At 35.0% G+C, this 139,222-nt stretch overlaps 12 protein-coding genes across 17 annotated transcripts in view; 6 read left to right on the top strand and 6 right to left on the bottom strand.

Moving 5' to 3' along the window:
- The first annotated feature begins 47,359 nt into the window (after window positions 1-47,359).
- Window positions 47,360-57,195, top strand: LOC110621647 (putative lysine-specific demethylase JMJ16). 2 transcript variants are annotated; one of them, XM_021765915.2, is made up of 13 exons: window positions 47,360-47,771; window positions 48,313-48,374; window positions 48,998-49,320; window positions 49,470-49,541; window positions 49,743-49,820; window positions 49,958-50,485; window positions 50,953-51,177; window positions 51,764-51,925; window positions 52,901-53,269; window positions 53,613-55,041; window positions 55,139-55,242; window positions 56,028-56,225; window positions 56,571-57,195. In XM_021765915.2, exons 3-13 carry the CDS (start codon window positions 49,003-49,005, stop codon window positions 56,898-56,900), a joined length of 3,813 nt encoding a protein of 1,270 aa, XP_021621607.1. In that variant the 5' UTR covers window positions 47,360-47,771; window positions 48,313-48,374; window positions 48,998-49,002; the 3' UTR covers window positions 56,901-57,195. The 2 variants fall into 2 exon arrangements, with proteins under 2 accessions (XP_021621607.1, XP_021621608.1); XM_021765916.2 differs by lacking the exon at window positions 47,360-47,771 and adding an exon at window positions 47,778-47,967.
- A 7,830-nt stretch (window positions 57,196-65,025) lies between these two features.
- LOC110621648 (protein LIGHT-DEPENDENT SHORT HYPOCOTYLS 1) lies at window positions 65,026-66,717 on the bottom strand. Its single transcript, XM_021765917.2, has one exon. It carries the CDS (start codon window positions 65,972-65,974, stop codon window positions 65,405-65,407), a length of 570 nt encoding a protein of 189 aa, XP_021621609.1. The 5' UTR covers window positions 65,975-66,717; the 3' UTR covers window positions 65,026-65,404.
- Window positions 66,718-74,019: 7,302 nt separating this feature from the next.
- Window positions 74,020-79,665, bottom strand: LOC110621097 (probable low-specificity L-threonine aldolase 1). Of its 4 annotated transcripts, XM_043958760.1 has the most exons (12): window positions 79,338-79,665; window positions 78,541-79,064; window positions 77,568-77,745; window positions 76,881-77,328; window positions 76,525-76,636; window positions 75,897-75,947; window positions 75,720-75,791; window positions 75,494-75,626; window positions 75,344-75,402; window positions 74,955-75,055; window positions 74,376-74,442; window positions 74,020-74,273 (listed from the first exon to the last, which is right to left on the bottom strand). In XM_043958760.1, the coding sequence occupies exons 4-12, from the start codon at window positions 77,321-77,323 to the stop codon at window positions 74,235-74,237; spliced, it is 1,077 nt and encodes a 358-aa protein (XP_043814695.1). In that variant the 5' UTR covers window positions 77,324-77,328; window positions 77,568-77,745; window positions 78,541-79,064; window positions 79,338-79,665; the 3' UTR covers window positions 74,020-74,234. The 4 variants fall into 4 exon arrangements, with proteins under 4 accessions (XP_043814695.1, XP_021620848.1, XP_043814696.1 ...); XM_021765156.2 differs by lacking the exon at window positions 78,541-79,064; XM_043958761.1 differs by lacking the exons at window positions 78,541-79,064; window positions 79,338-79,665 and adding an exon at window positions 78,015-78,515.
- A 291-nt stretch (window positions 79,666-79,956) lies between these two features.
- On the bottom strand, window positions 79,957-86,474 carry LOC110621096 (cell division cycle 5-like protein). The gene is made up of 4 exons (XM_021765153.2): window positions 85,730-86,474; window positions 83,132-84,853; window positions 81,919-82,200; window positions 79,957-81,137 (listed from the first exon to the last, which is right to left on the bottom strand). The coding sequence occupies exons 1-4, from the start codon at window positions 85,904-85,906 to the stop codon at window positions 80,265-80,267; spliced, it is 3,054 nt and encodes a 1,017-aa protein (XP_021620845.1). The 5' UTR covers window positions 85,907-86,474; the 3' UTR covers window positions 79,957-80,264.
- A 1,197-nt stretch (window positions 86,475-87,671) lies between these two features.
- LOC110621389 lies at window positions 87,672-92,827 on the bottom strand. The gene is made up of 10 exons (XM_021765669.2): window positions 92,544-92,827; window positions 92,262-92,358; window positions 92,060-92,164; window positions 91,831-91,908; window positions 90,817-90,872; window positions 90,288-90,345; window positions 89,304-89,429; window positions 89,081-89,176; window positions 88,461-88,532; window positions 87,672-88,106 (listed from the first exon to the last, which is right to left on the bottom strand). The coding sequence occupies exons 1-10, from the start codon at window positions 92,648-92,650 to the stop codon at window positions 88,044-88,046; spliced, it is 858 nt and encodes a 285-aa protein (XP_021621361.1). The 5' UTR covers window positions 92,651-92,827; the 3' UTR covers window positions 87,672-88,043.
- Window positions 92,828-93,255: 428 nt separating this feature from the next.
- On the bottom strand, window positions 93,256-94,689 carry LOC110621299 (transcription factor MYB15). The gene is made up of 3 exons (XM_021765530.2): window positions 94,356-94,689; window positions 94,141-94,270; window positions 93,256-94,055 (listed from the first exon to the last, which is right to left on the bottom strand). The coding sequence occupies exons 1-3, from the start codon at window positions 94,486-94,488 to the stop codon at window positions 93,680-93,682; spliced, it is 639 nt and encodes a 212-aa protein (XP_021621222.1). The 5' UTR covers window positions 94,489-94,689; the 3' UTR covers window positions 93,256-93,679.
- An 8,707-nt stretch (window positions 94,690-103,396) lies between these two features.
- On the top strand, window positions 103,397-105,774 carry LOC110621599 (probable terpene synthase 6). The gene is made up of 6 exons (XM_021765868.2): window positions 103,397-103,546; window positions 103,712-103,982; window positions 104,069-104,441; window positions 104,520-104,738; window positions 104,839-104,971; window positions 105,069-105,774. The coding sequence occupies exons 1-6, from the start codon at window positions 103,427-103,429 to the stop codon at window positions 105,606-105,608; spliced, it is 1,656 nt and encodes a 551-aa protein (XP_021621560.2). The 5' UTR covers window positions 103,397-103,426; the 3' UTR covers window positions 105,609-105,774.
- Window positions 105,775-105,810: 36 nt separating this feature from the next.
- LOC122724451 (pollen-specific leucine-rich repeat extensin-like protein 3) lies at window positions 105,811-108,213 on the top strand. The gene is made up of 2 exons (XM_043959415.1): window positions 105,811-106,137; window positions 108,085-108,213. Exons 1-2 carry the CDS (start codon window positions 105,811-105,813, stop codon window positions 108,211-108,213), a joined length of 456 nt encoding a protein of 151 aa, XP_043815350.1.
- Window positions 108,214-108,700: 487 nt separating this feature from the next.
- Window positions 108,701-110,995, top strand: LOC110621641 (probable terpene synthase 6). 2 transcript variants are annotated; one of them, XM_043958919.1, is made up of 6 exons: window positions 108,701-108,861; window positions 109,029-109,299; window positions 109,386-109,758; window positions 109,841-110,059; window positions 110,160-110,292; window positions 110,390-110,995. In XM_043958919.1, exons 3-6 carry the CDS (start codon window positions 109,487-109,489, stop codon window positions 110,927-110,929), a joined length of 1,164 nt encoding a protein of 387 aa, XP_043814854.1. In that variant the 5' UTR covers window positions 108,701-108,861; window positions 109,029-109,299; window positions 109,386-109,486; the 3' UTR covers window positions 110,930-110,995. The 2 variants fall into 2 exon arrangements, with proteins under 2 accessions (XP_043814854.1, XP_043814855.1); XM_043958920.1 differs by lacking the exon at window positions 109,029-109,299.
- Window positions 110,996-115,738: 4,743 nt separating this feature from the next.
- On the top strand, window positions 115,739-117,358 carry LOC110621598. Its single transcript, XM_021765867.1, has 3 exons — window positions 115,739-116,257; window positions 116,303-116,513; window positions 116,658-117,358. Exons 1-3 carry the CDS (start codon window positions 115,739-115,741, stop codon window positions 117,356-117,358), a joined length of 1,431 nt encoding a protein of 476 aa, XP_021621559.1.
- Window positions 117,359-130,770: 13,412 nt separating this feature from the next.
- LOC110620116 (phosphoenolpyruvate carboxylase kinase 2) lies at window positions 130,771-132,204 on the top strand. The gene is made up of 2 exons (XM_021763700.2): window positions 130,771-131,616; window positions 131,708-132,204. The coding sequence occupies exons 1-2, from the start codon at window positions 130,833-130,835 to the stop codon at window positions 131,752-131,754; spliced, it is 831 nt and encodes a 276-aa protein (XP_021619392.1). The 5' UTR covers window positions 130,771-130,832; the 3' UTR covers window positions 131,755-132,204.
- Window positions 132,205-136,641: 4,437 nt separating this feature from the next.
- The window catches only part of LOC110620842 (serine/threonine-protein phosphatase PP1 isozyme 2), a 6,370-nt gene continuing 3,789 nt past the window's right edge, over window positions 136,642-139,222 (bottom strand). Inside the window, exons 2-4 of the mRNA XM_021764759.2 lie at window positions 138,249-138,808; window positions 137,651-137,923; window positions 136,642-136,905 (exon numbers count right to left, since the gene is read on the bottom strand). Coding sequence (XP_021620451.1) covers window positions 136,882-136,905; window positions 137,651-137,923; window positions 138,249-138,808 — 857 coding nt within the window. The 3' untranslated portion in view covers window positions 136,642-136,881. The remainder of the gene's footprint in view (window positions 136,906-137,650; window positions 137,924-138,248; window positions 138,809-139,222) is intronic.

Here is a 139,222-nt window from a genome sequence, read left to right as displayed (position 1 = left end):
TCGATTGGTTTGTCAGCTGTTTGCCAATAACTTTTGAGCGATATGTTAGTTGGATAATATTAAAAATTATTCTAAATTAAAATAAAGGTATTTTAATTATAAAAATTTTAGAATAAATATTATTTAAGCTTTTTCTATATTTTGACTTTTAATGGAAAAAGTTATTATTTATTTTTATATTATTAAAAAATTTATTAATTAACCTTTCAATTTTAAAAATACATTAAACCATTTCAACTATAAAAAAAAAATATTAATTAATCTCTATTTCCCATTTTTGCTCTTTATAGTTGATGACCGCTGGATTCCTTCACCCTGGACCAGGGGCTTGACCACAGCAGGGGTCCACATACCTGATATGCATAACAAGCCTGGCTCGTCTCCTTCCTTCATGGCCGGGCTCGGCCCATCTTCCTCACTCAAGCTGGCCCGGCCCATCTTCCTCACTCAAGCTGGCCCGGCCCGCACAAAGCAGACCCTCTCCACTCTAGCTTAATAATCCGGCCCAACTTTCAGCCCAGCCCAGGATCCGGAATAATATTCACCAGACAGCCCAGCAGATCCGCTCGAACGTACGCACGAGGGAAATCAGAGGCCGTTACGCATGGAGCAGGCGGCTGATACCCTAGTACCTCCAAATCCGCATGGCAGAGACGCGTGGCCCAATCCTAGAGAGACCTTCACACGCCACCAGTAAGCAAGACAATGTATAAAAGAGGAGTCTCCTCCTTAGGAAACTTAGGCCTTATTCAGTAATACAAAACCCTTGTAAAACCCTATTCCATTGGATCTCAGATCATCAATTGGCGCCGTCTGTGGGAAACGAAGGAGATCTTTTCATCACCGGAGTTTTCACTTTCAAAACCCACTGAGATCCACGATGGCAAACCACCAAGACAGTAACCTTAATATTCCAAATGACCTGAGCTCTGCCCAAGATGGACAGCAGTTCTCCTTTTCTAGTCCTACAATGTTGAATAACCAAACACCTATTTCTCTTAATCCCTCGCCAAGCCTGGCAGGGAATACTCCCACCATGACCCTGTCTAACCAAGACATTCAAACCATGGCTCTCCAGCTGCAAACCACTGCTCACTGGTTGGGTCAGATAATGCAACAAAGGGGACTTAGCACCCCAGTAAACACACTCCCAGTAGTGGAGGAACCCAGAACCGATGAACCTCAACCTACCTCTGCCCGCCTCCGAACTAACAACCACGATACCGGAGAAGAGGAAGAACCGGAGGCCCGAATTCATAGGCGAAGGGCAAGAGAGTTGATAGAAAATGAAGAGGTGAACGACTATTCTGCCGAAACAACCAGAGAAACGGGAACTGAAACAGAGGAGGAAGAATGCAGTTTGGGCAAAAGATCCAACCCGGAAGACGAGAAAATGAACCAAAAGCTGAAAAGGTTGAAGGAGCAGCTCCTAGCCGAGCTAGGTAAGAAAGATCAGAGTCAAACCTCCTTGCCTACTTCTTCTCCCTTCTCAAAGTTAATGCAGCAGGAGACCGTTCCCAAAAAGTTTATGATGCCACCGATGGCGGCCTATAATGGAGCTGGTAACCCGAGAGAGCACGTCATGAACTATAAGACCTTCATGGAGCTACAAACCCTGTCAGATGCTCTGATGTGCAAGGTGTTCCCAACAACGCTCTCGGGACCAGCGAGGGCATGGTTCAACAGCCTGGAGGCCGGAAGCATTCAAAGTTTCGGAGATCTGGCCACTCGCTTCATTAGCCGGTTCGTAGCTGGGGTGCCTGCAGATAGGAAGACAAGTTATCTGGAAACAGTGAGACAAAAAGCTGGTGAATCCCTCAGAGAGTATGTCGCCCGTTTCAATACGGAGGCCCTGCAGATCCCCGAGCTTGACGAAGGAAGGGCGGTAGAGGCCATGCAGAAGGGAACAACCTCTGCCGAGTTCTTCGGTTCACTAAGCAGGAAACCTCCGACCTCACTAGCCGAGTTGATGAAGAGGGCGGAAAAGTATATAAGGCAGGATGACGCCTTAGTAACGAGTAGATTTGCCAAAAGGGCGGAAGGAAAAGAAAAAGCCCCGGAGGAAGGGAGGTCGGAGAAGCACGAGAAGAAGCATGGAAAGAGGCCTGAACCGTACAAGCAGGCCTGGGAAAGAAGGGATCACAGGCCTCCTCCTCCTCGGATTCTCGAACCAAGAACGCTCCCTCCTTGGGTTCCGGAGAAACCGACTCCATTAAATGCGTCTAGAGCCGAGGTGCTCATGGCCGTCCAAAATAAAGAGTTTCTCCAGTGGCCTCAACCTTTGAAGTCGGAAGCAGATCAGAGAAATCCTGATAAGTATTGTCAGTATCACCGAACGCATGGCCACGACACAAATAACTGTTTTCAGTTAATTGCAGAGATTGAAAGATTGATAAAAAGGGGGCATCTCAAAAATTTTGTGAAGAAACCGGAGGGGCAGAGGCCTCAACCCGGTCCGGCAGCCCAGATGCCCAGGAGAACTGGAACGGGGCCAGTGAACGATGGGTCCAGTGGGACTATTAACATGATCGTTGGAGGAACTGGAGGACGGATGAACCGTCGAGGAAAGAAGAGAAACCGGGAAGGGGAGACCAGCAATGGCGAGGTCATGCAGATCGTTGAACACTCTCCCATGACCATCGTTTTCTCTTCGGAGGATGCACAGGGCATTCAGATGCCCCATGATGACGCGCTTGTCATTGAAGCAGTCATTCATAATTTTCGGGTGAAGAAGGTTCTGGTGGATGATGGAAGTAAGGTTAACTTATTGCCATATCGGGTTTTCCAGCAGATGGGAATCCCAGAGGAACAGCTGGTTCGGGACCAGTCACCCATCAAAGGGATCGGAGGAGCACCGGTACTTGTAGAAGGGAAGGTGAAGCTGGCCCTCACCTTGGGAGAAGCACCCAAAGCTCGCACCCATTATGAGGTGTTCTTGGTGGTCAAACTCCCACTGAGCTACAATGCGATTTTGGGGAGGCTGGCGTTGTTCAGTTTCGAGGCTGTCACTAGCATCAGGTATCTGGCGCTCAAGTTCCCAACGGAAGGAGGAGTGGGAATGGTCCGGGGAAGCCAGGAGGAAGCAAGGGCAGTATACTTGGCCACAGTGACGGAACCGAACTCAACCGGAGAAGCGCTTGATTCGGAAGTTTTGGAGGTCAGGGATGAGACAAAGGAAGCCCGGACAGAGCCCGTTGGAGAGCTGGAGACTTTCTCCCTATCAGAAGAAGAAACGAGTAAGGTCTTCAGTCTCAATGCCGGCCTCACCAAAGAACAAAAAGGTGAAGCCATGGCCCTGATCCGAAGTCACTCACCGACCTTCGCATGGAAGCCCTCAGACATGCCGGGAATTGACCCCAAAGTAATGACACACCAATTGAATGTCCTCCCCGAGGCCAGACCAGTAAAGCAAAAGAAGAGAGTAGTGGGAAGAGAGAAGCAGCAGGCAACCCAGGAAGAGGTGCAGAAGCTAGAAGAGGCAGGCTTTATTAGGGAGGTTATGTACCCACAGTGGCTGGCAAATCCTGTGTTAGTCAAAAAATCCAATGGCAAATACAGAATGTGTATAGATTTTACCGACCTGAATAAGGCCTGCCCTAAAGATTGTTACCCCCTTCCCGATATTAATAAGATGGTCGACTCAACGGCTGGTTTTGATTATATGTCTTCTTTGGATGCTATGTCTGGTTACCACCAAATCCCAATGGAAAAAACGGATGAGGAGAAGACCTCATTTATAACCGAAGACGGGACTTACTGCTACAGAGCTATGCCTTTCGGATTAAGAAACGCCGGGGCAACTTACCAATGACTAATGAATAAAATCTTTAAAAACCAGATCGACAGGAATGTCGAAGTGTATGTGGATGACATGGTGGTTAAAAGTTCAACCTTTCAACAACATATAACGGATTTAAGGGAGATATTTGGGGTGTTAGATCAATACAGGATGAAGCTGAATCCAGCAAAGTGCACTTTCTTCATCAGGGGAGGAAAATTCTTGGGGTACATGGTGAGCGGAAAAGGCATTGAACCCAATCCGGAGAAAGTGGAAGCCATATTGAATATGCCAGAGCCGACCTGTGTAAGGGACGTTCAGAGATTGACCGGGAGAGTAGTGGCGCTTCATCGATTTATGTCAAGATCGGCAGAAAAGTGTTTGCCATTCTTCAAAAAATTGAGGAAGGTCCCGAATTTTGAATGGACAGGAGACTGCCAAAAAGCCTTCACAGAGCTTAAGGAATACCTCAGCTCGCCTCACGTGCTCAGCAGCCCCGCAAAAGGGGAAGAACTCTTGATATACTTGGCAGCCTCAGAGCAAGCAGTTAGCGCAGTACTAGTAAGAGTGGAAGACGGGGAGCAGAAACCTATTTTCTACTTCAGCAAGGTACTCAGAGATACTGAGGTCAGATACTCGAACATTGAAAAATTGGCGTATGCCTTGTTGTTAGCAGTCCGGAAATTCAAAGTTTATCTGGAAGGCCATCAAGGAGTTGTGATGACAGATCAACCGTTAAAAAAGATCCTACGAAGGCCGGAAACTTCAGGACGGATGTTAGCATGGTCCGTGGAAATCAGCCCTTACTGTCTGGAGTACCGACCTCGGACAGCTATAAAATCTCAAGCGCTGGCTGACTTCATAGCAGAATGCTCATTCAACAAGGAAAAGGAAGGATCATCCTCGGAGATACCAAGCAAAGAAGGAGAGGGAGGATTTTCCCAAGAGTCCAGCTGGAAGCTATATGTAGACGGAGCATCAGGCTCTAAGGGCAGTGGCGCTGGGATAATACTTAAGGGGCCGGAGGGCTTCAAAGTATGTTATGCCTTACGACTAGAATTTGCTTCAAAGTATGTTATGCCTTACGGCTAGAATTCAAAGCTTCTAATAATGTGGCCGAATATGAAGCCTTGGTGAACGGAATGTTGGTAGCTTTGGAAATAGGGGTAACCGACCTCGAAGTAAATAGTGACTCTCAGCTGGTGATCAACCAGGTGACGGGAATATATCAGGCCAGAGATCCCATCATGCAGAGTTATCTTGATAAAGTAAAAGCTGTGGAAGCCGACCTCACGAGCAGAGGAATATTGACGAGATTTCAGAGGATACCTCGAAATGAAAATGAGGAGGCAGACCTGCTTAGTCGGCTGACCAAAGAAGAGTTAGAGCAGCTCCCTGATGAAGTCTACATACAGCATGTCAGCATACCTGCTTTCAAGAAGATAAATACAGTACTACAGGTGGAGCAGAGCCCAACTTGGATGACTCCATACTTGAGATACTTGGAAAAGGGCGAACTCCCCGAAGATAAAGTCGAAGCCCAAAAGATAGCAGCTCGAGCTGCCAATTACCAAGTAATAAGGGGAACTTTATACAGAAAAGGGAAATCCAGCCCATGGCTCCGGTGTGTGAGTCCGGACGAAACTGCAAAGGTAATGGAGGAAATACATAGAGGCCTATGTGGGGCTCACGAGGGAGCAGGGACATTAGCTAACAAAATATTCAGGCAAGGATACTACTGGCCCACTGTTAAAAAAGAAGCAGAAGAGTTTGTCCGGAGGTGTGACGTATGTCAGAGATTTGCTAATGCCATCAGGACCCCTGCCACTCCTCAAGCAAGCATATCCAGTCCATGGCCCTTCTCACAATGGGGAATTGACATCCTGGGACCTTTCCCCAAGACTACGGGGCAAAGGAAATTCGTAGTGGTGGCTGTGGAATATTTTTCGAAATGGCCAGAGGCAGAAGCAATAGCCACAATCACAGCCCGCAAAATGATAGATTTCGTATGGGGGCATATCATCTGCAGATTTGGCATACCAAGAGTACTTATCTCAGACAATGGCAGACAATTTGACTGCAGCACTTTCAGAGCCTTCACGACGAACATGGGCATATGGCATAAGTTCTCCTCTGTGGCTCATCCTCAGACTAATGGCCAAACGGAAGTCACTAATAGAGCTATCCTTCAAGGATTAAAGAAACGGCTGAATGGCGCAAAGGAGAATTGGGCAGAAGAGCTCAATAGCACTCTATGGGCACTCCGAACCACTCCCAGAGCGCCCACTCAAGAAACCCCGTTTGCACTTGCTTATGGCACAGAGGCTGTAGTCCCAGTTGAATTGCAGATCCCCACTCATCGAGTTCAATTCGTTAGTGAGAACGCTAATGGGGACAAATTAAGGAGCAACCTAGATGCTCTTGAAGAAGTTAGGGAAGACGCCCAAGTCCGAACTGCCGCTTACCAACAACGAGCAGCAAGATATTACAATCAAAAGGTCAGAGAAAGAAGCTTGAAGGTGGGAGACCTGACTTTAAGAAACCTGGAAGCTACTGGAAAAAGAGCAGCTGCAGGCAAACTAGCACCGACCTGGGAAGGTCCATTCAAGGTGACGAAAGTGGTTAAGCCCGGGGTATACCGAATTGAAGATATGCAAGGAAACCCCGAGCCCCATGCTTGGAACATCCAGCACTTAAAAAGGTATTTTCCTTGAAATATTTGTAAAGAAAAAAACATCGTATTTTGACAAATATGAATAAATGGAAATTGTTTATACAATGTAATTATCTTTGTGAAAAAACATTTTTCATGATAAAGAAAAGAACAGGGCTCAGAAAGATCCCTCGCAAACAAGGCCTCAGTTAGGCACAAAAAACCAGCTGAGATGACGAAGCGACAGTAAGGCCAATGAGCCTGAATTTTGTACAAAAAAACCGGCGAGGCCCCAAGGTCGTCCCGGAAATTCAAAGAAAAAACAGGATCCCGTAAGATCTCCTGGAAACAAAAAAACCGGCGAGGCCCCGAGGTCGTCCCGGAAATTCAAAGACAAAACAGGATCCCGTAAGATCTCCTGGAAACAAAAAAACCGGCGAGGCCCCGAGGTCGTCCCGGAAATTCAAAGACAAAACAGGATCCCGTAAGATCTCCTGGAAACAAAAAACCGGCGAGGCCCCGAGGTCGTCCCGAAAATTCAAAGAAAAAACAGGATCCCGTAAGATCTCCTGGAAACAAAAAAACCGGTGAGGCCCCGAGGTCGTCCCGGAAATTCAAAGGCAAAATAGGATCCCGTAAGATCTCCTGGAAACAAAAAACCGGCGAGGCCCCGAGGTCGTCCCGAAAATTCAAAGACAAAACAGGATTCCGTAAGATCTCCTGGAAACAAAAACAACTGGCGAGGCCCCGAGCCTAAAAATCCAACTCCGACCTCGGAAAGAGAAAAGCCCAGCATCTAAAAAAAAAAAAAAAAAAAAAAAAAAGAAGAAAAAGGGGGGACCGAGCTCCCAGCTCGACCAGACTTATATTCTTACGACACTCAAGGTCGAGCTCCCAGCACGAACTGATGATTGGCAAAGGCCCAAGACCGAGCCCTCAACTCAGATAGACTTATATCCTTAAAGGATACAGATACGAAGGCCAAAGAAGACGGCCGAAGTCCCTTCATAGCAGGACTCATAAACGAAGATATCCTTAGAAGGATAACAACGGGCTCTAATCAAAGCCTAAATCAGTTTATCTGAAACACATATACAAAATCACAGCGCAGAATGCAGGACTAAAAGCCAAAAACTGACATGATAGTTGTCATTACAAAGGTACGAGACTTGATCTCCCAAAACATCAGCTAAGAGCTGAGCTCACAACTTAAGCGTAATTCAGAGTTTCTGAATGAAAATATATAGTTTACATCACATATACGAAGCGTAGAGATAAAATGTCAAGAAATATGAAAAACAAGAAAGAAACTAATATTGCATTAATGACTATTACATTTTATTTCTCTGGTGAGGACGGAGGATAAACAGTCCTTAAAGGACTTATATCAGTAAGTACATCCTCGCCTGCATTATCTCTATTTATTGCCACCCCCGAAGGAAGCTCGGTGTCCCTGGGGCCCGAGCTCTCAACATTGCTAGTAGGGACAACCTCCGACCTAGGGTGGAGGCCGTCTTTCTCAGAATCAAGATCATCTTCCTCCGACCCAACCTCGGATTTCTCTGACGAAGACTCAGATGGCCGGTCTATGTTCCTCCGAGAATCTCCTCGGGGCAAAGGACAATCATCCTCCCCATATAGCACTGACTCGCCATCTGAGTCCACTTCGCGCCTACGAAGCTCGGCCAAAGGAACATCAGGAGCCTGTCTAGCTTCTCTTAAACCGCGATTGTAGCCAGTTACATACATGCGGTAGGCCTTATCAAGGATAGCCTTTTTCATCTCACCCGAAGCTTTATACTCATCAAGGTGTTCTTCACAAGCCTCAGCCACAAATTCCTTAAACTCAGAAGAGTCTTTGTAGTCCTGAAGATGAGCTTCACAGGCCTGATCAATTTTAACCTTCAGCTCATCAGACTCCTGATACTCCGCTATATACTGTTCACGCTTCAGCTGAGCCTTCCCTTCTGCATACTTTACCACCTCAAGCAGGGCTGAACATTTATGTTCCAAAGCCCTGACTTCATTCTTCAGCTGTTGTTGGCGAAGGTTGAACTCTTCCGCCGATGAAGACAGATCTTTGATACGTTCAGAACTTGTGCCCAATTCCTGCTCAAGGACCTCCACCCGGGCTAGGGCACTCTCCTTCTGAGCCCTCACCTCACTCAGGTGAGCTTGAAGCCCCTCAAAATCAGCCTTTAAGGCCTCATGTTGGCACTGGACCTCAGCCCTTTGGCTTACAGCCTCATCCCTCTCCTGAAGGGCCGTCGTCATAGAGGACAACTGTTTTACAACCTCTACACAACGAGTCTCCACTTCAGCTGCCCTCTCATCAGACTCCTGAAGAACTCTGCGAGTACGAGACAGCTCTGACTCCAGGGATTTGCTATGCTCTGCCGCCTCCATTGCTTTGTCCTCAGCTCTTTTAGAGGCCTCCTGGGCAGAATGCAACTCCACTCGGAGAGTTTGGATCTGCTCCCGGGCGGCTGCCAGGTGGCCCCTCGCGTCGCTGGTGGCAGTCAGGTTCTCATCACGACGCGCTTCCTCGATCCGGCGGTCCACGGACTCCCGGAGAGAGAGATCACGGGCATCCACCTCCATAACCAGGCCTAACACCTAGGACGGAAGAACAATTGTCAAGAAAAGACACAAAGCAAACTCAAAAGACAGGTAAAAACATAACTTACCATCAGCAGCATTTCTCCAATCGTGGATCCGAGCTCCTCACGAGAGCGAGATTGGAAGGACACCTGCTCCTTGGTAGAACTGGCCAACTGACCAGTCAGGGCCAGCAGACGAGGATCCGAAGCCTCTGTTCTCCCGCCGAACATCCGTTCCCGGAGAAGTGCGGCAACAGCGGAGGCCGGAGACTCCGAGGAAATGCTTGACAGGTCCAGAATGTTGTCAGTAGGGGACGACGAAGGAACAGCAGAAACGCCCTTCCCTTTCCCAATGGGAGGAAGAGGTGGGTAAGGACCCACAGCAGTCCGGGATTTTTTCCGAGCAGGAGATGGGACAGGCGTTCCAGAAGAGGTCGGACGCTTGCACCCAGTCTTTGAGGGGACACCCTCAGATCCCTCAGGCTCAGTCCTCACAGGGGCAGGGGCACCTTCACCAGAAACCTCTGGGCTTTGATCCTCTAGGAGGATGATCTCCATCCCTGTCCCAGAGGCCTCCTTCTCTTCAACAGGGGACTTAAGTTTCCCCCCTAACACCTCCTCAGTAGAATGGACGGCACCCTGCCCCACTTGTTCAGTAGCTTGGGTCTGCTCCATAACAGCTAGGGAAGTTTCCCTCACGACCTCTGAGGTTGAGCTCGACCCACCTTGGCCAGATGTCCGAGCTGATTTAATGCTGCGAGAGCTCGGCTTGGAAGTCCGAGCAGAGGCTTTGACAAGAGATCGGCTGATCTTCTTGGAAGAAGCGGCTTGAGCCAGCTCTGCAGCAATCTCAGTTACAGAGCGACCATCCCCAAAGGCGTCAAAAATTGCATGCATGTTCTCCCGAGACAGGTCAAAATTTTTGGGGAATTTGATGCCCTCCATTCTAACCTCAAAAGCTGCAAAAAAAAAAAAAAACAAGAAGTTATACAGAGTCAGCATACTTCCTGATATCACAAGCAAAGAAAAAACAAAAACAGAATAACCGGACAAAGCACTATACCCGTGTCCTGGATATCCCTAAGGTTTGACGCCAACATACACTTCTCGACATCATACTTCCTCTCAACGGAAGTCAGTCGAAGCAGCCCAACCTGCTCAATAAGACTCAATTCGGGCAGATCGTTGCAGCCCGGAAAGATCTCCCCCCACCTCAGGTCCACATCCCACGATCGGCAGGACCCTAATTTCAACTCCGCCACAAGGAAATTCTCTACCCATCCCTTTATAGAATCCTTGTAGCCCGTAAGAAGAGACAACCCATTACGGGGGGAAAAGTAATAGAAGTTTTGTTTCGCCCTAACCAGGCGGAAAAAAGTGACAAACAGATAGGCCGTAGGGGCGAAACCCCAACCCAGACAGATAGACTCGAAACAGGACATGAATAAAATGGAATTTGGGGATAGCATTCGAGGAGTTACCCCAAAATATTCAAAAACCTCAACAAAGAACGGGGTAAAAGGAAGCGGTAGACCAAATTCTCTCTGCTTCAGGAAAAACACTATGCTACGAACCTCTTGAGGATCCACTAAACCAGGAGGGCGAGGGTAAGGAAGAACTATCCTCTCATTCGGAAGAGGTGCTCGAATAAGATACAACGGAGTATCTAAAAGCCTCCGGGAAATGTGATTAGTTATGTTGGAAGGGGTAATATGCGACTCAAGGTCAAAAACATCAGGAAGCTTTAAACTTGCCATAGAAGAACAAGGAAGCGTACCTGAGAACACGATGGGATGGAAAAAGAGACGTAGAAGGAATTGCAGGAAGACAGAGAGCAACCAAGAGCTAGTTCTTCAAAGGACAGAAGGAATTCGAAAAGAAAGAAAGAACGGCTATTATGAGGCAAAGCGTTGATACTGAACAGTTTTGTCTTGGAGCGGTGCGATCATTAATCGTTCTCGAAATTTACCCTCTCGACGGTTAGGAAATAACCGGCGAGACGGTAAAGGGGCAAAAGGATGATCGCTGGGCTTCTCTACATCTATCAAGGGCCAAGTATACGATGACAGTCCATCATTTAAAAGCCCATTCGCCACCCACATAATACAGGCCCAACTCATCAGTCAGAGCAACTTAGCCTACTACTTCACCATCCCTATGGTAAATGCCGAGGAAACAGAGGGGCAAGTTATGAAAAGACTCAAAAGTACAAGCAAATGGGAGCATGATAAAGGTCAGACTTGTGTATCACTTAAAAAGTTATAAGATTTGATTTACCGCTATTAAACAAAGGGTGGGAGATCGGAAAGGAGCGCCTAAAGCACCTCGGAGTCATACAAAGCTGAGAGCTTAGAGTTCAACTCATCAGAAGCCGAGCTCAGAGGTCGGATTAGTCCAGCTCAGACAGCATGACTTGAGAGCTCGACCAGCTAAAGGAAACTCGGAGCTCATTTCACTAAGCAAGGACAGAACTCTCAGGTCGGTCAATTCAGCTCGGACAACATGACCTGAGAGCCCGGACGGATGAAGGAAACTCAAAGCTCAATTCATCGAAGTAAAGACCGAGCTCCCAGGTCGGCCAGACAGTCCAGTTCGAAAACTGGGAAGCCCAGTCGACTAAGTGGATCCGGAGTTCAACTCATCAGAGCTCGCAGATAGGTTAGATTAGCTCGGGAAAAAGCAGGGCAGAGCCCAGTCGGTTAAAATTATAAGGCGAGCAACCTAAAGTATTTCACACATGATAAAAGAAGAACAGCTTAAGCATTAGATCAGAACAAGAGCTTCATTAAAAGAAAAGCACATTACAGCACGTTACAAAGGCCTACACTACGGGATGAAAGACTATCCTTAAAGAATTTACATATCCAGATACTTCCTCATCTACGACTATCACCTACCCTACTATTCTAGTCTTCAGCTCGGAGGACTTCTCATAGCTCGGAATGAGAGTTTTTCAAAAAAGGCCAAGATCTGTCTCGCTATTACAGGGGAACTGAACAAGTTGATTCCCATAAGCATTTCTCACTGTTCCCCCGGGCGAACGTCCGGTTACCCAAATGTGATGCACGGTACATTCGAACAAGCTCAGATATGGTATGCCGGCCGTGCACCACACATGAAAAACATAAGTCTTTGAGGCTATGACCCCGAAGAGATCGCGAAGTACACATTCGAAAAAATCGCTGGAGACCTGACTGAGTGCAGCAGATCCCAGTCTCACGTAATACTGGTACTTCACACCAAAGGGCATAATAATACTGGTACTTCACACCAAAAAGAACAACAAGCTGAGCGCCGGCGCCACTCCCATTTATATCAAAAGAGGACAACAGGGGCATCGAGGAAATTCCCTGTTTCTCTACGGAAAGAGGCGAAGTTAGATCCAACCCCTCAACAGTCCAGAACTTCTCTGGAGCCCGGACAACAAGCAGAGGAGGAGGCCGGCCGGACGACCTGGGTAAAGCAGTTTCAACAGCTTGCTGGATGGTCCCGCCTTTCGCCTGCCATACCCGAAGGACCTTCAATGCACCCTTCAGATGCCTTAGAGGTAACATCAAATCTTCAAGAATTTTGAACTGACCCATATTTATCTCAGGAACGGCAAAAAGTTTCAAAACAGGGACAAGTCAGAAACAGTTCTCCCTTGAGATGATGAGAGCACAATCAAGGCAAACCTCTGGGGCACAAGGCAATATGTTTGAAGAAGGCGTCGGATAAACCTGCCACAGATAAAACGAGAATTTCTCGCTTCAACAAGAAGGCTCAAGAATGAATAAAAGCTGGCGCTGATATATACTCGGAGCCTGAAGACTTAGCACGGGACAGAGCTACACTAGACTCTAAGCTAATGACGTCAGATGTTTAAAAGGATATTCACAGAAAAGGAAAGAAAGGAGATGTCCAGATAATGATGACAAGAAAGTAAAGGCGGCGGAGGACAAGTAAAATAGAGAAAAGACAGAAAGAGGAAAGAGCAGATAGAATTCAGAAACTGCGCAACGACTGAAAGATGAAAGGATGTTATTAAGGCACCTGAACCCGAACAGGCGCGATCATAATAGTTCTTGGTATTCACCCCCTCGGCAGTTGGAGCAATAACTGCCGAGAAGGTGAAGGGGCAATTGATGACCGCTGGATTCCTTCACCCTGGACCAGGGGCTTGACCACAGCCCAAGGCCCACGATGTAGGGGTCCACACACCTGATATGCATAACAAGCCTGGCTCGTCTCCTTCCTTCATGGCCGGGCTCGGCCCATCTTCCTCACTCAAGCTGGCCCGGCCCGCACAAAGCAGACCCTCTCCACTCTAGCTTAATAATCCGGCCCAACTTTCAGCCCAGCCCAGGATCCGGAATAATATTCACCAGACAGCCCAGCAGATCCGCTCGAACGTACGCACGAGGGAAATCAGAGGCCGTTACGCATGGAGCAGGCGGCTGATACCCTAGTACCTCCAAATCTGCATGGCAGAGACGCGTGGCCCAATCCTAGAGAGACCTTCACACGCCACCAGTAAGCAAGACAATGTATAAAAGAGGAGTCTCCTCCTCAGGAAACTTAGGCCTTATTCAGTAATACAAAACCCTTGTAAAACCCTATTCCATTGGATCTCAGATCATCAATAGTCATTTTTACTAGATTTTTCCCACTAAGTTTAAGATTTTGTCTTCGGATATGAAACATTGAGACCGGAGCAACATGCATAAGACTATTCATTTGCATAAGATATTTTGTATGTGAAAAAAATATTTGTTATAAAATTATTTTTCTATAAAAAATGTTTTCAGTAATATCTTTTAATAAAATAACTTATTGTTTATTTTTTACTTGTAGTTAAAAATGAAAAGTCACTTTATTTTTTATTTAATAAATTTATTTATTTAAAATAAATTTTCAGAAATTTAATGTTAAAAATTTAAATTAAATATTAATTTGATAAACTCGAGTGGTTATTTAATAAAATTGCCATCGTGATAAACTCAAGTAGATGTTTGATGTGGAATAATTAGTTTTAAATTTTAGAGTAGATTTGAATCGAATCTAATTTTTGATATTGACTACCGTTGAAGGTCCACGATAGCTTTTCAAGAAAGGTTTTGAGACGCATAACTTTCAAAAGTGTGACGAGAGCCATAATTTTGTTACAAAATTAAAGGCGAAAATTCCATCATTTAAAAGTAAATTTTGTAATTTTATTATTTTTTTGAATTTCTTCCTAATTTTTCATATTAAAATTTTTTTATTATTATAAATAGTCATTTTCTTGACTGTTTGAAACACTTTTCAATTTTTGAGAATTTAATAAGAAATTTCAGTTTTTAGCCTTTCGTTTTCTAAATTTCGCCTTAACCAAACGTTATTAGTTAAAATTCCTAACGGAGCCTAAACGATTCTATTTCAATTGGTATCAGAGCAAAGTTCATCCATGAACGACAACCAAGAGGCGCGACTCGCTGTAATTAAGGTATCCTTGGCAGAATTGAGGGAGATGATTGAATAGCTAACTTTACAACGGGCCCGTTGTAGCTGAACGCCCACAGCCAGTTCTAAATCCTGTGGTTGCAAATTCCCAACAGAATTATCATGAAGGTTACAACATAAAGATAGACTTTTAAAACTTTTAAGGTTCATTGGATGTAGAATTTGTCCTTGATTGGTTAGCGGAGGTTGATCGGTTTTTAAAGTTATAAACATGGAGGAAGATCGAAAGATTTCGATTGTGGCTTATAAATTAAAGGGTGGTGCAGCAGCATGGTGGAATTCTATTTAAAACGAACACTATTGTAGGAGCCTGAAACCTATACGAAACTGGTTGTTGATGAAGCAAATGATTGAACAATAATTCTTGCCTAGTGATCACGCTCAGGTTTTGTATAAATCAGTATTATGACTGTATTCAAGGGAGTCGAAGGATAGATGAATATACAAAGAAATTTTTACAGTTGCAGGCGAGGTGTGATAATTGTGAGAACAAAACCCAATAGGTTGCTCATTATTAGAAGGGATTGAATCACAAAATTTATTGTATAATGGGAGTAGCTACGATTTTCACTTTGGCAGATACCATTTTGATTGTGAAAAGAGCAGAAGAATGTGTTGAATGGCAGCCTCGACATTAGTCTGATTAGAATTTTAATTATAGAGATTCTGGTTCGACATAAACTCAGCAGTACAGGGGTAATTATAGTGAACAACCTTTTAGGCTATAAATTTTAGTAATCATCATAATACTATGGAAGAAAGGAGAGACAGTAAGGGAAAGGTAGTTGTCAATACAGCAGATAAAGGAGGCAAAACCAATCCTTATCAAAAACTAACCTGAGACATATGTTATCGCTGCAGGTAATCTGGACATCGATTGAATAATTATCCAGAATGCAAAGGAGTTAATAATGATTGTCAACGGGTTAATATGGTTGAGGAGGTGGTTGAATCTGAGGAGGAAGTGGATGAAGATATTGGGTCTATTGCTGATTCTAAAGATGGGGAGGTCAACTAAGTGGTGAATAAAATTTTATGCTCGATGAAACAGGAGGATGAGACGCAAAGAAGGAAGATTTTCCAAGCAAAGTATCGAGTGGGAGAAGTGATTTTCAGGCTAATTATAGATAGTTGTAGTTGTGAGAATCTGATAGCTAAGTAATTGGTGGAAAAACTGCAATTGCCTATGCAGCCTCACCCTTCGCCATACAAAGTTGGGTAGATTAAGGAAGGTCTGACAATTGAAGTCAATAAAATCTGCAGTGTGCTTATTTTGATCGGTAAATCTTACACTGAATCTGTTAATTATAATGTTGTGGATATGGATTGCTATAGAATTTTGTTATGTCGTCCTTGGCAGTTTAATGTTGATGCATTGCATAAGGGGAAGGAGAATTTATACATGTTTACATGGAATAAAAAAAGATTACTATTTTGCCTTTTGGTTCTGCGAAACATTCTAAAGTAGAAGGAAAAACTGTTGTTGCTATTTTTACGGGAGTGCAAAGGCTATTAGACGCAGTTGAGAAGTCTGGAGGTACACTGGCTTTATTGGTGAGAATAAAAGGAGAAATAGAGGATGCACCATCTTTACCACCACCCATCAAAGAGTTGTTGGAGGAGTTTTCTAAGTTAGTGGAGGAGCCTTCCACCTTTGTGGGATCTTCAACATCAGATTAATTTCATTCCTGAATCCAAATTACTAAATCTAGCTCATTATAAGACGAGCTCAAAGGAGAGTGAGATTTTTTAAGAACAGGTTCAAGACTTATTGAAGAAAGGGCACATTCGGGAGAGCAGTAGCCCTTGCGGAGTCCCTGCCTTATTGGTTCCAAAGAAAGATAGAACTTAAAGAATGTGTGTGGATAACAGAGCCATCAATAGGATTGCGGTTCAGTGTCGATTTCTTATTCCTTACCTAGATGACATGCTGGATCAGTTATCAGGGTCTAAAATCTTCTCTAAGATCGATCTTAAAAATGACTATCACCAAATTCGAATTAAGGAGGGAGATGAATGGAAGACAACCTTTAAAACTAAGGAAGGCTTCTACGAGTAGCTAGTTATACCGTTTGGTTTGACAAAGGCACTTAGCTCATTCATGCGATTTATGAACTAGGTTCTGTATCATTTCTTGCGTAAATTTGTGGTTGTTTATTTTGATGACATCTTGATTTTTAGTCACAGTAAAGAAGAATATTTACAACACCTCCATCAAGTCATGACAATCTTGCAAGAAAATGAGCTGGTTATTAATTTAAAAAAATACATCTATATAATGGAGCGCGTTCTGTTTCTTAGATTTATTATTAGTACAGAAGGGATATATGTTGATGAGAAGAAGGTAGAAACAATACGAAACTGGCCCATTTCCATAAATATTTCAGAAGTTTGCAGCTTTCATGGACTTGCTACTTTCTATATGCGGTTTATAAGAAATTTCAGCAGTATCGTTGCCCCTATCACAGATTGTTTGAAGAAAGAGAGAGTGCAGAAATTTACTTGGACTTACTCTGCTAATAAAAACTTTGAGGAGATTAAAGATAAGCTTACTTCTACTCCTATTCTTGCTCTACCTGATTTTGATAAACTGTTTGAGATTGAATATGATGCTTATGGAGTTGGAATTGGAGGTGTGTTATCGCAGTTTAATAGGCCTATTGCCTTTTTTAGTGAGAAATTGAATGATGCTAGGAAGAAGTGGTCTACTTATGAGTAGAAATTGTGTGCAGTGTTCCGGGCCTTTAAAACTTGGGAATAGTATCTGATGGGGAGTTCATTATTCACACAGATTATCAATCTTTGATTCACTTTAAGACTCAAAAATATATGAATAAGATGCATGCTCAATGGACAGCTTGTTTTGAAACTTTTTATTATGTCATAAATATAAGGCTGACTATAATAATAAGGTAGCAGACATTTTAAGTAGGAGGGCTGCTTTATTGATTACAGTTAGTCAAGAGGTCGTGGGTTTTGAATTTCTGAAGGATTTATATGTTGTAAATGATGATTTTGCTGATATATGGGGAAGGTCTAGGCTTGTCAGCCTGCTGATGGATTCTTGATACATTATGGATTTCCTTTTAAGGAGAACAAGTTATGCATTCCTTGTTCTTTTCTGTGGGAAAAATTGATTCGAGAAGTTCATAGTGGAGGTTTGAGTAGTTATTTAGGGCATAACAAGACTATTGCTGGTTTAGAGGAGCATTTTTATTAGCCACAATTGAAAAATAATACAGGACGGATGGTATAAAATTGCCCAGTTTGTCAAATTTAGAAGGGTCATGCCTAGAACACGGGCTTATATGTGTAACGACTCGAAAACCGGACCACTACCGGCGCTAGGATTCAAATCGACTTAAGTCGCCGGAACCCGTAGCAAGCCTAACATACGTTCTGTACATCTAATAAAATCCCATACATGATCATACATTTTCATAAAAACTTTAAACTTTTCATATACCAAGCTTGACCTGTGCATGCACCATAACTGTAAACATAAAACCCCATACTAGAGCCCTCATCAAATGCTCTAGTGGGTCAACATAACATACATCAAGCTTGGTTCAACATTTCTCATCATTAAAACATTTCATATAGATTATGTACAAAAAGGGATTACCACTACTGATAGGGCCAAGCACAATACTAAACCATGAAACATTTCTCTACATTATATTACATTATATCATTTTACATTACATGTCCGCTACTAATCTATTACATAAACATAGCCTTACCGATTTTTCCATAGCTACCTGTGCTCCTGCAAACCTGGGGGTTAGGGGAGAAGGATGAGCTACAAAAGCCCAGTGAGCAGAACAGTGAAAACAATTTAATAAACATATGCTTTCATGGAATGCATCACAACACAAACAATTCACATCACGGATGGACTGACCCAAAAATCCCTCTATTCTGTGCCCGGCTCTCGGTGGATCTCCTCAGGACTTCTATTACATACATAAGCTCTGTGCCAGGGGCGTAGTACAGGCTACACCTGGTCTTTCCTGTACTCTGTGCCCGGCCCTCGGTGGGGCTCCTCAGGACTTCTATTACATAACACAATATCTAGAGGGCTAATGGGTCGTCCTGTTGTCCATCCACATCAACAACCATTTATGCAATGCGGCATATTCGTGAAATCTAATGCATCCAACCTATTTCATATACATGATGCATGAGCATGCTTAAAACATTTAATTTCTTGAAATAAAAGATTAGTTTAGTTCTACTCACCTCTGGCTGACTCTGAACTAACTCTGGAGCAGCTATCTCACTGTTGAACACCTCGGTTCCTCAGGTCCGATCCTACACATGTAGACTCAAATGAGGAACCAAACATACTCTAACATGACTCTAGACAACTCCCCAAAAACCCCCTAAAACATCATGAAACATGCATGCAAAACAGGCAAAGGAAGACTGGGCAGGGGACTTTCGGCGGCCGAAGGTCCCTCCAGATCCGAAAGTCAGGCACTTTCGGGGGCAGGTTCGGCGGCCGAAACTCCCTCCAGATCCGAAAGTCACTAACCTTCGGGGGCAGGTTCGGTGGCCGAAACTCCCCTCTAGAGCCGAAAGTCCAACTTTCGGGGGCGAGTTTAGGCGGCTTAAAGCTGCCTCCACAGGCAGGTTCGGCGGTCGAACCTGGGTTCTCCAGAATGGCAGAACCCAATTCTGCCTCTCACATCTAGCCTCCCAAAACCCTCCAAACTCATACTCAACACTCAAAAGCATGCATAAACACACCATTAAGCATATAGGGGCATAAAACTAGCCTATACCCCAACAAACAACATCATAGCATCACATGTAACATTAAACTAACATAAACCCTAACATTTTACATCTACTCTATACATGCATCAAACACCCTTAAAACCTCTTAAAACACACTTAAAACCTAAAAGAAGAGGAGGATCTACACTTACCTCTTGAAGATCGAGAGGAGATGCGATCCCAAACTTGGAGATACGGAGGAACGAGCTCTGGGGGTCTCCAAGCTTCAAAACTTTGATCTTAGCTTAAAATCTTCAAAAACAAGATAGATGTAACGACCCCAAAATGGACCATCACCGGCGCTAGGATTCAGATCGGCTTAAGGCCGCCAGAACCCGTAGCAAGCCTGCTATACTCTCTGAGTACTTATAAAAACTCATACATGGTCATAAATTTTCTGTGAAACTAAAAACTTTTCTCTGGACCAAGACTTAACCTGTGCATGCACTATCTCTGTACTCAGGGGTAAAAACAGTAAAACATACTACATTACTTTAGAAAAACATAAATTTTACCCTTCTAGAGAATTTCGACATCCTGGATTCCACCGGACAACAGGAATTCCGATGCCGGACTCTAGCCGGGTATTACATTCTCCCCCCCTTAAGAACATTCGTCCCTGAATGTTCCTAAAACAAACATATAAACATAGAAAAAGGAGGAAACTAACCTCAAAACAGATATGGATACTGCTGGAGCATAGACTCCCGCGTCTCCCAGGTACACTCTTCTAGATTATGGTGGTTCCACAGGACTTTCACCATCGGAATCTCCTTGTTCCTTAGCTGTCTGATCTGTGTGTCAAGAATCCGCACTGGCTGCTCTATATAGGTGAGATCTCCAAGGACCTCCACATCAGGCTCACTAATAACCTGACCCGGATCTGACACAAATTGCCGTAACATAGAAACATGAAATACCGGGTGAATTCTCTCCATAGAAGTAGGTAAATCCAGCTTATACGACACATTGTCGATCCGCTGCAAAATCTCAAAGGGTCCAATGTACCGTGAAGCTAGTTTACCCTTCTTTCCAAAACGAACCACTCCTTTCATTGGAGACACTTTCAGCAATACCCAATCACCCTCCTGGAACTCTAACAGTTTCCTGCGAACGTCCGCATAGCTTTTCTGTCTACTTTGAGCTGTTCTGATCCTCTCTCTAATCATAGGCACTGTTCTACTGGTAATCTCTACTAACTCTGGCCCTGCAAGAGCTTTTTCTCCTACCTTGTAACAGCCCGGAAACTGAACTGCTACCGGCACTAGGATCCAGATCGACTTAAGGTCACCGGGACCCGTAGTAAGCCTACTCTGAACTCTGTGTACCTGTGAAATCCCATACATGATCATACATTTGCTGTAAAAAACATAAAACTTTTCTTCATTCCAAGGCTTAACCTGTGCATGCACTCTCTTTGTTCTCTACTAATCCCTACTAGAGCTCCTCATGGCTCTAGGCGGATCAAACTCATAATGTTAAGCCTGGTTTTGCTCATAAACATACAACAATAAAGAAACATACATAAACTGATCATGTGACTCCACAAAGGGATTACAACTCGTATAAGTCAAGCACTATGCTATACATACACTATCTCTATACATTTACATAAACCTTATCTCTTTACATTTACACCCGGGAGCCACCAAGATGTATCAAGATCTGAGAAGGGTGTATTGGTGGCCAGCAATGAAGAGAGAAGTGGCACAGTTCGTGTCAGCCTGCGAGACATGTCAAAGGGTGAAGCTAGAGCACCAGAAGCCGGCTGGAAAGCTTAACCCACTGCCGATCCCAGAATGGAAATGGGAGAACATAGCTATGGATTTTGTAGTGGGGTTACCGGCGACGTCTAACAAACTAGACTCCATATGGGTGATTGTGGATAGACTCACTAAATCTGCTCACTTCATTCCAGTCAGGAGTAACTACTCTGTGGACAAGTTGGCGCAGGTGTATGTAGACGAGATCGTAAGGTTGCATGGAGTTCCAGTGTCGATCGTATCAGATCGAGGACCTCAGTTCACCTCCAGGTTTTGGCGGAGTCTGCAAAATGAAATGGGCACAAGGTTGGATTTCAGCACTGCTTTCCATCCACAGACAGACGGTCAGTCAGAGAGAACCATCCAGACCATTGAAGATATGCTGAGAATGTGTGTGTTAGACTTTGGCGGTTCTTGGAGGCAGCATCTACCTCTGGTGGAGTTTGCCTACAACAACAGCCATCATGCTAGCAACTGCAACTGTAACCCTTCTTCCACGAGCTTGTAGAAATCCTTCACCACCGGTCTTCTCTCTACTGCAATGTGGGATAAACTGACCTGGTTTTGCCCGAAGGACAGAACCCTGCTCTGTTTCATGCAAACTTTGCCCAAAAACCTACAAACATGCATATCAACTACTCCCAACTAGCATAGACACATATATATACCCAAGGGGTCTAAAACTACCCTAAAACCCCAAACAAACATAGCACATAACACTTAAACATGTGTGAACACCACAAATCACCAAAACCCTCATTGCTCAAAACCTTCACAAATCACCAAAACTCTTAAAACTCTTGAAAGATTTGATGAAAATCATGGAAAACATGAAAGTCAATGTGGGAGAGGCTGGAACTCACCTCTGGCTGCAAGTGGAGGAGAAATAACCTCCTTCCACCGACCCTTGGCCCTTTTATAGGTGGCTGGCCAGACCACCTTCGGCAGCCGAACGTGAAGCCGCAACCATGCAATGTTCGGCGGCCGAAAGTGACCTTCGGCGGCCGAACCTTTACATTTCTCCCTTGTTGCCTTTCTTTCAAAACTCAAGTCTTTTAACACTTCAAAACATGAAAACAAGTGAAACTACCTTGGACAACATATGCATTACCCTTCTCGAGGGTTCCGATACCCGAGATTCCACCGGACTACAGGAATTCTGATGCCGGACTCGAGCCGGGTATTACATACCTCTTCCCAGCAAACAGGTGATCTGCACTTCCTCCCATACAACGCTTCATAAGGAGCCATCCCGATGCTAGCATGATGACTGTTATTGTAGGCAAACTCCACCAGAGGTAGATGCTGCCTCCAAGAACCGCCAAAGTCTAACACACACATTCTGAGCATATCCTCAATGGTCTGGATGGTCCTCTCTGACTGTCCATCAGTTTGCGGATGGAAAGCAGTGCTAAAATCCAACCTCGTGCCCATCGCACTCTGCAGACTTCGCCAAAACCTGGAGGTGAACTGAGGTCCTCTGTCTGAGACTATAGATACTGGAACTCCATGTAATCTCACTATCTCATCCAGATATACCTGTGCCAACTTATCCACAGAATAGTTACTCCTAACTGGAATGAAATGAGCAGATTTCGTGAGTCTGTCCACAATCACCCATATAGAGTCTATCCTGTTAGACGCTGCCGGTAAGCCCACTACAAAATCCATAGCTATGTTCTCCCATTTTCATTCTGGAATCGGCAGTGGGTTAAGCATTCCAGCCGGCTTCTGATGTTCTAATTTCACCCTTTGACAAACCTCACTGGCTGTCACGAACTGCGCCACTTCTTTCTTTATGACTGGCCACCAATAGACCCTCTTCAGATCCTGATACATCTTGGTGGCTCCTGGGTGAACACTATACCTCGCATTATGAGCTTCCCTCATAATGTCTTCCTTCAGACTGCTACTATCTGGTACACAAAGTCGACTCCCATAGCGAAGGATCCCTTTGCTGTCAAATCTAAACTCTGCACAGTTGCCTGACTGACTAGTCCTGGCAATTTTCATCAACTCTGGGTCCTCGTGCTGTTTCTGAGCTATCTGCTCCAGAAGCACAGGTGACCTTGTTCAACTGTCTGTAGTCGACACAAAGTCTGAGGGATCTATCCTTCTTTCTGACAAACAATACTGGAGCACCCCAAGGTGAGGTACTAGGGCGGATGAAACCCTTATCTACCAATTCCTGCAACTGTTCTTTCAACTCCTTTAACTCTGCTGGCGCCATCCTGTAGGGAGGAATAGAGATAAGTCTGGTATCAGGTAGCAATTCAATTTCAAACTCTATCTCCCTATTTAAGTTGGCGTTGGCAACGATCTCTTTTCCTTTAGCTTTCTTGATCTCTTTCTTGTTTGTATCTTCTATGATGATATGAGTGATAAGCTCAGAAAGGGACAGCTGCTTATGTTTATGCTTGAGTTGCTGCTTGTAGTCGTTCCACGAAGTCGGTATTTTTTCAATTAGCAAACCAGCAACAAGCTCCTTTTGAAGTGTTATATTTTCTGATTTCAGGTCCTCAATCAATTTGTGGTATTCATTGATTTGTGCCTTTATATCTTTATCATCCACCATCTCCCATTTGTAAAATTTGCCAATAGTAAATTTCTGTTTACCAACATCCTCAGCAGTATATTTGGCAATTATTAACTCCCATATTTGTTTTGCTTCTTTATAAAAGCAATAAACATCAAAGAGATCGTTAGATAATGTACTAATAATAGTGTACCTACATACCTTATTAGCATGAACCCATAATTCCCATTGTTTGTTGGAAGTTTCTGCAGGTTTTGCATCGGTGAGAGCAAAAGCAACTCCATGCATATCAAGAACTGAAAATACACGTTCCTGCCAGCGTTTGAAATTGTCACCATTGAACTGTTCAATTTTGGAGACATCTGGGAATGGCTTGGACATTGTCATGGCAGGTAGCATCATAGCAGTAGGAACACCACTTGGAATGCCAGTGGCAGAAGGATCAACAGGTCCAGTAATGGAAGTATTGTTAAGAGAAGTAATTTCAGCCGTTATCCTTAAGATTGTTGGAAAATGGTAGAAAAAGATATAGAAAATAAATGAAAGATGAGCAGAATATTGTTTGAGGCATGATAATAATCACTATCCTTAAGGATAATTCGCCTACGGTTGCGTATCCTCCAGGATTCAACAAGCCTTCTGAATTACAAGTAACCCAGGAGCAAGAATAGCAGCAATTATTAATTACCCAGAAATAGAGAAGAAGCAGTAGAGAGAAAGAGAAGTAATTGTTTTGTTGTGTGTACCCATAACACGTAAATGCATTGCTATTTATAGTTATTAACAGTATTCAAATCCATAATATCAGCTAAAAATATTATTCAGTTAAGATAAAAATATCCACAAAATCAACTAAAAAATCTGGTTTAGTTAGGATAAAGATTAAGATAATTTAAAGTGGAAAAAGTCTTTTTAACCAACTTAAAATCTGTAACTTATTTCAAAATATTTTAAATTATTTATGATTCTTTTGAAATAATTTGTTAAATATCCAACAAGAAGATCCATACAACAACAGAAAAAGACCACCGATGACATATCTAGTCATCCCAGAAAGAGAAGAATACTTCTACAATCACGGCTAGACTCCACCGCCATAGCTAGAAGAGCTCAACCTAAGAAAAAAGTGTCAATGAGGAGAGAGAAAAACTTCTCGGTGATCATAGAACTCCATAAATCATCGTTATTAGTCACTGTCCCTTCTCCGATTTAAAAGCTATTTAGAACTTAAAAGGGGAGACTTTAGATCTGCAAAGAAAGTATACAAACACACACAAAGAAGAACATAAAATAAACGGTAGCCCAAGAATATCTACATCTCCACTTAGCGGTAGAGAGGTAACCCATTGTCGGGTGGAAAGAGGTTTCCCTCCATCCGAAGGGGCAGAAAGAAATCTTCCAAATGAGGCACAGAAGCCGGCAGGAACCTGAAAAAAATGAGGCGAACCCTTACAGAGAAAAAACTCTCTCCCCAAAATGAGAGAGAGAGATTAAGAAACTTACCAAAACCATCCTCGTATAATAAATAATTTCAAACTAAATTATATGTATCAACACTAAATTTATTCCATAAATTCATTCGTATTTCGTCTATTGCTTAGCTTTTTTTTTTATCATGTAGGTGTGTGTTGCATTGAGGATCTTGTGAACCAAAAACATATATAAATGAGTCTCTAACCTCAAACCAATAAATAAGCTTATAGTCCAATCCCAAAAAATAATTAGTGAATCGACCAACCATGACTCTCATCATTATCGGTGCCTTCAGGTGAAATAGCCACCTTGCACCATCTTTCTCTATTGGCTCTATTAGTCGAAGAAGAAGAATAAGTCTCATGACACTCAAAAATAAACCGTAAACCAACAGAAAAAAAAAAAAAGCAAAATGGCAAAATATTTTTAAAAAAAAAAAGGAGAAAGAAGCAAAAAAAAAAAAAAAACAAATCAACTATTCAACTACCTCTAGACCAACAAAACCATTGATCACTAGAATAAATATAGAATCATCACACAGCTAAAAACTCTAATACTACCTAAAGGAGAGTAACACAACAGAGCTTACGGTTACTTACAACCTCTGAGGCAAAATCCCTAAAAGTCATTATCAAACACCAAGAAAACAGGTTTCCCAAAACAAAGCAAAATCCACATCAACAATTAAAACAAATAAGACACTAGAAAACTATACAATCATGAATGGAAAAAAAAGGTCAAAATCTCCTATCCATTAGAGAAGCAAACCGACTCTCGTAAAACTCTTTGTTGTTGCTTTCTCTTTGTTGTTGCTTTCTCTTTCTTTGCTACAATTTGAATAGTCGATTGCTTATCAATTAATTATATTATATAATATTTATTTAATTCTTATTCGATGATAAATAATAATTTATCATGTCTGGTCCAAGTCTGCAATAAAATTCAAAACTAATTGCTCCGCATCATTCCCTTCCACTTGTAAAGAACTCGACCTCGAGTTGTCATCAACAGGGTAGTACTGAAATAGATCTGCCATGTTAAACATCTTGAAAATTTTTATATAACCTAAGAGGTCAAGAATGTAGGCATTGCCATTAATCTTTTGAATAATCTGAAATGGACCAATTTTCTTTGAGTCAAGTTTTTTCTATACTCCATCACGTTCCTTGTGCAGATACACCATAACTTAATCACTGACATTGAAGGACTTGAAACGCCTATGTTTATCAGCTACAAATTTATACTAATCATTGGCTTCTGCAAGGCATTGTTGTACCTATTTGAAAACGTCCACATGCTGATTTGCCAAGTTGTTTGCTGCAATACTGTTATGAAAACCTACAGGAAGGGCAAATATCGATTGTATGTGCTGACATTCTCCTGTACACAACTGCAAAGGTTGACATCTTTGTAAAGCTGTGGGTAAAACTGTTGTAAGCAAATTTCTGTAGATGCAACACATAAGATTGTCAAGAGTGCAGTCCACCACTTCAATTTGGTTATCAATTTGAGGATGAGCAGCACTGCTATATCGAAGTTCAGTCCTAAAATGCTTCCATAAAGGCACCCAAAAGTGGGCTAGAAACTTCACATCTCTGTCAGAAATAATGGTCTTAGGAATGCCATGTAGACAAACAACCTCATGGAAAAATAGTTTTGCAATATAAGAAGCATTATTAGTTTTCTTATAAGGAATTAAATGTGCCATTTTGGAGAACCTATTAACAACAACAAAAATGGAATCAGATCCACATTGAGTACATGAAAGACCAAGAACAAAATCCATACTCAAGTCCTCCTAAGGGTATTTTGGAATAGGTAGTGAAGCATATTGTAATACCCGGCTAGACCCCAGTATCGAAATTCCTACCTTCCGGCGGAATCTCCGTTAGAATTCGAAATTCTCGAATGTCGGAGCCTTCTAGAATGGTAAAATAAAGGTTTTCTAAAATGTTTTTATGTTTTTATGGTTTTAATGAAGAAAGAAATTAAGTTTTGAAAAGAAAAGAGCTTGAGGGAAAAACCCAGGTTCGGCCGCCGAACCTCATGTTCGGCCGCCAAACATGGGGCGGATATGGAGGCACTTTTGGCCCCCGAAAGTGGTCTGGCCAGCCACCTATAAAGGGCTCCCTGTCCGAAAATGGGCGAGTTTTCTCTCTCCATTTCCGGGCAAGGTGAGTCTCCGCCACCCCTTGTCGATCTTGTGCTTTTCCTTCAAGTCTCTCATGATTTTTATGAGTTTCTATCTTGTTTTTAAAGATTTTTAAGCTAAGATCAAAGTTTTGAAGCTTGGAGACCCCCGGAGCTCGTTCCTCCATATCTCCAAGTTTGGGATAGCATCTCCTCTCGATCTTCAAGAGGTAAGTGTAGATCCTCCTCTTCTTTTAGGTTTTAAGTGTGTTTTAAGGGGTTTTAAGGGTGTTTGATGCATGTATAGAGTAGATGTAAAATGTTAGGGTTTATGTTAGTTTAATGTTACATGTGATGCTATGATGTTGTTTATTGGGGTATAGGCTAGTTTTATGCCCCTATATGCTTGATAGTGTGTTTATGCATGCTTTTGAGTGTTGAGTATGAGTTTGGAGGGTTTTGGGAGGCTAGATGTGAGAGGCAGAATCGGGTTCTGCCATTCTGGAGAACCCAGATTCGGCCGCTGAAGCCATGTTCGGCCACTGAACCTGCCTGTGGAGGCAGCTTTAGGCCGCCTAAACTCGCCCCCGAAAGTTGGACTTTCGGCTCTAGAGAGGAGTTTCAGCCGCCGAACCTGCCCCCGAAGGTTAGTGACTTTCGGATCTGAAGGGAGTTTCGACCGTCGAACATGCCCCCGAAAGTGCCTGACTTTCGGATCTTGAGGGACCTTCGGCCGCCGAACCTGCCGCCGAAAGTCCCCTACCCAGCCTTCCTTTGCCTGTTTTGCATGCATGTTTCATGATGTTTTAGGGGGTTTTTGGGGAGTTGTTTAGAGTCATGTTAGAGTATGTTTGGTCCCTCATTTGAGTCCACCTATGTAGGATCGGACCTGAGGAACCGAGGTGTTCAGCAGTGAGATAGCTGCTCCAGAGTTAGTTCAGAGTCAGCCAGAGGTGAGTAGAACTAAACTAATATTTTATTTCAAGAAATTAAATGTTTTAAGCATGCTCATGCATCATGTATATGAAATAGGTTGGATACATTAGATTTCACGAATATGCCGCATTACATAAATGGTTGTTGATGTGGATGGACAACAGGAAGACCCATTACCCACCATATCCCCAGTACCCTATGTATCCACCCTCACCCTTCTATCCAAATCCAGCAAACCTTAACCCAGAGAATGCTGCACCTCCTCCACCACCAGCAGAACCAATAGTCCCTGATATCCAAACACCCAAACCTAGCTCATCTGTGGGGAGCAAGGTAAAGATGACAGATTACTTGAAGCTGGATGCTCCCAAGTTCAAAACAGGTGATGATCCGTTTGAGTACCTCAAAATGGTAAAGATGATAACAGACGAGCTGGGAGCTAATGACAGTAGAGCCATTCAGATGGCGGGGTTCACATTGAAATGCAAGAAAGCAAGAGAATGGTTCAAAAACTATGTGGACTCGAGGTTGGAGAGCTTATCCTGGGAGGAGTTTGCAAATGAGTTTGCTGGATGGGCGTTTCCAGACAGTTCCAGAGAGCTGAAAGTTGTTAAGTTTGAGCAGCTAAGGCAGACAGATGATATGAGTGTCGATGAGTACACAGATAAATTTCTGGAGTTGCTGCAGTATGTGGGTCAAGCATATGACACGGATCAGAAGAAAGCCAGGAGGTATACCATGAGGCTCCACTCTAGGTATTCCTCCCTGATCCTAGCAGCAGAGAGGGAGAGCTTCCACACCATAGTGGATACTGCACGGAAGATGGAGGTTAGTGCCATTATACAGGGGACAGTGAAACAGCAAGTGGCACAACCCTCGGGTTCCAAGACCCCAGGTTTAGGGAAGTTCGACCTCTCTTCTTTGAGTACCACAGCTTCGAATAGCAAAAAGTGGGACAGAGGCTCTAAAAAGCCAAAGAAGAATAAGTTCTGGAACTAGTTAAAGTCGGGTCTGGGATTAGGTGGTGGCTCGAGCTCAGGTTCAGATGGCTCCGAATGCTTAAGGTGCGGTAAACCTCACAAGGGTGTCTGTCGATTTGGGACATCAGCATGTTACAGATGTGGACAGGAGAAACACATAGCACGGGAGTGTCCTAGAGCAGCTTTTATGGCACCGTCCTAGCAGACAGTTTTGGGTAGTGTAGCTCAGCCAGTAGCTCCAGCCATGACACAGGGCAGTGGTAGAGGCAGAGGGAGAGGGACAGCCTCTTCTTCAACAGGTTCCCGGGGTGAAGGTCCATCAGCTCCAGCTTGGATCTTCACTATGACACAGCAGGAGGCTAACACGTCAAACACCGTGGTGTCAGGTAATCTCATCATTGGTTGTTCAGATGTGTATGCTTTAATAGACCCTGGTGCATCTCATTCTTTTGTTGCTCCGAGAGCCGTAGAGAGGTTGGGTTTAATAGTCTCTTGGTTAGAGTGTCCCCTCTGGGTCAGTGGACCTAAGTGTGACCCATCAGTGGCAGAGTCAGTCTGCCGGTTCAGTCCAGTGTTCGTTGAGGGTAGATGCCTTCCAGCCGACCTTGTGGTTCTAGATTTGACTGATTTTGATGTCATTCTAGGGATGGATTGGCTATCTGCTCATGGTGCTACCTTGTACTGCAGAGACAAGGTAGTCAGGTTCAGAGATCGGGATGGGTCAGAGGTTGTCTTCAGGGGAGACAGGAGGGGTACATCTAGAGGTTTGATATCAGCCCTATAGGCTCGTAGGTTGCTCAGGAGAGGTTGTCAGGGGTTTCTATCTCATGTTAGAGAGCTTGATAGTAAGGTCAGGGAGCCCGCCTCAGTGCCCGTAGTTAGAGAGTTTCTAGATGTCTTTCCAGACGAGCTTCCAGGACTACCACCTGCTAGGGAGATAGAGTTCGAAATATAAGTGTTGCCTGGAACCAAACCAATCTCTATCCCTCCCTACAGGATGGCACCAGCAGAGTTGAAAGAGTTGAAAGATTAGCTGCAAGAATTGGTAGATAAGGGTTTCATCCGACCGAGTACCTCACCTTGGGGTGCTCCAGTGCTGTTTGTAAAGAAGAATGATGGATCCCTAAGACTTTATATCGACTACAGACAGTTGAACAAAGTCACTACCAAGAACAAGTACCCTCTACCCAGGATCGATGATCTATTTGACCAGCTAGCAGGAGCAGGTTGTTTCTCTAAAATAGATCTGAGATCCGGATATCATCAGTTGAGAATTAGAGAGGAAGATGTGCCAAAGACGACATTCAGGACCAGATATGGGCATTATGAGTTCCTAGTGATGCCGTTCGGGCTGACCAATGACTCTGCAGCATTCATGGACCTCATGAACAGAGTTTTTAGCCAGTATCTGGATCACTTTGTTATCGTTTTCATTGACGATATCTTAGTGTATTTCAGAAACGCATAGGAGCATGCCCATCATCTGAGGATAGTTTTGCAGACCCTGAGGGAGCACGGCTTATATGCCAAGTTTTCCAAGTGTGAATTATGGTTGAGGAGCATTTCTTTCTTAGGACATGTTATGTCAGAAAAAGGAATTGAAGTGGATCCCAAGAAGGTAGAAGCCGTAGCTAACTGGCCTAGACCCACTACAGTAACAGAGATAAAAAGCTTTTTGGGTTTGGCAGGTTACTATAGGAGGTTCGTGCAGGACTTCTCTAAAATTGCCGCTCCTATGACCAGATTGACCAAGAAGAATTAGAGGTTTGTTTAGTCAGATCAGTGTGAGGAAAGCTTTAAAGAGCTAAAGAGAAGGTTGACGTCAGCACCGGTGTTAGCTCTGCCTACCAGTAATGAAGACTTCACAGTGTTTTGTGATGCATCCCGTGTGGGACTAGGTTGCGTGTTGATGCAGAATGAGAGGGTAATTGCTTATTCTTCTAGGCAGCTGAAGAAGCATGAGTTGAATTATCCTACACATGACCTAGAGATGGTAGCTGTGATCTTTGCACTCAAGATGTGGAGGCATTACCTTTATGGGGTTAAATGTGAGATCTTTACAGATCATAAGAGTTTGCAATACATTTTGAGTCAGAGAGAGTTGAATCTGAGGCAGAGAAGATGGGTAGAACTGCTTAGTGACTATGATTGCAAAATTCAGTACCATCCGGGTAAGACAAATGTTGTGGCAGATGCCCTAAGCCGGAAATCACTTAGCAGTTTGTCCCATGTTATAGCAGAGAGGAGACCGGTGGTGAGGGAATTCTATGAGCTCATTGATGAAGAGCTGCAGTTGGAGTTGTCTGGTATAGGTGCTTTGATAGCTCAGATGAGAGTGACACCCGTGTTTCTGGAGCAGGTGGCTCAGAAACAGTATGAGGACCCAGAGTTAGTGAAAATTGCCAGGACTGTTCAGTCAGGCAAGAATGAGGAGTTTCGTTTCGACGATAAGAGGAATCCTCCGTTACGGGAACAGGTTATGTGTACCAGATGACGTGTGTCTGAAGGGAGACATTATGAGAGAAGCTCATAATGCCAGATACAGTGTTCACCCTGGAGCCACCAAGATGTATCAAGATCTGAAGAGAGTCTATTGGTGGCCAGCTATGAAAAAAGAAGTGGCACAGTTCGTGTTCGCCTGCGAAGTATGTCAGAGGGTGAAGCTGGAACATCAGAAGCCGGCTGGAATGCTTAACCCACTACCGATTCCAGAGTGGAAATGGGAGAATATAGCTATGAATTTCGTGGTGGGGTTACCGGCAATGTCCAACATATTGAACTCCATATGGGTGATTGTGGACATACTGACCAAATCTGCTCACTTCATCCCTCTCAGGAGTGGCTATTCTGTGGACAAATTGGCGCAGGTGTATGTTGATGATGTTGTCAGGTTGCATGGGGCTCCCGTTTCAATAGTGTCAGATAGGGGACCCCAGTTCACCTCCAGGTTTTGGCAGAGTCTGCAGAATGCTATGAGTACTAGGCTGGACTTTAGCACTACTTTCCATCCACAGACGGACGGACAGTCAGAGAGGACCATCCAGACAATTGAAGATATGCTCAGAATGTGTGTGCTAGACTTTGGCGGTTCTTGGAGGCAGCATCTACCCTCAGTGGAGTTTGCCTACAATAACAGCTATCATGCTAGCATAGGGATGGCTCCATATGAAGCTCTTTAAGGGAGGAAGTGCAGGTCACCTGTTTGCTGAGAAGAAATTGGAGAAAGGGCTTTGGCAGGGCCTGAGTTAGTAGAGATCACAAGCAGGGTAGTGCCCATTATCAGAGAAAAGATCAGAACTGCTGTGAGCCGGCAGAAAAGCTATACAGATGTCTGCAGGAAGCATGTAGAGTTCCAGGAGGGAGATATGGTGTTGCTCGAGGTGTCTCCTATGAAAGGGGTGATTCATTTTGGGAAGAAAGGTAAGCTAGCTCCACGGTACATCGGACCCTTTGAAGTCTTGCAGAAGGTTGGGAATGTATCGTACAAGTTGGACTTACTTGCTTCAATGAGAGAATCCATCCGGTTTTCCATGTTTCCATGTTACGGAAGTTCGTGTCAGATCCGGGCAAGGTTCTTAATGAGCCTGATGTGGAGATCCTAGAAGATCTCACCTATGTTGAGCAGCCAGTGTGGATCCTAGACACGCAGATCAGAAAGCTGAGAAATAAGGAAATCCCGATGGTGAAAGTCCTATGAAATCACCACAACATAGAAGAATGTACCTGGGAGACACGAGAGTCTATGCTCCAGCAATACCCCTATCTCTTTTAAGGTTAGTGTTTTTGTTGTTATGTGCTTCCTTGTTGATATGTGTGTTATGCTATGCATGTGTTTGTTGAACATTCGGGGACGAATGTTCTTAAGGGGGGAAGAATGTAATACCCGGCTAGACCCCGGCATCGGAATTCCTACCTTCCGGCAGAATCTCCGTTGGAATCCGGAATTCTCGGATGTCGGAGCCTTCTAGAAGGGTAAAATAAAGGTTTTCTAAAATGTTTTTATGTTTTTATGGTTTTAATGAAGAAAGAAATTGAGTTTTGAAAAGAAAAGAGCTTGAGGGAAAAATCCAGGTTCGGCCGCCGAACATGGGGCGGATGTGGAGGCACTTTTGGCCCCCGAAAGTGGTCTGGCCAGCCACCTATAAAGGGCCCCCTGTCCGAAAATGGGCGAGTTTTCTCTCTCCATTTCCGGGCAAGGTGAGTCTCCGCCACCCCTTGTCGATCTTGTGCTTTTCCTTCAAGTCTCTCATGATTTTTATGAGTTTCTATTGTAACATAGAGTTGTTCATAAGCTAGTTTGGTCCCTCATTTGAGTTTATCTGTGCCTACACAGACCAGAGGAACTAGAGAGAGCAGTAGTGAGTACTGCTCCAGCGTTTACAGAGCCTGCAGAGTTAGTTCAGATAGCCAGAGGTGAGTGGAACTAACCTTAATACTCATTTTAATTGAGACATTGAATGCTTTTAGCATATTTCATGCACCATGATTATGTAATAGGGTGATTGCATTAGAATTCACAAAGGTGTTGCATTGCATACTTATTTGTTAATGTGGGTGAATGTTGAATGATCCAATAGTTCCAGACAGGAAGTCCAGGACCCCATTCTACGGCCTGGCAAGTATAGTAAAGTCCAGGACCCCATTCTACGGCCTGGCAGGTATAGTAAAGACCAGGTGCCCAGTCTATGCCCTGGCAAATGGTAAGTACAGGTGTTATGTATTAGGTTGTGTTGCATTAGAATCCACGAATATGATGCATTGCATAAGATGATATTTGTGTGGATGAATGTTGGATGATCCTTAGCCCTTGATATAAGCAGAGATACTATGAGATCAGATGAGATATGGCATGAGATAGCCATACCAGGTCGCTCCTGGACAGTCCAGGTCGCTCTTGGTACTGTGAGACAGTCAGGTAAGAGTCAGACAGTTAAGAGTAGTCTAGGTGACCGACCTAGTCTCCCTGGCACAGTTGGACTTTAATAGTAGTCCAGGTGACCGATGTAGTCTCCCTGGCACAGAACATCCTAGAACAATCATAGAAATCATGTAAAGGAAGGCTGAACAGAGCACCTTCGGCGGCACCTTCGGCTGCCGAACCTCTCCTCTAGAGCCGAAAGTCCAAACTTTCGGGGACAAGCTCAAGCAAGCTTAGGCAGCCGAAGCCACCTCCTCAGCATGTTCGGCGGCCGAATCTTCCTTCGGCTGCCGAACCTGAGTTCATTCAGAACTCAGCTTCGTGCATAACTCACCCTCGCAACCATCCACACACCCACAACATGCAAAGCTCAACTCCTCAACATACATATACTCTAGTATATGCATCAAGGGGTCCAAAACTACCGTAAAACCCCATTAAACACTACACCCCTGACAACCCCTCCTAAGCAAACGACGAGCCTGAAGGGCTGAAATCAAACCTCTGGGTGTACTCCTTCTGTCTCCTCGGAAGACACACTCTGACAGACAGGTTAGGGAACCAGCTTCGATACCAGTAGTCCGAGAGTTTCTAGATGTTTTTCCAGAATGAAAAGAAATATGATTATAAACTAAAAATTAATAATCCTACTTTTAAGAAACAAGGTAGTTATTTTTTGTGTGGCAAGCCAGGCCATCATGCACCTCAATGCAGGAAAAGAATGGGGAGAAATGACAATCCTGCTAAACCAAAGGCAAATTTGGTGAAAACAGATGACATAATTGCTGCGGTCATTTCTCAAGCCTGTAATACCCGGCTAGAGTCCGGCATCGAAATTCCTGTCTTCCGGTGGAATCCAGGATGTCGGAATTCTCTAGAAGGGTAAGATTTATGTTTTTCTAAAGTAATGTAGTATGTTTTACTGTTTTTAAGCTAAAATGAAAAGAGTTTTGGCAAGAAAAGAACCAAGGCAGAAAAGCCAGGTTCGGCCGCCGAAGGTGACATTCGGCCGCCGAACTTGCATGGCTTTCGGTTTCACGATAGGCCGCTGAAGGTGGTCTGGCCAGCCACCTATAAAAGGCCCTCAGTCGGTTGAACGGATAAGAATGAGTTATCTTTTAACTTTCTGAGGTGAGACTCTGTCTTCCTTAAGTTTGCTTCATGTTTTCATTACATCTTGCAAAGATTTGATTGATTTTTATGTTATTTTGAAGGTTTTGAGCTAAAAACACAAAGTTGTGACTTTTGGAGAGTTTGAAGGAGAGTTTCTCCAAAACTCCACGTTAGGATCGTTCATCTTCTTGGTTTCAAGAGGTAAGTGAAGATCCTGAGCTTGTTTTCATGCTTTATGGAAGATTTTTGAGGTTTTGGGGGAGAGTTGCATGATTAGGGTAAAAGAGAGGGTTTTTGATATTGTTGTGAGAAAAGCTTGTATATGTGTTATATGTTTTGTGTTGTTGGGGTTTTAAGGTAGTTTCTGACCCCTTTGAGCATATACATGGGTGTATGCATATTGAGGAGTTGAGGTGTTTGAGTTGGAGGAAGATTGGTGCATTTTGGCGTGAGGCAGAGCAAGATTCTGCCTTGCTGATGAACCCAGCTTCGGCCGCCGAAGAATGGTTCGGCCGCCGAATGTGCTGAGGAGGTGGCTTTGGTTACCTAAGCTTGCCCCCGAGCCTTTGGACGTTCGGCTCTGGAGGGGAGTTTCGGCCGCCAAAGATGCCCTCGAAGGTTAGAGACTTTCGTCTCTGGAGTGCCTTTCAGCCCCCGAAACTTGCCCCCGAAAGGGTTCGACTGCCGAAAGTGGAGATTCGGCCGCCGAAGGTGCATGAGTTTCGGCTCTGGAGAGGACTTTCGGCCGCCGAACCTGCCGCCGAAAGTGTTCTGTCCAGCCTTCCTTTGCATACTTTGCATGGATGTTTGAGTGAGTTTACGGGGATTCTTGGGGAGTTTAATAGAGTTGTTCATAAGCTAGTTTGGTCCCTCATTTGAGTCCATCTGTGTAGGCACAGACCAGAGGAACCAGAGAGAGCAGCAGTGAGTACTGCTCCAGCGTTTTACAGAGCCTGCAGAGTCAGTCCAGATAGCCAGAGGTGAGTGGAACTAAACTTAATTCTTTTAATTGAGAAATGAAATGCTTTAGCATAATTCATGCATCATGAGTATGCAGTAGGTTGTGTACATTAGAATCCATGAATATGTTGCATTGCATACTTATTTGTTAATGTTGGTGAATGCTGAATGATCCAATAGTTCCAGACAGAAAGTCCAGGACCCCATTCTACGGCCGGGCAAGTATAGGAAAGTCCAGGACCCCATTCTACGGCCTGGCAGGTATAGTAAAGACCAGGTGCCCAGTCTACGCCCTGGCAAATGGTAAGTACAGGTGTTATATACACGTATACATATACAGTACAGGAAGACCAGGACCCCAGTCTACGGCCTGGCACGGAACAGTTACTGGGACTATGTGGTGACAGGTTTACCCTTGATGTGGCTTGTCTGTGATGTGATGCATTCCATAAGATCATGTGTTAATGACTTGTTTTACTGTTCAACTCACTGGGCTATAGAGCTCATCCCACTCCCTTAACCCCAGTCTTGCAGGTTCAGTGTTCAGTGTACAGGGGAAGTCCAGCAGAGTACAGGAAGAGAGAAGAGTTTTGTAATAGAATATGGTGGACATGTAACATTAAAGAGATGTAACAGTTGTGTATAAAGTTAGACTTGTGCTTGACTTAGATCTTTTTGTGTTCTAAATCTTTTGTATACATGGTCTGTTTATATAATTGTTTTACAGAGTATGTGAAAAACCAGACTTAACAGGTATGAATTAACCCATCTAGAGTAAGCTCTAGTCAGGGGTACAAAGTACAGAGATAGTGCATGCACAGATTAAGTCTTGGTCCAGAGAAAAGTTTTTATTTTCACAGAAAATATATGACCATGTATAATATTTGACAGGTACGCAGAGAATATAGCAGGCTTGCTATGGGTTCTGGCGGCCTTAAGCCGATCTGAATCCTAGCGCCGGTGACGGTCCATTTTGGGGTCGTTACAAAGCCAATCTTGTGGCTAATGTGAATGAATGGGTCATAGACTCAGGTGCTACGAGGCACATTTGTGCAAATAGAAGTGTTTTTTCATCCTATGCTCAAGCTAGTGCAGGAGAAGATTCTGTGTTTCTTGGTGACTCAAGGACTACACAAGTTCTTGAAAAAGGCAAAGTGCTTCTTCGTCTCACATCTGGCAAATTTTTGAAACTGAATGAGGTGTTACATGTCCCTGAAATTTGAACTAATCTGATTTCTGTTGCTCTGCTTGGTAAAAATAGAGTGAAAGTTGCATTTGAATCTGACCAAGTAGTTATAACTAAAAATAATGTGTTTGTAGGTAAGGGATATTGTAATAATGGACAGTTTGTATTGAATGTTTCTAAAATTGTTAATGATGAAAATGTTGATTCTTTTGCTTACTTGATTGATTCTTTTAAATTATAGCATGATAGGATTGGTCATGTAAGTTTACCTTATATTAAGAAGATGCATGCAATTGAACTTATATCTAATATTAATTATTTATGTTTAGATAAATGTAAAGTATGTGCTGAATCAAAACAAATAAAGAAAACTTGTGCTTCTGTTTTTAGAGAAACTGAATTATTAAATTTAATTCATACTTACTTGGGAGATTTAAAATAAATTATGACTAGAGGTGGAAAAAGATACTATGTAACTTTTATTAATGATTTTTCTAGATATACTAAAGTATATTTATTAAGAAATAAAGATGAAGCATTTGACATGTTTCTTGCATATAAAAATAAAGTAGAAAATCAATTAAATAGAAAAATTAAAGAATTAGATCAGATAGAGGAGGTGAATATGTCTTGCTTAATGATTATTGTGAAAAATATGGCATAATCCACGAAATTACCCCACCATATTCACCTGAATCAAATGGGGTAGCAAAAAGAAAAAAAAAAGAACTTTAAAGGAAATGATGAATTGTTTACTTGTTAGTTCTAATGCACCAGATAATTTATGGGGTGAAACCATTTTATCAGCATGTCACTTACAAATAGAATTCCTTAAAAAAAAAAATATGGTATTACACCTTATGAATTATGGAAGGGTTATCCTCCTAACTCAAAATATTTAAAAGTGTTGGGGTTTTTAGCCAAAGCTAAGCTTCCTGAACCAAAGAAAATAAAATTGGTGCAAAAACTTCTGATTGTTTATTTATTGGTTATGCTAATTGTAGTACTGCATATAGACTTCTTGTGCTCAAAAGTGATGTTTTGGATTGTAACACTATTATTGAAACTAAAAATGTTGAGTTTTTGAAAATATTTTTCCTCTGAGAAATAAAGTTGTTTCTAATGTATCTGTTAGTGAAAATATAAATGAAAGTGAAGTTGAAGATTTAAGAAGATCAAAAAGACAAAGGAAAGAAAAATCATTCAGAAATGATTTTTATACTTATCTTTTGGAAGATGATCCTTTAACTTTTTCAGATGTAATTTCTTCTTCTAATACATTAATTTGGAAAGAAGTTATTGAAGTTATATTTTCACCCTAGGTGGTGGAGTAATATCGTGGAAATCAGCAAAACAAACTATTATTGCTAGATCAACCATGGAATCAGAGTTTATTGCTCTAGATTTGACTGGTAATGAGACCGAGTGGTTGAAAAACTTCTTGGCAGACATTCCATTAGGAATGAAACCAACACCTTCTGTGTCTATTCATTGTGATTGCCATGCTGCAATAGCCATTGCAAAAAATAAAACCTTTAATGGTAAAAATAGGCACATTCGGTTGAGACATAATATGGTAAAGCAGCTGCTAAAAGATGGAGTTATATCTATTGATTATGTGAAGTCAAAAGTGAATTTGGGCGATTCTCTGACTAAACCATTGGGAAAGAAATTAATAAACGAAATATCGAGGGGTATGAGACTATAGACTGTTGGAGGAAGTCAACAATGATGGTAACCCAACCTATATGATTGGCGATCCCATGAAATAGGTTCATATGGGTAATAACAAATTATTAGTTGATTTCAGCACTTTATAAAGTCCTACCTGTGGTGTTAGTGCTAAAACTGCAAAGAAAGTGAGGTTGAGTTAAAACTCTTAATTATTTCCATATCCTTTATAGGTGGTGTATAAGCTGCAGTATACACTTGATGGAATGACCTATATGAGAGTGGAGTGGAGCCGCTCCTATGAGATTGAAGGCAAATTTTTAGAGCTCTTATGAACTTCCAGGCACGCGCATGGCTTATTAGCGCAACACCGCGTCAAACATCAGAATTGTGAAAGTACATTGTGATTGGTGAAAAGTTTAATTTACACTAAGAATTATTTAGTTCATAGAAGTTTAAACTTCACCAAATATTCAGTAAATTATCTTTCACTTAATCAAATTTTGGTTCATAGTCCAAAAGACACCAAAATTAATACATTGTACTATACCCAGAAAATATTTTTCTTAAATTTATGTTCCAATTCTTTTGAAATAAGTGGAGGATTGTTGGATACTTAACAAATTATTTCAAAAGAATCATAAATAATTTAAAATATTTTGAAATAAGTTACAGATTTTAAGTTGGTTAAGAAGATTTTTTCCACTTTAACTTATCTTAATCTTTATCCTAACTAAACCAGATTTTTTAGTTGATTTTGTAGATATTTTTATATACCGTTAATCACTATAAATAGGAGTGCATTTATGTGTTATGGGTACACGCAACAAAACAATTACTTCTCTACTGCTTCTTCTCTATTTCTGGATAATTAATAATTGTTGCGGTTCTTGCTCCTGAATTACTTGTAATTCAGAAAATTTGTTGAATCTTGGAGATACGCAACCATAAGCATAATTATTATCACGCCTCAAATAATATTCTGCTCATCTTTCATTTATTTTTTATATCTTTTTCTACTATTTTCCGACACTTCTTTGGTTAAGCGGCGCTCTCTCTTGATGGTGATAGCCTCTTGTTTTTATTTGTTGTGTTTTCTCCTTGTTCTTCACTAGATTGATATGGCTTTTGACTTTTGTTTTTGGAGAAATCGCGTCTTGCAATGGTGGCAGAACTGGTTTGAGGTGGAGCGGCATTTCTAGAAACATTTATTAAGTCTGCAACTAGGTCTTGGGTTTAGAGCTCCTTTTCTAAGTTTATTTGGTTCTGTATTCTGTTGTAATGAACCTTAACTTTTCTCTCTACTTTATAGGTTTATATTGCTTTCAGGCCTTGATCCTTTTATCTTAGTATATTTATTTTTGAGAAAAAAATATTTATTAGACATATAAAAAAATATTTAATTTATAAAATGAGAAATATTTTCGTATATTCACATGATTAGCGCTTTTTTTATTTTGGTACTATGCATTTATTTCATGGAACAATTGACCAATTATTTTGTCATTTGCTTGGGGCTTTGACTAACTAGTGACGTGCACGTTATCTTTGAATTCGAAAATCCCTTTTAACCAACAAAACTATTTAGTTAATGATAAATATATTAGAAAAGAAGATATTTAAGGGTGTTTATTTTAGGAAAAAAAATATTATATGTTGAAATTGTTTATTTAATTATTTTATTAAAATAATTTACTTTCTATTATTTATTATAGTATTAAAAAGATATTAATAAGATTGATTTCAATACAAATATTATAATATTGTTAATAAAATACATACATTCAAAATTCGATAATATAAATAAGGTTCTTAAAATTTAAAAAAGAAAATCATTTTTTAAAAAAAGTTACTTAATATTTCAATTTATTATAATATTATTTGTTGTTAATTAATAATTTTTTTTAAATAATTCAAACATCAAAAATATAAAAAAAAATTGTCAAACCAACAAACTCTAAAGTTTCAGTTTATTTTTGGAAAAAATTTAAGAAATTACTTTTTCACATTTTTGTTGTGTTTAAAGTATTTTAAAAAAATTAATAAAAATTTAATTTTAATAAAAAATTATTTAAAAAAAATAACTTATATTTTTATCAATATAATTGAATACTATATATCAATCTTATTAAAGCATTACATATATATTTTAAAAAAAATTACAAATAATTAGTAAAAAATAAAGCAAATTATTTTTTAAACAACAAACTCAAAAAAAAATATTTTACATCTAATTATAATAAAACCTGAATATTAATTATTATATTTTAAGATTCATCAGGACTTATCATCGCATATTAACACCTTTTTTATCGCTATTTTATATAAATAATTTATATGAAATCACGAAAATATATTATATATTTATCAGAATAAGTAACTCACATATAAAAAATCAAGATAAAATTTTTTATCGACAATATATTATATATTTATTGGGACAATCTCGTCAACAAATTTTAGTATTTGCAGGGGATAGAATTCGTGCTAAGACGTAATCATAGAAGCAAAAGCTACTCTCACATGCGGGATAAGGAACTATACTTCAATTGGTTTTAATTGCTATTCCTAATCATTCTATGTTGGTCTTTTTATATCCTAAGTACTTTTTATCGAAGGTTAATAGTTTATCATCTCAATTTTGGAAGGTTGGTGATGATAGCTATAAAAAGCCTAATTGGATAAGCTTACTATATTCATATAGTTCAAAGTCTAGCAGTGGTATAGGGTTTAAAGACTTCAAGTGCTTTAATTTGGCTTGTTTGGCGAAATAGTGTTGGAGGCTCATTCATAACTCATCCAGTTTATGTGCTCATATTTTGAAAGGTATATATTTTCCTTAAGCTTCATTTTGGAAGGTTAGATATAAGTGAAATAGTTCATGGATTTGGCGGAGCCTATTGGCAAGCAGGGACGAGCTGTGTTGGAGAGTGCGTATGAATATTGGTGATGGTGGAGCGATTCATATTTGGACTTATAATTGGATATCTCATCTTGATAGTGTTATTTTGAACCAACCTTTGCAATGTCCGGTTGGTCTCAATATGTTATCTGATTTGATTGATCATAATACTTTTAATTGGAAGCATCGACTTATCTTTAGTCTATTTTCGCATGACAGGCTTGTAACGACCCGAAAATCGGACCGCTACCGGCGCTAGGATCCAGATCGGCTTAAGGCTGCCGGGACCCGTAGCAAGCCTGACATGCAACCTGTAAACCTGTTTAATCCCATACATGATCAACAATTATACATAAAAATTTAAAACTTTTCTTTCATACATTCTATCAATCACCAAACTCAACCTGTGCATGCACTGAACACATACATAATCATAAACTTGACCCCTTAGTGGGATCTCATCAAAACCCCCAATGGGTGGCATAACAAGAGTTGAGTTGGCTAAACATGGACATCAATAACATTAAGATCATGTTTCAAAAGGGATTACATTAAACTATGGTCAAGCACACTTCTAACCTCAATATCATTACATTACATATCTATACATCATTTTATAATCTGTCATGTCCACTTTCTAACTATTACATACATAAACCTTCATTACTCTTCTTGACTTCTCTATCTAACCCGTACCTGCAAACCTGGGGAAATTGGGAGAGGGGTGAGCTACTAGAGCCCAGTGAGCAGAATCATAAAGCATTTAAAACACATGTTATCATGGAATGCATCACATCACAACTAATCATATCAAGGATGAACTTGTCACCATTTAGCCCTCTACATAATCCAATCATGCCAGGGGCGTAGTGCAGGCCACACCTGGTCTTTCTTTTATACATAACATAACATAACATACATAATCCATGATGCCGGGGGCGTAGTGCAGGCCACATCCGGTCTTTCTCTTACATAGTGCCAGGGGCGTAGTGCAGGCCACACCTGAACTTCCATACCATATCATCATATCATAACATATGAGGGCTAATGGATCATTCAACATTTATCCACATCAACAACATATTATGCAATGCAACATATTCGTGATTTCTAATGCAAGCATCCTAAAATATCACATGGCATCCGTGGTGCATGAACATGCTCAAAACTGATTTATTTATTTATTTAAAAGCATAAGAGTCATTCCACTCACCTCTGGCTAGCTCTGACACTGACTGAAGCAGCTGACTTACTGCTGAGGTCCTCGGTTCCTTGGGTCCAAACCTACACAGGTGGACTCAAATGAGGGACCAACATACTAGAACATAACTCCAAAAACATCCCCCAAAAACCCCTTAAAACATCTCAAAACATCCATGCAAGAACATACAAAAGAAGGCTGGACAGGGCACTTTCGGCGGCAGGTTCGGCGACCGAAAGTCCCTCCAGAGCCGAAAGTCAGGCAGGTTCGGCGGCACCTTCGGCGGCCGAAACTCCCAGACAGAGGCGAAACTCATGCATGTTCGGCGGCACTTTCGGCGGCCGAAACTCCCAGACAGAGACGAAAGTCTCCTTTCGGGGGCAAGCTTCGGCAGCCGAAGGCTGCCTCCACAAGAGGGTTCGGCGGCCGAAAATCCCTTCGGCTGTCGAACCTGGTTTCTCCCAAAGGGCAGAAACTTGGTTCAAACATGCACAAAAGCCTCAAACTCATACCATCATGCATTTAGCTCAACCAAAACATGCACACAAGCTCCTAGGGGTCTCAAACTAACTTAAACCCCAACTACAACACACATACACAAGCATTTGCAAGCCACATTGTTCATGAACATACATTTATACCCATAAACATAACTAAAACCTAAACATGCATTCTACCCCCATGAACTTCATAAAACTTGCTTAAAACATAATATAAGCTAGAGATCGACTCTTACCTCTTGAAGATCGAGAGTAAAGGCGACCAAACTTGGGGTTGGGAGAGATTTGAGTTCTTGAACCTCAAAGCTCCAAAACTTTGCTCAAAAGCTCAAATCTTCAAAACAAAGTTAAAACAAGTGAAAAACTTGAAGGATCTAGAGGAAAAGCATCAAAGATCGGTGAGGGGCGGCAGAGAGCTCACCTTGGCCAAAAATGGGGAAAAACTCGCCCGTTTTCGGCTAAGGGACCCTTTTATAGTGGCTGGCCAGGCCACGTTCGGGGGCCGAATGTGCCTCCGCATGCATGCCATATTCGGCGGCCGAACTTGAGGTTCGGCGGCCGAACCTGGACTTCCCTCACTTATGCTTTCGGGGGCCTAAAGCACACCCGCAACGCATGCATGTTCGGCGGCCGAACTTGAGGTTCGGCGGTCGAACCTGAGCTTTCCTCCAAGGTTGTTTTTATTCAAAAACTCATTTCCTTTTCATTCAAAATCATCAAAAACATTAAAACATCTCATGAAAACATGGTTTTACCCTTCTAGAGGTCTCCGACATCCGAGATTCCACCGGACGGTAGGAATTCCGATACCGAAGTCTAGCCGGGTATTACAAGGCTATTGCTATTTTATCTATTCTAGTAACACATTTAAACACTCCAAATACATTAGTTTGGCATCATATGAAAGATGATAACTATAGTGTGCCCCAGTTATGGATTTTTCATGCACAATACTCATACTCGAGCATTGGTTGTCCAACCATCTTCTTCTACCACATCTCATTCTGGGATATAGAAAAGTGTTTGGTCACTTTAGATTATGCTAAAACTAAAGTTTATTTTTTGGTGCTCACTTCATAATGCTTTCTTGGTGGAATATAATTTCATTAGAAGAGGTTGTTTACAGGATTCTATGTATTTAATTTGTTAGTTTGAACCTGATACTTTAGACACATATTCTTTCATTATTCATATGCACGTTGAATATGGTTTGTTGGACCTTTTTGTTTCCTTTTATGGTGGAAGGCTCTGTTGGAACGTTCTAAGAGGATTCTGAGGGTCCTGTGATTTTAACTCTTGTAATGCTTACTATATGGCATATCTGGAAGGAAGGAAATTGATGTGTCTTTGATAAATAATCTCCCGATCCTTTGCTTGCTTCATCTCACATTTCCTTTAATTTTTCACAGTTGCAGTTGAGTGGTGTTTTTACTGGTCATTCTTCTCGTTTACATGTTTAGTCTATTGAGAGTGATGTAGGATATTCACAGTCTCAAGACTCTTTTAAGGTTTATTGTGATCTGCCTTAGAAAGATCAGTTATCACCTGCTATCTGTTGTTGTGATTATTACTGATTATTGCATAAATATAATCTATGATGTTGTTAAGCGTATTTGATATTTGTCGATCTTTTCAGAAGAGGTGCGAGCACTGATAAAAGAACTCAAGTTGGCAGCTTTCCTTGAACTCTACATTTGATATGGAAAACCGACTCATACATTTTGTACAATAATCTTTAAAATCATGGATATGTCTTATCATGAAATATTAAAGTAAATATTACGTTTATTTTAACAGTTTACTTATATTTACAACAACTCTTTTATTAGTACATATCACGAAAATTTAATATTTAAATAAATATTGTGATAAAATTAAGAGGACCAATACCATTAAATTAGACTTTATTTAATTTATTTTCTCCAATTAGCTTGTTGTAATCTACTTATTTTTAGTCTTAAAATATAAGTTTCTTGCTGATGAAAAAAAAATTATATATAATAATTTATATTGATTAAGGATATATTATTTATCTAAAAATTTGAATTCGGATCCCACATCACAATTCCACTAAAAAACAACTGAAAAAAATCTTATTTATACAATTCCTATTATAGAATATATTTGACCGTATAATCACGACCAGCCTGCGTGTCACGGCCAATTCAATTCCGCGTTGCTGAATCACTGGACTCACGTGTCACTTCCTTCCTGCCATCTTTTTTTAAAAATAAAAAATAAAAAATTTAATTGATATAAAAATATATAAAGATTTCAAGTTTAGCGATCTCAAATGAATCAGCAATTTAGACGAGACTCTTTATTAATCAAAATAACATATTATTCATGTTAAAAAATTATTTTTATTTATAAAGAATTGTATATTTAACTTTATGTATAATTTTATAATTTCATATATTTCCTTAAACTATTATCTCATATATATATATATATAATTTATGAACTTTATAATTAATTTTATTATTTATTTAATATTTATATTAATTCAAGTGTGATAAAAATTATCAAATTAATATAATTACGATGATAACGGATAGAGTATTTTTAAATATTTGATTTGATTAAATTTTAATAAAATAAATTTAAATAATTATAATCAGATTTAAGATGGATTTAAATTTAAAAAATAATACCCATTATGAGTTATAATTGAATTTAAATTTTATATATAAAATAATCACTATTTAAAACTATTTATATAAATAATTAATTTAATATAAAAAATATATTTTACACTAATATTTATAATTTTTTATATATTTTTATTTAAAAATTAAAGTTTAAATATTTTTTTAAAAATATTAAATTTTTTAAATAAAAATTATTAATAAAAATATTTTTATATAAATTATTAATTAAAATATATAAAATTAAATGAATTCGAATTTTATTTGGATAATAATAATTAGATTTGGGACGGATTCAAATAATTTAAATTAATTTTTAATCAGATTCAGAATAAATTTAAATATTACTAATATAAATCAGATTTGAGATCGGATAATTTAATTTTTACATATATCCTATCCATTTACATCTCTAAATATAATTTCATATAAAAAATATAATGCAAAACATAAAAAAATTAATGCAAACAATCAAAGGAAATTTGAAAAACTGAAAATTATAATTTATTAAAATTTTACTATATAGTTTTATAGTATACAACATATGATGTTATTTAAGGAATTATTATATTATATCGGATAATATTTAAAAATAATATGATAATATTAAAATTAATATAATAATCGATGAGATTTTAAATTTAAATATTAATAAAATAATAAAAAGGAGAACTGCAGTGAATAGGGAGAAGTGTATAAAATTATATAATAAGCTCGAATTATCACATTGAAAATTGAGTTGATAATTACAATTGAATTAAAATAAAATATATTAATAATAAATAAATTAATATATACATTTAATATGTAATGATAAATTTGTCTGATAAAATGAGTACTCTTCTGTATAAAAAAGGAAAGATTTATTTAAACTCAGTTCATAATAAATGTAATTAAATTTTCTAAATATTAAATGAGATTCATTTATGGTTTATTAAATTTAGATAAAAATTAATTATATAAGAATTAATAAAAAAATATAATTTTATATTGATATATGAATTTTACTATATTTTAAATAATTTTTTTAATTTTAAATTAAGTAATAAAACTATATTAAATGAGTATATACGTATAAGAATTTTTCGTAAAGAAAAAAAAGTGGAAAGTGCCAACAATTACAAGCGGCGCGCTCGTAGAATAGCGTTTCGACAATTGCGAGGTCGCAACGACAACTCAGCAATCAGCCAATCAGGCATTCCACCTTGCTCTTGCTTTTCTTCCTCTTCTCATTCACTCAAGCAATCAAAACCCAAAACCCAAATCCAATTTCAAACCCCCTTTCTTTTTCTCCCCTGTTTTTTTTTCCAAAAAATAATAAAATCTATTTTTGTTTGCCTTTAAACCTTCATTAATATATGATTTTTAATAATTATTTATTTATATTCCCAAATTACCCTTTTTTAAAAAAATTTTCCTACACCAATTTCTAAGAAAATTGCTGCACCAAGATGAGAAACTGAATAAACCCATTGCTTGTTATTGTTATTATTATTATTAAGGGCACATCACATGTCCCTTAATAATAATGATAATATTAATAATAATTACAATAAAAAGGTACCTAATTTTCATAGATGAATGTTTCTTTTTTATAATTTCACTCCTTTGGTGGTTTGGTTTCTAGAAACAGTTTTTTCTCTTTGGTTTGGTTCTTTTGTTACTTGAAGATTAAGATGTTTCAAGCTTTCTTGTTGAAAAAATAAGCCCCCAAAATTTATCTTTCCAGATTTGCCCTTATCCTCTTCTCTAAATTGTGAGTTATTGCATGAACCCAGATTTTTGGTTCATGATTGATTTGTTGATGATTTTTATTTTTTATTTTTTAAATTTTATTGTTGATGTTTGAAAGGTATGGTGGGTCTTGTTTGTCATATTTGGATTTGTGGGTGCCCTTCAATAGCGAAATTTTGTTTTTGCTGTAGGGAAAGCGAGCTTTCTCTTCATGCCATCTGGTTGGGTTTTGGGTTAGGGTTAGGGTTAGATCTGTTAGAATCAGATTCAACTTTTTTTTTTAAGAAATATTTTTTTCCTTGTAGATTTTTTTTGGTGGAATAATATTTTAACTGATCTTTTTTGTTGCTTCAACATCTGGGTGAAGTGAGAGTGGAGTTTAAGCTGCTTTCAGTGAACTGGAATTTGCAGATTCTGGATCTGCAGCATGTAAGCTCGATTTCTTATCTGTTTAATTAAATTTTCATATGTTTTTGTGTAATTTATTTTGTCTTTTTGTGAAGCTTGTGGCTGGGTTCTATAAATTTGTCAATGAATTTAATTATTAGGTTTGTGATAATTGGTGGATAAATTTCAATTTCACTGGTAAGTTTTGTTGTTTCAGATCATGCAATTAATGGATTTTGTTTCTTGTCCTTGATTATGAATGTGGTTTATGATGTCTGGGATCTACAATTTAATAATTAAATCATATTTATAATGTTCTGAAAACATAATGCGTGTTGTGAATTTCATATCAAGTTGATTTGAACATATAGACTCACATGCAAGTGTAGCAGCTGTTTGATCAGTTAATCATTTATACATATCTTGACCTTTTTTTATTTCAGTCCACTTGCTGCTTCTGTTACAAAATAAAATTATGCTTTGCAAATTCTTTCTTAGAGAAGTTGTCTTCAGAAACTATACGTGGATGTGCTAGAGGCTACATTGATCTGCCAGACAGCTGGATGCTCTAAAACAAATGAATGCATAATGTTGAATTTTTAATCTATTTGCTTACAATGTATAAAGAAATCAATATAATTAATATCCTTTATTGTTCTGCATAGTATTGATGGGAACAGAATTCATGAGATTTTGCATTAAGGAAGAAAATGATGAAATCCCATCTGTTCCACCGGGTTTCGAGTCATTTGCTTCATTCACCTTAAAGAGTGCTCAAGATGGTGAAAAACAAGAAACTCAAGACATAATTACCTGTTCAGCCTCTGTAAGCTCTTCTGACTTGCAGCCGACAAGGACAGAAATGGACACCAACAGTTGTGCTGACACAAAAGTCACAAGGTCTCTCCGGCGTAGAGCTTGTATAAACTATGGTCAATTGGACAATAATAGTTCAGAGGATGAATCTGATTCTGCAAAGCTTAATCAAGTTAGTATTTTCTATTAATGTATTGTATCATTATTTTTAATGCTTATGTCCACTTGATTTCTCATTTTCTTTAAATATAAATGACGTTCCAATGCAAGTGCAATGAGTATAGATAGTGTCTTTACATGCTTCTTTTCCTTTTATTTCAGAATCTTAGTTTAAGGTCTCATCTACCGAAGGGAGTTATTCGTGGATGTGCACAATGCAGAGATTGCCAAAAGGTTAGTTTTAGTCTTCTTTCTTTTTCTTTTACATGTGTGATCTTTTTATGCAGCCTGGCTACTGTGCTGTAGCTGGCTGCAATTCTGACATGCTTGCAAGGATTGTAGATGAAAGATTATCCTCTTGCAGCGACCTGATTCTTTTTGTTGTTTATCCTTTCTTCCAATATAATTTAAGTGAAAGTTGATTCCTTGATGTAGGTCACTGCAACGTGGCGTCATGAATATGCTCGTAGGCCTGACCTTGAGGATTCTCCCGTATTCTACCCTACTGAAGAGGTTTATGTTATTTCACATAGTATATTGATTGTCTGAATTTCAAGATCTGTCTCACAACCTTATTTGCAACTTCTAGATTTGAGAATTCTTTAATTTTAAGAATTAGAATTTCTGAATGTGATCACAACCTTTTCCAGGAGTTTGAAGATACTTTAAAATACATAGCTAGTATACGCCCAAAAGCTGAACCATATGGAATATGTCGCATTGTCCCTCCTCCTTCTTGGAAACCTCCCTGTCCTCTGAAGGAAAAATCTGTTTGGGAGGGCTCTACTTTTGCCACTCGTGTCCAGAGAGTTGACAAACTGCAGAATCGAGTTTCAATGAAAAAGATGTCAAAGCTATATAACCATACGAGGAAGAAAAGGAGAAGATGCATGAGAATGGAAGTAGACTGCGGGGCGGATAGTGGAAATATCTCAGGGTGGAATGGTGCTGGAGTTTGTGAGGTTGAGAGTTTTGGATTTGAACCTGGTCCTGGGTTTACACTGAACGCATTTCAGAAATATGCAGATGATTTCAAGGCCCAGTACTTCAGGAAGAATGATAACGTCATGAGTAAGGGAGATAATGCAGAAGTGCTGCATGAGAACTGGGAGCCAACAGTGGAGAATATTGAAGGCGAATACTGGCGGATTGTAGAGAAAGCAACTGAAGAAATAGAGGTATTGTGTGAGAGTTGATAACGCTATGATAATTATTCCATGCATCCCATAAACATAGACTTACTTCTGTTGTCACATGGTTTAAGAAGATGTAATAATTAATATAATTAAAGCAATAAATTTTGTTTAGTCTTTCCCTAGCTCTATTCATATTGCTTTATATTAAATAATTCGTGTTGCTAAAATATTCTTGAAACTACTGCATTTTGTTTTCTAATGCATATTAAATGGGGACATATTATTAAACTAATAAATTAATAAATACACCATTATTTCAAAAGAGAAAAATGGTCTGTAATTTGATGCAGATAAAAAAAGGAAAGTGAGCCCATCTTTACGGGACTGAGGGAATGTTATTTTGGGTAAAACACTTATTTGTATGCTGTTCTGCACCATCTCACCTCTCTTTCTTGCGAAGTGAGTTACCAAGTGATCTATAATATTTTAGTTGTTATTTTGTCGTGTAGGTGCTTTATGGGGCTGATCTAGAAACTGGGGTTTTCGGCAGTGGGTTTCCAAAAAAGTCTGGTGAAGTTGGTTCTGATTCAAATGACCGTTATGCAAAGTCTGGTTGGAACTTGAATGAGTTTCCAAGGCTTCCTGGATCTGTTCTTTCTTATGAAAATGGTGATATATCTGGTGTTTTAGTGCCATGGTTGTATATAGGAATGTGCTTTTCCTCCTTCTGTTGGGTAAGGTCAACTCTCTCTTATTCCCTGGCATAAATCATATGTTTAGCTTCAGAAGAGCGCAAATAAATACATAGATCTCTCTCTCTCTTGCTCTCTTGTATGTGTATGACTGTATTTTCCAATGTTCTTACACACACATCATTTATATGCTGAACTTCGGTGTGGGTATTTGTCATTTGAGAGTGCATTTCATAATAAGTAAATTATTACATGGTCATGATAGTTGATAGGTGCAGACCACTGCAGAGTGTTGATTTAAATAAAGGGAGAAACGTTATTATTATTTTTCATTTGTGTTGCCAAATTATATACAAATGCTGTAACCGGCTTGAATCCTCCCTCGCTGACACTATGGAATAAAGCCATTGGGTATTATCCAGTAAATTATCTCTTTCAAACCTTGAAGGTTTTCGGGATGCAGGTCAACTTTCAATTTCAATTCTTATTTATGAAATCTAATTTTGATTGTGAAATTAAATTGCCTGGCCACTGGAACAATGCTTAAAGCCTTAAGTTCATCTGTCTATTTTAGATGCTGATTATTACCAACTCTTCTGTTTTCTTTTTGTGGAATACTCTGAAACAGCATGTTGAAGACCATCACTTATATTCACTGAATTACATGCATTGGGGTGCTCCAAAAATGTGGTATGGGGTCCCAGGGATGGATGCCATTAAATTCGAAGAGGCCATGAGAAAGCATTTGCCTGATCTGTTTGAAGAACAACCTGACTTGCTTCATAAGCTGGTGAGGAAAAATTCTTGTTCTTGTGTATGCTAGATTCCCATAGCATAAAATGTCTGCTACTCTGCTTACTTGGCTTTGCTGTCGTTTGGATGTGTTGCTTGTTGACTAGCAAAAGTTGGACCCAAATACACTACTGGGTTTCAATTACATTTACAACATATTAGCTCAGATGGATCGTAGTCTGCTCTTATCGTCTTGAATTCTCTCTCTCTCTCTCTCTCTTTCAGTTGGTCTGCCCTTATGGTCCTGAATTCTCTCTCCTTTTTTTCCCCGGTTGATTCTCATCTCTAATATTATTTACTGGGTTCTGCCCTTCACTCATATACTAAAAGATTTTCTTAGGTCATATTTTTTTGTTTTGTGTTTCTTCTTTGATCTGCTATATAGCTCAAAGTGGGCTTTTTGTGGAAGTGCTTCAGCTGATAGCAAGTTTGCCTTATCTTTTGTTATGGCTCCTATTTTTTGGGTTTCTGAAATAAACGCCTTCTAACAAATCAAAAGCTAAGAAGGATCTCCTCTTTTCAGTTTTAAGCGTTATGAACTTTTATCACTTCTTATACCTACAGTTGCTCTTTTTGTTCCAAACCCTCCTCCCCCGTCTCTTCTCACACACTTCTTAAAGGTAACTTTTCACTTGTCAAGGAGCTATGGGGAAAATTTTGATCTTAAAAATGGAATTTGAGAGAAGTTAATTCCAAAAAAAATTAATAATCTATATTCTTGTCATAATGAAGCTTTAGACTTTAGCAATTTACCTAGAAAATAACTGAAGAACCCTAATTGTGATACTAGGTGAATGGTGAGGTAGTCTTCAATATCGGCATATTTTTCTTCTGAGTTTATGGATGATTCTGGGAAATTGCATAAATAAATTTGATGATTAACAAATTGCTTTAAACCTAAGCTTGTTTGAGCTTCTCTAATCTCTATATTACTACTCTATCCATGTTCTGATCTAGTTAATGTCATATGCAGGTGACACAACTGTCTCCTTCTATACTAAAATCTGAAGGGGTACCAGTCTATCGTTGTGTACAAAATTCAGGAGAGTTTGTTCTAACATTTCCTCGAGCATATCATTCAGGGTTTAATTGCGGCTTCAATTGTGCGGAGGCAGTAAATGTAGCACCTGTTGACTGGTTGCCCCATGGACAAATTGCTATAGAGCTTTATCGTGAGCAGGGGCGAAGGACTTCTATCTCCCATGATAAACTGTTGCTTGGAGCAGCAAGGGAAGCGGTGAGAGCTCACTGGGAACTTAATTTACTGAAAAAGAATACAATGGATAACTTAAGATGGAAAGATTTGTGTGGCAAGGATGGAATATTAGCAAAATCGCTCAAGGTAAATTCGTCTTTCTTGATTCTTGTTTCCTTTACAATGGTTGACATACTGGAATAGTGCAACTTGAACTCTGTAATTATTCAAATACTGCATTTTGAATGCATTAAAAGAAAAATATTGTAAAATTTGATGTTCTTTTCTTTGTCTGCAATTTGGAATCAGGAGGCTTCCCAGACTAACTCTAAGGTTTAGTAAAATGTTATACAATGTGATTGTTAGAAAACAGTGGGGAAGTTGAAATTTGCAAGTATGCTACTGATAAAAAAAATGCTGGGAAATATGGTGATAAAGCTTTGTCTTCGTTTCTGTTTTCTTCTGATATGGGGTATCTTTTCTTTTCTAGGAACGTGTGGAGATGGAGCGTGTGAGGAGAGAATTTCTTTGCAATTCTTCACAGGTGCTGAAGATGGAGAGCAATTTTGATGCCACGAGTGAAAGGGAATGCATTATCTGCCTTTTTGATTTGCACCTATCTGCAGCGGGATGTCATTGTTCTCCAGATAAGTATGCATGCTTGAATCATGCAAAGCAAATGTGTTCTTGTGGTTGGAGTGCCAAATTTTTCCTATTTCGCTATGACATCAGTGAATTGAATATCCTTGTTGAAGCATTGGAAGGAAAATTGAGTGCAGTGTACAGATGGGCAAAATTAGATCTTGGACTGGCCCTGACATCTTATGTTTCTAAAGACAGTTTGCAAGATTGTAAAATATCTTACTTGCCAGATGGAAAGGCACTTAAAGAGGTGATATCAAAACCGTCAATATATCTTCTTAAAGATTTAGGTAGTAAAGGAATTGCCAGGGAAATTACAATGACTTCAATGAAGACATTTCATGGTACTGCTTTAGTAGAAAAAAAGGCACCTCCTGAATCTGCAGCTTTGAAAGGCACAAAGACACCATCTACATCCCCCAGTTCTTTTCAAGAAAATGAGAGGCAAAATCATGATTCAAAGTTAAAAAAAGAATCAATCCTTTCCTCTACCAATTTAAGAACATCAATATGCCAGCTATCTCGAGAAGGGGTGTCCTATGCTGGAGATCACAATTCATCAGAATCTGGAAGGAAAAAACCTTCTACTTTGGGCCATGATAATATTATTGTTCTTAGTGACGACGAAGGTGATGAACCAAAGGAACTAGTTGTAGAAAGAGCAACGAAAATTTCTGTTCCAAAACAATTGGAACTTTCTAAGAGGTCTACTTCTGATGACAGGCCCTGTAAGGATGACAAAGATTCAATCCTAATTGCCCCTGTGGCTGATGCAGCTGTGATTAGTAAAAATGATGTCAGTTCCCCTGATGGACAAGGGAAGAACTGTTTACTAGATCCTGTTAAAGTGAAGGTTGACCAGCATCAACATGGTGAAATAGTTCTTGAATCTAATGTGGCAGACAGTTCTCCCCATGCAGGCTTTACCAGTTTAGGATGTGGTAAAAATTTTGAGGACTCCTCGAACATGAGAGTGATCAGTAAAGATCAAAATATGGTAAATGTTAGGTGTGGTCATCCCCAGCAATGTGGCATTGTAAATCCTAATGATGAGGATAAGATGGGAGCAAATGCCACCTTAAATCCAGTGGATAATGCAAGAATTATGGCAGGTAGCCCATCTTGCTCACAAAATAATTTGGACCGCTATTTCCGCCAGAAGGGTCCCCGCATTGCCAAGGTAGTGCGAAGGATTAACTGTAACGTTGAGCCTCTGGAATTTGGAGTTGTACTTTCTGGAAAATTGTGGTGTAACAGCCAGGCGATATTTCCCAAAGGTATGTTGTATTTGTCAACTTTACAGAGACCAGAAAGTCCAAAAAGGAAAAAAAAGGGTGTCCTGATTATTAACAAAATTTGTTCTATTTGATGCAGGATTTAAGAGCCGGGTTAGATACACAAGTGTATTAGATCCTACAAATATGTGTTACTATCTATCAGAAATTTTGGATGCAGGACAAAATAGGCCTCTGTTCATGGTAATTCAAAAATTTTCCTATAATCTGGAACTGCTAGTCTATCATGATATCATGCAAATTATACTTTTCCTTTTTTTGCATATTTTTAATATTTGAAAAGGTTTTGATTATTGTTTGCACTTGTTAGCCCTTGATAGACTTTACTAAATAAGAGTGTGGAATGATCCTCACCCTTGCAAAGCAAATATTACTTGTGATTGTTTAGTGGGAGGGATGTATAATGTCTAAATGTCCTGTCGATTGTTGAGAATGGCTTTGCAGCAGATGTAAGAGCTCCTAGTAACTGCTCTTAGCATACTAAATTTCATCACTCATGGTCATGGATTTCTCGAGTATTGATGGAACTACTGTTTGGCTTATTAGCAATATGCCAATGGCTTATATGGAAAATATTTAGCGGGGATAGTATTTCTCAAGATAAAAATGAAGTGTCAGCATGAGAAAATAATTTATTCAATATCCTGAAGTGTTGACGATCTTGAGATAGAATTCCCTATGGATTCATGATCATTGTTCCTGTAAGTGATGTTTATGAAATCTCATTTGCAAGTTCTCTTGGACAAAGAAATGGAATTTTGAAGGAAGTTGTGATTGATGTTGTCAATATTTTCACTTGTACATGCAGTCTAGTACTTGTTATGAACTTCTAGCCTGAGGGATGGAATGAGATTGTTATCATTGTTGCAGTAAGATGAGTAAATAATAATAATAATAATAATAATAATGTTTATCAGACTAGAAGCTATATTTTATCTCTAAATCCATTACATTCGAACATTTATTAGGTTTCGATGGAGCATAGTCCAAGTGAGGTATTTGTACACCTTTCAGCAGCCAGATGCTGGGAAATGGTTAGAGAGAGAGTAAATCAAGAGATCACAAAACAACATAAATTGGGAAAAATGAACTTGCCTCCTTTGCAACCTCCTGGGAGTCTTGATGGCTTTGAAATGTTTGGGTTTTCTTCACCAGCAATTGTGCAGGTAAATTAACTATGTGGCTGATCACCCTTCTTTATCTGATGATCTGCTTTCTTTCTTGTATTTCTGGATGACAGTTTTTCTGCATGGTACAAGTACTTGCTTCTTTAGCACATACTTCATAACATACAAGATTCTATTTATACTTCCCATTCATTTTAAATTTATCTCTTGCACCCATATAAGCAACGGGAAGGTTTTTCAGTTGAAAGAATGAAAAATGCACTTTTTCCATAGCAGAGAGTTTAAATGGCAAGAGTTGCATTTGCTATTCATGGCAACTTCTGCAAATGTTTATTCTGTTTTTTTTTTTTTTAATGGAACAAATGCTTGCGTTTATATGAACAGGCCATAGAGGCGTTGGATCGAAATCGAGTTTGTACAGATTATTGGGATTCCAGGCCCTACTCACGGCCTCAGTGTCAGATTCCACAACCTTCCCATCCCAAAGAAAGTGGAGGATATATCCAGGGGAGATCTGAGGAACATGATAATGGAGGGACTCCTGGGAGCAATCTCCTGCCTGATGGAGTTGATGGCATGATGCTCCGAGGCTTATTGAAGAAGGCAAACCCAGAAGAATTACACGTACTGAGACAAATTCTAAATGATGGTAAGCAAAGAGTTGGAGGGTTAATAACACTCCTTAATGAAGAGATTCACAATCGGCCTAGATAATTGATTAATTTGGTCTCAGGAGGCCCTGAGACTGAATTTGGAATTGCAATTTTTTTTGACTGCTGTAAATTCCGAATTCCCACTTTCACGTTGCACATATATCTCCATTTAATCTACTCGATTCTTTTACTTTAGAGAGAAAATTGGAAAAGGAAACGTTTTGTTGTGTAATTCTTCTTCTCCATAGTTGCCCTTCATAACAGAGGAGAAGCTTGACAAATGACAATGTATGTTGACTGGAGGATGCTCCCATTTTTGTGATACCATACAATGCATGTAGGGGTTTTTAACATTCCATCTGTATTCTTGATTCCTGACACTGTTTGCAGAATTGTCTGAGACAGGATAGAAGCTAATGGAGTTCGTTCTTAGGAAGGGAAAAAACGAAAGGTTCTCACAAGTTTTTAATTTAAAATAATGAAAACATAAGGGTGAAGCGTCCGTGAAGGTTATAAAAGTCAGCCATATAACTATTGTAATTTTAAAAATTCTATAAATTAATCTTTTTTATGAAAAATAGTGAAATCACCATCTTGTTTTATTTTAAAAACACTTGGCTTTGTTATTGGAAGAAACTCTTTATTCTTTTATTAAGATTTCGAATAATTGTCTTATAGGTTTTATTGAACTTGTGGTTTACTTTAAAAAAAAAAAAATAGAAAAAAATGAATCATGGGAAAGTAGAGGAGAAGTTGAGTTGCAGACAGTAGTGGAAGAGTGTTGTTTTTGGAGTTGATTTATTTGAAGTCGGTGATGCTGTTTTGGTCCATATTCTGTTTTGGCCCCTATGCATGAATGGCTGAAAGCACGTGGATCCCATTCCCATTCGCATGCATTCCACTATTCCTTAATTTTTGTACTTTTCCCATCACATTACTTTAATCACTTAGGAACATCACTGATAATTATGTATTTAGTTATAAATTACTAATAAATAATTAATATATTTAATAATAATTAGCTTATAAACATAATTTTTAATTAAAATTATTATAAAAAAATATTAAATAAGATATACAATAAAGTTTTAAAATAAAATAAAATAATATAATAATTTACTTAATTTATAAATTTAATACTTATAAACACCAAAATGAAAAATTATCTCAAGTGCAACCTATAAATTTAAAAAATATCATAAATAAATGGATTAAATTAATTTTAGAGCTTATGAACTTGTTTGATCAAGCTAATAAATTAAAACAAACACTACTTATAAATAATTGATTTTTCTATACAACCGACTCCAACATATTATTCAACCACATGACTAATCAAATAAATAATTTAACTATTTAGCTCGACTATAAAATTCGGTCAAATAATTTATTTATCTAGATAATTTTTTTTTTTTATTTTGCAAGTGAAATTGCATTGCCAGGCTAAATAAGGCATAATTATAAAAAGAGCCACATAAAATACTAGAAGTCTAAATTAGTCCAAAATTTCAAAAGGAAACCAAACAAATCAACATAAATCCAAATAAAATTGATCAAACAAATCACACCACAATCAAATAATAAAAATGAACGAAATTCTCTTCCTCTTATCCTAAAGTAATAAAAATGAAAGATATCAAAGAAATTCTCTTCCTCTTACTCTAAAATAAGAAAAATGAAAGATACCAACAAAATCAAAGAAACGCAAATAAAATAAAAACTATCAAAACAGAAACAGCAAGAACCAAATCCTACGCCAAAGGAAATTCCTTCTCCCTTATTTGTTTACCTTTCCTATCGGTTTTTCTCTCTTTTCTCTCTTAATTTCAACACTATTCTCCTCCAATTGATTTGACATTTCGTCCATATGGCTCAGCCATTACATGACTCTCCTGCCAACAAAATGAGAAAAAATCTTTCACATGGTTTGTTTCATCACATGTCTCGACCATTGTACGGCTTATTCAATCAAATATAATCTCATCTCTTTTTTAAATTCTCAATATTACCATTTACAGAATTTCTCCTAAAAATCCTATATAAGAGAAACATCATCATCACAAAATTAATCTTTCTTTCTAATTAAATCTATATACTATTCTTTCTTGGTAAATTTTATACTTTTTTTTAAGCGAATCCATTTAATAATTATTTTAGTAATTATTAACTATATCGATAATAGTTAATAAAATATTATAAAACATATTTTTTTAAATTTATTTATTTTATAAATATTAATATTTTTTATTAAGTAAAAATAATAAATATTATTTTCAAAATTGCTACCAACATGAGTACACTACATGTGAATTTAATTTAATTTGAAGGCTTTGACTTTCAAGTTTGATCCTAAAAATAGCAAAGGGATGAACGATTGGTGATGATAGGAAACAAAAACCATCACATCATATCAGACGGGCAGAAAACAGCCCACGTGGAAGAAATAAACAAGGAAACTCGAGAAACGACGCAAAAGGTAGTGGGTGAGAATTATCTGTTACCGACATAGAGTACAGGTGTCCACGTGGATGTGGGGACTAGATAGAGGTGCACGTGTCAAGTGTTTGGCAAACCGTAGATTGCGGGATCTCATGTGTACGGAATAGAATCGGGAGAGGTGCTAGTGTATGTATGACAAAAGACAAAAAGGCTTCGGTGGTTGGGTTTCTTTATTATTACCGTTGCCTTTTATTGCTTCCAACGGCAACGCCTTCGCCCTCTCTTCGCTTCATCACCCTCAATTTTCCATTACTCTAAATTTTTATATCTACTTTATTTTTTTTCAAATTTTATTTTAATAATAAAATAATTATTTAATTACCTTCGATTCCTATATTTTTATACATTAATCTCTTAATACTATTAATCATTTATAAATAAATACTTGCATCTATAAATATTTGCCCATATTCAAATTTAAAAAATCCCCTTTTTGAGATTTAATATTTTAAAATAAATATAATTAAAAAAATTAATAAAAATACTGAATATTATTCAGAATTTTGCGTTAAGGCTTTATTCTGTGTCGGTTTTAAAAGCAGTCGTTACTGTTTTAATTCTGTTAAAATATTATTATTTATTGTGGTTAAAATAATTTAACAAAAAATATTTTTTATAATATTTAGTTAATAATTAGCAGAATAATTATTTATAATTAAAATAATTAATATTTTGCAACAAGACTTTATTATATAGAAATATTTAGGTTTTTTTTTTTTAAATAAAAGGGTATTTATGTTAATTTATAAACTAATCAAACTAATTTATAAGATTAAAAATAAGATGATATGTTTATTTATAATATTATTTTCAAATTTATAATTTAAAAAATAAGTTTGGAGAATTAATTTTACATTTTAGAGATTATAAATACTAAATTTATAAAATAGTTTGATCAATATAAATTATTATATTATTCTCATTTAATTTTAAAATTTTATCACAAACCTTAATTATTTAATATCATTTTTATAATTTTAATACTGCTAATAAATTACTTTATCAAAATTAATATATTAAATCTAAAATAACTTTTATATTTACCTTTTTTACCTAATTTAAAATAAATAACTTAAAATTATTATTTTATAACACATGGATTAGTCACATCCCCTAATCAACGATCACGCCATATATTAATAGCATTACTAGTACTCACTGGCCAATGACTTCTCTGTCAAATAATCTCCTAAACAGCTGTTAAATTCTTCCATATAAAATTAGGATTATTTCTCAATGGAGCATCCAAAAATGAACATTGTAGAAAGTATCTTGCCTTCAAAACCTAGGCCACTAAAAAATCTGAATTAGAGATTAAATGCCATCCCTGCTTGTCCAACATAGCCGAGTTAAAATGATGTAAGCTCTTGAATGCGAGACCACCTACGGTTTTAGTTTTATATAGGCGAGACATAACCCTAAACTCTAAACCTTAAACCTTAAAACCCTGAACTCTGAATCCTAAACATAGTATAATTTAGAAAAGTTTGAGCTACGATTTTAAGCAATAACTCGAGATAAAAGTTTTTTTTTTGAAATTATAAATGTTATCAGACATTATCATTTAAAAATAAAAAAAATTATTTTTTAATCGACCTATTAAAAAAGATAACTCTAAATACTTGATAAGTCCAGAAAAATCAATGTGATATACACGAAAAAAGATAAATAATAAGATAATTTGATTAGACATTTTTTATTTTTATGATATAAAAAATAGAAAAATTGTCCTATCTATACTTAGTGACTATATAATCTATTAATTATTAATTGACAAATTAAACAGAAAATCAAATTAAAAAAAAAAGGTAGAGAGCCCACCATTCGGGCTAAACAGTAAATGGTTCTAATACCAATTTGTTTTTTTTTTGTCAACATTGAGTGGACTAAAGTCTAAAAATCTAACCATTATTTTCAATTTACAATCATACAACTTTGAAATTTCGGCTATTAATTTATGTATATGATGCTAAAGGAACGTGGGGTTGACTAAGTTGGAATTTTATTTTAATTTTGATTTTGATTTTTTTTTTCTGTTTCATAAATGTAAATTTATTTATTTTTATTTATTTCATATTTAACATGTATTAAAAAATAAAATTCATTAGTTATTTGATTTTAATATCATAAAATAAATATATAATATGTCATGAAAAACCAAATAATAATTTAATATAACAATTTAACTGTTAATTTTATCAAATACATGTTTTTTAATTTATAGTAACCAAACGGTTTTTAATGAATTATTAATATTCGGTTATATATTAAATAATTATTTATTTATTATTTTTATAAAATAAAAAGGATTTTTTTATAATAGATAACATCAAATACTAAAATTATGAGCTAATGAATTAACATATATAAATATATTATTTGCTGTTATTATTTTTGAAAAAGAAATTTTAAGCAGAAGAGTAATTAATTTTAAATAAAATATTAATAAATTTAGATTTAATTTTAATAAATAAAGAAAAATAAATTAAATTTTTATAGAATATAATTTTGAATAATTCAATTTACTTATTATTATAATCCTAATAATCTCTTAGATGAGTATAATTTACTTTGTAAGAAAATAATTTAAATAAAATCTTATGCCATTTTTATTTTTTTTTTAAATTTAAAAATTTAATTTAACACTAATTAAATTATTCCATCTAAATAAGAAAATTATTAAAAACATTAATTTAATTAAATTTTTATAAAATTTCTTATTATGAAAAAAAATTAAAATTAAAAACTTTAAAATTAAATAATTTTAATTAAATAAATATATATTAACACACTTCGTAAATTTATAACCAAACAAAATCTCAAATCTCAATAAATTGAATATTTTCAAATTCTAGAAATTTAATTAAACTAAATGCAGCTAATTTTTAAAAATTTTTAACTTAGTCATAAAAACTCAAATTTAAACTCAATTCTTTTATATTATTAATTTAATTTGATTAATAAATCTATTTATAAGTCTATTCAATGAGTAAGTATACAAAATGAATCCAACTCATAAACTTTAACGAATTAAATATTTTGAGATGTGAGTTTAACTTATTTATTAAATAATTTTAAAAATTAAATTTAAAATTAACTTATTTATAAAAAAATAAAATAAAATCAAAATTTTATGAATATAAAATAACTGATGATAGCTAGATTCATTTACAACATACACTGTTATAAGATGAAAAATCTTGTTTTTCCTTTTATTCATTTAATGTAAAATAATAATTTTACCAAGCATACGGAGGATTATATATATTTCTTTTATTGACGAGCTTATTGAATGAAAGAAGAAGACAAGTTTATTAACTTTTTGTCAAATCACTTCAAACTAAGAATTTCATAGCGAGCACACATTCTTATCCATAATGTTGAGATGTGGGGTTGTAAAATTGACATTTGAATGAGGCAATTCATTTCTTCTCTTATACATCAATGAATTTAAGAGTATTAATATTCGACTTGATTTTCATTAAATCCTACATGATAAAATTCAATCGAATAAAATAAATTTTTTAAATCGTGATCAAAGATTTAAGGACACATATTTTTAATAAAAATAGTTTTTTTTCAAATTTTTATAATTATTTTTTATTAAAAGGTTAAAGTAAGTAAATTATAAATATATGAATATATGACGCATCTCTGACGTCATCCAATAACAAGGTAATAATAGAAAAGGCTAGATTAATGTCTATAAAGGGACATATTTTTAACCTTAACCCTAGTGTGCTTATGTAAAATAAATAAAAAAAACTAATTACTGAGTAATTTGACATTTTGACTGACAAAACAATTACACTTTTTCCATTTTTTTTTTTAATGTTTGGATACTCACAAATATTAATTAATAAAAAATTTATTTTTAATTAAAAGAAAAATTAAAATTTCATTTTCTACAGAATTTTATTAATACTATTATATTTAAATTTTTTAATATATCTTTCTCTCCATATGAATTTATGGACCTAATTTTGAAATTGGTTCTCTCCTAAAAAAAATGAAAATAAGAATTCCCATTAAGTAGCCTAATAATAACATTGCCAGCCACTTGCTCATTCAAACAGCAGAATGGTAAATCAACTAATCTATTTTTTAAGACACAGTTGAAGTTACAATCCATTAAATCACAGACAAGCCTAACTCATGATGTCTCTTCAACAATGCTCATACTTAAAGAAAAAGAATTTCAAACCAAGTAATTGAAGAGAGATCTTGATTATCCTAAACCCTAGCTTTAGTTTCTCACACAACATAACTGATAAGTATTATTTCATAAAACATGGTAGCTTGCAAACGTATGATTGCATACATATATCTGCAGAACTCTTTCTTCAATTGTAACTCTGAAATTGTTGAGTAATTAGGGTTCATTTCAAAGGCCATGCAATTCCTAGTTAATTAAATTGTGGTTTTGTTCTTAGTTGGATAGGAAACTTAATAGGAATATAGTATTTATGAGCTCTCTATAGAAGGAGGCTCTCAGCTATTGAGTGTGTTTTTGAACAGCAAGTTTATGAGAGCTAGCCTCAACATCAAAGAAAGAATGAAATTTCATTGCTTAAAATCTGTTAAATATTAAGTAATAGCCTTCATTTCCAAACTATGATGGTTAATTATAATGTTGGAAGAAGACTAATCCTTAAGCAATCAACCTATAAAGTTTTCTCAACTAAACAAAAGATTATTAGGAGAATAGGTTAAAGTTGCTAAGTGGGCAATAAGCTTAGGAGAATAGGTTAAAGTTGCTAAGTGGGCAATAAGCTAGTCTATGTAATAAATGCACATAAAGAAATAAAAATAAGAAAGATTACAAACAACCCTAAATCAAATTGCTATATAGCTTGAGATCAGCCAATTCCAACAAGTAATTAGCTAGGAACATGCCATAAAGAAACTAGTACTTGAGTTTGAGGGTTAATCAGATGACTGATGACACGTTAAGCTCTTCATAAGCAAAACTTAAATTAATCTTTCATTTGAATATAATATAAAAAAGAGCATCTCTCTTCAATATTCTTTCAAATCATATAATAATACTGAGTCCTTCAAAAGTATGACCCTAAATCATATACCTCCATAAAGACAATCCAACATTAACCAAACAAAACATAAATTTAATCAAGTTTAAATGTTTGTCGGTTCAGGTGGATTATAAAATATAGGCAACCCAAATACTCTATGCTTGCTGGGTATTGGATATATATATATAATATGTAATAAATTAACTTTGTAACATGTGTGTCTTTAGCTGGCATCAATATCACAAAAGCTGAATCTAAGTTTTTGTCTTTATGTCTAAATATAGAGTCCTTCACATTATCTTTAAATGGATACCTAACTGATTTCACTGTTTATAGGCTCGTGATCTTCCACCAACTCTTAGTCGCTGTGTCCTTCACTGCTGTAGGAATATTTCAAGTTCTAGGTTAATTCTTTTCAAGTGTCTAAATACAAGCAAATGTGCCCTCTGCATGAGAGACTACTGCATCCTATAATATATATTATATACACAACTTGTTAACATTGGTCTATAATATAATGTTATAGGAGACACTTACTGTTGAATTTTTTACGGAAAATGCCTATCAATATGTTAATTTCCATTATGTTTTTAAGGTTTTGTGGACAGAACAGATAAAATTTTTGAACAGCAACCTTAAGAAGAGACTAAGATAAGAGCAAATTAATATGTAACAAATGCTTAGATTATATGTTCGAAATACAAACTATGACCACAAGTATGAGATTACTTGTTATCATCATTTCTGCTAATAGTCTACTATGACTAGATCTCACTATTACTGGTACTTGCTCATTGGCAGGACGTTGTCCCTTAAAGAGTAGTCCCAAATGGTACCCACAAATCTAAACATATGCTCAAAGAAAGCAAAGCAAAGTTCAATATATAACCATCTCTTTATAGAATTTTTTTTTAAAAAAAAGAGCAGAAAAATAATACCCATACACGGATAAAAGCTGCTGGTGATAATGAGCCCACATCATGTAGCTTCAATGCAAGCTTCTCCTTGTTGTTCATGTTTTAATTCTCTTTCACTAGCCAGCACCTGAATCAGGTGGTGGTGCTGCTTGTGGTGTCGATGTTGCCTTTGGTTTTGGCCTTTTTCGCTTCTTCTCATAGCTGACTCCTCTTGCTTTTGCCTGAAAATCCCTCACCTCCCTCAAGTAAATCCTCACTGCTCTTGCACCAAATGGGTTCCCTTCAGGTCTCCCTCCATGCTCCTCATAGGCTGCCCTGAGTCGTCCGATCAGTGCATCGAGGCTTCCCCATGCCTGACGGAGAGGACATGGGCAGGGTGCTGGTGGGTTAGGGAGGCCAAAGAATGGACAAGTTTGGTTGTGGACTTTGGTCTTGCCAAATTGATCAAGGTATCTAAGGAATTCAAGGACATGAGCACCACTGCACATGGGAAGCGAAAGAGGGGGCCTGTGATTCCTAAGGTACTGGCAGAAAGTGTTCCAGTCTCTGCGCTTCTGATTCTCATAGCGACTTGGGGTGGAAGATGGGGAAGAGGCCGCTGCGGTTGGTGTGGTAGAGGAGGTGATCGAGCCACCCATTGTTGGGCTTGAAAAGTTTGGGTTTGCTGAAGAGGAGGCCAAATCCATGTAAAAAGATGATATAGAAGATGGGATTAGGGTTTCCTGCTGTCTTTATCAGGATCCTTGCTTGAAGATTTGTTTTTTTGCTGTAGGGTTGTTCTGCTTCTAGCTGCAGCTTCTTCTTCTTGGGTCTTACTACAGTATTTTCCTCTTTTCGCTGGCTTGTGAGAGAAGTTGACGACTCAACGATGAACCCTAAAGAGGAAGAGAGAAAGAGTCGACAGAGACACAGTTTCTTGTTTTTCAGGTGAGAAGAGACAGCGGATCCCCTTGAAATGGAAGCTTTGTTCTCGGCCTCTTTGCCCCAAGAAGAGTGGATAGTTGTTGTGAAAATGAAACACAAGAATAACCAAAAAGGGATCAGTAAGCAAGAATTTGCATGGCTTCTCCCAGTGTTCTTCACGATAAATATAGTATTGAGAGAGAGAAAGAGAGAGAGACAGGAAGGGGTTTTGAAATTGATTGTAAAGAAATTGTAAAAATTTTGAAGGAGAAACACAAGATTCTGCTTAAAGAATGGCTGCAGTCTGCAACAAGTCTTTAAAGACTGCAGTTATTGGTAGATGATTTCTGAAATATGCTTAAAGAGAAGATCAGATCATCAGATTTTCTTTCCAGGAAAAAGAGCAAGCAACTCAAGTTTCCACTGTAGATAAAGTTAGAAAAAGAAAGTGAGAGAGAGAGAGAGAGAGAGAAGAGGAAGGAAAGTGAAAGAGAAAGAGAGAGAGAGTGAGAGTCAAATAGTCTCATTGGCTCTGTTAATAAGCTAAACAGGACAAGATAGTGTTTTGTTTTGCTATAATAGGACAGGTTTGGCAGTGAGAGCAGAATTGATGGTGACCCAAGAGCCACAACACAAAAATATTATGCTGTCACTCTAACTCTCACTACTCCATTGCTATTGCAAGCTTTTCAAGCGCGTCCTTTTCACTTTCTCTTCTAAAAGTAGAAATATTGATTGAACATTCATTTGTGTTTTATCAAGGAACCTTCACAGCAATTGCTTATCTGCTCACATACAAAATCCCTTTGATTGCCATTTGGCTCTACTTATTAAACACTCTTTTTTCTTCTTCTTCTCTTTTAACCCTTGTATTTTTTCACATTCAAATAGTAAAGAAAACTTCACCAATAATCACTTGGTGCAGTGTACAAATTTGCTGGAAACAGATAGTAAGTATCAGCATAAAGCACAAGGCAAGTTGCTTTTTATTATGGGTATTTTTGCAAGAATGCGTAAAGATGATGTGTCTTCATAAAGTACTTTCTTTACTTTGCATTTTTTTTTTTTTTTACTAAAATCTGTGGGTTTGCTAATAATTGATTCTCGTCCACTGGGTAAAACTGCAGTAACTAAAGATTCTTAGTCTGCAAGACTAGTTAAAAGGGAAAACTAAATTGATTATTAATTATTAATCAATTAATTAATTTCCCCTCAATCCCTCCCATCACAAAAAGAAGGGAGTCCAGTATGAAAATTAAAGAAAAATCGAAATTAACTAATATAACCCAGTTCAAAAATCAAAGGTTAACTCAAAGATTCCTCCTTGTACATGGTGGAGGAAGAAATTTAAGGAGATGATTGAAAGCTACATCCACCATCACTGAGGAGGAGAGGAAAAAAAAAAAAGAAATTAGAAAATTTATACAGAAGTGGAGTCATTTCAATATCGAGCAAAGGTTGGTGTTGACTCATTTATGAACCTCGACCAATGACTCCATGAATATGAAGCAACCAGTTTTTGGATTAGATAATTACAAATTATGCTGAAAGCCTGTACAGAAAGACTTGTATGGCCTTTCGCTTGCACCACACAGATCAAGGGCGGGCCTTGTTTCTGGAGAGGTCTATGAGGCTATAGGCTTCCACTTGGAGTAAAGAACAGAATTCCCCCATTTGGAATATAGGGTTGCAGCTATTGCATGGCTTACAAGAGGAAAGGCCAGTAGACTCACACAGCCCTAAAAGAAAAACCTAGAATGAAGAAATGGGTTTTATTAATTAATTTCAATATTACTAATTAGAGCAATCTTCAGTGTGCTAAAAAAGGAAAAAAATGTGAAAAACTGGGCGTAGCTTGTTTCATTTTAGGGAACAGAATGATTCAACTAATGTCAGTTTTTTTACGCAATTGTTCCCCTGCTTCAGCCAAACCAGAAAAATAATTTTTTTTAAAAAAAAAAACATTCTACTAGTAATTACAGTAAATTAATTATTCAATACAAAATAAAAAGATGCAATAACATAGTACAAAAAAGTTATATTCATCAATATCAGTTTATAAAAGATAAAATAAACTAAAATCATGTTTTGATTTTTTCATACTAAAAATAAATTTCATATGCAAGATCCACGTCAAATTTACTTTTAAAGGGCCCAGTAAAAAGATTCACCACCTAGGTAGTAATTAATCATAAAGTTGAAGAAAAACCTCAGTAAAAAAAAAAAAAAAAAGAAATAATTTATCAATAAAAAGAAAAAAAAAAGATGTGTCATCTGTGGAGAGGCAGAGGGGGCGGGGGGTTCAAGTTTTGGGGTTTGTGCTTTGTAAAATATCGACATGTATGATTATTATCACTAAGGTTAAAATGGGAATATAAAAAAATATTTAACCTAGGTATAAGATAAATATAAATATGGGATAAAAAAGGCAACTCTATTTCCTTCCATTTAGAGTAATCAACACAATTCCCTGCATTTCGAATCTGAAACGTTTCTGATTATTGGGGTCTCACTTACCATTTCCTTAGCTACTGCTACTACCAAGGATTTGGTCTCCTCTTAACACATACCATCTATTTGGCATTTCTGTTTTAACTGTTGTCAAGAAAATTATTTTTTTTAAAATATATTATTAATAAAATGTTAGTCATATTCAATTGAAATTGAAATAATTAATTTAAAATTTTAATTTTATTTTATTTTCTTTTAAATTTATAATTATTTTAATTCAATTTGATTTTAATAATAAAAATAATAAGAAGTTTTCGTTATTTAAAATAATATTTTTGTGAAAAACGTTTTTTTTTTTTTTTAAACTTTCAACTACAATGCCAAAAGGGGTTAAGAATAACAACTGTCACAAAGATGAATAGTGAAAAAAAAAAAAAAAAAACTTATGCTATGCTCTCTATTCACAATGTGTGTTTGCCAATTCAGATCTCAATTTCCTTCGCTTCAGTCACTGATCCACCTTATAGAAAGTGGGCCCTTTAAAAAATTTATAAAATTATTAAGAAAAAATATATTATTTCAGATATATAAATAAGAATACATGTTAATAAGGAAATAAAATTTTGAAAAATTTTAATTAATATAAAAATATACTTTTGTTTTTACAAGGAAATATCTATTAATAATTACGCACGTGTTATTTTTCAAAAATGATATTTTTAGATAATCACACATAGAAATAAATTATTTTATGTGTCACTTTCTCTTCTTTCGTTAATTTTTATAAATATCTTGATTATTAAAGTTTCTTCAAACGTGGAAAATAAAAAGATCTAATATTAAATTGCGAAAAATTAGATACATAGAATTTCATTTTTCTTGTCGTATATATGAAATTTATTATATTTTATGAAAATTTATAATTTAATATTTAAATATAATCATTATTAATAAATTAATTTTTATATTTTTAAAAATCTATTAAAATATATATTTTTTATCAATAAAATAATTTTTTCATCTATTTTTACTGTTAAAAATATATTAAAAAATTAAATTATCTCCCTTATTTTCTCCTCCTTCTTCTTCTTCATTTATTCTTCTTCCTCCTCCTCTTCTTCTTTGATTCTTTTTTTTTTCTTCTTTTTCTTCTTTAATTTTTTTTTTTATTTTATTTTTTACTCTTCTTGTCTAAGGAGAAGAGGAGAACTCCTTCATCATCATCTTCTTTTTCTCCTTCATCATCATCATCTTCTTTTTCTTCTTCTGTTTTTTTCTCTTTTTTGAGGAGAAGGAGAAAAGATTATTTTATTGACAGAAAAAAAATAATAATAACATTTTAATAAATATAAAAAAAGATAAGGATAAAAAATATTTTATTGATAGAAAGAAATAATAATGACATTTTTATAAATATAAAAAAAAATAAAAATATTTTAATAGATATGAAAAAAAATAAGAACGTTTTAATAAATTTTTAAAAATATAGGAATTGATTTATTAATAATGACAATATCTAAAAACTAAATAAAGAGTTTTATTTGAGATTAAAATTTAATTTTAATTTTTTTTTATTTTTAATAAAAAATATAATTAAAAAATTATTTTATTTAAAAAAAAAAATAAAAAATATTTTAATAAATTTTTAAAAATATAATGATAAATTTATTAATAATAATAATAATAATAATAATAATTAGAGATTAAATTATAAATCCCTAATTTTTAAAATAAAGTATTATTTTGTTTAATTTAAAATTAAAATTAAAACAGCAAGTTTGAGTTTCTGACATGATTTGATTCATTTCCAAAGGGCAACCTAATAATGACGAGAAATTATTAAAAATGTAAGACTGACATTATATAAAATTGGCCCATTTTGAAATACGCTCGATCTTGTCAGCACAAAATGTGGAAGGAAACCAATACAAATATCTCGAAATATTAAAAAGTGTCCTTTCAATTTTGCAATTAAATTTTACCACACAGATGTTTTACATATTCCATCTTAAAAATGGAGATAACTATTTAAACAACGATAAAATTTAAAATATATCACATTATCTAAAATTATGATAAAATCTACTAAAACTATAATATATTAATTTTGTAATTAAATAATCAAATTATAATTAGATGAATTATTATAAAAATATATTTAATGTGAATTTCATTTTATTTAATAATGAATAAATCCAATAATTATATGGAAAATTATATCTTTGGGATGGTAAACGAGAGTCAAACATTTTTCAAATTTTGTAAAATTTCTTGCAATGCAAACAATTCATCTTTGGGTTTTGTTGATCCATCATTTTGCATCTTAGATTTAATTTACACACAATATATAAATTTTAATATATAATTACTGTTATCAGACACAGTTCAGTATATTCCATTATATTTATAATTATTCGTTAACGATATTATTTATTAAACAATCGATCACATTATCATTAGATTATTATAAAATATTATATTTATCTCTATTTTTTTATAATATAAAAAGAAAATGACCACAAAAATAAAAATATATTATTCTTTTACATTAAAATCTTAAATAATTCATTATATTCATTCTATTTTTCCGTATATTGATTTAAAGGCTGAAGTGACTAATGTGAGCACCTACAACTCGCATATCAAGTTTAGCCAAATACAATATCATTCTATTTTCTGATTATATAATCTCTTGAATTATGACTTATTATATCAAAAGGAAATGTAAAGCTGCAAGCTTCCCTTTGTAGAAAATAATTTTTTATTTATAAAATAAAATGGTAAATAATACAATGCTGAATTTTTATATGTTTAAGTAAAATAACTTATATTTATAAAATAGTTTTTAATTTAAAACAAATATATATTAATAAATTATATATAATTGTATTAATAAAACTCTTGAAAATAATTTTTTTAAATGAGAGAAAATAATTTTCTTTAAAAATATTTTTTTTAATAAAAATTTTTTATTGACCATTGAGGCTCCGAACATTGAAAAACGTGAAAAATATCAAAAACATAAAAAAATAGATTTGGTGAGACAAGCATAACCTTAATATTTAATTTTATGTCCTTACCTTTTGAGAATGTTTAATTTATGCCATTTTTTCATTTTTTTTCTTTAAATTAGTCATAAATTTCAAATTTTAATTTTAATTTAACCTAAAAGTACACGAAATTTCTTATTTAGACAAAAATCATAAAAATAAGAATTTTAATTTTTTAAAATTTTCTTCCTTTTGAGCTAAAGTAAACTTAAGTTAAAATAAACTGAATATAGTGAATGAGTATAGGAGATCGATTGAAGATTGAGCAATAATGAAACAAACAAAATTAGGAACCTTCAAGGAAATTCTGAGCTTAATTTGGATAATGAAACCATACCCAACTGCAAATGTCTTAGTCTTGTAACCACACCTAACTGCAGCAATGTCTCATCTTCAAACTTAATACTCATCCATCCTACCAAACAACACACCAACCACCCACAATCACTTGCCCAATTTTCACATGTCACTACTATCCTAGAGTTAACCTTTGTTTGATGGGATAACTCAATTGAAAAATGTTAAAATTTTATTTATTTATTTATTTTCAATGGATGAAAGAGACATAAAGCAATGTACAAAGCAGTACTGCAACCAAGCATAACAAATAAAATTAACTTCATAAAGAGCCTTGGAAGCTATAGAGTGAGCTGCATGATTAGCAGATCGTAGAACTTGAATGAAGAGATTGAAGGAAAAGATTTCGACATTTCAGCATTTATGGTAAACACAAAATATAAACGCATTTTAATTATTTTTCTTTAAATTTATTGAATTCACATAAATCAATTTAAAAAATTATTGTATTATTTTATCATTTTCTTTTATAACATTCGATATGAAAAAAAAACGATTTAATTTATTTTATTTTTCTTCAAAAGGACCTGTCCTAAAGTTATCACTTAGTAAGTTTTATATCAAGGCTCAATCCAATTAAGTCCGTAGCGTCTACCAATTTCGCCATATTCCCTTTTTTATTTTTATTTTGAGATTAAGATCTTCTAACTCTTGATTCGGTATAAAATCAATAAATTTTTACTCTTTTTAAAATGAAAAATTTTTAAAATAAAAAAAGTTTAAATTCTTTCATTGAGATTCTTTTAAAATTTTTATATTTTTGCAGGATAAAAAATTCAATATAAAAGCCTTTACAGTACTGAACTCGGGATTTATTTTTTCACATTTTCAATTAATTTTTACTATAACATTAAAATTTCTCATAATAATCCACCAAACTATAGAAAGAGTTTACCTTGAGTGTAGGATATTAGAAACTTAAATTTGATTAAAATTTCCTCCACATCTCTGGAAGAGATTTGAATAAATAAATTTTCTTTTTGCGCAGATCTGTGCTTTTGGTGAGGGAGATCTTTAGATCTGCTTGTTTTCTTATCTTGCGTGCTTTTGTTGTTGTTCTGTTTTAGTTGCATGCTTTTGTTGGGTGGTCTATTTCTAAGATCCCTACCCGTTTCTTCTCTACGTCGCTTGGGCTTCTGGATAGCTCCCGGTTTGTGGATCAGGCTTCTAGTTTTGGGCTTATAGTTTCTTTGATATTTCTTGTTGAACTCAACTTTAATGGCTGTTTTAGGTACTGTTGTAGCATGTTTGAGGTCCCTTGTAATGAATGAACTCTTATCCTTGAAAAAAACAATTTGCAATATTATACACTTCCCATGTTATTAGGTTCTTTCTTTTCATTTGAGCCCAAAAGTCAAATTCTAAATAATTAAAATTCCTCTGTGCAAAAAAAATAATATTTAGCCTGCAATTTCAATTTAATTTCCTTAATATATTACAGGAATTAAAGGTAAGTATTCGATAGTTCGGTTCAAAATCGAATCAAACCGAATAAATTAAAAATTAAAATTTTAATATTTATGAATCGAATCAAACTGATTTTGATCAAAAACCAAATCGAATTGAACTGATCTGATTCGATTTGATCAGTTTGAATTTTTAATAAATTTTTTATTTTTTATATTTTACTTTTAACTTTAATATAATTTAATCTCTTTATATTATTAAAAATAATATATTATTATCACAAATCATTTTAATTCGATTTTTTCGATTTTTTTCTAATTAAAACCGAATCGAATTGAAATAACTGAAATTTTTGAAATTAAAAACTGAATCAAACCAAAATGAATAAGAAACCGAATTAAAATTTCAAATTAATTCAGTTCTATCAGTTTTTTCAGTTTAAACAGAATACTGATCACCTAAAGCGAATTGCCATTTTTTCAACTATTTCTTAATTTCAAACTACAAAGCAAGCAATGGGATGTTTGGGTAGTATAAGTGATCATGGGCGGTAACTCATATCATGAGAGAAAACTTTGCAGAGTTCCATTAATACTCTGCAGTACTATTAATGGATGGCTCTGTGATTTCTTATGAAGACATGCGTTTCAAGTGATTCAGTCTTATAGTCATTCATTATATATAAAAGACACTGATGAAGATAGTTTACATCTAAATGAAGAGTAAAACACTTTACTTAAATCATCTTAACAAGGAGAAATTCTCATAATTTCTTCCACTACTTGCCATTTTCATCTTGAGCCCTTGTTAAAGCTTGCTGCAATTTCAAGTCAAAGCAGAAATGTGCAAGTTACAATTGTTTTTTTTTTTTGAAAAAGTAAAAGATTTAGCAGATGGAGATCAGGGAAATATCCATTACCTGGAAGCATGATAAAGTGTACTGCACATCACTTGCTGAAATTTGGTGGTGAAGAACTATCCTAACGCTGATAGAGCAAAGGCAAAGAACACAAGCACAACCCATTAGCTCCCTGATTATCCACATGAACATCAAACAATTCATTTTGCTTATGTAAACATATTATGCCTTCTGAACTGCACATGCATTCGCGTATTAACATCGACCAACATATTTTTCTCTATTCGCATGATAATTCGTCTCAGAAGCTCAGAATCTGAGGCAAATTATGCAAATTTAAAGAAAATTGAAAAGTGCTTACAGTTGCATAATTCAGCTATAGATTTAACAACCTGACTGGGTTCATCAGGAAGCAATAGTGATAAGAGTTTTTCATAAACAATCATATACAACTTAGTCAGGAAACACACTCCTCTGACATTAAAAATTTGTAAATATGAGCTTAATTCTCTGCTGTGAGCAGTGCACTGGCATATCAAAGAACAAAGATTTTCAGAAAACTTTCACTTGTATCACCCTATAATGCGCGAGAATGGAGAAAACAAAATGTCATGGCTTTATGGTGGGGTAATAACAGACCTGAGTAGGCCTTCTTGCATCACAAGCACACCATGTTCTTCTAAGTTCTTGCATAGATTTTCTGCCGTAAATTTTGAGCCCTCTACTATGTCCAAATATATCTGGTTAAACAGAACAAAAGTAAGAGTATGCATACCACTTGTTCAAATTCTCACACTGAAACATTGAACAAACTCCAGTAGAAATGTATAAGAAAGAGACAGAGTTAATAACAATTTTGTGCATATTAGTTGATACGAAAACAACAATGGTTTCTCTCAGTCAGCTTGTGATGATTCAATTGATATTATAATTCCTGGTCAGATTAAATTTAAGTTGAATGAAATTTTGAGTCCAAGTAAGGAGCAGCAACAGGTACAATTGTAAACAAATGTAACAGATATACTTACAATGTTGGTTTCTACTGCAGCGACATCCACCCTTAGTCCTTTGATTTGATTCAGTCCCTCTGAAAGAATAAATCCATAAATTTGCAAAACTAGAGGAACTCTGGCAAAGCAAGAGGAGCAGAAGCTAAAATCAAGCTTATAGGTGTTAACCTGCTAGAGTCTTGGCTTTCTGGTGATCATCCTCAAGCTTTCCAGCGTTCTCTTGTATGGCAACCAAAGCAGCAGCACAAAGGATACCGATCTGTCGCATCCCACCTCCTAATGTTTTCCTGAGGATTCTAGCCTAAAGGAAAAAAAAAAAAGGATTTTGAATATTATTCGCAATGAAGAGTAAAAACTGTTAGCATTCCTTGCCAAATCAAATTTGAATTGCTACCTTTGCAATAAAGCTTTTTGAACCAACAATAACTGATCCAACTGGTGCACCCAAACCTTTTGATAGGCATACCTAGATAATTTTTTTTAAAAAAATTAAGTAGATATGTGAAGGTATAGTAATACAATGAATAAGAGAAAAAAAAAACAAAAAGGAGTTGTAAACCCTTCGTCATACCGAAACTGAATCAGCAGCTTCAACAAGCCTATGCACAGGAACTCCAAGTGCCTGAGATAGAATCTTTTCATATCAGATGCTGAAAACAATGGTTAAACTATGGTTTTAATGCTTTAGCATTAATTTTTCCTTTTTCTTTTTCTGTTAAAAAGAAAAGAGCAGCATCATAGGCAAACCAAAACAAAAATATGACTGAAATAGCAGTTTTAGATGAAATCTCTTGTATCCCAACTGAGCCTTCATTATGGCTGGTATAAGTTTTAAGCATATTCAATCCCTTTTTCAGCCAAATTTTCTCCAAGAGTTGTGACTTTATCAGCTCTCTCTGATCAAAATGAATAAGTTCAATTTTTGAAATTGTTCTTCAAGCCTCCAGAGCATTAAACTAACATGGAGTTTTACAGGGCGAGATAAAACATGTAAGAGTCTATGTCTATGCTGCCCAAAACATTGTAGAAAATAGCTGGCTTTATTGCTCTATCTGAAAAATGTTTTCCTAAAATGAATGTTGTGTCTGGCAGATACCCTGTACAACATCTTCCTTCATTTTCTTTATATGACATGACAACATGTCATACAACAGCAGATGGGATTCATAACTGAATATATTGAAAAAAATTTTACTCACAACTGCTGCATTGAAAATGCGAGCCCCATCGATGTGAAGCTTCAAACCGTGCTTTTTAGCTAATTCTCCAACTCTGTCTGTATATTCTACAGGTAGGCATCTACCACCACAGCTGCATTGATAAATAACCACTTATAAGATCAAACAGAAAAGGTGCAGAGCAAACTTCTGGCTACAATGGACAGGAATAAACAAACTGATTTAGGTTCTAAAAATATAAAGATGAAATTATCATTAAAAAAAATTATTTCTTGGTACAGCCAATAATGAAACCTCAAATGATTAAATTACTCAGAATTATCATTATCATCATCCACCACAAACTTGAAACAATTTCATAGAGGAATAGCACTTACTTGGCTTGTGAATTCTCCAAGCAGATAAGCCTAGTAGTTGGATAAACAAGCTCCCCTCTTGGATCTCTAATTGAAGCTTCAATTAAATCAATATCCATTGTTCCATCCTTGTTATTCTGCACTGTCCTGGGATGCACACCTCCAAGAGTTGAAATGCCTCCATTCTCATATATGTGGATGTGAGAATTGTGTCCAAGAATTACTTCACTTCCCCTAACGTCACAATGCACCAGTACACTAATAAGGTTACCCATGGTGCCTGATGGAACATAAAGAGCTGCTTCCTTGCCCATGATTTTGGCCATTTCAGTCTCTAATCGTGACGCAGTTGGGTCATAACCAAGAACATCATCATCAACCTCAGCATTTGCCATAGCTGCTCTCATTGCTTCAGTTGGTTTAGTTACAGTGTCGGACCGAAGATCCACCATTCTGGTTACCATCTTCTCTGAAAACATTCCATCATTAAACAAACATTAATTTAAGGGAGAGAAGAAAGGCTTTATATAGGATATACTCCAAACTCCTTGTCTTCAATTAAAATATATTTCCCAAATGTGAAACTATGACTAATAGATTGATGGTTACGGTGATGCTTTTTCTGCAACCATTTCTGGCTGAAGTTCACAGAAATGATTGAGCAGTAGATAAGAAAATTTGAAGAAATGGAATCAAAACTACACTGACCTCAATTAAAGTAAGACGTACGGATCAAATATTTGTTAAATTGCTCGTCAATGAGAGAGAGTGAGGGTCGATTTCAAGTGCAAGTTCCTTTCTTTTCTGCTGTTAAACAAAAAATTTCACAACCTTCCAACTCGATTTCAAGATATTAAGCTCCTTTATTGAAACGGCCGCCACATTCCTTGTAGTGTACATACACATGCAGTAAACATGAAAACTTCAACAAAATTACTTAAATTATACGGTCAAACTCTTAACTAAAACCAGAAATTTTTAACAAAAATCCAACAGAACTATCAACAATAAACACAGAAGAAAAACAAACTCCACCACAGAAAAAGCACCATGAGTAAACCTATATAAAAAGGGAACTAGTTTACCACAGAAGCAACCTTTTTTTTCTGAATAAACCACAGAAGCAAGTTAAAATGTAATAGATTACAGAAGTACCTAAATCTCCCTTATGAATAAAATAATCCCAAGAATATCAAAATATAAGCCTAAGCAAACACTCAAATTATTCTCACCCAAAGAAGCTGAATTAAACCCAAAATCTAAGTAATTCAACTTTACCCAAATTTAGAGTCTTAACAACTCTATGAAACCAAGAGTAGTCGGGTTAAATCCAGGAAAAATCCCAAAGCAGCAACCTAATTACCTAACCTTACCTAACCCCACCATTCAAACATGCAAAACTCTATCAGGAATTTACACAAATAGGTTTATAATATTCAAAGAATCCCTGTGCGTTCTGATGGAATCCTTGGAGGTGGTCTTAAGGAACTTAGAAATGAATTCTTGAACAAGAATCCAAAGAAGTGAACCAAGCAAACTACTAGAACACATGTGGACATGCATGAACATTTGTGTGTGAGTGTGTGCATCATGAAGCTTGTCCACTTGGTTCTAAAAGTGCAGTGTCATGCAGTGTCCAAAACCCATGAAAAGTTAAAAAGTTTGGAATCACAGGAGAAACCTGTATCAGTAGTGGTGGTGGCATCCTCTAGAACCAACAGGGAAAGTTAAAAATTCTCTTATTTTCTGGCATTTCTTGTTTTCTCTGATCAATAAAGATTACAGTATTAAATAACTTTCTGTCCATATATCTCTTTGTTTTCAATTGTGGTGGATATAAAAAGCAGGATTTCTTTTCTTTTTCTTTTTTCTTTTCCTTTTTCAACTTCAATGAAACAGCGAAACTGAATGATTGATGAGTCTAACCCATGAAGACAAAAGCATAGTCCAAGATTACAACCAAAGAATCTACACAGAAGGAAGAACGTGAACGTAGCGATAGCATTTGACAGTGTGGTTCACGCTCCGATCATGGAGGAACCCCATGAGGCTTCAGTGGGCCAATTTGAACATAGTTATGAAATATTGACGACGCAAGCAGTGCCCAGCAGTAGTAAGCAGACGCAATAGAAATACCGCGTCACTTGTCCTGGCAGCTCTAAATTTCCTTGTTCCATTTTTCTTGGAAGAACTTAAATGCAACATCTGGCGAAGGTAATTATTTAAAAAAAAAAAAATCTTTTTTTATAATAATTTTAATAAAACTTCTAATATTTTAATAAAACTATTTTTGAACAAAAACTAAAAGAAATCTTTTTTAAAACACAGCTATGGTCAGAAAGGATTATCGAGTGAGATCATATGGAAAATAACTTCTACAGAATTTTTGATTTGTAATATGCAAGCACCAAAGTTTATGAAATATAACCACCCATAGACTGAAATAGTAAAGAGCACTCAAGAAAATGAAATACGTACCTCTACGCAAGCAATTCTTGCTAGTGCGTGATTGCTATTATACCACTGGACTGAGAGGGGGAGAGGGTACTTTTCTTATACAACTCTTAAGGTGGCTTGACTATTAAGCTTATCTTGTGGCAAGGGCCATGGAAGAAGCGAGTTTGATTTTGGCTTGTGTTGTGCTTAGTTGGGATGGCAATCTCCAACGCCACTCTGAGTTGGCGTGGTTTCAGTATCAACTGTTACAATAAATATAGTTTTGAGAAGTTCTCTGTACCTTTTTTTAATTTGACGTGCCAACTGCCAACGAGGCATCGAATGAGCGCATACGTGATGACGTGGTCGCTTCCACTTTTCGTATGGGAAAAAACTAGTCGCACTTGGAACGGCTCTGAAGCGCACACAATGTTACCATCGAAACGAATCTTTTGTGCGCTTTTGCAATTACTCATTTACCCTTACAAGCTCCTACAAGGGGTATGTCACAACCGCAGAGACACTTTAGGGGGAAAATTCAGAAAATAGATTTTTGGGGTTGGGAAAGAGTAATCGAGCAACAAAGCTCGACTGGTCCCAGCTATGATTCTGTTCATCTGTTATGGATCACAAGTTCATATGATTAAATAACAAGGGATTATGCTATGCAACACCATCTTTCACATATATCTAACATCAATTGCGCCGTACGATTACCCAAACAGCATAAGACAATGGGCACACAATACATGTCCAGTTCTGGCAAAAACATAGAATGGACCAATTGTGGAAACAGTCCGCAAAAGTCCCTTATTAACCCACTAAGAGTAACTAAATTAGGGCATATAAGACAATTGAATTCAGGGATTGTCGCAAATCAGGAAGGCTTTGTCGCGTCTTAAACTTCCCGTCTCATTCAGGTATGTTACAACTCCGGAACTCCCTCTGGTGATCCTTATCAGCAGCCATCTATTCAGAACTGACAGCATTCACTTCATCATAAGTTGATTTTGACCTCTCATCTTCACCAAGGCCTCCTTTGGTTACAACACCATCTGGTTTTGTTATTTCCATGAGAATTTGTTGGTCTTCAGCAACTGCATCATCCCGTATAACATCAGTGCTAATTTTTATGTCACTAGCATTTACATTAACAGATTCCTCTTTCAACTTATTTCCCTCTACAACCACCACATCAGAAATATCATCTCCTTGGTTAATCAAGTAGTTTGCAGGAACTCCATCTTTGTTATTTTCATCAGCCTTTGGGACACGAGCAGCATGCAGCTCCTCCACAACAGAAGGTACATCAGTAGATAAGCTTGCATCTGTGTCCATGGGTGCATGCTTGTTCTGTGAATCAGCATTTGTACCCTCCTGTTTCAGACTGGCATGCATATGTTCTTGAGCAGCATTTATTTGCTGCTCAGAGATTTCAAGTTTAGATGAATCAACTGGTGCAGAACTTCCAACGTCATCTGAAGGCATAGGCTCAGAAGTCTCTGAGTTCTGCATAGCAGCTTGCTTTGCAGCACTCTCAGCCAACTCAAGTGCACAATTCCTCGCAGCAATTTCTTCCTGTTGCTTTGCTAGTGTTCTGTAATCAGCAATAAGATGTTGTATCCTTTCCAGCTCAGCCACAAGATTTCCAAACCGCCTTTGCAAAGTTTGTTCTAGCTCCTTTTGCTTCTGAACTTCCTCCCAGAGGCCATTGATCCTGTGTGTTGCTGCCAATTGCTCTTGCTTCTGTAAAGCTTGGAAGCACTCAAGTTCTGTTCCAGCAGTGTCCATCTGCTTTAAAATTGACTCAATTGGCGGCAATAGCTGCCTCTCTGACCGTGTCTGATCATTCAAAATATTAATGATTTAGGATCACAAAGAGTGCTAGATTAACTTTCAATTGTATTGTTGCTAGAGGGAAAAAAAAAATGAAACTTGAGAAACGTACTATTTCTCAAGGATAACTAGTAACAACTCCCTAAATTTGACAGCAATGAAGTATAAGAGTAACGAAATCCATTCAGTCACAACCAAATGAAATTTCATTCAAGATCTAAGGCCCCATTTTGTCATAAAGCAAACATGCAAGTCTCTTTTGATATGCTTCAAACTTCCAATGACTAGACACTAACTGCATCAGTGAGAAAAGGATGGACTAAAAAAGCAAGAGAGGTAAAAGAAAGCTTGATACAGTACAAGGAAAGGTATACACATGACAAGAGAAAGAGATCAAAATACACACACAAAAAGTAGCAGAAGAGAAATTAAGGAGGTTAAGCTGTCACTGTATGAGGATATATTGTTTTGAAGGTGGTTTTAAAGAGATTGATGCAACTCCCAAATTAGAAACTTTGAACCAAAAGATCTCCCAACAAAAATTATCAGGTTTTTCCATAACTATTTAGGCATGGAATTCAAAGGCTAAGATAACATTTACAAAAAAAAGCTAAAACGCAAATCTCTTACATGTCACATTTAAGAATCAATTTCGGAGTTCAATAAGCAGGAACCAGTTACATCAGAAACAATGAGAAAATGACAATCAAAATAGTGGCAACTGTCAACAGAATATAGAAACGAGTCCCAGTTGTTACAAACATCTAGAAGCTATCCCGTGACATACCTGATAACCCTGTGTAAGGACATTAACCTTCTTCTCAAGGCGTAATGCTTTCTCCCTTTCAGCCTCTAGCCTCGCTTTCACATTCTCAAATTCATTCTGTAAGGCTGCCAGTTTCTCCACATTTCCAGCAACACTTGAGAGACCATAAGCATTTCGAGTGGGGAAGTACATCAGATCACTTAGACATGTTCTGTGTGCATCAACAAACACATCAACAGATTCACTTTCATGTCCCATTGCTACACATATATACTGAACCTCTTCCTCAATCAACTTATCAGCCTGTATAGAAGAACGAGATCACCAAACATTTTGAAAATGGATCAATCACTACACTTGTAAGGTCTTCCCAGAATACATTATAAAGGCTACTATTTTATCAATCAAGTGAAGGAATAAACTTTACAAAATAAAATCCAAAACAATCTGTGGATATCGCACAACAGCGAATCAGATAAGATGGAATATCAGAGATACTGATTTTACAAAGAAACAAGATGGGGAGAGAGAGAGACCATAAAATATACAATTTTGCGAACATACAGCAAATCTCCAGAGCATTTGGCAAGCAGTAAAATGTGCTCGTGTATATCTTTAAAATTCAGTACTATAATAAAGGATTGGCATCTTAGGGAGAAATGATGCAGCATAAAAATTAGGCAACTAATTAAAGCCTTTCCATTAATGTCATACAACCAAAGTAAGAAAAAAAACCCCAGCCATTAAAGCCTTTCCATAAATGTCATACAACCAAAGTAAGAAAAAAAAAACCCCAGCCAGTGACCATAAGTAATTTCACATGATTCTAAGAGTAATAAATTATTCCCATCAACCTTCAATTCTGATACTCAAAGCAGAGTTCAAGGAACTCTGACATGTTATATGAGACAGTAATCCTCTAACTAGACAACAGAAGATATTTTCATCGAAGAAAATATAAATAGACAGGGGAAACTTTAAAATTTCAATTGTGTTCATATGGAGTTGATACATATAACATATCCAAAAAGTATTGATATATTAGCATCCATGCTACTAATAGCCTAACTATAAAATCAAATTGTCAAACAATGGTAAAAAAAAAAAAAAAAAGAAAATGCCATGTTCAACAAGATGCATAGATCATAAAATCAACTTAACAATGACATGACTACAAAGCAACAATAAAGCTGATGGACATACGTTTAACAAAAAACAAAGATAAAATACTTACTTCTTTCAGCTCATCTTCTTCAAAATCCTCTATCACAGGGACAAACATAGCAGACCGATTTGCAGCTTGCTTGGCACCTTTCTTTTTCTCCTTATTCTGCTTCTCATCTAGTGGATATTTTGCATTATCATGCTCAAGTAAGAGAAGCAGCTCCTTCCGTATCATTTCATCAGCCAGTTCAATTGATGTAGGCGGAACAAAGGAACTCTTATCTTCATCAGCTCTCAGCAAAGAATTTCTAATCAGTTCCAGCGAAGCAGCAGGAGGCCTAGGGAGTTCTCTCTGCAGTACTTTCGATCTCTTCCTAAGCAAAGCCTCCTGTCTTGCTTCTTCCTCAGCCCTTTCTCTAGCAATCCTATCAGACATATCCTCTTCAATTTTCTCTTCTGGTTCTTCATGGTCTTCTGGAGGTGGCTGAATAACTATTTGATATTCATTCTTGGGCTGTGGAAGAGTACTAAGACCAGACCGCAGGTTCCTTCTTATATCAGCTTGTCTTCGTTGCTCAAGTTTTGCACTATCGTGCAAATCCATGTCTTCATTTATATGGAGTTCATCCCTGATAGGAGTTCCTTTTGGTGTCATACCGAAAGAGTACCCATCCCTTGAAGGCGTCATGCCAATTCTAGGAGTAAGACCAACGCCTCCAGGAGTTGCAGAGGGGGTCAACATTGGATTTGGTGTTTGGATCTCTCTTTTCTTGGGTGTGACCCCTGAAAAATCTGAAGGGTGCAACTCTGGATTCTCTCCTCCCAATAATGGAGTCTGTGACTCCCGCAACCGTGCCAAGTTTTCTGCTTCCATCATAATAGCATCACCCTTACCAGCAGGAGTTCTTTGTGGAGTTCGCAATGGTGTCATTCCCTGCTGTGGTGTTTGGGCATAGTTTGCCAAAAGAGCACGTGTTGCACCATTCCCTTCTGTTAGTTCCTCATTCCCAGCAAGATCACTTGCGTATCCCATCTTTGCAATTTCCTCTAATTCATGGTCTGAAATCTGTGGTGCTGGAAGCATCAGCTTTGATCTTTTCCTCACTGTTTCTGGATCATTCAACTTGTTCGCTTGTAATATAGCTGATGGAGCATCCTGCCTTTGAGCAATTTTATTCTTTGCAATATCCTGCTTTCTCAACTGGGCCTCTACATCAACTCTTCTTTTCCCCTCAAGTTCTTCAATGGTAGTTGGGAACTTAGGCTGTTCCACGGGTCTATCTTCATCAGTAACATCAAAAAAGCCAGGAGGAGGCCTCTTTTCAAAAGGAATTTCTGCATTATAATCGATCCCCTTCCTTTTCCTCTTCCGTTGCCGTGTATCAATACCAGCAGCTTTTAGTTCTCTCCTTTTCTGCAAGGATGCAAGCCTCCTAGCCTCTTCAAGCTGTTTCTCTCTAGCTTTCCTTTTTGCTTTCTTGCCTCTAGTGTTGGCTAACCGAGCTCGTGCTTCAGAAAGCATTTCCTTTTCATCTTCATCCATATCAACAGGATCAGGACGTGCAGGCTTTGACTCTGGATTTGGATCAATCTCTCCAGGACGCAATTTCCGTGGGTCATCACCAGGTTCATAGTTCTCATCCTTAACACAGGCTGCATCAAGAAGTTTCTCATAGCGTTCAAGGCATTGAGATGGTGTACGGCCAACAATTGGGGCAATTGTTCTCCACTGAGTTGGCATGAGCTTAGCAAGATGAAGCAACTTCTCATCTTCTTCTCTGGTCCACTCAGTCTACATTATCATGGAACAAAAGTATCAATCTCTCTGCATAAAAAAGAAGGTAGCTACTTCGAGCAGAGTACCATTATTTCTAGAAAATAACATTAAATATAATGCTCATGATCACAAAGTTGGATCCCAGGTTGTGACTTGACAATGTGAAAGGGTGAGAATTTGGCTTATAATTTTCCATATTTGGGTTCAAAGGGAAAAAAAACTCTCTTCACTAAACATACTGCACTACGAGGCCAGGGTTAAGAATAAGGGGCTTTCTTAGCGAATCAAAACTTATCTAGTTTCCTTAATTGGGTTGAGAAAATAGATAATAACCAATGGGGTCCATAAAACATAAAAATCCAAAACTGTGAACGATCATCATCTCCCAGCATCCTCAAAAACCCAAAAAGGCACTTCATGCATAGAATAAGAATCACCCTTTCCAAAAAGAAGTATCCTGTAATATCTAATTTTCAGTTTCCCATAATATGTCAAAAACAGCGATTCAACTCCACGCCCTATCCACCATTTCCTAAAGAAGATGCGATTTTTGATATGTACATAATTTTGTAAAGGCAAGAACCAAAATCCTTACTAAATAACAAAAAAATTAAGATTCAATTTATTTTTTTTCAACAGCATCGTAGATATTAGACAGTAAACATTATTATCAAATTTGTATACTGTGGTGGTTCAAAATCCTATAACGGTTATGCTAAATTAATAAATGCTTAACTAGAACAACTAGGTGCCCATCTTTGGAGCACTTTTTACTGAACATTTCTAAAATATTAAAATGAAGTTGAACACATACATATGAATATACAAGTGCAAATGAAGAGGGGTGTGTGTATCTAAAAACAAATTGAAGAATATAGAAGCAGAGAGTACCTTTTTGATTGACGGGTCAAGCCACTCATACCAGCGAGCTTTACACTGTTTAGCAGATTTACGAACGAGAAGCGAAGAGATTCGAGCCCATTGATTCTTCCCATATTTCATAACCGCTGCTTTGAGGATCTCATCCTCAGTGTTCTTCCACACACCACCTTTTATCATAATCCTCATCTTGCCTCCTTTTTAATTAACTACCACTCTCTATTTCCTCTAAATTCTAGGGTTCGACAGCTGAAACAAATATGAAGATTTGAAATTGATAGCCAAGCGCTCTCAATCTATATTCTTAGGGGTTTTCCCCTAATGTGGATTCACTCCATTGTTCGCATTTGGATAAGATACAAGCAAGACTGTGACAGTGATGACAGTAATGGCGATGAAGCAGTGAGCAAGATACAGTGATGAAACGAGGAAGCGGGCAAAATTTTTGGCAATTACAGGTGACTATATTGTAAAAAAGCTGAAATGGAAGCAAAGCAATGCAAAAAGAGCGGTGTCCGGGGATAGGCAGCAGCGTATGGTTTAAGGATGCAGGGAAAAGAGAGAGAGAAAGCTTTGGGGTTGAAGTAAGGGACTGACGAAGTTGCGGCGAAGAGATAAACGGCGGAGCTGGTTAGAAGTTAACTGAGAAATCAGAAAACCCAAGACGATCCCGCCGAGAGAGGGCAGGAGGGCTCTCGCTGGTTTGATTTGTTTCCAAACATAAAAACTCTGGTAATTTTCACTCATGCTCGCTCAAGTTTACTTTAGTCATAAAATTTTATAGATTTTTAAGTCAAATGCATATATAATTTATTTTATGTGATTTAAAATAATAAAAAAATATATTTATTTTCTATAGTAATAAAAAATATTAAAGTAGATATATATAAAATTATTTTTAATATTTTTACTTTTTTTATATTCTCTTAAGAAATAAAAGCAATCACATATCTTTTATTGTATTTTTTATTTTTTTATAAATATTATTTGCTATAATAAATCTAATAATTTTAACCAGCAATAAGCAGATATAATCAAGTAAAGATTAAATTCATGTTAAGTGAATTTCAATTAGTATTTAAATATTCATATCATTTATATTTTATTTAAAATATTTATATCTAAATACTTTGAAAAATAAAAAAAAATTGCAATCATCCGTTAATACATATTTTATTTGAAAATAAAATATAATTGATTAGAAATATTATGTTAGAATTAAATTGTATTAATATAAATAATATATTATTCGGTGATAAATTATATTTAATTAGTATAATATATATAAAATAAATAAATTAAAATTTTATTTTATTAAATAATAAAATATTAAATTTAATTAATTAAAAAATAATTAATTATCTAAAAATAAAATTTTAGAATTAGAATATAATTGATAAAAATAAAAAAAAATTAAAATTTTTTATTATAAAACTTTTATCCACGATCAGCAATATGCCACGTAAGCTACCACATTAGCAATCTCTAATTTCAAATTCAATTCAACGATGGGCTATAATTAACACTAAAATTTCAAATTAAACTAAAATTGATAAAATAAAAAATTGATTAAAACTAATAAAAATACTAATTTTGAATTTTTTAAACATTCAAGCCTAAAGTTAATTAACTTATTTTAAATTTGAATATTAACATTGTTTAATTTTTTTAATTATATTTATTATTTAATTCGTAGTATGTATACTACTTAATCTTTAATTAAAATTAAAATAAATAGACTAATATTTTATTTAATAAAAAATAAAAAAATCATTTTATAAAATATAAATATTTTTTTAATTAAATGTATTGAAATATAAACTAAATAATTAATTTTAAAATACCTAATAATAATTCACTCTTAAAAACCAAACTTTATAGATTAAAAATACATAGTGCTTGCTAAAATATGATTGACGGTTGATTTTAGCTAAATTTCAATACATAGTTCTCATATGGTAAACAAACGCTTAACAAATTCAATATTAACAAAAATATTTTCTTTTTACAAATTCATGGGGCTCATGCTCATGCATTCTAGCTAAAACCGATGAAAGGACTCGAAGAACACGTTTACAGGTAATAGATATACAGCACTGTCCACACTCATTAATCCCTTTGCTCTTGTGGAATTTATTTAAGCCACACCAGAATGAGTCAAAATAGAACAACTAACAAGAAAATTTTACCAAAATTTCTTTTCCTGCTAATTTTGTTTATCTTACACAAATTCCTCATTTGATAAGTGGCAGCAAAACAAACTTAGAACGAAACCATCTCCTCAAGTAAACCTCACCACATTGCTTTCAACCTCTTCGCCAATTCGTTATCGATAATATGATCCCAAAATACAGAGCATGACTGCTGATGAAACGGTGACTAACATTTCCTGCAGATGAAAAACATGTCATTAGAGATGACGAGGTACTCAACACTAGATGAAGTCACAGTCGTAGTTATGAACTAAACGGTGTTAAGACGCTAATTTGAACGAAACAAGTCTTCTGTTTGGACGTCCACAACATTTAGCATTGCGCCTAGAGACTGAAATGCAAGCCAACATATTGGCCTTTCAGCTTCATAAGCACAGATATATGATTGCCAGTCCCAGTTCACAAATAACTTTACGCAATTCCTATTTAATAATTAGTATTTACTTACATGTGATAGATTAAATGAAATCACTCTAAATCTTCCTAAGAACTTGGTCTGACTGTTTGCAATAACAAGATGAGGTCAGTACCTGATTGTCGTAAAGGAAAGCAGGTATATAACTGCCAAGAAACTCAATCAAATTCAAAATACCAGTGTATGCCTGCAAGATTTCAATCAAGGGGACATCAACAGTAAGGGAATATAAGAAAAACCAAGTAAAAAAAATACAGTGTGTTTAATGACATTATTTTGACAAGGAAAGTTAACTGATTTTTTCATAGGGCATCTTGCAAATTTCAGCAACAATTACAGAAGTCAGATCAATTAATTTAAACACTCCAAACTAAATTGAGCTCTCCCTGAAATAACTATGGTGCTTACTTGCCAATCTTGTTAATCTAAGTATGACTTCCAGAGAAAGTTAAAAATTAGACAAGCATGCATCAAGAAACTATGGTCATGCCTCTTTTTTTTTTTTTTTTTGCCCCACTGAAATTGCTCTAGACAGTTTGATGAAAGGGGGAATGTAGGCATTCCTGAGTATTTCTCAAGATTATAATAAATTCAAGTAGGTTTATCTATTTTAAAGAAAGGTAACAATAATAGTAATAGATAGCCCTTGCTTGAAGTCGCAGAACTACATTGCTTCTGGGCCAGCGTAAGTACAACCTTTGGTAGATAGACCAACAAGTTGGAAAGATATCATACCAGAGAGGCAAAGGCAATACAACCAAATACTAGTGCAAGAGAGCGAAGAAGCCGTTTTCCCATTCGTAGAGCCCGCCCATCATCTTCACCATCTTCCTGCAGGTAAGATCAATTCCAACATTTAAAAGATTGAAGATGCTGTTCAAGAACGTAGAAATTATAGGGGCTTCTGGAAATAATGTCCCATGAGATGGGAAAAGGTTGTAATCTAAGTTTCACTTACTGTATATGTTGGTGATACAGTTGGTTCAAAGGCTTTTAACTTTTCAAAAATTCTATATACAAATGCAAAAGCCATAAACTGCAAAGGTTTATAATCAGCATTGCGTTTGATAAGAATCCAAGCTATCTGCAGAAAGACAAGGTCAGGATGAGGATGCTTAGCCTTCAAAGAATATAACAAAAGCCTGATCACTGTAACAATTTAAAAAATATATTTTCAGTTAATGCATTACAGAAGCATGTACTAAATAAAAAAAAATCCCATCTGATCAAAATATCATGGACTGCGTTCCAACATCAACCAAGGTAAGATTCTCTACTAGTCACTTAACTAACTAGAACCTCAGTGGATAATATTTGTTGGCAACCCAACACCACTGTGTATGAACATTGTTGGACAAAAATTGACCTCCAACAAGATTGCACCACATGCCCAACAAGATCATGCTAAAATTTTTTAGTTGAATCCAAAACCACTAACCAATTAGCTTGGTAGACTTTAACAGAGAACTAAAGTCGCTTTTGACATCAACAGTCTTAAATTTTCTAACACTCAATAAACTTGTCATTTAACTTCAGCAGTGCCACTTGATTTCAATTATATCTTAAAAATCACTAAACTAATCAGTAGAGTGTTGGCAAATCACACCAACTGGCACACCACATCATTCCTGTGGTCTCTTGTGCCCCCTTATGCATGCAACCAATGTACAGGACAGAGAAGAGCTTCATCAAGAAAGAAAATATTTTTGGTCCTTTTTTTTTCTTTTCAAAACCACAATACATTTGTAAGGTTGCAGAAACCAGCAACATGATTCAATGTTCCAATTGTATTGCAGATGCAGAATGGGTTCAGAGCTGTATCTATTTGCCAAATAAGGTATAATCAATCAAATCAGATTGACCAATGGATTTTGAAGCCGATTCATGTCATAACCAATTGGGAAGCCTTCATCTTAGCATAAGCCATTAATCCACTACTTACAAAGGCACCAGCTATTGCCAAGTTGATGCGCATGTCTTGGACACTGGACTTGGCAAACCTGAACACATATTAGAAAATAAGGGGTAAGGCAAGTTCTACTATCACAAAAGTGAACACAGAATATAGCAAAAGACTGCTCGATCATATATAGGGAAGAAGTTTTTTTTCATTAATTTCCCTTAATAGCTAATAAAAATATAATACTTCAATATGTGGACGTCAAGTCATCCTAACAATTGCAACAAGTCATAATTACGACACAAATAAATGCATAAAATATCTTGAAGTTCATGCATAATAATGAATTAAGCATGTTCCATTCCCATACAAAGAAGTGGTTCTCATGCTTTTGCTTTAGCAGGCATAGAACCACCTTCCCATTCAACCATGGTGAGTTGCTCTAGTTAACTATGAACCTATGAGTGTCAATCTTGTCAATTTTACATTAAGAATCTACACATAATAACAAAAATAATAAACGAAAGGAACAGTTAGATGTGCAGAAGGTCTCTTTATAGAGATTGCAAACCTTGGTCCCCATGGTACGATTGGCTGTTTATCAGCATATTTTATGTCCTTTGAGACCTGCATTTTACAAGTAAATATAAGGATAATAACTATAGGACATAAGTAAATCCAGAAAACTAATTGCCTTTTCAGGATATCAACGTAAACATCTCTGAGGCTTCTACAATTTCTTTTAAGAATACAAATATTACAAGATATTGTTGACTGTTTTGTTGCTTAAAGTTTCCAATTTTTTTCTGCATCTTTTCATGATAGTTATATGATTACATCAACAATACAATTAAATCCTTGATGAAGATATAAATTTGGTGACTAGTAAACCAGATTTTTCGTTTTCATAAAAACTAAACAAAGACCAATTAAGCACAGTATTTTTTACAAACTCTTAAAAGAAAAAAGCATTGCTAATGCACATTAAGAAAGCTAGAGGAGCTGCAATAAGTTCACACAACCACCTAAGCACCAATTATGAACAACTACATACGTCAATTTGACTTTCATGCATTAACTCAAGAAGGCTTAATAGCAGAAAGAAAATAGGCCAGATACATACTTGCACTCTTATACTATTTGGGATTAACCCATTGAACACTTGAATTAAAATTAAACCTATTGAGCACCAAATTTATAGAAATCATAACAGTGGAACACAAATTAGCCATGTCATTGATGAATGGTTTAAAAAAAAGGTAAGACAAGATTTCACTTATTGCTGATTAAGCTCTAAATTTTCACAAAATAACAAAGTTACCCTGGCAATTTATGAAATTTAAGACGTAATCAACAAAATGTAGAGTATAATAGCAATAAATGTGACTATGTTTTATTATGTTTTACATTTTCTTTTACAAGTCATCACTGACATGACTAATTTATATCTAGTTCTTATGATTTTTGCAAGTACTAGCATTTGATAGTTTATGATTTTAGTAATTAGTTAAAGTTTCAATGATTAGTTCCAAATAATATAGGAGTGCAAGTGTGTACTTTGCCAAGAAAGTATTCAGAAACATACCTTAAATGAACCATATGCCATACCCTTCTTCCGATTTGTTAATTGTGACATCATCAGTTTATCATAAGCCTTTTCAAGCTGGAAATAAGACAGATAGACCACAAGATCCACAAAGTAAGGCAATATTCCTCATTTTGAATACTTTTGCACAAGCAGAAGGGGGAAACCAAAGAATTTTAAGGACACGATTTTCTTTACAGCAAGAAAGCATTAGAGATTAGTAACCTACCTGAGCAGCAGTTGCTTCATCACCTATCCTCTCAGCCTCCTTTCGCTTTTTTGTATAAGCTGTCTTCACCATGTCAAAACCCTCAATGGGGCTCACACCAAGGACCTAAAGTAATTCAAACAATAGAACAGCATATACCTAGTAAGTGAAGCATTGGCAACTTTTGTGTCATCAGTTCAAAAAAATAATCAAGCAATATTACCTCATAAGGATTTAGATCATTGTCTGGACTAGAACTTCCAGCTGCTGATGCAGCAGAACAAATCAACCGTTTATTCTCCGAAAATCTTCTAGAAAATCTGTAAAATTCATAATATGCTGCTTCATTACATCCTCCAAGTGCGAATAAACATAAGCTTCAAATAAAAAATTGAGCACTTATACAAGGAACAATAAATTTGGTAGGCCAAAACGTTAAAAGTATATGAGAATTCAGTAAAACATCTCTTTTTGCAGTTTGAAGTCCCCAACAACATCATTTTACCTGACAAATGGAGGAGCTAATATTGAAAGCGAGCGTTTGGCATTGAAATTCCTCTGTGCAATTTGGGGTTTAGGGCAATTAAAGACATTTGAGATCGCCAAAGCCATTGCTTTGACTGTTTGCGACTATGTCGATTTGAGTTTAGGGTTCTGGCAAGGGTTTTGATGCAAGGTAGTTTCTATCCGTTGGTTCAGTACGGAAATTCAAGTGCCGAGGGTATAAGCAATCCTCCGGCAGGTAAACGACCTGTCATTTTGACGGGTAAATCATCATTCTAAGTTTAGAGACGACATGTCGTTTGACGATTTTACCTTTTTGTTTGAATTCTTTATGCAATCAAATATCTATAATAGTATGAAAATTAAATTTATTTTTTTACATTTATTATTTCAAAAGAAATCTAATTATGTAAACAACAATAAACATTTTATTATCCAAAATTAAGAAAAGAAATTCATCAATTTTTAGATTATTAGATTAGCCCATACATTAAAGGATGAGAGTCCATTTCTTTTCAACTAGATTTTGATCATTAACTTTACTATCATATTAATGTGGAAGAATGTTCCTAAATTGCTTGAGAATGAAAACTTAAACTTGTTATGAAAGTTGATTAAAAAGAATCTTCTAACCTTAGATATTAAAAAAATTATAATATGTATTAAAATTAAAAATTTTAATCGAATTATGATCGATCACTATATTTCTGCTGTTTGAACTGTAATCGAGTTTACGTAAATAGATGAGACCGTAATCGATCAGAATTCAATATAGTAATTATAATGTTTTTCGTAATGAAAAAACATAAGTATAATATTTTTCGCAGTCACTAATCTGGAAAGTACCCAACTCTCAACGTCGGCAAACAAACTTGAAAAGCACATTGCAATATTGAAATCATGAAGCGATCTGAATCCGAATCCGCCGTCCATTTTAGCACCAGCAAGCTTTGACCAGCTTAACCAATGAATTTTCCCCTGATAATCCATTTGATTCCACAATTTGGCACTAATCTATTCTAATTTTGTGTAAGTTTTTCATGCATAAACAAAAAGGCTAAGTTTAGTTTTTTTTTTTTTTTTTTTTTTTAAATTACAATTTATATTTGATAAACTACTTAAAACAAATAAACCCAATTATAAATTCCCATGCACTTCTTTGGAGTTTCCCGCTTTCATGAAGAGATCATACCAAAACTGAGTATCATTTACAGTATTGAAACCGTTGGTGGCTTCCAAAGTCGCCAACGGTTCCTGGGATTGCTCTTGTGGGAAGACTTGTGCATGAAGAAGATGATGAATGCCTATATGGGTAGGAAAATTCTCAGGTTGATGTGATGATCTTGCATTGTTGATCACTGCCATTTTTGATGTTTTGGTGCAGTTACCAGCTGAGCTGCTTGGGCTTGGATTGGCTTGCTTCTCCTCGAGTCTCTTCTTTAGGTGGGAGTGCCAATAATTCTTTATCTCATTATCTGTTCTTCCTGGCAATTTTGCTGCAATTGCAGACCATCTGACGATCGAAAGAAAATTACCCAAAATTTTCTTGGTCTTGTTTAAGCAAGCAAGATAGAACTAAAGAAAATACATATATATACCTGTTCCCAAGAATCTGATGAAGACTAATGATGGCTTCTTCTTCTTCATTACTGAAGTTCCCTCGTTTAATATCTGGCCTTAAGTAATTTATCCACCTAAGCCTACAGCTCTTTCCACACCTTAATAAACCTATAAAAAAAAAAAACAAAAGAAGAGATTCAAGGCTTATAAGAATTTTCCAAAACTCAAAATCTGTGGATATATATGATTCTACCTGCTTGCTTGGGGAGAGCTCGCCAATTGCCATGGCCAAAACGTTGGATGTAAGAGACCAAGATTTGATCTTCTTCAGGCGTCCATGGTCCCTTCTTCAACCCCATATTTTCACAACAAGGAATTCTCACCATTTTTGTGCTTTGAAATCGAGGTGCCTCTCTGTTTTGCTTTCAAATTAAAGCTCAACTCTTTCTTCTAACTTTCTGAAAAAATGGTCCAAGAATTGCATGGTTTTCAAAAGCAAAACCTTTTATTATTTGCTACATCAATGATCCATCGTTGATCACAAAAGAAATGGGCCATGGGAACCTCTTCAACAGTACTAGTGATCCAGACAGATAAAGAGTTGATGAAAAAACAAAAAGAGAGAGAGAGGGACATAGGTCCCACTATGAGAATGGTTCTTGGTTGGTTCGCTTTGGATTGAAGAAAAAGTTTTTAAGTTAATAGTCAAAATTAGCATGCGCCATGATCAACTATTAATTAGTGGGCTTGGTGAATGGTGATGTCCACAGCCGCCATTCCACGCACGTTTTGTGTGCTGTTGGCCCATTTTAACCATGTGAACATACTTTTCTTTTCTTCCTTGAACTCCATGCACATTTTAAAATTGACGTTAATATAACCTCCTAAAATAATTTATATTAAAAATATTTTTTAATAAGTTAACTTACTTTTTATTATTTAATTTTAATATAAAAATAAAATTTCTTAATAAATTTTGATTATAAAATTTCTTAATACCTAACTGGTTAATTAACTATTCTAGCTTAATTGGGAGCTTTGGTTTGTTAAGTTCTAATTTTCGCCCAAACCTAATGGTTGATGGAATCATTTCAATAAGTAATTAATTTGGGGCTAGGTTGATGGAATACACTTAGATGTTGACTTATCGTCAAGATCAGAAGTAGGTTTTTCTAAATTTTCTTGGTAGATAGAACTTTTTCCGGGAAAGTGATCCTTAGAAAAAGACAAATAAAGGTTTTAGGGAAGAGACAAATTCAAGTGGGGGAAATCCAGGAGCCTTGCCGACATTAGATTTAGTTGGAAAAGCAAACCTAAGCATGCAATGAGTAAAACGCTTTTGTGCAATAAGTAAAACGGTTCAAAAACGCATAGTTGAAATTACTGTTAAAAAAATACTTTCTCAAATATATAAAAAATTAAAAATATTAAACGTATTTTAATTACAAAATATTAAAATAACAAAAATTTTCATAAAGAACACTTTTTTCACCAAGCGGACTCTAAATGCATCCATGGGCCTGAGAATACATTCGGATCTAATTAAGGATTTTGTGGTCAAAGTCTCTCTAGCTCAAATCAATTTCAAAATGGATATTTATTGGTACTTCTCTCTACTCCAAGCATAGACCTTCCCATCTTTAGATTCCAATGCCTTCCCATGATCTAGCTGAAGTTTTTCTTGTTTTTTAGAGATAGATGGTTGCTAGGCTATGGAGATGGAGTGTTCATATTGAACTTCTGATTATGTTTTTGAGTGACTTACTGGTTTTAGCTATATAAACTGAATTTTTTTTATATAAATTATTGATTTAGTGGATCTATTTATACTTTCAGTCTTTTAAAACTTTTAATGGTGTATTTTATTTTTAATAAAAAAATAAACTTTTTTCATTTAAATATTAATTAAACATGTGTTATTAGATATCTAATCAGTATGTAAATTATTTCTTACCCGTAACTAAGACTATAAATATCCTTATATAAAAAAAATATCTTTATAATTCAACATTTCTATTTGATTATAACCTTTTACTATCAAAAAGGTTTAAATCTATTATTTTAAGGTTGTTAGAGAAAAATGCTCTAAAATTTCATTTTTTCTTTTTTGCCGGCTTCCCCTGTTTCATTCGGATAGAGAAAATTTCTCATCCTTCCCTTTCAGAGGGTGGGTTTCTCTCCCCACCTAAAAGTGATATTTTGAATTTTTTCTTCTTTACTTTATATTTTCTTTTATTTATTTATTTTTTGACTGGCATATGTATAAATATTGAGAGTTTTTTCTTTATTGCGCCTTCTTGTTATTTAAATTTCTAGGCCGAGTTTTATTTGTTTGTAGGTAAAAATTGTTAATCAATTTCGACGCTTCAATTTATTATGTGTATAGTGAAATTTGGTCATGGAGAGCTCATAGAATTTTCTCAAAAACTTCAAGTGGGTGACGAAGTGAATAATCTTCCGCTATCTTTGTTTATTTTTAAAATAAAAATAAAATAATAAATATCTAAAAATTTAGCAACCCCATAATAATCTAGGGTGAATAAGATCAACATAGACTAAGCATGTCATCGTCAATTCAGTAGAATTTGGATCCAATGTAATATTAAATTATTGACACTATAAATAGAGGTAAAGCTTCGCTGTAATTTAATTTTAAGTCAATGGAGAAAATGAAGAGTCATGTCTTTAATAGACATTTTTATATATAAAAGGAATTAAAACAAACATTTTCCAATGTGATGTTAACCTTCTTTCTTTCTGTTTATTTTTTCTTATTCTTTCAATTTTTTTTTTTTAAATTTTATAAGATAATATCTGTGAAAATTTTATTAAATTTAAATTTTATTAAGATAATATTTAAATTCCACAAAATATAATAAGTATGGTATACAATTTAAATAGGATTGATAACATAATAATAATAATAAGGTTCATTGAGATTACAATACGCATGCACAAAATTTAGAGAGGTTTCATGAATTATTCTATCCGATATAACTGAGCAAGCCTCTTCAAAATACGCGAAATCTCGTTAAGGTCATTGATGTTCAGAGATTTAGAGAATAGATTTTACCGTGTGTGTAAACTTAGATGGAGAGGAAAAACTCATCTCCTTTTATTGCTTTCCATTTTGTCTGTTAGTGATACTTAACGGTTTTTCTATTGCAGTGTCATCTGTCCCTGTCATTTAGGTCCATATGTATGGATGCGTCAGAGTCTCTCTTCACATCAGGCGGCCATTTAATTTTTCTCGGCGCACGTGCTGACAGGGCTGCAAAGTGACTGGACTTACTGTCCTCCCCCATGTCACATCACCGGACTGGGCTTTTTCTTGCTGGACCTAAACTTGTGGGCGACTTGGCCTGTCTTGTGTGTCTGGGTTAAGGTCGAAGAGGCTGGTTCGGTCGACCAAAGAAAGTTCCATGGGCTCTGGGTTGGCACTGTGCTCTTGGGTCCGGCCTTGTTTAGGAGTGGTGAGATTCGGCGGTCATCAGTCATGATTGTGCATATAGTAGAACTGATAGATATGTCATGTGTGATGAAAAAGTTATGGACGAAATGGTTTAACATCTATTAGTCGATTGTTTACAATTAATAAACTGTTGAACATATATGACGCAATACATTACCATCAATTTGATAAAAAGTCAATCAGAACGTCCTATAATTAAAAATAAATACTTCTAAACTAATCATATTAGAGCAGGTAATTTTAATTTTATTTTACGTTGTTTTAAAAGAAAAAAAAAATTAAAAAACCTTATTTGAATTATTAGATGAGAATAAGCGAGTTCTCCTAAAAAATTCAAATGGATCAAATCAATATAATAATGTTCAGAAATTTACAATCTCTAGGCTCTTTAATCATCTGTTTGGAATAAAATTTTTTATAAAAATTTAATTTAATTATTTTTTTTATAAAATTTTTGTTTAAAATAAAAAAATTTAAAATTTTTTAACTTCAAAATTTTTCATCAAAATAAAATCATGAATGACCAAGAATACGATGGAAATAAGAGAATCCTATCTCCTACTTGTCAAAATTAATTAATTATTTTAATTAAATTAACTTTTTTACTTTAAAATTTAAATTCTTCCATTTAAATTTTTATGAAGAGATTAATCAATTCATTAAATTTTGGTGAATAAATAGTGTAAAAAATTAAAGTTATAAAATTTAAATTTCAAATGAATTTACTAGTTTTTCTTTGACAGAATAATTATAGAGTAATATAAGAAAGTTTTATATGTAATTAAAAAAAGATAATTATTTTTAAACTTTTTCAGAAATTAATAGTAATTTAATACAAAAATGAAAAAAAAAAAAACACATCCAGAGGATTCTTTAAAAATAAAAAAATATTACTTGCGTTTATTTTATTTGTGAAAATGACTTATTAACTAAGTTATTATATAATTGCATCTGAAAAATTATAATATTAAGTTTTAGTCAATTACGGAGACAAAATTTTCTTGTTTAATTTTTGACGAAAAAGACGGAAACGGTTGAACACCGGAACTAAAGATGTATTTTCCGTCCATAAGAACAATAAATAAAAAAATTCTTCTAGAAAATGAAATAATTTTCATTCAAATTTGAAATAAATAATTAATAATAATATATTATTTTATACTTACATACTTAATTTAATAATAAGTGCATTTAAATAAATTTGAAAGATCAGATTCTATTTAAAAATAACATATTAAATATATTTAATATGAATATAAAATTATTTATACCTTATTGAATATATTTTTAAATTTGTAGTTATAAAACATAATTTTAAAAATAAAATAAACGCTATCTTATAAATAGCTTTCACATTTTTAATTCTTTTATGCGCAAGCATGCAAATATTAAAAATTGCTTCAATTTTATTTATTCCATTCAGTAAATACGAATTAAGGGTAAATTAGATATAAATAGAAAAAAAATATAGTTTAAGTACTGATGATCGCTGGGTTTCTCCATCCTCTTAGAGGTCGGACCAATAGTAACAGCCCACAAGCAGGAGACTCCTAAGCCCATGAATAAGTCAGACCCAATCCGTTCGTCCTCCTGATCAGACTTCTATTTAAGTCACTCAGTCAAACCGGTCCGGCCCCTCTCAGCCTTGAAGCCAGCCTTTCTCCAGGTTCCGGCCCTTTTTCCTCAAACTCGGTCACAAGAAGAAAAGACTGCGGATCCAGTCATTTCGCAGCCCTGTCCACGCACGCGCCGAAAGAAATTAAATGTTCGCCTGACACAGGAATGATTTTGGGGTTATCTGTACGTACAGGCCTGCACCATGGGGTAGGTGGTCCTATAGCGGAGAGGCCATCTCGCGCGAGGGGAGGGAAGAGGATAAAAGGGAGGAAGCACTCTCTAGGGCTAAGTTTTTTCTAAATTCACAAAACCTTGTAAAATCCTATTTTCTGAATCTCAAATCATCAACTACTATTTTAAGCATTGTACAAATTCAAGAGTACAGGAGTAATAAATAATTATTTTAACTCAAAAATATCTCGATATATTTATGAAAATATTAAATTTTATATAAATTTAGAATAAAAATAATATGTTTAATTATTTTATACACTCCAAATTAATTTATTGAATGAGTTAAATTTAAATTAAATTTAATATGATATTAGAGTCTCTCCACCAATATTAAGTCTTCATAAATATGTCACATGCTCCAATAATATATTTTTATAAAAATTCTTTCTCTTAAATTAATTTTTAAATGAATTAAATATGATTTAAATTTAATAAAAAAATAAAGTAAAATTTATCTTAATATTAAGCATAATTCAAATTATATATAAAATTTAAAAGTTTTGTCATACCTATTTTTATTAATTTATCACTATTCAATTATAATTCTATTCTATTTTATTTTACTTTAATATATATATATCTATCATTAATAATTTAATTTTTTTAAAATAAAAATTCAAATTAACGCTTAATATTTAATTCAAACCATATATTATTAATAATAGTTTATTGTTTTAATATAAATTAATATTTTTATTTTACATTAAAAATAATATAATTAAAAAGTTAATAAAAAAATTTAAAGTAAATAAAAATTATAAAACTAAGAGATTTAGTCTAATGGTAAGTGTATTTGAGTAAATCATAGGATTTTAGATTTTACACTCCAATTTTCAATTTCCATTTTTAAAAAAATATTATATATATATATATATATATATATATATATATATATATATAAATAAGTTTAGAGAAATTTATTAATTGGTTTATTGATTATATATAATATATATATATATATATATAAATAAGTTTAGAGAAATTTATTAATTGGTTTATTGATTTTAAAAATTATATAAAAGAGTTGTTATGTTTTAAAAAATTATTTAATTAATTATTTTATTAATTTTAACTTAATTTACTATTTAATTTATATAATTTGAAAAAAATTATATTAATTAATTAATTTTATGAAAATTATATTAATTATAATCCCTTTATTCTTAACACATTTTATACAATTTTTTTACAATATTAACGGTTTATTAATTAAGAGACTAATTAATAAATTTTTTAAAATTTTAAAAATATTTTAATGTGACTTTTAAAATTAAGTAATTAATTAATGAATTGGACTAAATAATATATATATATATATATGGATGGTTATGGGAGGGAAGGCAGCTTGGGAATATGCCTGCGTTGAAGGTTGAATCGGTCATGTTCATGGAACATTGTTCAACGGCGCATGCTATTGATTGAGGAACTTAGCATTGACATTAATGATATAATTTAATTTAATATTGTGAATAAAAATTTTAAAAAAATCACTAATAGATGAAATTAAAATTTTTTTTTGAATCGAAAATTAAAAAAATAAAATCTAAAATTTCTCAGATTTATTTAAATATATTTACCACTGGACAAATCTGTGAGTGTACTAAAAATAATTTTTTAACAAATCATGCTTTAAAATTTTATTGTTATAAAATCTATTTAAGTGTTTAATAATTTTTTATTGAAAAAATTATTTTTTAGTTCTTGAGATATAGTATAATCAATGTATTTGTCCTTTTATTTTTAGAACTCAACACTTTTATCATTGAGTTTTAGTTCCGTTAAAATTCAAGTTCCCTTCATCCAAAATTTTTGTTAAATCAATGATTTTCACTTGATTAAAAGAAAGAGAATAAATATAATTCTAAAAATATCCTTATTAATAATAAAATGAAAAAATTACTATTTAGTTTTTATATTATGAAAAAACTCGCTAGTTGGTCTTTTAATTTTGAAAAATATATTAAAATATCTTTGATATTTTAAAAAGTCTACTAATTAGTTTTTCTATTAATTTTATCACTAAATATTTTACTATTTAATTCTTATAGTTTAGAAAAAATTTGATCTCTCAAATTATTAAAAAGTTTATTAATAGTCTCTCCATACCAGAGATATTTTAGATTTTTTTATAATACTTAACGACTAAAATTAACAGAAAAATTAACTAGTAGACTTTTTAAAATATCAGAAATATTTTAATGAATTTTTTAAATGGCGAGCATTGATCCACAACAAACGACATCAAAATTCATTGGCGAGCAATGATCCACAGCAAACCACATCACAACAACAATTTCTGTTGAGTTTTAACTTTTTATTTTTAATAATTTAAATTTTATATATTTTAATTTTTATTATCTTTATTGAATTTAAATTTTAAATCTATTGAAATTTTTATTTATTTATAAAGATTGAGTTTAAAATTTTCTTTCTTGAATTTTGATAAAATTAAATTTCATAAACTAAAGTGTTGAATTTAAAAAATAGAGAAATAAATCTGTTAATTATGTAATACCTTAGAGACATAAATATATATATTTTTTAAACTTTTAAGAGAATAACTTATAAATTTATAATAATTAAATTTTAAATATTAAAGTATTGAATTCTAAAAAAAATAATTCAGTAATTTTTCTTTTCAGCATTGGGATCCAGTAATTTTCACTTATTAAACAAGTGGAGATTTCCCATCCCATAGGTGGTTTTTTTTAATAGAATGGTAATAGAATAAAATATCAGGAATAGAAATTAAATTGTGGTTTTTGACCGCTTCTAAAAGTACTATATATTATAAATTCTCTATATATTAAATTATTAATTTATCATATGAATTATTTTACATGAAATAAAATATATAGTCTTTTCTTTCCATTTCATTATGTCGTGTAAGCAAAGACCGAACCTTTTTTATTATTATCTTTTGGAAAAAAGAAAGAATATGCATATAAAGTGTGAATTTTTCTGCTCTTTCTACCAGAAATGTAATACTTTTATTCTCGTACCACTGTTTAAACCTTTAAATGTAATATTTTGTATATAATTTAGTTTTTATGGCTCTTTCTGCGACTATTGGAATTTTCTTAAGAGGAGTTTCTGCGAAAATAAAGTAAATTAAATAATATTTTGAGATTCAAAAAATTGAGTTTATGAGTATTTAAATTTGATTAGGAAAAAAGACGCACTTTCTCTTTTATCTATTTTCTTTTTGTCCGCCAGTGATGTCTAACCGCTTTTTTACTATAGTGCCAACTGTCTTTGTTACTCAGATCCGTACGTACGAATGCGTTAGAACTTCACTCTCCACACTAGGTAGCCATTTAATTAGGTTTGCGAAGTGATTGGCCGACTATTCTCCCTCGCATCATCGTATTACCAGGTTAGGCTCTGATCCGGCTTGCTCCACATATCCGAGCTTGGGCCTTGATATTGGATCGAATTTTTAGAGGATGGCTTGATGAGTTTTGGGCCCATATTCTTCTCCAGACCAGACCTCGTCTCTGGTGTGAGTGATCACTAAATATACAAATTAAATTACTTATATAATTATATAAAATTTAAAGTAATATATAATTTGATATATTTATACCTATTCAATGAAAAATGTACAATTATATATATATATATATATATATATATATATATATATATTCAGTGGACGGCGGCTTTGAACAGTGGCTGCTTTGAAGACTGAATTGATGAACCATTGTATATGTGTATTATTTATGTTTTTGGTTATACCAATTATTTACTTTCAGTGGAGAGTAACTCTTAAATGTGCTTGCATCATCCAAGGTTGAATGGTCATATCCACAGCATGGATCGAGTGATTTAACATTAACGTAATAATACAATATAATATAATTATCATCAATAATAATAATAATAATAATAAAACTGTGCTATGGGAATGCTCTTCTATAAAAAGCTATGATTTGATCCTTGTAATGAGCAGAGGCAGAGGCAGAGGCAGGGGCAGGTCTTATCTTGTAATTCTCAAAGAAATGGCAGCGCAAGTAGTGCATTTGGCAAGCAACATCGAGCAAGAGATTTCTCGTCCATTGGCTAACTTTCCCCCTACAGTGTGGGGCTATGACTTTGCTTCACTTCCTTCGTTTAACTCTGTAGGCCAACTTTCAACTTTTTCTTTCTCTCATTAATTACACACAGCATGAATGCAATCTGTTCGTTTCTAACTTCAACTTTTCCATACTAAAATTAAAATTATCAGTACAGTACATATAATAAGCCTTCTTGATTTACTCAAAATATATGTTATGTTTATGCAGGAAATTGAAACCTATACCAAAAAAGTGGAGGTGCTAAAAGAAATGGTGAAGGACATGCTATTATTTTCTAAGGAAGATTTAATAAAAAATATTGAGTTCATCAATTTATTATGTCGTCTTGGTGTCTCATATCATTTTGAGAAGGAAGTTGAAAAACAAGTTGATTACATTTTTAATGTCTTCCATGGTGCTATCGACAATAACTATGATCTTCATACTGTGGCACTTTTATTTCGAGTTTTAAGACAGCATGGATATAAAATATCTTGTGGTAAGTGCTTAACTAAGCTATGTGTAGTAGATATGTTTATATATGAAGATGGTTGTATGAAGTGGGTGTTGTGATTTGTGAATCAGATGTGTTCAAGCGATTCAAGGACAGCGATGGGAAGTTCAGTGAAACCGTTTCCAATGATGTGAAAGGCATTCTTAGCCTTTACGAAGCAACCTTTGTGAGTATGCGGGGAGAAGATATTCTAGATGAAGCACTTGCTTTTGCAAGGCCACGCTTGGAGTCATTGGCTATGCAATCAAGTCCTCATCTCAAGAAACACATAGAGAATGCCTTAAACATGCCTTTCCACAGAGGCCTCCCAAGGGTAGAGGCTAGGAAATTCATCTGTTTCTACGAAAAAGAGGAGCCTCACAATGAAACATTGCTCAAGTTTGCCAAGTTAGATTTCAATCGAGTGCAGTTGATGCACAAGCAAGAGCTAGGTGTTGTCTCCAGGTATACAATTTGTTTGAGAGGTCATATGAGATATTATTATGTGTAGTTGATATTTGAAGATCATATTTGTTTGATTAGGTGGTGGAAAGAGTTAGATCTTGCAAAGGATCTCCCTTATGCAAGAGATAGAATTGTGGAAGGATACTTTGAATCAGCTGGACTTCAATTTGAGCCTAAATTCGCTCTTTCTCGCATACGTTTAACCAAGTGTATACAGATACTGGCACTGGTGGATGACACTTATGATTCCTATGGCACACTTGAAGAACTAAAATGCTTTACAGATGCACTGGAGAGGTTTCACAACATTGCCACCTAATTGAATTCTTGTATTATTCGTTATGCCAAATTTCTCATTTAAATTATATTATCTCATTTCTAATTCATAAATTCCTAGGGGCAATGCTGAACAACTACCCATAGATTATCTGAAGATTGTGTACAAGGCGGTTTTAGATTTTTTTGCAGAACTGGAAAACGATGAAGGCAATGAAGGAAGATCTTATTGTCTCAATTATACGAAGGAGAGAGTAAGAACTATATCTAGCTAGCAATATGTTTTTTTTCTATCAGGATACAATTATTAATATGATATTCTTTTTCTTGTTAAATATATGCATGGGTTAGTTCAAAGAAGTGGTGAGATCTTATCTTAAGGAGTCCCAATGGTTCTATGATCGCCATCTTCCTCCATTCAATGAGTATATGCATAATGCATTAGTCTCATCTTGTTTTGCTTTACTTCCACCAGTATTTTTCCTTGGAGTAGAAAAACTTGCTGGGGTTAAAGAGTTTGAATGGTTAGAAACTAATCCAAAACTGGTTGAAGCTTGCAAATTCTTTGGTCGTGTAGTAAACGACATGGTGGCACGCAAGGATGAAGAAAAAGAAGGACATTGTTTAGCTGGAAATTGCTACATGAAAGAATATAGTGTCTCAAAAGAGAAGGCGATGGAAGAGCTTAGAAGGATGTGTGACAATGCATGGAAGGATGTGAATGAAGAGAGTATGAGGCCAACTGTTGTCCCAATGCCTCTTATTACGAGTATAGTAAACCTTGCTCGTGTAATGGAAGTTGTCTTCCAGTACGATGATGGATACACCGTAGCCACAAGCTTGAAGGATAATGTTATCTTAATGTTCGTCGAACCATTATCTGAAGACTGAGATATCAATATGGATGCTCTTTATATATGTAGTTTCGTTTGTTTGCAAAAAGTTCATGATTTGCCTTCTTAGTGTGCACAATAATAATAGAATAAATCTGCAACTCAATCCCAGAAGACGATATTTCTGGATTGGAAATAATTATCTGCGTGTATCTTGTTTTAATAATATATAAGTTCCTTTTATTATAAAATAAAAAAATATGCATTATACACAGTGGCGGAGCCAGGCCCTTCACTTTGGTAGGGCAGTGCACTCCCCACCTCCACTAGTCCCCTCACCTCCACCACCGGTGCTTTCTCCTTCTCCACCAGTCCAATCTCCTCCCCCACCACCCCCAGTGCGATCCCCACCTCCACCTATCCACTCATCACCGCCGCCGCTGCCTCCAATGCACTCCCCACCTCCACCAGTCTCCTCACCTCCACCACCGGTGCTTTCTCCTCCTCCACCAGTTCAATCTCCTCCCCCACCACCCCCAGTGCAATCCCCACCTCCACCTGTCCACTCACCACCACCACCACCTCCAGTGAACTCCCCACCTCCACCACCGGTGCTTTCTCCTCCTCCACCAGTTCAATCTCCTCCCCCACCACCCCCAGTGCAATCCCCACCTCCACCTGTCCACTCACCACCACCACCACCTCCAGTGAACTCCCCACCTCCACCAGTCCCCTCACCTCCACCACCGGTGCTTTCTCCTCCTCCACCAGTCCAATCACCTCCCCCACCACCCCCAGTGCAATCCCCACCTCCACCTGTCCACTCACCACCACCACCACCTCCAGTGCACTCCCCACCTCCACCACCGGTGCTTTCTCCTCCTCCACCAGTTCAATCACCTCCCCCACCACCCCCAGTGCACTCCCCACCTCCACCAGTCCCTTCACCTCCACCACCGGTGCTTTCTCCTCCTCCGCTGCGGCACCTTCATCCCCTTCAAAGCATTTTCCGGTCGCCGGTACGGCACGTGCCCCCTTGCCGTACCGTCCCTCCGCCCCTGATTATACATCCTACTTCAAAAAATAATTTATTCATCCTCAATAACTTGTTTGACATATATATACGAGTCTAACATATTATATGCAAAATGCATTGTTGAATATAAATATTTATCAGTCTATCACCAATAAGAACTAGCATGATGATTTATTATCCTCATTTTCTTTTTATTCCACTATTAGTGACTACTCTAATACAAATTATAAAACTGATAAAAATAAAAATTTATAATAAATTTAAATTTAATTTCAACTCTCGTAAATATGGCATTTTAGTAGTGGAATAAGTTAATTGGGTAGTTTTAAAATTTTAATAATTAACTTGTTGGGATAATTTTCATAGATGATATATACATGTTATAGTAAAGTATACAAATTTTAAATTATAATATAAAACTTTCTCAACTTTTATTTAAATTTTTATTTGTTTTATAAAAAATATTATTTTAAGAAAATATTTTTATTATGGTGGTATTAGAAAAAACATTTCAGAAAAAATTTCAAGGTGTTGTTAAAATATATATATATATATATAACTTCTTCTTTTCCATAAAAACCCAACCCCATCTCCCCAAATCCCAGCTCACCACAAACCCTCAACCCAATAATGGTTTGAGTCTCAATCACCTAAAATCCCGATCCCATCTCCCCAAATTCGAGCTCACCACAAATCCAGCTATCAATGATTTCTTAATAGCCCCATCACAGATGAGGAGGTCCACAAAGCTGTCTTTTAGTTAAGAGGTAATAAGGCACATGGTCCGAATGGTTTTTTTATCAACATTATTGGCATATTGTGGGACCGTCCCTTTGTCGTGTTGTGCAGTACTTCTAAGAAATAGGGTTCCTTTTTCTCGAATTCAGTAGAACTAATATAGTTCTTATTTCGAAGTGTCATCATTCTCTCGGTATTCATTGGTTTAGACCTATTAGTTTGTGCAATTTTATCTACAAGGTTATTTCGAAGACGATGAATAATAGATTGAAATCATAGGTGTACTCACTTATTCCAAAAGATCAAAATTTGTTTTTAATAAGGATATTCAAGATAATTTAGTTATTATTCATGCAGTTTTTCATTTTCTTAAGATATCTAGATGTCAAATGCACTCAATAGTTATCAAGCTCGATATGTATAAGGCTTATGACTAAGTGAGTTGAAATTTTTTGTGATTACTTCTTTTACAGATGGACTTCTCTGTGCATTAATTGGGTACATAATCATGCAATGTATCTCGACTATTAGTTTTTTTGTTCTAATTAATGGTGTACCCTCTCCTCCTTTTCGACCAACTTGGCGTATTCGATAAGGGGATCATTTGTCTCCTTATCTCTTTCTATTTGTGTCTCAGGTTCTCTCTTATTTGTTGTTTTCGGCACGCGATAGGCAATTTTTGCACGGTATCAAGTTAGCTCGAACTACTCCAATGCTCACTAATATCTTGTTTAATAATGATACTTTATTATTTGCCCAGATTTCGCAGGCAGAAACTACTTTTATGCTTGATTTGTTGCAATCTTACACTATAGCTTTTGGTCAGTCAATTAATTATCACAAATCGCATATTCCATTCAATAAGCGGGCACCGTTGCAATTGAGGTGAGATATTCTTACTATGTTTTCTATAAATAAGGTATCTCCCTCTGATAAATATTTGGGTTTCCTAATGCTCTTGGGACGTTCGCATCAACAGAAAGCCTTAGTTACTGCGGAAGATCACGTCAGGGCTAAAACGCAATCGTGAAAATAAAAATTATTATCATATGCTGGTCGGATTACAAACACAATGATTCACATGGCTTCAACTAGAAGCTTATCCGTTTGCGTTGAGTTGATGGACTTGAATTTTAAACATGAAAATAAATAGTTATTCTTTTTTTTTTAAAAATAAATTGAGAATTTGTCCAGCAATTACACGTAAATCCCAAATTAAATTGAGTTTTTTTTTACATACATAGCAGTTTGATGGGTAAAGTGAATCAATCTGCACAGGAATTACTTAAACTTCATTATCTTAAATTTTAAAAGCAAGGGGAAAAAACAGTAGTAAGGGAATGCTTTTCTATAAATAGGTATGATTTGATCCTTGTAATGAGCATAAGCAGTGCCTTATCTTAAAATCTTCAAAGAAATGGCAGGGCAAGTAGTGCAAATGAGAAGCAACAAAGAGCAAGAGATTTCTCGTCCATTAGCTAACTTCCCCCCTACGGTGTGGGGTTGTGACTTTGCTTCACTTCCTTCGTTTAACTCTGTATGCCAACTTTCAACTTTTTCTTTTTCTCATCAATTACATGTAGTATATATACAATAAGTTTGTTTACATGTAGTATATGTGCAATCTATTTGTTTCTAAGTTAAAGTTTTACCAAATTATAATTTAACATTACATTCATTCACTTGATCAATATGTTTATACAGGAAATTGAATCATATACCAAAAAGATGGAAGTGCTAAAAGAAAAGGTGATAGATATACTAATATCTTAGAAGAAAGATTTAATAAAAATAATTGAGTTGATCAATTTATTATGTCGTCTTGGTGTCTCATATTATTTTGAGAATCAAATTGAAGAACAACTTCATCACATTTTCAAAGTCTGCCATCATAGTGTTGGTAATAGCTATGATCTTTATACTGTGGCACTTACGTTTCGAGTCTTCAGACAGCATGGATACAAAATATCTTGTGGTAGGTGCTTAACTAAGCTATATATAATACATATGTTTATTTATGAAGATGGTTATATGAAGTGGGTGTTGTGATTTGTGAATCAGATGTGTTCAAGCGATTCAAGGACAGCGATGGGAAGTTCAGTGAAACCATTTCCAATGATGTGAAAGGCATTCTTAGCCTTTACGAAGCAACCTTTGTGAGTATGCAGGGAGAAGATATTCTAGATGAAGCACTTTCTTTTGCAAGGCCACGCTTGGAGTCATTGGCTATGCAATCAAGTCCTCATCTCAAGAAACACATAGAGAATGCCTTAAACATGCCTTTCCACAGAGGCCTCCCAAGGGTAGAGGCTAGGAAATTCATCCGTTTCTACGAAAAAGAGGAGTCTCCCAATGAAACATTGCTCAAGTTTGCCAAGTTAGATTTCAATCGAGTGCAGTTGATGCACAAGCAAGAGCTAGGTGTTGTCTCCAGGTATACAATTTGTTTGAGAGGTCATATGAGATATTATTAATTATGTGTAGTTGATATTTTAAGATCATATTTGTTTGATTAGGAGGTGGAAAGAGTTAGATCTTGCAAAGGATCTCCCTTATGCAAGAGATAGAATTGTGGAAGGATACTTGGAATCAGCTGGACTTCAATTTGAGCCTAAATTCGCTCTTTCTCGCATACGTTTAACCAAGTGTATACAGATACTGGCACTGGTGGATGACACTTATGATTCCTATGGCACACTTGAAGAACTAAAATGCTTTACAGATGCACTGGAGAGGTTTCACAACATTGCCACCTAATTGAATTCTTGTATTATTCGTTATGCCAAATTTCTCATTTAAATTATATTATCTCATTTCTAATTCATAAATTCCTAGGGGCAATGCTGAACAACTACCCATAGATTATCTGAAGATTGTGTACAAGGCGGTTTTAGATTTTTTTGCAGAACTGGAAGACGATGAAGGCAATGAAGGAAGATCTTATTGTCTCAATTATACGAAGGAGAGAGTAAGAACTATATCTAGCTAGCAATATGTTTTTTTTCTATCAGGATACAATTATTAATATGATATTCTTTTTCTTGTTAAATATATGCATGGGTTAGTTCAAAGAAGTGGTGAGATCTTATCTTAAGGAGTCCCAATGGTTCTATGATCGCCATCTTCCTCCATTCAATGAGTATATGCATAATGCATTAGTCTCATCTTGTTTTGCTTTACTTCCACCAGTATTTTTCCTTGGAGTAGAAAAACTTGCTGGGGTTAAAGAGTTTGAATGGTTAGAAACTAATCCAAAACTGGTTGAAGCTTGCAAATTCTTTGGTCGTGTAGTAAACGACATGGTGGCACGCAAGGATGAAGAAAAAGAAGGACATTGTTTAGCTGGAAATTGCTACATGAAAGAATATAGTGTCTCAAAAGAGAAGGCGATGGAAGAGCTTAGAAGGATGTGTGACAATGCATGGAAGGATGTGAATGAAGAGAGTATGAGGCCAACTGTTGTCCCAATGCCTCTTATTACGAGTATAGCAAACCTTGCTCGTGTAATGGAAGTTGTCTTCCAGTACGATGATGCATACACCATAGCCACAAGCTTGAAGGATAATGTTATCTTAATGTTCGTCGAACCATTATCTGAAGACTGAGATATCAATATGGATGCTCTTTATATATGTAGTTTCGTTTGTTTGCAAAAATTTCATGATTTGCTTTCTTAGTGTGCACAATAATAATAGAATAAATCTGCAACTCAATCCCAAAAGATGATATTTCTAGATTGGAAATAATTATCTGCGTGTATCTTGTTTTAATAATATATAAGTTCCTTTTATTATAAAATAAAAAAATATGCAGTGTACATCTTACTTCACAAAATAATTTATTCATCCTCAATAACTTGTTTGACATATATATACGAGTCTAACATATTATATGCAAAATGCATTGTCGAATATAAATATTTATTAGTCTATCACCAATAAGAATTAGCATGATGATTTATTATCCTCATCTTTTTTCTAGCTGCTATTAGTGACTACTCTAATACAAATTATAAAACTGATAAACATAAAAATTTATAATAAATTTAAATTTAATTTCAACTCTCATGTAAGTATGGCATTTTAATAGTGGAATAAGTTAATCGGGTAGTTTTAAAATTTTAATAACTTGTTGGGATAATTTTCATAGATGATACATGTTATAGTAAAGTATACAAATTTTAAATTATAATATAAAACTATTTTTATTTGTTGTATGAAAAATATTATTTTAGAAAATATTTTTATTATGGTGGTATTAGAAAAAACATTTCAGAAAAAATTTCAAGGTGTTGTTAAAAAATATATATATATATAACTTCTTCTTTTCCATAAAGACCCAACCCCATCTCCCCAAATCCCAGCTCACCACAAACCCAATAATGGTTTGAGTCTCAATCACCTAAAATCCCGACCCCATCTCCCCAAATTCGAGCTCACCACAAATCCAGCTATCAATGATTTCTTAATAGCCCCGTCACAGATGAGGAGGTCCACAAAGCTGTCTTTTAGTTAGGAGGTAATAAGGCACATGGTCCGAATGGTTTTTTAGTATGTTTTATCAGTATTATTGGCATATTGTGGGACCGTCCCTTTGTCGTGTTGTGCAGTGCTTCTAAGAAATAGGGTTCCTTTTTCGTGAATTCAATAGAACTAACATAGTTCTTATTTCGAAGTGTCATTATTCTCTCGGTATTCATCGGTTTAGACCTATTAGTTTGTGCAATTTTATCTACAAGGTTATCTCGAAGACGATGAATAATAGATTGAAACCATGGGTGTACTCACTTAGTCCAGAAGATCAAAATTCTTTTGTTTTTAGTAAGGATATTCAAGATAATTTAGTTATTACTCATGCAATTTTTCATTTTCTTAAGACATCAAGATGTCAAATGCACTCAATAGTTGTCAAGCTCGATATGTATAAGGCTTATGACTAAGTGAGTTGAAATTTTTTGCGATTACTTCTTCTACAGATGGACTTCTCTATGCATTGGATACATAATCATGCAATGTGTCTCGACTATTAGTTTTTCTATTCTAATTAATGGTGTACCCTCTCCTCCTTTTCGATCAACTCGTCGTATTCGATAAGGAGATCATTTGTCTCCTTATCTCTTTCTATTTGTGTCTTATCTCTTTCTATTTGTGTCTCAGGTTCTCTCTTATTTGTTATTTTCGACACGCGATAGGCAATTTTTGCATGGTATCAAGTTAGCTCGAACTACTCCAGTGCTCACTAATATCTTGTTTGATAATGATACTTTATTATTTGCCCAAATTTCGCAAGCAGAAACTACTTTTATGCTTGATTTATTGCAATCTTACACTATAGCTTTTGGTCAGTCAATTAATTATCACAAATCGCATATTCCATTCAATAAGCAGGCACCATTGCAATTGAGGCGAGATATTTTTATTATGTTTTCTATAAATGAGGTATCTCTCTGATAAATATTTGGGTTTGTTAATGCTCTTGGGAAGTTCATATCAGAAAGCCTTGGTTACTGCGGATACGTCAGGGCTAAAACGCAATCGTGAAAGTAAAAAATTATTATCATATGCTGGTTGGATTACAAACACAATGATTCACATGGCTTCAACTAGAAGCTTATCCGTTTGCGTTGAGTTGATGGACTTGAATTTTAAACTTGAAAATAAATAGTTATTCTTTTTTTTTTTTAAATAAATTGAGAATTTGTCCAGCAATTACACGTAAATCCCAAATTAACTTGAATTTTTTTTTTACATACATAGCAGTTTGATGGGTAAAGTGAATCAATCTGCACAGGAATTACTTAAACTTCATTATCTTAAATTTTAAAAGCAAGGGGAAAAAACAGTAGTAAGGGAATGCTTTTCTATAAATAGGTATGATTTGATCCTTGTAATGAGCATAAGCAGTGCCTTATCTTAAAATCTTCAAAGAAATGGCAGGGCAAGTAGTGCAAATGAGAAGCAACAAAGAGCAAGAGATTTCTCGTCCATTAGCTAACTTTCCCCCTACGGTGTGGGGTTGTGACTTTGCTTCAATTCCTTCGTTTAACTCTGTATTCCAACTTTCAACTTTTTCTTTCTCTCATCAATTACATGTAGTATATATACAATATGTTTGTTTACATGTAGTATATGTGCAATCTGTTTGTTTCTAAAGTTTTACCAAATTATAATTTAAAATAATATTCATTCACTCGATCAATATGTTTATAGAGGAAAGATGTGAACGAGCTTAGAAAGATCTCAAAAGAGAAAGCGATGGAAGAGCTTAGAAAGATGTGTGACAATGCATGGAAGGATGTGAACGAAGAGAGTATGGGACCAACTGTTGTCCCATTGCCTCTTATTACAAGTATAATAAACCTTGCTCGTGGAATGCATGTTGTTTATCAGTACGATGATGCATACACCATAGCCACAAGCTTAAAGGATAATGTTATCTTAATGTTCGTCGAACCACTACCTGAAGATTGAGATATCAATATGGGTACAAAAAGTTCATGATTTGCCTCACTGTGCACAAAAATAATAGAATAAATCTGCACCTCAATCTCAAAAGATGATATTTCTGGATTGAAAATAATTATCTGCGTATATCATTTTTTAATAATATATAAGTTTCTTTTATTATAAAATAAAAAAATATGCATGCCACATCTTTCTTCAAAATAATTGGATATTTTATTCATCCTCAGTAACTTGTTTGATATATATACAAGTCTAACTTATTATATGCAAAATGCATAGTTGAATATGAATATTTATTAGTCTATCTCCAATAAGAACTAGCATGATGATTTATTATCCTCATCTTCTTTCTAGTCCACTATTAGTGACTACTCTAATACAAATTATAAAACTGATAAAAATAAAAATTTATAATAAATTTAAATTTAATTTCAACTCTCTCATGTAAATATGGCATTTTAATAGTGGAATAAGTTAATCGGATAATTTTAAAATTTTAATAACTTATTGGGATAATTTTCATAGATGATACAGGTTATAGCAAGGTATATAAACTTTAAATTATAATATAAAACTTTCTCGATTTTTATTTAAATTTTTATTTATTTTATAAAAAATATTTTTTAAAAAAATATTTTTATGATGGTGGTATTAAAAAAACATTTCAGAAAAAATTTCAAGGTGTTGTTAAAAAATATATATATAGCTTCTTCTTTCCCATAAAAACCCAACCCCATCTCCCCATATCCCAGCTCACCACAAACCTAACTATCAATGATTTCTTATCAGCCCCTATCACAGATGAGGAGGTCCACAAGGCTGTCTTTCAGTTAGAGGCAATAAGGCACATGATTCAAATGGCTTCTCTGGTCTGTTCTATCAGCATCATTGGCATATTGTGGGACCGTGTCTTTGTCGTGTTGTAAAGCGCTTCTATGAAACGGGATTCCTTCTTCGTGAATTTAGTAGAACTAATATAGTTCTTATCTCGAAGTGTCGTCATCCTTTCGGTATTCATCAGTTTAGACCTATTAGTTTGTGCAATTTTATCTACAAGGTTATCTCAAAGACGATGACTAATAGATTGAAACCATGAGTGTACTCACTTATTCCAGAAGATCAAAATTCTTTTATTTATGGTAGGGATATGCAAGATAATTTAGTTATTACTCAATAGTTGTCAAGCTCGATATGTATAAAGTTTATGATCAAGTGAGTTGAAATTTTCTACGATTAGTTCTTCTGCCTTCCCCTCCTTTTCGACCAACTCGCTGCATTCGATAGGTAATTTTTGCATAGTATCAAGTTAGTTCGGACTGGTCTAGTGCTTACTAATATCTTGTTTACTAATGATACTTTATTATTTGCCTAGTCTTCGCAGGCCGAAGCTACTTTTATGCTTGATTTGTTGTAATCTTACACTGCAGCTTCTGGTCAATCAATTAATTATCACAAATCGCATATTCTATTGAGGCAAGATATTCTTGCTATGTTTTCTATGAATGAGGTATCTCCCTCTGATAAATATTTGGGTTTACTAATGTTCTTAGTGTTGATGTTAAACTTGTTTTATTTTTTTTTTTATTTTTATTTTGATTGGTACAGCTAGGAGTAGTTGTCTAAATTATTTTTTAATAATCTGTCAAACTCCAAGTGGGAGTATTTGTAGGGATTTTCTGTTATTGATTTGGTCAGCAGACATGGAGAAGCTGCAGGAGCTTAATAAGCCACTTTCTCCTATTTTGTAGTCCCATTACTTTTGATTTTATTATAAAAACAGTTGCGGCATCAGAGTTTTTGTGCAGCACCACAAAAAGAGTGAAATCTGCTGTGTTCTTCATTATTCTTTTATTTTTTAGTTCTGTTTTCCAGTTAATATTGCAGAACATTGTGTTTGAATATTGCAGCAGAACATTTGGTATCAGAGCCTCTTCGATCAAGGCCTGAAACATGTCTCACCTTGAGATTGAGAGAGCAAGGAGAGAGAGAGAGCAGAAAGAAAGAGAGGGTGCCTCCAGCGATACTTCAAACAAAGAAAGCTTGTCGGATCAAGAGAAGGAGGACTCGGTTACGCTAAAATATCCCATGTTGACAAAGAGCAATTATGCAGCATGGGCTATTAAAATGGAAGTGTTTATGATGGCTCAAGGTGTATGGGAGCCAATCGAGTCTGAAGGTCCAGTTGATAAACGAAGAGACAAGATGGCATTGGCGGCCATCTATCAAGGTATAGGTGAAGATACCTTGCTTCAACTAGGGGCCAAGAAGACAGCAAAGGAGGCATGGAATATGCTCAAAGTTATGAACCAAGGCGCAGAAAGGGTGAAGGAGGTCAGAACTCAAACCTTATGGAGTGAATTTGATGCAGTGAAGATGAGTGATTCAGAGACAATAGATGAGTTCTCTGGAAAACTCACCATCATCGTCAATAAATTAAGAAGCCTTGGGAACATTGTTGAAGATGAAAAGGTGATTAAGAAATTGTTACGTTCAACTTCCTTAAAATTTTTGCAGATAGTTTCAGCCATAGAGGAATTTAGTGATCTGAAAACCAAATCGGTAGAGGAGGTAATTGGATCATTAAAGGCTCATGAAGAACGTTTGCTCGGTTATGGAGGCAATTCAGCTGAAACAGTCCTTCTCACGAGAGCTGAATGGAAGGCCAGAGAGGAGGGCAGCACTTCCATAAAAGCTCAGAATAGCAACAGTGGAAAGGGGGGCAGAGGTTGAGGCCGAGGACGCGGCCGCGGTAGGGGAAGAAGCAACAGCGATTTCCCGAAAAACGGTGATGATGAGTCAAAGCCGCAAAAGAAAGATAAGAGCAAGATCAAGTGTTATAGCTGTGGTCAAATGGGACATTATGCCTCAGAATGTCCCACGAAAGAGAGAGATGAAAAGGCTAATTTAACACAAGAAGACGAAGGACCATCCTTGCTGCTGCTGGAAACGTGTGTGCCAGAATTGTTACCAGCAGAGGAGTTTGAGATAATTATGCTGCAAGAAAATACCAATGAATCCGAGACAAAAGAAAGTAATTGGTATTTGGATTCTAGTGCAAGTAGCCACATGTCAGGTGAAAAACGCTACTTTGTAGAATTAAACCTTACCATTACAGGAAAAGTAAGATTTGGTGATGGGTCCATGGCTAGCATTTGCGGACAAGGTTCAATTCTATTCCAGTGCAAAAATACTGAACACATAACTCTACAGAATGTTTATTATATTCCAAGGCTTAAGAGTAACATTATAAGTCTTGGACAGCTTGATGAAGCAGGAAACTCAATTGTGATTGGCAGAGGACACCTGAAGTTGTATGACAGGAGGAGCAGGCTAGTGGTGGATGTTGTGAGAGGAACAAACCGGCTTTACATTGCAGCCTTAGAGCTTGCTACACCAATCAATTTGCTGGCAAAGATGGACAATGAATCTTGGGCATGGCATGCTAGATTTGGTCATCTTAATTTTGATTCTTTAAGAAAGCTCAGCAGAAAAGGCATGGTCAAAGGGCTGCCCAGTATTGATCAAGTAAATAAGCTATGTGATGGGTGTCTTGTGGGAAACAGCACATAACTTCATTCCCGAAACAAACAGAATTCAGAGCAAGCAGACCCCTGGAGCTCGTTCACAGTGACTTGTGTGGTCTAATATCACCAACAACATGTGGAGGTAATAATTATTTCATGTTATTGGTGGATGATTTTTCCCGATTTATGTGGGTATATATGTTGAAAAGCAAGGATGAGGCTCTAGCTAATTTCAAGAAATTCAAGATATTCGTTGAAACTGAATCTGATAAAAAGCTAAGAGCAATCAGAACCGATCGGGGAGGAGAGTTTACTTCCACAGTGTTCAAATTATTTTGTGAAGAACAGGGAGTTAAACGATTTCTTACTGCTCCATACTCACCGCAGCAAAATGGTGTAGTAGAGCGTAGAAATCAAACCGTCGTAGAGATGGCGAGATGTATGTTAAAAAGCATGGAGGTCCCGTCGAAATTCTGGGCAGAAGCAGTAAAGACGGCAGTTTACATCTTGAACAGAGCTCCTACGCAAAGTGTTTCTGAAGCAACTCCCTATCAAGCTTGGTTTGGTAAGATTCCAAATATACATCATTTGCGTGTGTTTGGGTGTGTAGCACACGTAAAAGATGTAACTCCTAATCTTACTAAATTAGCTAATAGAAGCAATCAAGCAATAATGATTGGTTATGAAATTGGGTCAAAAGCTTACAGGTTATTTGATCCAATTCGAAACAAAATAATTGTGAGTCGTGATGTAGCTTTCGAAGAGGGAAGAAAATGGCAATGGAATGATGATTCAGGTGAGAGAATCAAGGAAGCCGGAGAATTTACTGTAAATTTCAAACAAGCAGTAAATCCTCATCCAGAGACTCCTGAAATTGGAACTCCGATCTCCTCATCCAGTACGCAATCTCAAAGCTCGAGCACTAGTTCCAGTTCAAGTGAACCACGGAAATTCAGATCTCTTCAAGAGATTTACGACAATACTCGAGAAATAGAAGAAGCCAGCTTATGTTTTCTTTCTTTAGAGGAACCCACCTCCTTTGAGGAAGCCTCTAAGAATGAGAATTGGAAGAAGGCGATGGAGGAGGAAATCGCGTCAATAAAAAAAAATAGCACATGGGAGCTTACTGATCTTCCAGCAGGTCACAAACTGATTGGATTAAAGTGGGTGTACAGGTTAAAAAAGAACCCAGAAGGCAAGATTGTAAAGCACAAAGCTCGATTAGTGGCAAAGGGCTATGTGCAGAGACAAGGCATTGATTTCAATGAGGTGTTTGCTCCGGTTGCGAGACTTGAGACAATAAGAGTTTTGTTGGCGGTTGCAGCTCAAAAAGATTGGGAGGTGCATCACATGGACGTGAAAACAGCGTTTTTGAATGGAGAGCTTGAAGAAGACGTTTATGTTGCACAGCCAATCGGATATGAAGATAAGAAAAACCCAAATAAAGTTTTAAAGTTACACAAAGCTTTATATGGGTTAAGGCAAGCACCTAGGGCTTGGAATTCAAAGCTTGATGGGTGTTTAAAAGAACTCGGTTTTGAACAGTGCCCTCATGAACATGCACTGTACAAAACGTTTTTTGAAGGTGAAATCATGATTGTTGGAGTGTATGTAGATGATCTTGTCATGACAGGAGGAAATCGGCAGGTCATAAAAAAATTCAAGACAGAGATGCAGCAGAAGTTTGACATGTCTGATCTTGGATTGCTAAGTTTTTATCTTGGTATTGAGGTAAATCAAACTCCTACTTCTATTTCTCTTCATCAAACCAGTTATGCCAGGAAAATATTGGAAAAAATGGGAGTAGGGGAGTGTAATCCATGTAAGCTTCCCATGGACCCAAGAATAAAGTTGAGTAAAGTTGTGGAAGGCAAAACTACTGTAGATGAGACACTATACAGGAGTGTAATTGGAAGTCTTCGGTATCTGGTAAATACAAGACCAGATATCACTTTCTCCGTTGGTGTCTTGAGCAGATTTATGGAAAAACCTACAACTAGTCACATGGCAGCTGTAAAACAGGTCCTTCGGTACATAAAAGGTATCATAAATTTGGGCTGTGTTTATTTGAAGAAACAATCAGATATGGGTCTTATTGGTTACTGTGATAGCGATCTTGCCGGAGATATAGATGACAGGAAAAGTACAACGGGAGTTCTGTATTTTCTTGGAAACAATCCAGTAACTTGGACTTCGCAAAAACAAAGAGTTGTAGCTTTGTCGTCATGCGAAGCCGAATATATTGCTGCCACTGCAGGAACGTGTCAAGGAATTTGGTTAAGCAGAGTTATAGGTACAATTCTTGGAAGAGAAGTGAAAGTAACGCTCAAGGTGGATAACAAATCAGCAATTGCACTTGCAAAAAATCCTGTGTTTCACGATAGGAGCAAGCACATTGATACACGATATCACTTTATTCGTGATTGTGTGCAGGCTGGAAGTATTGATTTGTTATATGTTAACACTGAAATTCAGCTTGCTGATGTGTTAACAAAGTCTTTGGGAAGGCAGAGGTTTGAAGAACTTCGAGAGAAGCTAAGTTTGAAGGCAGTCAGTCAAAAGGAATAAACAAGTTTAAGGGGAGTGAGTGTTGATGTTAAACTTGTTTTATTTTTTTTTTATTTTTATTTTGATTGGTACAGCTAGGAGTAGTTGTCTAAATTATTTTTTAATAATCTGTCAAACTCCAAGTGGGAGTATTTGTAGGGATTTTCTGTTATTGATTTGGTCAGCAGACATGGAGAAGTTGCAGGAGCTTAATAAGTGATCAAGCATAATTTAGCCACATTTTTATTATCTTTTTTATTGCTTATTTACACATTTTCTAGCTTAATTTATGGTTATTATCTTGTTTTTACAGAAAAGGAAGAAATTGGAAAATGGAAGAAAAAGTGCAGAAATTTACAAAAGGATGATTTGCCCAGTGATTTGCCCAAAAATCTGCTCCAATCACCGCCCAAATCAAGCTAAAGCAGAAACCGGAGGCAACAGACAGCAGTAATATGGGCAGGTGATTTGCCCAAGAAAATCGAAGATCACTGGCCAAATCACTCACAGAGACATAGAGGACTGGCTCACAGAGAAGCGATCTGGTCAGCGATTTGCCCAATCACTTGAAGAAACTGACCCGATCGCTGGGCAAATCACTTTGACAGCAGAAAATTACAGCAGAGCGGGAAAATGGGCAGCAAACAGAAATCCGAATTTTCAGAAGTCCAAATCCAATCCAATCACTTCCAACACAAATCCAAGAGCCACGAAAGAGCTTCTCATCCAAGGAAATCCAATTGCAATTAAATTCAACATCAAAAGAGGAGTCCAACACCAAATCAAAAAGGGATTTCAAAACCCTAGAGAATTCTTCAGCTATAAAAGGGGAGTCTCAAAACCAGCAAAAGCATCCTTGGATCAGCAACTCAACTCGCCAGAAACTCTCCAGCATCTTCCTTTTTCTTTTCTTTTCATCTTTTTGTGTATTTAGTCCACCATGAGTGGCTAAACACTTTCTTTTCTAGTTGAAGTTGGTGAATTTCAGATTTTGTGATGAATTGGGAGATTTAAATCTCCATTGTTAAACTTCTATTTATTTTCAATATTTATGCAATTTGAGCTTTCCATAAATATTACTTTGCTTTTAGAATCAATAAAGGCCCATTGCTTTTAAATTGCTTAAGTAATATTGTTTGAATGATTTAGGTCCGTAATTGCTTAAGTTGTTCAAATACACATTTAATCAAATTGCATAATCTAAACTTGACCACGCGGTTGGCAAGGATAGAATTGGGTTTCTCTAAGTCTTAATGCAGTCAACAGTTGTTCGATGCTACAATGCCCCAAGGACGTTCCTTGGCAACTTGTTGATTAGTGTTTGATTAGCGAACGTTTCCTAATCAAACTAGAACTAAGGAGGAATTTGGATTGTGAGAAGCGTCTTCCACATCCAAAACTAATTTATTGGAATAAATAGGAGAGTTAAAGAATCAATGATCAATTCTAAACAATCTGAAATAAGATCCATACTTCAACTAGAAGCTTCTCTCTTATTGATTTACTCATCTTTAAATTATTGCTTTCTTTTGTTATTTAGTGTTAATCCATCAACTCAAAACCCCCCTCTTTTAATTATTTGTTATTTACTTATCTTGGTTATTATTAAGAAGATCTTTAGTGTCAATTCCCTGTGGTTCGACCCTATTGCCACTATCTACAAGTTTATTGTTGATTGTTTAATAGGTTTATTTTTGACGGCTTCGACAATCGCTTATCAATAAGCCACTTTCTCCTATTTTGTAGTCCCATTACTTTTGATTTTATTATAAAAACAGGTGCGGCATCAGAGTTTTTGTGCAGCACCACAAAAAGAGTGAAATCTGCTGTGTTCTTCATTGTTCTCTTATTTTTTAGTTCTGTTTTCCAGTTAATATTGCAGAACATTGTGTTTGAATATTGCAGCAGAACACTTAGGATGTTCGCATCAAAAAGCCTTGACTGTTGCGGAAGATCACGCCAGGGCTAAAAAGCAATCGTGAAAGTAAAAATTATTATCATATGCTGGTCGGATTACAATAATTCAATCAGCGTTAGCTGCTATACCCAATTACTCGATGTCGGTTTTCTTATATCCCAAGCAGTTTTCTGCCAAGCTTAATAGTGTGCTCTCTAGCTAGGTTTTGTTGGCGTGGTGATGCGAACCCTTCGAAACTTAAATGGGTTAGTTGGAATCGTTCTTGTGAATCAAAATTCCATGGAGGTTTGGGATTTAAAGAATTTGAGAGTTTCAATCTGGCTTGCTTGGCAAAGCAATGCTGGACTGGTTCATCATCTGACGACTGTATGGGCAAGAGTGTTAAAAACTCTTATATTTTTTTCAAGTATCTATATGGGAGGCTGGATACAAGTAGAATAATTATTGGGTTTGGCAGAGTCTCTTGTACTGCGTAAAGAGATTTGTATGAATATTGGTGATGGTAGATTCACTCATATTTGGTTGGATTCCTGGCTACCTCAGTTAGCTGGTTTTTATCTACAGTAACCCCTGGTGGTTCCGACTAATGTTTGTATGGTGTCCGACTTAATAAACTACCATTCTCTTAAATGGAATTATTAGCTCCTCACTCACCTTTTCTTGCCCCAGGAGGCACTCAAAATTCATCAATACCAATTGCTCCTAGCAGCACTCCAAATCTTTTAGTTTGGCATCATACTACGAGTGGACTTTACACTGTGTTTTGGTAATCGACTTTTACTAAATTGCCGCCAACTTTTAGGTTCAATTTTGTCACCATCTCTTTCTGCATGTCCATTCCAGTGGATTCTTCATTTGGAGATCACTTCATAATGCTTTGCCTGTTTTAGTTAGTTTAGTCAGGCGTGGCTGTTTATCTAATTCTCAGTGCAAGATTTGTCATTCTAAACCTGAGACTTTCGAACATATGTATTTTCACTGCTTCTCTGCCCGTTTAATATGGTTTGAGGCTCTTTTAGCACTGTCCAAACTAGATCCTGAAGGTTTGGTTTGAGACTTTTAACTCTTTTAATACTTACACTAGCATATTTGGAAAGAGCATAATCATTGTGTGTTCAATAAAGTTCCTCCTGATCTTATGCACGATGTGTCTTTTATCTTGTTTGATTTCTCACAATTACAGTTCAGTGGGATTTTTGCTTATCCTTCCTCCCTTCCTCGCGTCGTTCTCATATGTCGATTACATGCACAAATTTGGTTACTCGTTCTCTCAATTGTGTTTTATTACATTATAATGTCTCGTGAAGAATTAATTTAAAATAGTATATAAAACTCATTAAATAATATAACATTGTTCATAAAATACTTTTTATTTATAAAAATTTAAAATTTATTTCATCTAAATTTAAATAATTTAATATATAATTTCAATCATATAAATAGATTAATAATTAAGTGAAATAAAAAAATATTACTGCTTACTAATAAAAATGATATATAAAATTAATTAAATAATAAATGAAAAAATTTACTACTTAAAGTTAAAATTTTAAAAATTAAAAAAAATAGATTAAAAAAAATAGTGAAGGGAAGAAACTAAATAAAATGCATAACTAAAATTAAATTAACTAAATAATATAATTATTAAAAGCATATAAGAGTTTATTTGATAAAATGATTAAAAAGTTTAATTTTATAAAATATAAAATATTTTAATTTAATAATTTTAAAATAATGACCAATTAATAAATTTTTTAAATATACATAATGTAATGATAATTTTTTATTTTATAAAAAATTATTCCAATACCCATTTATTAGCCCCTTTCTTGAATTTATTTGTCAATTTAAATTAATTAATTAATTTTTATTTTTTTAATTGAGTTGAATATTTCACTGATTGTAAATTTAATTTATATATCAATTTATATTTATATTTCACTAAAAAATAATTATTATAAATTAGGTAGATGTATAAATTAATTAACAATTAAAAAATTCTAAAATTATAATCTTCCCTCATTACGAATTACAAAATTTTATTTATGGGTATTTTTATGGTTAATTAATGAAAATATAAATTTTAGATTGTAGATATCTAAGGCCACCGAATTACTTGTTAGGTATTCAACATTTAATTACAAGATATTTCTGAAAATTACGAATTAATTATTTTCTTCAATTTTTCAAGAAGTGAAATGTTTTTTTCTCTTAATCAAGAAGAAATAATTTATTTATCCCAATTTAATTAATTACTCACTAAGAATTGAATTTTCAAAAAATAAGAACTAAATATTACCTGAAATTAGAAGGAATATGAATTTTTTGTAGTTAAATTTTATTTATTTTATGAAAAATAAATTACATGTATAATTTAAAAAAATAACTTATATTTATTTTATAATTGCAATGTTAAAAACAAATTAAAAAATTTAAATAATTAAAGGTAGAGAAGCCAATAATTAAATAATCATATAAATTATTAGGTATAATTAAAAAATTTATAGATTGCACTTTTATTAAATAATAATTAATTTTTATGAATAATACTTTAGAAAAAAAAAAACTTAACAAAAATGCCTACCCAAGTTTTTTTTTTTAAGAAAGAAATACTCATTAAAAACAAAGAGGATATACCATAGGCCCATAACTAAGAGAAATAATAAGAAACAAAGGCATCTGGGACAAGGGCCCAAAACAAAGAAACCCTCAACCACCCAAACACAATCTTAGGGTAAACTGGAGGATCAACCCAACACAAGGGGATCCGATTAGGAAGAAGATCCGGCAGATCATCACCTCGTCTCCTTCCATCCGAAGATGTTGGAAGCAGGCCGTAGGGTGAGCATTCGGTCGATTCGATTTAAAATTGAATCGAACTGAATAAATCAAAAATCGAAATTATAGTATTTATAAAAATCAAATCGAATCGATTTTAATCAGAAATCGAATCGAACTGAACCGATCTGATTCGGTTCAGTTCAGTTCAGTTTGATCGATTTCAATTTTTAATAAATTTTTTATTTTTTACACTTTATTTTTAGTATTTTAAAATTTAATTAAAATATTTTAATTTTAATATTATTTAATTTCTCTATATTATTAAAAAAATATTATTATCACTAATCGATTCGGTTCGATTTTTTTAATTTTTTTCTGATCAAAATCGAACCGAATCAAAATAACTAAAATTTTTAAAATTAATAATCGAAATAAATAAAAAATTTAATTAAATTTTTAAATTAATTCAGTTCGGTCTCAGTTCGAAGCAGGAGTATCAAAGCACAAAAGCCACCAAAGACAGCAAATAAACTCCAAAGAGTGACACTATAAAACTCGACTATCTCAATCTCGTATAAATAATAAAGAATCAAAATCCAATCTTACAACAGCTGTAAATTATACTTTTATTTTAATCTCATATAAATAATAAAAAATCAAAATCCAATCTTATAACAGCCATAAAATATAATGAAAAATAAAGTATCCACGCAAAATTTTGAAAATGATGCGAAACAATAAAATAAACCCAATATATAGTTAGAAAAATCGTCAAATAAACAATGTCAGAATCACATATCAAAAAATACTCTCACAATTAAGAAAGAATCTTGGGGTTGGTAGTAATTAAGTATAAGCAGAGCCCCCATGATGATGAATTTATAAACGTCATGCATGGACATGCTGATTTGCATGCGTTACTTGTAACTAATATCATACCTGTATTAAATTACAGTTTCCATTTTCTTTATACATGGAATAAAGATATTGGAGCACCTATCTCATCAATTGCAATTAGAGACCAATAATACATACTACTTATCTCACAAAACTAATGTTATTTAATTAATTACTCATGAAAATGAAAGTTTTGTTAGATTTAATAAGGCATTACGCCATACGCGTGGCATTTGACATGACTATAAACCTTAAACAGAAATCTATTGATTTCATTTATTTTGCTAGTCAATTTAATTAACTAAACTTTATTGCTCTTAGACATTATTTGATAATATTAATTATTAATTTGATAGTTTTTTTAAAATAAAATTTATATTAATAAAATCTCATCAAATAAAGAGGGATATCATTCCAAATAGAGATAAATTTACGACTAATAGATTTTCTAGTCAAAGTACGAGTAGTTAGAGTATATTACGATGAATCTATCTGATAAAAATATCAATTCTAAAGTCTAACAAAAATTTAGAATCATTCAAAATCAAACTCCTATAAAGGATAATTTGGCAAAAATGCTCTTCAAGTGCCTGTTTAAACCTCTGTATAAAATAATTTGGTAAAAATGCTTCTCTTTTTTTCTCATCTCTCGAGTATAAATTATTAAAGATTTATGGCGACATAGCTGAAATATTTTTCATATCATACTTTTTATAATGGCCAACAAAATTCCCGACCAATTTAGCCAAAAGGGAGGTCTTTAATCAAAATTCAAAAATCAGAATGAGTTAGAGGGATATGGAAATGATTTTCATTATCTTGTATCTCCTTTCAAACAAGTAGGAATCGATTGTACAACCAATTGCCCAATTCCCTATATTTTCAAAATTAATATTATTAAAAAACTGAAACAGATGTATTTTTGCCTCTAATTCCATAATAAATATCCCTCTTTATCTGTCAAAGAGGTCTGCATATTCTGAAAATTAATTGGATTGTATGTGAGAAATATCCCCACCATATAAAAATCATAAGTAACGATCGAAATATCTTTAGAGTTCTTAATAGGGACAACAACATTTTCTTTTTTATCGATAGTCAATTGACGTAGATCGTCTTTCATGAAGAAGGGAAAAGAATAAGTCAAGTTTAATAAGGAAAAAAATACGAGAGTATCAAGTCAAAAAAAAATTATAGAGAAAAACTTTTTAGTTTGATAGTTAAATATTATAATAAATAATTTTTTTATAAATTATTTAATTAATATCTAAATATTAATATTTTAACTAATTTAAAATGCTAAATAATAAAGTTTTTATATTATTTTGAATTTTTGAAACTTTGAAAGAATTTCCCGAAACCCGGGTGAAATTGATTAATTATTTAATTACCCATCTCTATCACAATTCAAATGTCATATTATTCTTCTTTTTTAAAACATTTTCAAGAATCGTATGCTTAAGGAGAGAAGATAGGGTTATTAGGTACTCACTTGAACCATGATACTAAAGCTACCACTTAATTTCCTACGTATCTTCCACTATTTTATTTTTTTAAAGAAAATATCAACGTTTCATTACCCACTTTTAATTTATTCAAAATAATTAATTTAAATTATTTAATAATTGTATGATATAATTTTAATTTATTATAAATCACTGATCTAAAATAGAATTTAAGTAAATAAAATTTCATATTTTTTCTAACTAAATTTACGACGTTCTCATTGCAACTGAATCGAATATAATTATTAAGTAATAATTAGATTTTGAGTAGGGCCGCTCTGACTCGTCTCATACGGATAATTTTTTCCTCGTAGATTTACTCTATACAATTTTTTTTATTCAAAGTGACTCTAATACTAATAAAAACAGTCCAATTCAAATTTATTCAAATAATTTTTAAATTTATTATCGCTTGATTCAAAATAATTAATCTAAATTATTTAATAATTTCATGATAATTTTTATATATAATTCTATTTTATCATAAATCATTTGTATGGAATAAAATTTCAAACAAGCAGGTGGTTTTCACACACACTACATTTCACTTTTTGAAAAATATAAAATATTTAGCTCAATAATTAAATCAAGCTATAACTATGGAGAAATTAAGGGTGCCACCATTCTAATAGAAAAATGAAAATCTAATCTGCAATGGTCTAAATTTAGTAATACTATAATTTCACTTTAAAAGTATTTCATAAAAAAAAAAACTTAAATCTTATATAAAATAGAACAACATGCCTTTCATAAATTAGAAGTTTATAATGTAATTAATATTTTTCATAATTAAGCATGTAAAATTTTAAAAGCTAAAATAAAATAATTCTTTTGAAATAATTTGATAATATTAAATGATTTCTTATTCACATTATTAAATGATAAAAAATACATATTAATAAATCACATAAAACCATATATAAGAAACGCGAAAAAAATTAAAATAGTAAGATTCGGCGTCAACTTTAAAAACAATATGTAAATGATACTACGCTACCGTTTTATATGCTTATGCGGGCCCCTTGGTCAGAATCAGGTGCGATACGTGTCTTCAATTGAGGTAACAACAGTAGTATCACCTTCACGTATTTAACAACTGTCTAACATCTTTATATTTAAAATTTCGCATATTATTTAAATAATTATTTCATTTATTTTTGTTTCACCACGTAGATGAGTTGTATTTTCGAGAGCTCCATAGGGTAGATATACGTATTATACCACAAGTTTGAGGGGAGGGAGTTGAACTTAAGATTTGGTTGATTTTATGCCTTTATCAATATATTTTATTTTTTTAAAAAAATTGCTTTTTTTAGGAGAAAAATCAACCACTAATGTTTAACACGAGAAAAGAAAAAAGAAAAAACAAGAGTAACTCGATATGATTGGGGTGGAAAAGGAAACATAAGTAATAATTAGTTAGACCAAATCTTTATATCAAATAAATTTCAATAATTCATCTTAAACAAAAAGAATAACTTTGTCATGATGAACTTTTTACCAAAAAATTAATGATTTGGTTGAATTTTGATTAAGCCCATCATAAACTTTTCAATATGAGATGTCTAGCTAAAATTATAATATGATAATCTAAAACTCAGAAAATAGAATTTATAATAGTTGAGTAAACTTGATATGAGAGGAGAGTGCTCTTCTCCTTTTATTTTTTCCTTTTATCTGCTAGTGATGTCCAACGGTCTTATTGTTACTGTGCCATATGTCTCTGACATACGGATACGTACATACAAAAGCGTCAGACATCCGTTTCATGCTGAACGGCCATTTAATTTTCCCCCTCATGCGCGCGTGAACAGATCTATTAGGTGAATGGATCGGTTATTTCCTCTCCTGATAGGTCTCATGACCGAGCTGGGGGTGAAGAGACTGGAGTATAAGGGAAGCCTGATTTGAAGATCGAATGATCCGTATCGGTCCATTTAAGAGGTTTCATGAACATTGGACTAGAGCTGTCATCATAGGTCCGACCTCGTATCGGGATGATGAAACCAGCGGTCAATCATAATACTTTTTTATTTTTTACACATGTTAAAAAAATAAAAATTTTATTAATTTTTTAATTATATTTATTTTAAAAATATTAAATTTTATTAAATATTAAAGTATATATATTCACATATATTCTATTTTCCAGATATACAATTAGGCATTGGATGAGTGGATGACCCACTATTCAAATGTCCTTGATTTGTACCTTTGTACTGTCCGACAAATCCATTCACCTCTTAGGTTAGGTCTCTGGCACTAAGGCCTACCCATCCAAAACCCTAATTAATTTTTTCTTCTAACAATTAATTAATTGAATCTCATTCATATCCCTCATCTAGAAAGAACATGCATCCTCTATATGTAGTCTCCATGTATCTTATAAGAGATCGAGAATTAGGTGTTAAATTTGAAATTTATCAAAATGCAACTAGATTAAATCAGTAAATATTTTATTTTAATTCAATTTATTTAATAATGGACTAATATTTTTTTATAAAAAAATAAGAAGGTTGCGTAAATGATGAGAGTAACTTTAATCAAGGAATCTATTTTACAGGAAAAAAAAAGTAATCATCTTAGTGGAGAAATGCATATACCCATTAATTTGTTTAGTGGCAAATGAGTGCCCTACTCAGAAAATTGGCTACCCTCCTTTATGTCTCATTAAAATAAAGTATCACAATCCTATCATATCATTCAACCTAATTACTTCATTCTTCTCCATATATATTCCAAGTGTGAATTTTTTAATATTTTTTAAATTTATAACAGATTATATCCGGACTGGATTATTTATTAATTTATTTTTATTTATAAATAATTAAATCAAATGAAAAGACAGGAGAGATAAGAAGAGAGGAAGAAGAAGGGTGAGAAAGCAAACGTAAAAGGTGAGAGTGGAGACAATCTATTGAAGCAAAGGAAGCTATCAAATAATTATTATTCTTCATGGATAAGAGATGGAATGAAAGATTGTGATATCATCCTCATCGCATTACTAATTTAATTTCCTGCATTAACAGTAAAATTCTCTGTAATAATTTGTTGTTTTGCAAATAGCAATTGGATGTCTCTTTCCCTCATCAAATAAATAGATTAACTTAGAAAAGTTTATATTTTAGTTATCCTTATCGTTTTATTCTTAGGTTATAGCTAATCAGCGCTTGAATCCTCTCTAAAAATGTGAGTTATAAATATTCATATAGATAAATATAAATTAATTTTTACTCTCACAAATTTAATCTAAATACATCTAAATAAATTTAAAAAATTTCATATTTTATTTCTTCAATTTCATTTTAAAAAAATATAAATTAATTTTTATTTGAGATAAATAAAATAATAATAATAATAATAATAAACAAGCTGGCTAATGGAATCTCTAACAAAATTTTCTAATTAAAATGAAAGTACACAGATTTTATTTTCATGATTAAGGAGAGCACACAGATTGGTTCAATCTATGATTTTCATGTGAACTAGGACATTTAATATAATTTTATTTAAATATTTTTTTTCTCAATTTTAAAAATATTTTATATTTAAAATTTAGATTTTAGATTTCTATTTAAAAAATAAAAGGAAGAAACGTGTCATCCATTTCGATTCGGATTTTGAGAGTGAGTGAGAGAGAATGATAGAGTGAGAAAGAGCCGGTGAAAAAATATAGTGATTTTATTTTTACCTTAAAACGGTCCAAAAAAAAATAGGAAACGAAATGAATATTCATTGGCTCTGCGGGCCCACCAACAACCGAATATTCTCTCAGCTATTCTACCACTTCTCTATAAATCCAAACTAACTGATTTCCAAACTATACTCAAACCAATCCAGCCAAACCAAAACCCCCTACCGATCACCGGAAAATGTGCGACACCTTGAAGAACAACTACCACATCTGCGAGGAGATTGGCCGCGGCCGATTTGGCACAATCTCTCGCTGCTTCTCCCCCGTCAAGAACGAATTCTTCGCCTGTAAAATCATCGACAAGAACCTCCTCACCGATACCACTGACCGCGAGTGTCTCCAGAACGAAGCCAAGATCATGACAATCTTGTCTCCGCATCCAAACATTGTTCAGATCCACGACATCTATGAAACCGATGACTCCCTCACCATGGTCATGGAGCTCTGCGAGCAGTACACTCTCTATGACCGGATTATCAACAGTAATGGCGGTTTGTGCGAGGGGGAATCAGCATCCATTATGAAACAGTTGTTAAATGCGATTGCTCATTGTCATAGATTCAATATAGTTCACAGGGACATCAAGCCAGATAACATATTGTTCGACTCGCGAAACAGGGTGAAATTGGCGGATTTTGGGTCGGCTGACTGGCTTGGAGAGGTAGGGACAATTAGTGGTGTGGTAGGAACGCCGTATTATGTGGCGCCGGAGGTGGTGATGGGAAGGGAGTACAATGAGAAATCCGATGTGTGGAGTGCTGGCGTCGTTTTATATGTGATGTTGGCCGGGATCCCGCCGTTTTACGGGGAGACGGTAGAGGAGATATTCGAAGCGGTTATTAGAGGGAATCTGAGGTTTCCGCCAAAGCTTTTTAGGACGGTTTCTTCTTCCGCGAAGGATCTGTTGAGAAAGATGATCTGTAGAGATGTTTCACGGCGATTCTCAGCTGAACAAGCTCTAAGTAAGCTTTCAATTTCAATTTTTTTAAATTATTCTTCATTGAGTTGGATTTTGACATTAGTTGTAAAGCTCACACTCTGTTCTTCATACAGGGCACCCATGGATTGTAAACGGAGGAGAGACAATTTCAGTGGACTAATCTGCCCTCAATAAAAGCAAGAAAATACAACTGAAAAAAAAAAATAGCTTATCACTGTGTACATATACGTCTACGTATCAGCCCTCTAAGATTCCATGTGTCCTCTGCGCAACACAAACCGCCATGACCTATCCTTCCAGGTTTCAGTTTTGATAAAGAAGAAATCGACAAAAGCGTCACATGACTGGCTCTTCTACCGAGAAAAGTTTCATCACTGTTTGTTTTTCTTTTTTTCAATTTGAGAATCTGAGAGAGTACATATATGTATAAAGAAATAAAAATAAAACAGAGAGAAACCCATCTTTCCCCGCTTTTGCCCTGTTTTTTGGGCCGAGGAAGTGAGAAAGCTGACTAGTTTGTATTGAGAGTAAATTGCTTTTGCTTTTATGTAAGCATCTCGTCTTGTGTACGAGTTTTGAAATTTTGGATTTCTTTTTTCGATTTTGTTAATTGCTGTATCTTACAGATTAAGTATTGGAATCTGAATGTGATTCTTAAGAAATTTTGCTTGAAATGAGCATGGAACATGTATCATGCTTAAAAGATGCTTGATTGTCTGGGTTGTTTCAGATGCTAAAGGCATCGAATCCTCGGAAAAAAGAGAGAGGAGAGAGAGAGAGAGAGAGATGCTAGATTAATGTAGAAGCAGCATATGCTTGGATTTATTCATTTGTTTACTTTTTCTGAATTCTGTCCTGTCTGGGGGAAAAATAAAAGAATTCAGTGCCCTGTTTCTTGGCTTAATGTGTGGAATTTAATGAGGGTGTTGTCAAAGCTTCTAGTATTATCCTATTCGCATCAATTGAAAATGGGTAATTGAAGTTGCACCCACGAAGGGGCAGAGCCAGCCTCCCACCTCTAAAATAAATATCAGGTGTGAAAGATGTTTGATAAGTTATCATATTTCCAAGTTTGGTACTCAAAGCGGGTGGCATAGGACCACAGCTGTAAGTACGGTCGACCGTATTGCTGTCTGACTTTAACGGTGGGATCCATTTTCATAGTTCTCACGTTAATACCTTTGAATTTTCGTAACAGATCTATCTGATAACTTATCTTTTCGTCTTTAATTTTAAATTCGAAAATTTATGCGTTTCACTCAGATTGCTTTCCCATTACGTTAAATTCAAATGGGTGAAGTTCAAAACCTCTTTTTTTTTTTCTTACTAATTAATCAATATTTAAGTTTAATCACAAAAAAACAACTACCTAGTTTGATATTTCTTATTTACAATAAATGTTTTTTTTAATTGTTTAAGTGTATAACTTAATTTGTAGACATGGAGCGAAATCCAAGTTGAATTGATAGAATAAAGCAATGACACGTCAGCCCCACTGAAAGGCAGCAGTGGAAGCACTGATAAACTGAAATGATGGAGAGAAACAGAAACCTGATAAATTATTAACCTACTACATGTGCCAATACAGCAGAAATTGGGACCTACCACGTGACGCAATTTAATTTATTCATTCACACCATCTTCTTCTTCTTCTGTCATATCTTGTTTCTCAGGCTCAGCTCAGCTACCTATCACTTTCATAAGAAAGAGCTTGGTGGCCCAGCAGCCTTAACTCTGTCTCTTTTGCTTATAAATTTTCTTGAAATTGTCTAATCAGCAACTTCGATTTCGTGCCCTCAACGTAAAAAATTAGCCAACCTTGCAAACCATAGCTATAGCGTTCGGTGGTTTTAGCTCAATGGTCATCCCATACATCATCTTCCAAAATTTATGGTCTTTTTTATTAATTAAAATTGACCACTTCTATAGACACTGCCAAATTAAAGAGCTCTATGATAATGACACCTTTTTCTCCCTTTGCTTTCCACGAATTATGTGTGTATATATATATAATAATAATAATAATAATAATAATAATAATAATAATAATAATAATAATTTTAAAAATAATATTGAATGTTTTGAAAAAAATTAAAATGCTTTAACAAAAAATCAATTAAAATGTTAGAATTAGAGTTTGAGACAATTGATTATGAAAATTTTACATCAAAATGTGTGTATATAATAATAATAATAATAATAATAATAATAATAATAATAATAATAATAATAATAATAATAATTTTAAAAATAATATTGAATGTTTTGAAAAAAATTAAAATGCTTTACCAAAAAATCAATTAAAATGTTAGAATTAGAGTTTGAGACAATTGATTATGAAAATTTTACATCAAAATGTAAACGGTTAGGGTATATATAAAAATTACTTCATCCGAATCCATCTTAAATTTAATTAAAATTTATAAGTCAACAATATGTTAATGAATTTCATAAAATAATTTAAGGAAAAAAATATCTTTGAATTCCTACATTGATCTTAAACTATAAAATGGATTTTAAAAATATTAAATTTTATTTTCTAAATTAAATTTATTTTTAAAATATTATTAAAAATATTTAAAAAATGCCTTACTCAATTTATTTGATTTTATTAAATTTATTAATTATAATTTAAAGGCAAATTTAACCTTTTTACTATAATGAAATTTGATTAAAATTATTATTTTTAAGCTACAAATAACATTAACCGTTATTATCATATGAACAAATAGTACTTTTAAAGTTTTTCTATAAATAAGAAAAAACAAAGTCATTTTTTATAATATCAATCTAGAGTTATTTTGGCAGTTTTATCGGATTTTTTAGGAAATTTTAAAGCATTAATTTCAATATAGTTAAAAATATATATGTATTTATATATATACATGAAAAACTTTCTCTCAAGGCATAACTCTATAATTAAACTTTTTATTTATTTATTTTGAGATTGCTTTTTATTAATAATAAATAAATATTTTTAAAATATATCATAATTAATGTTGATTGGCATTTTATTGAATGCAACACTATAAATAATTAATTTTTAATTTAACTTTTATAAGGAAAATTACTAAATAAATTTTAAAAATTGTAAGTACATATATTTTTATTGAATTTTACGTTTTAAATTCAAAAATATTATAATAAAAGATATTTTTATTTTTTATAATACAAATTAAAAAATATGATGTGTGCATCGATATTACTGAATTATAGTTATTTAAAAGGCAGAATATATATTTATTTTCTTTTAATTTCATTAAAAAAATTATGAAATCTTAAATTTTAAAAGTATTTTTTTTAAATTGAGAATTGGAGGAATAAAATCTGAAACCTCTCGCACTCTAAGGCTTAGTCTGATGGAAAGTGCATCCTATAGTCTTGAAAGGTCTAAGGTTTGACTCCCCCAACCCCCTATTTCAAAAAAAAAAAAAAAAAAAATCTGAAACCTCTCAGATTTACTCGCTAAGACTGTGAATGCTAAATTTTAAAAATGTTATATGTCATATTTAAAATATTTAAATATAAAATTAATATAATCTTACAATTCCAATTAGTAGATAGTGTGAGTTTTTTTATAATATTTTAAAATAATTTAAATTTAAAAGGAATATTTTTAGTGTAAAAAAAAAAGGATTTGTACATTATATCTATTTTATTGTTCATAAAATAACTTGAAGAGTTGCAAAAAATTTTATTCATAAATCTGGAAATTTTGTTCTTTTATTTTAAATAATATTGCCTATAAAAATAATAAGGAGAAGCCTACGTCTTATACAACTTTTATAATTAATTAATACTCTGTTTTATAAATTTTTTATTAACTTTTTAATTATATCAATTTTTAAAAATATTAAATTTTATTAAATACTATAAAATTTTTAAAATAAAATAAATTAAATGAATTATAATAATTAATTTATATATTATTATAATTTAAAAAAAAGTAAATAATAATTTTGAAATAAAAGTAAAATAAATAAAAAGTATTAAAAGGAAGTAAAAGGCAGGCAGGTTTCTGAATTTTTTTCTTTTAAAGAAAAAAGTCAAAAAGACAACGTACGATTTCGGCAGAAAAGGGTTGCGGCTCTGATAAGCTGAGGATGGCATAAGAAAAGGATTCCAGGCTTATGCTTTTCTGGAGTCAAACAAAGTGACCTTTGATTTTGGAAAATTTCTGTTTTTTTTTTAAAAAAAAATAAATAAATAAATAAAGGAGGTTGTAGGAATATTTGAAAAAGTTGCAAAGCAGCCAGCAAATGAAGAAAATAAACAAACCAATCAAACAAAAAATAAACGTGTTAAAAGGTATCCAAATTTAAATTTTTATTCTATTATGTGGTTAAGGAGCAAAGGGCATTTCAGCCATATATAAATATAATGCAAGCATCAGGAGTTGATTCGCACGCGCAGGTAAAGTGCTGCTATTGATGAATTGGTTACGTAATTTCAGGGTGGAAGTTTCAATTACTCACAATGAAACCATTTTAAAATCCAACTTCCATTTTTTTTTATTTTTCCAGCATAAACAAAACGTCAAACTCATAGAAAGTAATGAATCCTGGAATCTCGTCAACCACTGAAAAAAATAAAACAAAATGAAGATATTTTTGGGGAGAAAATTGACGATTATTAAAAAAAAAGGAAGAAAGAAAATTAACACCCCAAAATTTTAGTGACCATGGGTTAGAATTTTCAATCTTGACTCCCTTGGAGTAAAAAGAAGGAATGAACCAGTCCGCACGAAATTAGGTTTTCATTCAGTCCATCCTATTACGTTTGCCACAGATTCTTCCCCTTAAATTTCAAATGATAGGTCTTGCCTGCACCCAGACATATACACTCAATCTCTTAAAATCTCAAATTATCTTAGAATATATGATTTTTATCTAAAATTATAAATCAAGTTTAATTTAATATATATATATTAAATTAAAAGAAAATAATTAAAAAGAGTAAAATTCCTTAATTTCAAAAGAAAATAATAAATTTTTTTTTCATTTAATTGAATTTATGAAAAATTCTCGATTTCAAATGAGCTTAAGAATGAGGCGTAACATGGAAATAATTAACAGCAGCAAGTTTAACAGCTATTAGTGTACATTCAGGAAGAGAATGAGAACTGCCTTCTATCTTCAATCACAAAATTATGCAAGGGGGTAAAAATAGATCCGTTGGCATTAGCTTCTATTTCCCATTTTATACAATTTCAGTAAATTATAACGAAGCTAAATGGGCCTCAAATTTCCTGTCACCCAATCTCAGCGTGTTCATGATGTCTACTTGGTCATACTTTTGCACCCAGGAAGGACTGCAAGCCAGAAAAAGGATTGCTTCAGTTAGCAATATTATGTAATAAACACCATACCAGGCAATCTTCACGTAAAACACAAACTAAAACTTTTCAGCTGTCTAGTTGCTTCATCCAAAAATCTTCAGCCAAAATGTTGTTTTCAGATTATAGTTTCTTTGAGCTACCACTCTTAATAACCTATTGCTAGTGTTAGACGGACATCTTTCATTCTTCTCAACTTATTCAGTATAAATATTTCCTTTAATAACAGAAAAAGTTCCCTATTACTAAGATATAGAGATAATATTTCAAATTCTTGGTGTACTGTTGCTTCAAATTCAACATTCATTATAACCACGATTAAATCTTAATTCCAAACTAGTTGAGGTCGGCTACATGGGATCCTCTGTCAACATTCAAGTCCGCATTTACAATGTCAAACATTGCAGAAGAAAGAACCAATACACTCAGGTAACTCAAACATTCACTTAACTTATAGGGAGAAAATGCACGCATGAATTATAGAGGCCAAAGAATGGAGAAATGATAACCAATAATTAGGCTATAGGAGAACAGGAAATTAGTCAGATAGCTTCAAGGTCAACTGTTGGAGAGAGAGAGGCTACCTATTGTATAACCAATTCAAATATGAACTACGCCTACTACCTACTTACAAAAAGCATGCACATTGTTGAGATCGTACACTGTCGAGCATTCTAACAGTAAGCTTTGGTTAAAATTTTCAATCACGTTTTCAAATTACCTTGACTCCTGCAGGAGTGTTTCCAGGCTTGGCTGTAGTTGTACTTCCAAAAACACCACCTCCTGAAGTGTTTCCAGCCTTCGCTGTGGCTGTGCTCCCAAAGTTAAATTTCGACTTTTTATCAGCAGGCTTTAATATTTGGAAAGAGCACATTAGAGTCTCATCCACACTCATCATGGCACCAGCATTATCAAATTCTCCACAATAATTAGGCGCTGAAAATATAGTAACAAGTTGCCTGTTGGCAAAGAACTCGTATCCATCCTCCACAACCTGAAACAACATGGAGAAAATTGAGTTATAGAAGTGCTAGCAACAATAAGAAAACAAATCCTGTATGAGAACTCAAAGGACTGCAAGGAACGGACAACCAGAGTCATTACCACTGTGGCCATATGGAATATATAGGGGGAACTTAGAGGCTCAATTGTTATTGATAACAAAACAAATGAGACTAAAAACTGCTTTAAGATTTTACACAAGATAGCTAAATGACCTATAAGAAGATACATGTGTGGCTACAGATTTTAGTTAACAGCCTTAAAGTCCTAGGAACGGAAAACTGACAAACAAATTAAACAACTATAGTAGGTAAAACCTGGTGAGCACGACAAATGAGATCCAAATCATGCTTCTCAAGAAACTCTGTCACCTGGTCAGGACCAAAGGTAAATGAAACTCCTCTGTCATTCATTCCCCAGCCTTTAACATCTTTACTAGGATCTGACCAGAGAAGATCACAAAGCAAACCTGTGTCTGGTACATCAGTGGGGCGTTGTAAGTTTCTAATCTGATCCAAATTATGCACATCAGGAGAAAGACCTCCATGCATGCAAAGAATCTTCTCATCAATTAGAGCTGCCACTGGTAGGCAATTAAAACAATCTGTGAATATCTTCCATAGCCTAACATTAAATCTTCTCTTACACTCATCATAAAAACCATATATACGGTTTATAGAAGCACATTCATGGTTTCCCCTCAAGAGGAAGAAATTTTCAGGATGTTTTATCTTGTATGCAAGGAGAAGACATATTGTTTCCAGACTTTGCTTGCCTCGATCGACATAATCCCCCAAAAACAAGTAATTTGCACGTGGAGGTAAGCCACCATATTCAAACAGCCTCAGAAGATCAGAATATTGACCATGTATATCACCTGCATGTGATAGGCAGACTTCATCAGCAGACATTTGCACACTTTTCTCTTTCTTTTAAATAAATAAAAAAGAACAGGCAACCTGATTCAGATGTTAAAGCTTTCAAAAAATTGTTATCGTTCTCACCAATCAGCTAGTTCCACCATCATTATGGGGCAGGGCACACATGAACATTAAAAAGGTTTCAGACCAATGACTTCATAACCACATCAAGGCACAAAGTGCAAATCCATAACTAGTGTACCATTAGTAAACAATAAATGAAGGCAACCAAACACGAAAAAAGAAAAGATCTGATGGTGCATCAAAGAAAACCAGCTTAAACTTTTGAAGATCATTGGCCATTTCCAACTCAAGCATTCCAAAAAGGAAAAAAATGCATGTGAACATTTGTAGCACAAAATTCACCATCA

Source organism: Manihot esculenta, chromosome 8 (genome assembly GCF_001659605.2).
Source record: "Manihot esculenta cultivar AM560-2 chromosome 8, M.esculenta_v8, whole genome shotgun sequence".
In the NCBI taxonomy this organism is placed as follows: Eukaryota; Viridiplantae; Streptophyta; class Magnoliopsida; order Malpighiales; family Euphorbiaceae; genus Manihot; species Manihot esculenta.
Note: the sequence above shows the minus strand (reverse complement) of the source record. Positions and strands in the feature narration are given on the sequence as shown.

Bases quoted from the DNA above. Each gene is read 5' to 3' on its own strand.
- LOC110621599 (XM_021765868.2), top strand. From the start codon at position 103,427: ATGGCAGCGCAAGTAGTGCATTTGGCAAGCAACATCGAGCAAGAGATT. The intron at 104,442-104,519 runs GTATACAATTTG...TTGTTTGATTAG, and splicing joins GAGCTAGGTGTTGTCTCCAG to GTGGTGGAAAGAGTTAGATC. The intron at 104,972-105,068 runs GTAAGAACTATA...TGCATGGGTTAG, and splicing joins TCAATTATACGAAGGAGAGA to TTCAAAGAAGTGGTGAGATC.
- LOC110620116 (XM_021763700.2), top strand. From the start codon at position 130,833: ATGTGCGACACCTTGAAGAACAACTACCACATCTGCGAGGAGATTGGC. The intron at 131,617-131,707 runs GTAAGCTTTCAA...TTCTTCATACAG, and splicing joins CTCAGCTGAACAAGCTCTAA to GGCACCCATGGATTGTAAAC.
- LOC110621648 (XM_021765917.2), bottom strand. From the start codon at position 65,974: ATGGATTTGGCCTCCTCTTCAGCAAACCCAAACTTTTCAAGCCCAACA.
- LOC110621299 (XM_021765530.2), bottom strand. From the start codon at position 94,488: ATGGTGAGAATTCCTTGTTGTGAAAATATGGGGTTGAAGAAGGGACCA. The intron at 94,271-94,355 runs GTAGAATCATAT...TTTTTTTTATAG, and splicing joins AGCTCTCCCCAAGCAAGCAG to GTTTATTAAGGTGTGGAAAG. The intron at 94,056-94,140 runs GTATATATATGT...TTCGATCGTCAG, and splicing joins CATCAGATTCTTGGGAACAG to ATGGTCTGCAATTGCAGCAA.
- LOC122724451 (XM_043959415.1), top strand. From the start codon at position 105,811: ATGCATTATACACAGTGGCGGAGCCAGGCCCTTCACTTTGGTAGGGCA. The intron at 106,138-108,084 runs GTGAACTCCCCA...TTATTTGCCCAG, and splicing joins CACCACCACCACCACCTCCA to ATTTCGCAGGCAGAAACTAC.
- LOC110621641 (XM_043958920.1), top strand. From the start codon at position 109,487: ATGCAGGGAGAAGATATTCTAGATGAAGCACTTTCTTTTGCAAGGCCA. The intron at 109,759-109,840 runs GTATACAATTTG...TTGTTTGATTAG, and splicing joins GAGCTAGGTGTTGTCTCCAG to GAGGTGGAAAGAGTTAGATC. The intron at 110,060-110,159 runs GTTTCACAACAT...ATAAATTCCTAG, and splicing joins TTTACAGATGCACTGGAGAG to GGGCAATGCTGAACAACTAC.
- LOC110621647 (XM_021765915.2), top strand. From the start codon at position 49,003: ATGGGAACAGAATTCATGAGATTTTGCATTAAGGAAGAAAATGATGAA. The intron at 55,243-56,027 runs GTAATTCAAAAA...AACATTTATTAG, and splicing joins AAAATAGGCCTCTGTTCATG to GTTTCGATGGAGCATAGTCC. The intron at 56,226-56,570 runs GTAAATTAACTA...TTATATGAACAG, and splicing joins CTTCACCAGCAATTGTGCAG to GCCATAGAGGCGTTGGATCG.
- LOC110621097 (XM_043958760.1), bottom strand. From the start codon at position 77,323: ATGGTAACCAGAATGGTGGATCTTCGGTCCGACACTGTAACTAAACCA. The intron at 76,637-76,880 runs GTAAGTGCTATT...TTATCAATGCAG, and splicing joins TTGGAGAATTCACAAGCCAA to CTGTGGTGGTAGATGCCTAC. The intron at 75,627-75,719 runs GTAGCAATTCAA...TTTTTCCTTTAG, and splicing joins CAAAAAGCTTTATTGCAAAG to GCTAGAATCCTCAGGAAAAC.
- LOC110621096 (XM_021765153.2), bottom strand. From the start codon at position 85,906: ATGAGGATTATGATAAAAGGTGGTGTGTGGAAGAACACTGAGGATGAG. The intron at 84,854-85,729 runs GTACTCTCTGCT...ATGATAATGTAG, and splicing joins TTGACCCGTCAATCAAAAAG to ACTGAGTGGACCAGAGAAGA. The intron at 82,201-83,131 runs GTAAGTATTTTA...TCTTCTATACAG, and splicing joins AAGAAGATGAGCTGAAAGAA to GCTGATAAGTTGATTGAGGA.
- LOC110621598 (XM_021765867.1), top strand. From the start codon at position 115,739: ATGTCTCACCTTGAGATTGAGAGAGCAAGGAGAGAGAGAGAGCAGAAA. The intron at 116,258-116,302 runs GTGATTAAGAAA...AAATTTTTGCAG, and splicing joins ACATTGTTGAAGATGAAAAG to ATAGTTTCAGCCATAGAGGA. The intron at 116,514-116,657 runs GTTGAGGCCGAG...ATTATGCCTCAG, and splicing joins CAGTGGAAAGGGGGGCAGAG to AATGTCCCACGAAAGAGAGA.
- LOC110621389 (XM_021765669.2), bottom strand. From the start codon at position 92,650: ATGGCTTTGGCGATCTCAAATGTCTTTAATTGCCCTAAACCCCAAATT. The intron at 90,346-90,816 runs GTTTGCAATCTC...ATATGTGTTCAG, and splicing joins ATCGTACCATGGGGACCAAG to GTTTGCCAAGTCCAGTGTCC. The intron at 88,107-88,460 runs GTACTGACCTCA...TTTCATCTGCAG, and splicing joins CTTTCCTTTACGACAATCAG to GAAATGTTAGTCACCGTTTC.